This window comes from Maylandia zebra, linkage group LG18, assembly GCF_041146795.1.
Source record: "Maylandia zebra isolate NMK-2024a linkage group LG18, Mzebra_GT3a, whole genome shotgun sequence".
Classification (NCBI taxonomy): Eukaryota; Metazoa; Chordata; class Actinopteri; order Cichliformes; family Cichlidae; genus Maylandia; species Maylandia zebra.
The window spans coordinates 26,387,447-26,512,824 of NC_135184.1; the positions used below are offsets into that span (position 1 = coordinate 26,387,447).

General features: G+C 41.3%; 4 protein-coding genes across 11 annotated transcripts; 3 read left to right on the forward strand and 1 right to left on the reverse strand.

The window, feature by feature from the left end:
* Positions 1–8,316: 8,316 nt before the first annotated feature.
* Positions 8,317–75,307, forward strand: dab1b (DAB adaptor protein 1b). The gene is made up of 26 exons (XM_076877028.1): positions 8,317–8,705; positions 29,688–30,312; positions 46,893–47,032; positions 50,749–50,847; positions 52,625–52,756; positions 54,229–54,348; positions 54,867–54,905; positions 57,513–57,578; positions 58,753–58,812; positions 60,778–60,825; positions 61,030–61,138; positions 62,069–62,707; positions 63,663–63,790; positions 64,205–64,216; positions 67,948–68,078; positions 68,359–68,506; positions 69,587–69,734; positions 70,763–70,904; positions 71,266–71,398; positions 72,489–72,686; positions 72,849–73,089; positions 73,279–73,407; positions 73,493–73,656; positions 74,328–74,481; positions 74,799–74,870; positions 75,000–75,307. Exons 2-26 carry the CDS (start codon positions 30,243–30,245, stop codon positions 75,152–75,154), a joined length of 3,477 nt encoding a protein of 1,158 aa, XP_076733143.1. The 5' UTR covers positions 8,317–8,705; positions 29,688–30,242; the 3' UTR covers positions 75,155–75,307.
* A 1,106-nt stretch (positions 75,308–76,413) lies between these two features.
* c8a (complement component 8, alpha polypeptide) lies at positions 76,414–84,223 on the reverse strand. Its single transcript, XM_004567177.5, has 11 exons — positions 84,010–84,223; positions 83,793–83,886; positions 83,312–83,459; positions 83,017–83,164; positions 80,858–81,047; positions 80,603–80,785; positions 78,879–79,119; positions 78,650–78,781; positions 78,370–78,527; positions 77,971–78,196; positions 76,414–76,714 (listed from the first exon to the last, which is right to left on the reverse strand). The coding sequence occupies exons 1-11, from the start codon at positions 84,117–84,119 to the stop codon at positions 76,563–76,565; spliced, it is 1,782 nt and encodes a 593-aa protein (XP_004567234.3). The 5' UTR covers positions 84,120–84,223; the 3' UTR covers positions 76,414–76,562.
* A 370-nt stretch (positions 84,224–84,593) lies between these two features.
* On the forward strand, positions 84,594–94,110 carry si:ch211-188c16.1 (uncharacterized). Of its 7 annotated transcripts, none has more exons than XM_076876628.1 (19): positions 84,594–84,803; positions 85,931–86,840; positions 86,964–87,155; positions 87,768–88,251; positions 88,331–88,446; positions 88,540–88,565; positions 88,646–88,707; positions 88,827–88,871; positions 88,956–89,085; positions 90,075–90,234; positions 90,386–90,509; positions 90,596–90,627; positions 90,820–90,883; positions 90,983–91,020; positions 91,277–91,340; positions 92,502–92,606; positions 92,690–92,743; positions 93,511–93,544; positions 93,707–94,110. In XM_076876628.1, coding segments are annotated over exons 1-18 (2,616 nt in total). In that variant the 5' UTR covers positions 84,594–84,794; the 3' UTR covers positions 93,512–93,544; positions 93,707–94,110. The 7 variants fall into 7 exon arrangements, with proteins under 7 accessions (XP_076732743.1, XP_014266373.3, XP_023009748.3 ...); XM_014410887.4 differs by having other exon boundaries at positions 90,986–91,020; positions 92,690–92,736; XM_023153980.3 differs by having other exon boundaries at positions 84,595–84,803; positions 92,690–92,736.
* A 402-nt stretch (positions 94,111–94,512) lies between these two features.
* LOC101465520 (phospholipid phosphatase 3) lies at positions 94,513–109,780 on the forward strand. 2 transcript variants are annotated; one of them, XM_024806179.2, is made up of 7 exons: positions 94,513–94,643; positions 97,261–97,978; positions 102,696–102,850; positions 106,601–106,881; positions 106,992–107,049; positions 107,142–107,318; positions 108,154–109,780. In XM_024806179.2, exons 2-7 carry the CDS (start codon positions 97,840–97,842, stop codon positions 108,280–108,282), a joined length of 939 nt encoding a protein of 312 aa, XP_024661947.2. In that variant the 5' UTR covers positions 94,513–94,643; positions 97,261–97,839; the 3' UTR covers positions 108,283–109,780. The 2 variants fall into 2 exon arrangements, with proteins under 2 accessions (XP_024661947.2, XP_024661946.1); XM_024806178.2 differs by lacking the exon at positions 102,696–102,850 and adding an exon at positions 103,687–103,844 and having other exon boundaries at positions 94,519–94,643.
* The last annotated feature ends 15,598 nt before the right edge of the window (positions 109,781–125,378 follow it).

Here is a 125,378-nt window from a genome sequence, read left to right on the forward strand (position 1 = left end):
GTTTGGGTTGTCTAGACCAAAATACTACATTTTGCTCTACAAGGGCCTGATATCCACTTATGCGGACATTATATTGCCACTGTTCTATTGAAATTTTAAACAAATATCCTCATATGTGAATATCATTTTTCTCAGAAACAAAGATTAGGTCAAAAAAAATCTGTTAGTTCTTTGTTTTTACATTCATCAGGTGCCAATCAGCCCAAATATCAAAGAGAAATTTAAAATGCATACCATGGAAGAGTTCAGGTCTTAAGGTTAAAATACAAAATATGAGTAACTGTTACTGTTACAGTTACTGTTTAAAACAGTGATAATTAGAATACAGTTACTTTCTTGGAATTATTGGATTATACTGCGGTCTTTCCGTTTCATATGTTAGGCTATCCCCTCTCTAATTGTGGTAATTCCACACATTGCCAGAAACCCAAACAAAACACAAAATAAGAGGCTTTAATGTAAGCGTCCTCTTAATGTTGGTGGCGTCAGTTACACAATGAACCCGGAAACGGCACAAAAGTTTCAGCAGTGCACGGGCAGGAATGCATTCCTTGGAAATTCCGACACCACTTCACATTGAAAGAAAGGGATGGGCAAAATCTGACCGTGCAATGCAAACTGTTTCCCAGCAACCAAGTTGCTCTCAGTGTCAAAAGACTCCACCTCCAACCTAAAGAAACATCTGGATCAGTAGTTTAAAACTACTGATCCAGATGTTTCTTTAGGTTAGTCAAGTCACAAGTCTTAGAACATTTTTTCAAGTCAAGTCTAAAGTCATAAAATTAATGACTCGAGTCTGACTCGAGTCCAAGTCATGTGACTCGAGTCCACACCTCTGGTACATTCATGTAGTTGTAAAAAGCATGACAATATAGTAAGTGATCCAAAGTATTTAGAATACGTTACAAATTAAATTTTGGGGCATGTATTCTGTAATCTGTAGTGGAATACATTTTAAAAGGTTACTTTTAAAATGTCGACACTAGCTTAGTCTTCATTTTTCAGCCAAAATTTCATGTCATGAACCAAATCACATTTAAGACAAAAAAGGAACATCATACAGGGAATTGTATTGTGAGGTTAACTATTCAGATTTAATTCTGTTTGAACACCTATATCAGTATTGCAGTGAGAGTGTGGATGCAGATAAGTGGAAATGCCTGCCAAAAAAAGGTCAATCAAAGAAAACAAAAGCCAAACTACACACCAATCAAACACCTGCCTGCTGGGGAGGATGGAGTGAGTCATATTTTGTTAGCAATATTTCATCTTTTAAGTATCATTGTGATCACTGTGGAATCCATGTCCCGAACAAGGATTGTCTGAATCAAAAAAAAAAGGTCAAATCTCCAAACTACAGACACTTTTTTCCCTTCCCACTGGCTTCAAAGACCAAAGGTCTCATCAAGGTGGACATTTTTGCTGTGAAGTAATGGCACGCGCAGCAGGCAGTGTGGGAGGTTTATTTCCAAAAGGGGAAAGGCACAAGTTTATCTGCGGTTCCCTTTCGTCCTGTATTTGCTGTCTGCAGTTAGTCCTTCTCTGATGCATTGCTTTAAAAGGCATCAGGGAAACCCGTCTCTCTCTCTCTCTCTCTCTCTCTCTCTCTCTCTGTGGATTCAATTGACACTAGTTTGTGTGTCTTGGGATTTTCGGCATGTGCAATACACACACACCCACACACACACGACCTAAAAAAGCGTATCCGCGCACACTCTGAGCCACACGAGGTGAAACACACATACACAAACACACCCCCTCTATGCAGCACAGTAAACACAGTGATTTTGGCTCCATTTTCTCCAGGGTGGTGACAAGTCCCCCCCTCTCACATGGTTGAAATGAAATCCAATTATATCCGTAATGCCTCTTCAACTGTTCTTCTGCTTTGAAGGAGTCAGCTTCCTTGAGTCACCACTGCTGGACCCGAATGTGCTCGGCAAACCAGTGATGCGCAGTGGTGCAAATGTGCAGTGGAGACAGATGTATTGCGTGTGTGTGTGTGTGTGTGTGTGTGTGTGTGTGTGTGTGTGTGTGGGTGTGAAACAGCGGCAGAATTCTTCTGTCTAAGTCAACTAAGTGACTTAACTCCCCGTCAAACTTTGTTACTCTGGTAAGTGTGTCGCGTTGTTAGTGGGAATGGCTGTCTATTTGCATATTTTAATTAAATAGCAGGAATTTAGAATTAATCACTTTCTAAATTTATGGGCTAATTATATGGTTTTTGTCCTTGACATGTCAGCGTCACCCACCCGTGAATAAATTCATCACGGCCAAAGTTACGCTGACACCTGCAAACTTTGCTTCCTTCACTTACCCCTCAATTAGCCTCTTTTATGCTCTCTTCTGACACAATAAATCACATACTGTCACATTGTCTCTGTCATAGCGCCCCTGTGACAGCCCGATCGCGGAGATGAGTGGGCGGAAAATGCACGTACGGTGTGTGCGCACGTGCCCCTGCACGTGCACGTAAAGCGACTTCTGCACACCCAGTGCACTCGCTAAAACAAAAGTAAATAAATTAAATCAAATACAGGCCCTCTTTGATAAACTGGACATGGACGAGGTCTCGCGTGTTCCCATGCCCCCCTCCCCGAAGGAGATGCTGTGTGTTTGGGGTTGCCGATTGAGCAAAGAGCGCGTCGTGTTACCTTTTCACGAATAGCGCTTAAAATGACATGAAAGGGAGATCACCCTTTTTGTCAGTTTAGTTCAGTTTGAAGAGAAAAGTGATCAAACTTGTGCAGATGAGGCTATTAAACGTGCACAGCTTAGTTTGTATGTAAACACGTGACATCTGCAGTGTCTGCGCTTCATTTACACATCATTTGCACACGGCAAACAACCAAATTGGTGCTTGGTGTGCACGTCTCCCCGCGCTGTATAATGTCGTGAAACAACAAGAACTCGGCGGGGGATGCAGAAGCAAGAAAAAGGAATGCAAATGGCCCAGAGTGGAGCCAAATTTCTGCTACAGTCAAGATGTTCACCGCAAATAACTGACATAAGATGTGTCTGCACGCTAGCCTGTATCCGAGCAGTGTACAGAGGCAATGTATCCACATTGCGCTTTTAATTAAGAATGCGAGTTTGGCAGATGGGTGTGAATCCAAGTTCCTTTTCCAACCCAAAATGCAAACTGGCACTTGTCATTGTCCATCTGCTTTATTTCCTGTTCTTGGGATTTAATATCAGCGGCTAATAAACCCTCACACCTTGAGCTTGAGCTCCCACCATGTGTATCCTCCACGCTGAAGCTAGACTAACTGCTTCCATGCTGCCACTTGTTATTCTGCATACAGTATGCTCCAGTGTGGTTCAAGTGATGGCTGGATATAAATTCCAGCAGCATCACAAAAATCCTCAAATCCCCCCTACCACCCCACCCATCCACTTCATTGCTGATAGTTTAAAATTCAATATTCATGCACGGTGGGAAAAAAAATAAAAAATCCAAGGTTAGTTAGAAAACACAGACGCCTTGTTACACTGACACTAATATAAAGCTGCGGTATGTAGAGCTTCTTTCGACCTAGATAGAAATCGAAGACGGGGTTTCATCTACACAAATTAGTGCGTGCATCTGGATTTGCATGGTCTGATTATTTCAAGATTTATCAGCAAGATTTTCTCCAGACCTCTTTGACCTTGAAAAGACAGCTGCTCTGACTGCACGAGATTAACAAGCCGGTGTTGTGGTGTTCTTGGTTGAGAAACAAAAATGGCTTATAGCAAGACAACAAGGGTAAAGGTGTGGCACGATACTGAAACAAAGTTAAAACCCCCCTGAGCATCGGCACTGCATCTGTTCAGTTGCATGAATCCTAATGCTGATTCACTACCTTTTTGTGGTTTTTCATTTCTTGACTGCTGCTTCAAGGTCACAACACTTAATCCTTTGACACTGAAGGATCCAGTAATACTTAAGCAGTATTAACTGATTTTTTTTCCCTGTTTGTTTTGAGCAATATAGGGCAGTGGAGCAAGCTGTTTTCAGCAATGACATAAAACGTGGATATGTCACAGATGTTAGCAAACAGCTGCCTTTTGAAAGCACACAAAATTTAATTTGGAGACATGCTGGCATGCAAATGTTTCCGCTCAAGCCAAAGAAGAAGTGCTTAAAGAGCGTTTCCTGCCTCCCATTTCCCGCTGTGGTCTCAGTATGATCGTGTTGAATAGGACCATACTCAGACCACACTGACTCCGTATGATCTCAGTCAATAAGTTATGATTTTTTTTTAAGTTTCTGGGTCTACATTGATGGACAGTTGTGGACTTTAACAAATAGTTGACTTGCATACATTTCCATACTATACTTCCCAACAGAAGCACTACTTCCAAAGACATGCTAACTACCACAAAACAGAAAAAACAAAACAAAACACTACTATAAAATGATATTGGAGGATGGATGAGTCCATTAACTGTTTAGGAAATACAGCCATTTGTATGCACACTTTCTCATGTCTTAATGCATTCAGTCTTGTATTTAATAACTCTATCGGGATGAGATCCAGTGACTGACTTGGCCATTGAAGAATATCCCACGTCCCTCCTTTGAGAAACTCCTGGGTTGCTTTTTTCCATATGCTTTGGCTCATTATCCACTTTTGTGACATGCTGTCTGATCACTTTTGAATCTGAGCAGAGAGTGCAGCACTGTACACTTCACAATTCATCCCGCTACTTCTATCATCAATCACATCATTAGCAGCCATATATTCCCATGCCATATTACTGCCTCCACCATGTTTGACAGATGACGCGCTATACTTAAAATCACGAGTTGTTTCTCACCGTCTCCATGCTTTTGTCTTCCTATCATTTTGATTATGCATAAATAAAAGTATGGTTTCATCTTTCCACAACTGTGTCAGCTCTTTGGATGTTTCTTTTAGATTTTGCTTTTCATTTCAAAAATGTACCAAATTCTTGATTTGACAGTCTGTGTATAAAAAAAGCTGTAATTTTTATAAACCCACTTCAATTAAAGTTCAAAGTCTCGCCTTCAATCCCACCATGGTTTTATGATTCAAAATCCACCATGAAAGCGTGCAGAGGCAAAACTAGAAAAAAAGGTGCCTTTGAGCAAAAAGCTATTGACCTAACTACAATAGCAGTGCAGTCCCAGCTCATATACACAATAAATGATAGTCACATTGAACAACTTGCTCATTTCCTTCAATAATAAATATGAGCACTACCACAGGTGTTCTGTCTCAGTCCCCTGAGAAGTGTGCCCCCTAGACCCACAGCCGATGGAGTACATCATGATTACCCGTGGTACCGGAAATGAAGTGGCCCGGGGTGAGAGCGATAAAAGGAGTGGAACTTCTCAGCAGTCGGAGTAGTCAGAGTCAGGGGTCACATGTCATTTATCGATGTCAGGCTTTGCCCCGCCGTGCCTCTCTGAATGCTAATCGCTCACGCTCTGCTGTGACAATACGATTAGACTTGATTAAAACAGTCTATTAGCATAGAACCCACAGGCTGGGCAAACATCCTTCTTTCCTGGAAATCATGCTCACTCTGAGTGTCGAAACTGCAACTGACTGGACGTGCACTTATTGTTCGTGTTTTTGGCAACCTTCATGCCCAGAATCAGAGGCAAATCAGCACTGTGTTGGTACAATAACCTTTTTCTTTGTCCTTGAAATACACATCGTGACCCCGAAGCTGCCGCTCTGACTCAAACAGGGAACTAATTATTGATCAGCTTTCATGCCGAGGTTTTGCAAGGTAGCCACCAGTTACCCATCTCCCCTTAGGGAGCTGACTAATCATTTGCCAGGGTGCGGCGATGAGAATTTTGACTTAACTAATCTCTGGATTGAATGGAGATTAACTGCCACGTGGGGTGACGGCTCTCCTCTTTGTCTTTTTTGTCTGGACGGGGATCTGTTCTCCTTATCTTATCACCCTGCCTCATTTCTCCGGGGCAGTTCCCTGCCGTTATCAATTTGGCTCCATCTACATGGAAATCAAAGCCTTTCCAGAAGTGGAATACGATTAGGGAGGGGGGAAAAGTCTAATCTTTCCCCTTTTGGTTCATGCCACCAAAAAACCTACGATGAACCGAACAAATGAACAACAACAAACACTTCCTGTTATTCTTAATTTAGGGACTGTGTGCGTATTTGCCTAAAGAGAGCCTGTGGAGAGGGGTTTATTAATGCTGACTGGTTGACAGTGGTTGGGAACAGGGAACTGGGGAATTGACAATGGCTGCAGTGGACCCTTTAATCATTTGTAACTCTCAGTTTCACTTCGGCTCTTTATATAACTTCACTCTTCTCTGTGGATGACTGAAGGGTCATCAATAAGACAAACAATAGTTGCCCACAGACCAGTTGTACCACATATTTTTGACATTGCCCCCATCTGATAACATGTGCTCGCTGCAGGTGGACATTCAACCCACAGCTGCCAATGTACTGAACCATAATTTCCCCTTTACAGTGGAGGTGGATGAATGGGTGAACAAGGTGGCACAAAAGTGACGAGTTCCTGCATAACTCACGAAGCATTTCAACTGCGAGGCTTCTTTTTGTCTCTGGGCCTTGGAAATGAGGATTAACTCTCGCCTCACAGGACACAGCTGCCTGATTCCACTCCTGACACTGACCTCCTTTGTTTCTTTTTAATGACCAAAGAGTAGAGGACTGTGTGTGTGTGTTTGTGTGCTTGTTTGTGTGTGTGTCCAGTAGCAGGGGTGTCCGATAAAGAGCGGGAGGTTTACAGAGGGGATTAAAACCCAAACAGCAGCTTCCCTCCCTGGTAAACAAAAGTACATGGGGATGTGCAGTGTGTGTGTGTGTGTGTGTGTGTGTGTGTGTGTGTGTGTGTGTGTGTGTGTGTGTGTGTGTGTGTGTGTGTGTGTGTGTGTGTGTGCGCCACCGCTCGTGACACCAGACAAAAAGAGGAAGACTGAGTCCATCTGTGAAAGCAGCAGGATTAAGCTGTGCTCAAGCCAGGAGCTACACGTCAATCAACCGCTAAGTGTTTGTGCGTGTTCTTGTGCCAATGTGCATATATGTGTGTGTGTGTGTGTGTGTGTGTGTGTGTGTGTGTGTGTGTGTGTGTGTGTGTGTGTGTGTGTGTGTGTCACATGCACAACTGTACACCCACATACATGTGCTCTTCTGATCCCACAGCGAGGACCCCAACTTTGCTGAATTCGTTCATAATCTGTGGGATGGAGCGAAGCCAGCGATACGTCCGTCACCCAACATAAAAAAAGAGAGAAACTTTATTTTTTGTGAAATGTGTGAAGTTGGCACCCGAGCATGAATCGTATGTGGCTGACATCTCCTTCATACTGTAATGTGGGATGAAGACGATGCTTTAAAGTGCTTCAAAAACAAGTTTGACAACAAGAGGGCCGACAAAGTACCGAAATAATAATAATAAAAAACATAAATTCATTCTGCAGGAATGTTCTACATCATTAGTGTACAGTCAGTCCCCCCAACACAGGTCACCCCCTCTCAATGGTTGCTGGTGCTCTGTCTCTCTTTGAGAAGCTTGTTGTCTCCTTGTCAGGACCCCCGACTGTTTGCCCATAATGCACCAGCACTCCTGCATGGCACCCTGTGAGGGGTGGTGGTGGAGGGCAAGTCAGAAGCCTTCAATGCGCGGGCCACAAAGACCAAAGGTAGGCGTGTGCTTGGAGAGGTGGGGGGCTTGACCTGGATGTTCCTCAATAAAAGGACCTTGAAGGCAGGGGATCATTACGCCTGCATGAGCCGGTGCGTGAACCTGGCTTTCTCCCCTTGACAATCTTAAGGGGTAAATTAAAATCAATACAGCCTATGATGAGGCGACTGCAGTGAGACAGGGGTGAGGGAAGGTAGGAGGTGGGGGAAAGAGGGAGAGAGAGTGAGCTTGGACTTGATGGATGGCTGGTTAAAGGGGGATGATCAATTACCCTGATGGATTGCTTTTTGGGGATCTCTGAAATGAGACAGATCTCTGCTCTTTAAAGGCAAATTCAGAAGGAATGGAGGCTCCACTCCAGTTTGCATGAGAGCCCTGCAAGGCAGGAATATTATTCACTTACATCTTTGTTGTTGTGAGAAGTGGCAACTGGTCCCTCCTCCTCTCCAGAATCCTTTATTTTTCGAAAATGTTTAATCCCCTTCGTCCCCTCCCCCCTCCACACATTCTCCCTCCAACGGATCCCCTCTCTACATTATTCTCTGTGCATTTTAATTTTTTTTTCCTTCTTCTGTCACCGGGGGCCCAGTTTTTCCCCGCCTACTCTCCTCATTTAAGCTTGAAACTAGAATACTGGAGCCAAGAAATAGTTAATCTCTCCGGCTGCTGCTATGATTGGCCGCTGTATTCAGCGCTTCAGCCTCCTTGAATGAGAAATAGGGGTAACCAAGCAACTTCAGTGCTGGGGAGAAGAAGATAAAAAAAAGCAAAAAGATGATAGGGCTTTACGGGATTTTCACAATGATGGAAGAATTTTGAAGCTGTTAACAGAAGAAAGAAAAAAAGAGGAAGAGGCAATGTGATTTCACCTTGAGTGTCCGGCAAATGGAATTAACAAATGGATTTTCTTAAACGCGCTTCCTCCCTCTCTCTCCCTCTCTCGCTCGTTGAGGGGGGGGAATAGAGCGCTCAAATGAAGGAGACACAGATGTGGATTAAAACGCACAAATGGGACACTTCAGAAAAGCATCCACTGAGAAAAGGTGAGTAACATCTCAGCTTTTCTTTCTTTTTTTGAGGGGTGTGGGATGAAGAGGTGCTTCAGCATTAAACTGTGAAACTACAGAGCTGTTTAAGGATGCAAGGCAGCTCAGCGACATGTCAAGATTTATGGATGGGATGCGTTGAACGAAAATGGGTTGCGAACCAGTCCGCTGTGGATGACCGGGATACAAACACACACAGAGTGAAAAAAAAAAGAAAGAAAGAAAAAGGGAAAGAGAAACAAATGTGATCATGAAGCTGTGAACCTGATCGTCGGTGCTGCTTTGATGGATTTGAACGTGGAGTCCTCTGAAGCGCAAACGCCGGTCGCCTGTCAAATAACCCGCTGTCCCACGTCAAATTGCGCATAAATTACAAAGTGACGTTTGGGTTTTGATTGTTTTTAAACGATTTCAGCGGGTTAGCTGCTCATAGGGGCTTTTGGCTGTAGGATTTCGTGTAAAGGAACAAGTGTGAGAACAGGCGAAATCTTTTTTTCTCTGCCCACCACGTCTGTTGCTCTCGCCCCCCTCCACAATATTCAAATGAAGAGATGTTCTGCTGCAACAGCAGTAAGTCATCCTCAAACGAGTGCGTGTTAGCCCGCTCCGATGCTGAGCGAATGGATGAATGATGACGCATATGTTGATAAATGTATTGATTTCAGTGCGGAAGCGGTCAGGGAATGCTCCGCGGGCTGCAGTAGTAGGGGCTGAGTACCTGTGGATGAACGGTTGGATGGGAGCGCACAGCGCACAACGGCGCCGGTCTGTCCGGCAGCGGTGAGCAAAAATGTGCCAGAAACCAGTGCGTGGGCCTTCAGTGTGAGTCCTCCGGTCAGCAGCGACGTTCGTGGGTCAGTGTGGAGGTGGAAGCATTCCAGTTAGTCTTGGAAGACGTGGATGAGGTGGGTGGGTGGGGGGTAGCGTGAGACACGACTTCCATTTGCGTCATTTAAACATTTTTATTTTATTTTTTATGTTGATTTTTAATATATGTCTGGATTTGTAGGACTTACTTGCGTTGTATAAGAATGGCTAAACTTTGGTTATTTTATTTTTTAAAAGTCTGTTATCATTCTTGGTTCTATATTTAAAGATAACCCTAAACAGCAAGGTCCATCCCTAGTCCAGAGGCATTTCTTAATTAATTAAAAAGAGCCAAATATTGACAAAAATATAGTTTTTTCTGTTAAATCATTCAATAGAACAGGCTACTGTCCTGGCTGTTTATTATTTTGTTTTTCCCAATCATAACCTCTCAAACCCAACCCCCCTCCCCCTTTGGGTAAAATTGAATTGGAGCCAGTGTTACCAGTTCAAATGCAAAGTTCATTACTGGACCATATGTCAGTCATGATGCTCTGTGTTTTCTACATGGGTGCTTGTATGAGAGCAGCCGTAAATGATGGGAAATGAGCACTGTAGTGGAAATGTAGTAACACAGCAGCCATCAGCTACAGATCAGGGTGCTGCTGAAACACTGTGGCTCACCTGCATCTTGTTCATGCCGTGGTTTGGTGGGATAAAAGCGAAGGTCTGGGGCTAGGATTCTCATGCTGGTGCCAAAGTTCACTGGCGATTTCTGCAAGTCGCCCAAACTATCCTTCGTAATCTCCTTAGTGAGGATGCTCTGCAACAGAGCCTAAGCTGTGCTCAGTAGGTCGATCGTGGGATGGATGTGTTACCACTCTCACACACACATGCTATAATTTCCGGTTGTCACCCCCAGACATTTCTTTGCAGCCCAGTGTGAATTGTGGTGCTTAAGATAGAGCTCAACAAAACACTAGAGAGCATTAACTTCTCCAGTAAGGCCTTCTTTGTTGAGACTCCCAGTGGAATCAAGGCGCTTCATTTAGCTCCTGAAAGCGAAAGCAGCCGGTGCATATGGTGGATATAGCTTATCTAATTAAGACCATAATGAATTTTCCCCTTTTGCATTTGGAGGAAAGGTGGTTTGGGTATTTCTTCTCTGTGTTAACTCTTCACGATTGCATTGCAACAGTGTTGGAGCATTTTCAGCCTGTTGTTGTTTTGCACTTCTTAAATCTTTGGGCTTTTTCACCCCTTTGCCGTACCGTGCACACTCTGCTTCTCTTCTTTTGTTTCTGCTGGAAGCCTGGTGGATTATCGCATTTGTAGTTTCTCTTCATCTCGCAGCGGCATTCCCTCAACATGAACTACCAAGTGCTCTGAGGTAATACGTCTAACAAACAGGGCCTCGTACTGACACTAATGCAGTTTCAGACTCAGACACATGACTCCCGGAGTGGCCTGAATCTTTTATAAAAAAAGTAGCTTTAATGAGCAAGATTGTGCCTGAGTTCTGATTTTTGCTGGCGGCCTTATCACATTTAGTCTGTTCATTAATAAAGATGTGGCCCCTGGCAGAGGCAGGTCAGAGGTGACCTCGCTTGCAGGAGTTGAACAAAAGGGGGGAGATTGCTCCGATAACGGTGTATTGTAAAAAGCTGAATGATGCACACGTCCCCCCCCCCCCCCCCCCCCCCCCCAACCCGCCACCCTCCTGGGAGTGTAATCACCATGACAGGTGCAGGGAGAGTTGGGGCAACTTAATGTGTCAGAAGCAAGAACTCAGACTACTTGGTGTGAAATCAAAGAGCAAAAAAAAAAAAAACGGCCTTCCATTTTACAGAGTGCCATGTGCTGCACTAGGTTTTGGGATGAGTAACTTTGTTGAGTTTACATCAGCAAACTGGCACCATCTTGAAGTAATCCAACACAACCCCCCATTAAATTGTTTTGTTTTCTGCTATTTTGATGAACAAACAAAGTGTTAAATACTAAACTTTAAAGGTATTGGAAGGAATAGCAAGTATAAGTTGGTTGTCACATTACACCGTGGAATCTGTCAGTATCACACATTTGACCTGACAATATGTCCATTTTTGCTGTGGTCAGTTTGTGGAAAGCACACAAACTTTGAGGGGAGGACACATTTTGTGATTTTCTTGGGTCAGAGTTTTCATGTTGTTGTTTCTGTATTAAAAAATCATACAATATTAGGCATTTAAACTGGACTTTTATTAAAAAGTTGAAGGTAATAGCTTTGATTTGAATCAGTTCTTCACTACCCAACCAAAGCCATTTGGTAGCTAGGTCTCACTGTTACCCTGTGGTTGATTCTTTGTTGACAGAATGGTTTTTGTTGAGCCATAAACCAGAGGAAGTATGGCTTTGTTGTGTTGTCTGCTAAAACTGATCACACAAAGACTTTATCCCTGAAAAACAGAGGTGTATGTTTGTCATGACTGACTTGTGTGATGCTGAGGGATGTATAGGCTTGCTAAATCACAACAAGCAACCTTATGGAGATCCCAGAAACTTTCCTTACCTGGTTGATCGAGCATGCATAAGGACTTAAATGGAGAGCAGTCAGTTTGATATTGATGCAGTTCATTTTTCTTCTCACTTTTACACCACCTTGCTCACTATTCCTCTGGTTACCTGTTGGAAAATCTTGCAAAAGAAATCTGTTTGTCTTTTAAAATATATACAGAACTTCTGGCCTTTTTTAAAATTATATCAGTGATACATCAGTGGAATTGGTTCTCTGTTGTTTTTGTGGCTTTTATAAAAGTGACATTATTAAAGCACTGAGAATACCTTAATTTCACTGCTCATAATACACAATAATTATCACTTGTTTAAATTCACATTTTAATTACAAGGTGTAATAGATGGTGTTCATTTCTAAATTTACATTTAGAAACACCATTGATAACTATGGAGACAACCAACCCCAGTTGGTGTTCACAACGTGTCATTGATGGTTAATTACTTTGTGATACAATTGACTGCAAAAATGAAAAGGATACCCATGTTTAGCTAGCACCATAAGCTCTGATTTAACAAAGGAATAGTTATTGAAAGCTATTCAATGATCAGCAATTCATGCAAGAGCAAAAAGTGTAACAACAAACCCTGGTCTACCCTACTAGCTATTTGGCTAATGAGGAACTTGGATAGCACCACAAAGTAGTGCCTTCCTTTTTTGTTTTATAGTTGCAGAGTTGAGAGTTGCATATGGTCACTAATATACATTCATTCCATCCATCATTGTGACTAACAAAGAGCAAAGCACAAGTACTGAAGTCTTCATTCCCGCGCCGGATAAACTTCTGTGCTAACAAGCTAGTGTGCAGCCAGTGGAGCCAAGCTAAAGCTAGCTGTTGCTGTTTGGTTTGAGTCTTTATGCTAAGCTGAGCTCACAGGCTGCTGGCTCCAGCATCTCATGCAGTTTAAGGTCATGTTGCCCTTATTGATTTTTTCATCTAACTCTCAGCATGAAAGCTGTTTTTAACGTCCTCTAGGACAGCCGTCCTGCTAAGAACAAAAATATCAGGCTTGGACAGACTTCACATCAGCAATATCATGGTAACAGGACTCGCTTATTGAACAATCTCTCAGTAGCATCAGCAAGCAGTCATACAGAATATAAAATGCGAAACTGGAAAATGTTCAAATGAAAATACTCTTTTTGGACCTGTTTCAGTATAAAAATTGGAAATAGTCCACACTTTACATCTTCCACAGGACAGAGGCTGTACTGCCTTGCAAGTTTCTGTCTCTCGCTTCATAAAGAGTATCTGAATGGAAAAGCTAATTCTGTTTATGCCTTATTAATACATATGTTAAATTGTTTCCAATTTAGCTATTATATCCAAAATTAAAGAAAGGCTGAAGATATTAAGCAAATAAATCCACTCACATTTACAAACAATCAAACTTATAAACTTCTCCATCCAAAACTATCTCATTGTGATTTAGACAATTGTAGATAAATATGTACATTCTGCAAAAACAGCAATCGAGTACTGCTTTCCTAACCTCTTGTCACTTATCACACTGATCCTTTTGAGCTGATAATGAGGCAGTGACCCTAACAGTATAAACAGTTTCACTGGACTCAGATGGGGAAGTGAATTACCAGTCAGTCATACAGTTATTTCCATTGTGCAGAGGCGGGTGGCTAGTAATCCCTGTGCCTTGGCCTGTAACATCTGGTGAGTGAGTGAAGTGTTCAGTGTGAAGCCAGCAGTGTCAGCCTGCCTCCTCTGTTCAACCGGGGCAGCCATCACTGCCCGCTTCACTTCCAGAGGACTGGGCAACTTCAATGCATCAATGACACCAGCCATCACAAGGGACATGTAGCATGCCAAACCAATGATTCATTAGGACTCAATTAGCTGGGAGGCATGGGGCGCCCTGCCATATGCCTCGAGGTTCAACAGCAATCTGTACCCACTCTCCGTTACTATAATCTCAACTGTATTTTGGCACTGTAAAGTCTGTACATGTGTGCTGTATCAGTGGTGTACAGTAGCAGCACAAGGGCTGCAGTCTGCTCTTTTCCGCAGAGGCATCGTCTTTGTGCTATTAAAACAAGTCAGTAGCAGAGTTTTAGCAGCTCTGTTTCCAGCCGCCCAGCTTTTGAGCTGGAAATGAGTCACAATGACCTTCAGCTCAACTCATGTTGCGCCAGTTGGCACCGTATGAAATACTCATCCATCTACTGAAGTATGAGACTGTGGAGCTCCAGATACTGTAAATCTTAGGAGGTAAGAAAGGCCCTCGCTCAGTATCGACTTCTCTTCCCTTGCCAAGAGGCGGCATGCGCTGCAGACAAGATCTATCCGCCCTCAAATCTAGTTTGTCTTCTTATCTGTGCCAAGGTAAAGGACCCCCTCACCTCATTCCACATGCCCCTGCCACTTAATCAAAGTGTTCCATAAACAGAAATAAATGAAATCAGATAGGAGCAGGAGGCAACCCCTTCGGGGTAAAAAAAAATCCATTAATCATCAACACTTTTGAGATTTGAAAAGCAAATGCTCATAATTTTCTCTATTTTACATTGATTTGTAGAAATTTTAGGTCAGACGTCCTTGAAGGAACGGCTGAAGCAGGTGTAGGGCTTTCTTTAGCGTATATACTGTATTTAAAGTGAAACCTCCCATGCACATAAGGAAATTAATGTCGGTCACACGCCTCCCTCCCTCCATATCTCCAGCATTTTCCGGCATATGATGGGACGGCTTAGCTGCTCATCCAAATCACATTTGATTGGATAAATTTATATGTAGGGCAGTGAAAGCAGGATGAGTCACTGAAAACACTTAACAAGAAAGGGATTTTGGTAAGGCAGTGTTCTCCATACAAACAGGTTTGCATCTCACGTGAACATCTTTAGCGGAAACCGGCCATCGTTCAGGAGGTTTTGTTGGTTTGGCTTTTGAATTTTCACATTTTAATTTGTGGAGCCTTTTTTTTTGGAGCAAGAAATAGAAAATGAATGCACGTTTTTGCGCATTAAAGGCCTAACGTTTCAATAATACCAGCAATGAGTGAGGATACAGGCAAAGTAAGTCAAGTCGGAGCCACTCTGCCCCAGTTGTAAGCACGTGCAGCCACCCAACTGCACTCCTCCAGCGTTTTCACCGTATTACCCAGAAACGCTGCGTTCGCGTGACCCAATTTATCAGTCTCTCCTCCCCATTCATCTGCTCTCACAGATGCACTACAGGAGGCTCCATAAGAGCATCCATCACCTCAGAGTAGTGAGATCCTTCAGTTTCATCCCGCTGGCCCGTTCTACAACCCTGTTCCCAACAGGCAGGACAGCGGGTCCATATGTGGCTGGCGATTATAACAGAGTGCCAGGCTGGCAGCAGCAGCCTCGTGTTTCAGTCTGTAAAATATGTAATCAAATATAAGCTTAGCCATGTTTTTCTTCCACTGACAGTCAATTTAAATATTGTCTCTGCCACATCTCCTTACTGCTGTACTTCTTCAGCCCCCTGGAGATAATTGGGCTGTTTAGTTCAGCCCGGAGGAGATATCAGATTAAGTTTTCATGTGATTTCATCTCCCTCAGATTCATGTCTTTTTTTTTGTTGTTTTCCCCAGTGCTGCCATTTCAATCATTTACAATTTTGGAGTATCTGAGAAGCTAATTTTTTTTTCAATTCACGAAAAGGAGAACTTTATGCCTCTTATGGGAGGCTGTAGTTTGTGTTTCCAATACTCGGGATGCCCTCATTGGTATAAAAAAGGGAATCCTCACACATCTAAAGAAGTTTCAGCAGCAAAGGCTACGCTACAGCATAACCTTCAGGATTCACCGGAAAGCTGGTGTATTAGACTGCATTAGTATCTTTTTGTAGCGGATAAACTGACTACTGAGTGTAGAATGTCTTTCATGTGGCCAAGCTGCTACACCGTAAAGATGTAGAAAAGCATAAACAGCATAAATAGATGCTGTAAAACTGCTGTAGCTCTTGCTGAGATCAAGAGAAATCTTCAAAAACCCAAAGTTCTCATTCTACCCTTAAAAAACAAAAAAAAAAGACAGAATTTATATTCATGCGATCGAAAGTGCGGGGAATGAGAGTACCACCTGAGTTATGCTTTTATTTTATCAGCGTACCGCGTCTTTTAATAACCAAGTCTGCTAAATTAAAAGATGCTGGTGCAGAACGTCTCGTAGCAGCGCCTGCAGGGAAGAGCCTCTGTATTTTTTTTTTTTTTGATGTGGAGTTGCACCGAGCAGCGAGCATCTGGCACAGCGGCGGCGGTCAGCATGACGCCTTCTGACGAGACCCTTTAGATCACTTCTCATCAGAGCGTCGCAGTTGGAGACCACCCTGATACTTTGCTCTAATCAGCCGTCAAGTGTCATATTCAGAAGGCTTCACTCAGGCTTGTATCCAGCCTCCACTTTTGGTTTATACAAAACAACACCGAAGGAGCAGCTCCTTGGAGAGAGAGACGACACTTGTGTTGCTTGTGTGTGCATGATGTTTTTTTTGGGGGGTGTTTTCGCGATCTGTGCGAGATCCTGACCTTGCGACGCCATTGTAATGAGAGGCAGTGGAATATTTCACTTATCATTAGCAGCATGATTAGCTGCCAATGGGCTGTGCCTGACGTGGTTTAATCCTCCCAGTCTCCAGAGTGCGATAACATATGAGATGACAACAGTTTCACACCCAGTTTCACACCTCCCGTGGTTCCATACGTCGCAGCAGCCTAATCACTCATGTGAGATTAATGAGAGACGTTGAGGTGTGGTGGGAGATTCACTAATTACACCCGCGCATGCTGTAATGTAGTCGGGGGACTGGAGAGTTTGTGTGTTCGAGTGTATGTGTGTGGGTTTCTTAAGCTCTTTTTAATGTACAGTTTTATGAGATACCTGTTACTCCTTAGTGGGCGAGGATGAGCTACAACAAAGGTGACCTCGAGAGGAAAGAAGAAATGGCTGTGTGGGGAAGTGGAGTAACAAAGTCAAATCACTGCAAAATATCTTTAAACCTGGAACGTTAACAAGTTGTAGTGTAGAATTATTAAAGGTGCAGTTAGTCATTTTTTCGAGGGGGGGTTATTTCGATGAAAAAAGATTGTTGCACTGATGAATATGTGTGTAATTACGCCTTCAACAATCTGATGCATTCACATAGAAAATGCACAGGAGCGAGTGCAGGTTCCTAGCATATTTGAAGTGGCTAGGAAGGACATCTACCTTCTAATCACATTTCACATATGTGGTTGTTAGAAACATATGTGGTACGCAAAGGAGAAGAAAAGTGTTGTATCACTTGTAGGGACATAAAATTCATGTCTGCGTGAAGGTTCATAGCTACATTTTATTGTTAGAGACGGAGTTCCCTTTAGCAAAGAAGCAAAAAATGCAAAGAAAATGAAAAGAAAAAGAGACAACACCAATAGCATCACACACTCAAGTGTGCATAAACATGTTTGTTTATTCCCATACTGTCGCACTTACTTATTGTGAGCAGATTAGATTAGATTAGACACATGACTGCTCAGGCTCTGGACTAGATTATAAATAATAAACTGAATATAAGTTAACATTATGCCGGCTAATTTTATGCTCAAATGTCCTAAAATCACACTTTCCCTCTGATAAATTTAGAGTTTATTTACTAACCATCAGATTCCAATCTTAGATCTACTTCAAAGGCAGTTTTGCTAATGCTGGCTAACAGCAGCAAAAACAGCAATGCTTACCAACAGAAAAGTTCAACATATCCTCATCAACTCACCTCAGTATTGCTGTTATTGGTCAGAACTGAGCTTCACTGACTAATCAACTCATGTATGAATCTTTTACAAAGGTTCATAACCTCTTTCAGTGTAAATAAAGGTGGCTGTTTCCCACCCAGCATTGATAGTGGACTGACAGCCTACATAACAGGAAAAACCTCAAAGGCAAATCTGGTCGGTCTCTTTGCTATCTCAGTACACACATTACAGACAAATGGCAGCCAGAGGTTTTGATTTAACTGATTTCATTTAAGTGTTGATATTATTCAAATAAACTCATTACAAAAAGTAAGGACATTTGTGTGTTGTTACAGCGATTATTATGTTGCTGTAATGATTGTTCAGCAGAGTTGAATATGTGGGCTGAATAACTGACCTGGAAAACTTCTCCGTTATCCAGGTCATGATTGTTTAAGGAGCTTGGAAAGACAGAGTATGGACTACTTTAAGTTTCTTGAAGATGTTTTTTTACCTCTCATCCAAGAGGCTATGTCAGTTCTAAAACCAAATGGTGGATCTTCCGAGATCTTTAAATCCTAGGACTGTCCACCATTTGGTTTCAGAACTGAGGAAGCCCCTCGAGTGAGAGGTGAAACATCTTCAGGAAACTTAAAGAGGTCTAGACGCTTTCTTTCCAAGCTCCTCAATCTGCTGCTGAACCCACAGATGCATTACAAATGTGGCACAATTTAAGTGGAAATAAACAGGCATTCCAACACAGTAAGATTTATCGCCAACAAACATTGTTACAACAAAGAAATAATCCACCAAACTCAATTTCCTTATTTTTTGTGCTAAGTTAAAGTAAAAATATAGTGTGTACAAAATGTATTTTTATACCAACAGAAAGAAACACACCAGCTGGTTGCAGTCATCATGGAGAAGTCGTAATTTAACGTTTTTGATCTCTCTTGTCTGACTAAACCATACTATAGATAGGAATATGCATTTGAATTAGGAGGGGTAAGAAAATAAAACTTAGTTGACTGCAATCTGCAATCTACTGACATATATTGGTGAAACTTTACACACTGTAATCACAGGAATCTTTTGGGCAGTAGATTTGGAGGAGCAATCAAATTAATTGCGGCACTTTTAAAGCAGAACAAGGAATGTTTCAGAATCAGAATTCAGTTCCACCAGCTTGATGTGCCATAAAAGTGACGCGTTCGTGTGGAAGTGATTCGTAGTATTTGTGTTGGTAAGAAATACCAGACCTTCAAACTCAATACCAATACACAAGAAAACACCCAACACTGCTTTTCAGACTACAAAGTGGAAAATGACACAACGAATGACATCAATGATAAAATCTAATCTAATTATTAAAAAATCAAATCAATCCCAGACTTAAGGAGAAATCACTTTTTAGACACAAATAATTGTATTATCCTGTTAAGTCACACTTTCTGTTAATGTTATAGACAGGCAGGACTGATACAATTTACTGCCCAGCTCCCATTTTATCATTGCTCTTTTATTATTAACCAAAGCTGCTAGCATCTATCTGAATGATAACCTAACTGGCAGCTAATAAGGCTATGCTAATAGCACTGGTCTTTTGTTTGCTACTGGGAATTTCAGACCTGCTCAGTTTTTGTTTTCTACATTGATTTCTGCTATGAAATTCAATTTAAGCTTGTGTGTCATGTTTTTGAGATACATATCAATGACATTTTGACACTTTTGAATATTAACATATATGGAAGTTTAGCAATTTCCCTCCAAAATTGTTGAAATGTGTTTAATCTAAAAGCAGAGCAGAAGATGACACTAGAGATCCGTTAAAACATATTTCTGTCAATTTGACTGAAAATAAAATTAGGTCAGCGTGCTAAAAAATGTTTGAGGCACTTGCTTTTGTCCTTGTACTGCACATCCTTCTCTCGTTGCAAGCACCAGCGGTAGCCACCTCATCATACTCGGATCAAATGTTCACTGATATCGTTTTTTTCGTCGTGCTTATATCTGAATGAAATCTTTCCCCGCGTTCATTGCTGACATCGCCCAGGTTTGGTGAAAAAACGTTGAGATGAGAATGTAAGAAGTGGCATTCTGGGACTCATTAGCTGGTACACGTTCAGCATGCTATCACAAGCTCAGCGTATCTCTCTGCTCTGTGATTACCAAGAAAATTCTGGGTAACCTGCACAAATGTTTCCCATGTTTCTTTTCTTTTGAACTCATCATGAAGAATCAGTTCACACATTTCAGTAAAAACAAACACTTTCCTTAATTTTGATGTCACTTTTCTCAAGATCAAAGTTTTTTTCTTAAATGCTGAAACACATCGCCGTTTGTCCAGTCATCCGAGCTGTCTAACACTTGGATTATCATAACTAAACAACTGAACTTTGCAGGAAGAGAAGACGGCACTGTTGGTCAGATGATTAACATCTGATTACCTAATCAGATGTTAATTTTTAGAATCAGCTGGAATCTGAGTAGCATTTTTTTACCACCATGGTTTGCATATAAAAATTGTATTTCACTTGCTTCGCTTTCAGCAGCTTAGATAAGCCAAATCAGCATTTAGATTGAGATTTCATCTTGCATCCAGCAAATGAAAGTCCAACAAATACCCTTTTCTAGCTCTATTTCTGTTCTCCACCACTCGAAATGGCAAGTTGCTACCTGTTTCTTTCTTTGTGGTCTGCTTGATGCTGAGACATTAGAGTATAGTGGGATTTTCCAAGCGCACCTCTGTGCTGTAACTAAAAATTGCACTATGGCTGTTTTCACACATGAACTTCGGAGGTCAAGATATTGTTTGGAGTAGTCCTTTCTCAAATCTAAGATACCTTCTCACTCCTGAACATACCTCCTTTTGTTGTGGCTCCTGGTTGACTATTCAGACATGTTCTCACATAAAACTCCTTCTGGTAATATAAAATTTGGGGCTATGGCGCATGTGTGAAAATGGCTTGTGAGAACGGTGAGAGTGGAGCAAAAAGATAAACCATTTAAATCTCAGTAAAGCTGACAGAGCAGCAGGTTTAGCCGATAATTCTCTGCAGGCAGAGCTCTATGAGAAACCCACCTTCACAATATTATTTAATGGTATTTTTGAAATGTAGACAATACTACTTCGTGACTAATATTATTAATCTACACATGTTAGAGATCTGAAGAAACTTTCAACAAATCTTTCACACATCTGTTGATCATTTATTTAGATCTATACAAGGACGTACAAATAATATTCCACATTACTACAAATCACTTCCACACGAATGCGTCACTTTTATGGCCGAACATGAAGATGGTGAAAAGGAATTCTGGTTAAACATTTCTTTCTTCTTTAAAAGAAAGTGCCACAATTTATTTTGGTGCCCCTCCAAATTTCCTGCCCAAAAGATTCCTGTGATTGAAGTGTGTAAAGGTTTCACCGCTATTGCAGTCAACTAATTTCCGTTTTCTTACCCCTCCTAATTCAAATGCATAATCCTAGCTATGGTGTCTTCTATAGGACACCCATTTTAAAATGTATTCCACTACAGATTACAGATTACATGCCCCAAAATGTATTTTGTAATGTATTCCGTTATGTTACTCAATGAGAGTAACATATTCTGAATACTTTGGATTACTTAACATATTATCATGCTTTTTACAACTACATGAATGTACTATTGCTGTGTGATTTATTACTATTACTGAAGGCTATTCGCCATACAAATACTAGATTTTTAAATCTTAATATAAAATGAGTAACAGTAGTGTGGACACAGCGATCTCGTATACAAAACTATTCTGTACGTATATAAAACAGGTCCGCGGCTCTGAACCGTAGTAAAGGGACCTCTGGCTAATACCTCGGGTTCGTGTCGGGCTCGTAGCTGAAAAATAGCTTTACTTTGTTGTCTGGGTCAACTTTGCTAGCAAGAGACAGGGAGAGGCGTTGAAAGGCTGCTCCAACGGAGCTTATTGTTTCAGAGGAAAACTCGAACACAGCGTACAGTCGAGTCTTAATAGCTTACTTACAACTGGGCTACACTGCCCATGAGGCTACATTATTTAGGGCTATGCCTGTAACACTCTGCCTATTGCCTTCATATTAAATAATTTTTTGAACAATAATTTAAAAAAAATATTTCTTCACATCATTATGCGGGCTGCAAGTAGAGATGACATGGGCCGCGAGATTGAGATCCAGGCATTAGAGCCTCTTAATGCGTGTTTTGTTTGGGTTTTCATCCGGCGTGGAATTACCAAAAATAGAAAGGGGACAGCCTAACATATGAAACAGGAAAAGACCGCCGTGTAATCCCTTTATTTCAACAAAGTAACTGTATTCTGAATACCACCTTTTTAAACGGTAACTGTAATGGAATACAGTTACTCATATTTTGTATTTTAAATATGTAACGGCGGTACATGTATTCCGCTACTCCCCAACACTGAGGACAAGCAAGTTTAAGTTAGCCAAGGGAGCTTAAAAACATTAAATTAATGCTACTCCATAATGACTGAGGTCAGCCGGTGTGTTCCTATGACTGCTGGTGTAAAAAATACATTTGATTCATGTTTTTTTGCCATTTCAATTTCCCCCGCAAAAGTCTCAAAAATGGTGTTGAATATTTTCTTGGGTATTCGTATTGACTTTGAAGTTCTGTAACTGTGCCAAACCTAATGGAGCCAGAACTATTGTGTTCTTTAAAATCCTAACCATAAGTGCAATATTGTGCCCATCTCAACTTAGGCTTTAGCAAAATGTTGTGACAGCAAGTAGAAACACTAAAAACTTTCATCTCAAGATGGATGCTTTGGGTTTCCCCTCAAGTTCATTAATGTTTTCTTGCAGACCACAGGTAAGGCTTTTGTGCTTGATCATGAGCACTTTAATCTCTGCTACACAGGACTGTTGTTGGGAGTACTCCTCATATACCTGTCAATGATTCTGCATTAAACGTGCGTCTTTTAAGATGCGAATAGTAAGAACAACAAACCGTGAAACTAATTCACTGTCAAGTTTCATGAAGAGGCTGCTTGTGTATCTTAATTATACCCATGACCCATGTGTAATTAAAGAGGACACCTTTTGGCTATTTATTTAGTTCAAAGAGAACACAGAGGGAAGAGGGGGGAAAGCCCTAATTGTCTCATTAATTACTCTCCACATGAAATAATGACCAAACCAAGGTATCCACAGCTCTTTTGTAACTGACAAAAGAGAGCAGAGGAGGGGTGGCAGCAAAATAAAACATGCTTTAACCTCTTTTCACAAACAGGCATTGTGTTGGAAGAGAGGGAGACAAAGAAAAAGAGGGCAAATGAGATCAGGGGCAGGAGGGAGGAGAAAAAAAGAGGTAAATACGCAATTGAAAGAATAAAAAAGGCTGAGATTGAAAATTATAAATACAGAGCAAATCAAAGAGAGGGAAGCGAGACAGAAGGAGAAAATATTGGCTGTGAGGTATCGTGGTGTTTGTCCAGGCTTTCTGGACTCTGCCCAGTTCTCTCTCCCACCAACATGGTAAATAGGCTGTTTTAACACACTGTTCAGGCACTGAGACACAAACAAACCAAATCAACACTAAATTAAAGACTCCTCGGGGAGACCACAGACTAACATCAGAGGGGGTGCTTTGGAAAGCCAGATTCAGCAATTAAGTGTTCCAAGAGAGGTCCTGGAGTCAGTTTCCAGACCTGCTATATTGCCATGGCTGTAATTAGATGAATAAAAGAGGAAATGTAGTGTAGCTTGTTTTCTTGCTTTTGTTTACTGCTACCATTGGGAGCAAGTGACACTTTATTAGCCTGAATATGTCTTTTATTGAGGCAGTAGAGGCCTAAGAAATGAAAACTTCCCAAATAAACCCCATTAATATTTGCATCTTGAGACCTATGCTGTGAGTGTATTTCTTTATTTATCTCGTGAGATACACACACAGACACACACACTCACCCCCTCCTCATACTTGTTTGATCTAAAATGGGCCCAATATCCTCCAGCTAAGCTGGTCAAAAGGATAATGCAGGGGCACTTTGAAGGGCAGCTTCTCACTGCCCTTTGCTTGCCAGCCACGAACATGCTGGAGCCACGCCTTACTGAGTGCACAGCTCAGAGCCCTTTACGGGCAAACTTTAAATCTGCACAGCCAAGCAGCTGCGTAACAACGCTTATTTATACCCTCAACTGAATTTTTTGTATGTATTTTCTTCCCCCTACTTCACAGCTCACACACTTCACTATTCTATCATCAGAGGCCCTCAGTCTTGTCAGAGAGAGGTGAACTAATGGGCCGCGGCTGAGCAGCCTGAGCTCAGAGGCTATCAGTTCCCCCTGGAAGGCCAGGAAGGCAGAGAAAAGGAGAAAGGGGAGGTCCTTCTGTTCTTTAGCCTCTATATTTCTTCTTCTTCTCCTTGGGATCACCAACTGCCCTCAGTCTGTTGGTTATGCCTTCCACCACACTGGGCCTTGCTGTCTTTAGAGCAGAGAGAGTGGGACCGTTTGGGGAGGTTAGCACCAATAAGCTTATAAAGACATAAAATTAACATTGATCAGAATTGTAACTATGGTTAAGGAAGTGATTCCTCCACACGTATCTTCTGTACTGCTATGTCCCAACACAATGCAAAGCAGCTTTCTCAACTCTACTCCCACAGAGGTCCATTATCTTGAGACTAGTGTTATATCCTCATAATACTGTGGCTTATCTGAAGAAGAAGCCAAGCAATAACAGTTGCTTAAGCAGCTGATAACGTGAAAGTTAGAGGAAATGGTCTTGCACTCATTTAGAAGGTCTTATTTTGGCCTCTATTAAAGAAGCCCTGTGTAAAGCTGGAACATCTTTCTATTTGTCACCGACTGAGAAAAACGGTAGCTGTTCAGCACTGTAAATAGAGCTCAGTTGAACCAAGTATTCCTTTAACCTTAACTAGAAATGGCTTTGTGAACTTCTGCACAGGTAAAACTTTAACCATTAGAGATAAAATATTAAAAGCCGTCCCACAGATGTGCCTTTAGGTACAGCAACCCTAATAACTACTGATTCTACTTGGATTCTTTCGCTCTGATCAGTCTGCATTATTTTCAATAATGTCTTCCTTTAAATCATTGATATCCATTTTAGACCCCATTCCTAAAAGACTGGTCAGGTTTCACCATTAATAATAATAATAATAATAATAATAATAACAGACTACATAGCAGGCTTTTAAGGTGGCAGTAATGATACAAATACTTAAAAAGGCATCACTTGATTAAGCTGCCTTACCTAATTATAGACAGATTTCTAACCCTTCATTTATTTAAAAAAAATGTTGAACAAGTAGGTGTAAAACAGTTAACTGATCATTTATAGAGGATTTGATTATTCAGTCAGGATTTCGAGTCTTCTTTACACACAAAGGTTTATTATGGAGTTCCACAGGGTTCTGTGCTAGGACCAATTCATTTTACATTATGCATGCTTTCTTAGGCAATATTTTTAGAAAACACTGTATACATTTTGAATGCTGAACAGATAACACCCAGCTTTATTAATCCATGAAGCCAGATGAGACAAATTAACTAGTTAAACTACAGGCATGTCCTAAAGACATCAAGGCCTGGATGACCTCTGATTTCTAAATTCAGATGTAATACTCAGTCCTAGCTGGGACTAGAAAATGAGAGCACATTTCTCCCCTATTAGCTCATCTTTAATGACTCACTGTTAAATTCAGAAATGAATTTAAAACCCTTCTCTTTATATGGAAAATATTGAATAATCAATCATATCTTAAAGACCTCATTTGACCTTATTACCCTAACAGTTCAATATCCTAACAGAGAACTTCACTCACAGACTGCATGCTTACTTGTGGTTCCTAAACTATCAGGACAGACGTAGGCTTAAAACTTGCCTTTTTTGTTAAAGCTTATAGCTAGAGCTGGATCAGGTGACCCTGAACCATCCCTTAGTTATGGGCTAGGCTGCTGGAGGGCTTCCCATAATGCACTGAGCATTGTTTTCACTCACTTCTTCTCGTTGTCTATGTGTTTATACAGCACTCTGCATTTAATGATTAGTAATTATTAAACTCTGGCTTTCTGTCCTGTAGTTTGCCTTTTTTCCTCTCTCTATAAAGTCCTTAAAGTACAGCCTTGCAGAACCATTTCTATGGTGGACCATTACTCTGAAATGCTAACTTTGAAAACTTTAAACATTTTCCCAGTGGCCTTACAGCTATAACTAAGTTTAATGTGATTAACCCTCAGAAAGCCCTGAAACACATGGTCAGAAATGTTAATAGATGCCATGCTACCATGAAGACCCATGTACCAATGAACCACTCGCTAATCAGGAATCTAATTTGTCCAACAAAATCAAATTAACGTTATCATAGATTAAAGGGCCATCAGACTAGGATGACCTTGTTGTTGATTGTGAACCTGTGATAAGGCCTCTTTCAGAATAGAATAAAATGTCCAAATAAAAATTTTCCAGCAGAAACAGTCGGTCGGTCTGTACAACCGTAGATAACACAAGTTAGCACAGCGAGGCTATTCTGAGAGGAGCTTTCCTAGGCCAGGTTGTGACAGTTGTGTCCCACTCCATAAGCTGGAGGCCATTTAGTAACAAAGATGACCAGCGCGAGGTGCCAGAGCCGGTCTGTCGAACAAATGTTCCACGAGCCCCGGGCCACACTAGGCTCAGCTAAGAACAGACAGAGATGGTCCTGGGGACGGGGCCTCCCCGCTCCTCAGCTTCAACGTGCAAGCTGGAGTGCAGGCTGCACCTTCCGTCGGGACCACTGTGAATAGAGGTGTAATTGGCCATATCCAGTCATAGATGGGTGTTCAACCTTTGTTGCTCATCAGTGGCAGGATACACAGAGGCTTGTCTCACAATATGAGGTTGATTGTGCAGTCTATTAAACACCAGTCTCAGGAGGAAGTGTTTCTCCTTGGAATGCTGGAGCTTAGAAGAATCTCCAGAAAGATCTGATTCAAAAATCGGCTCGTGCTCAGTGATTGCCTATTATATCCCAGAGACAGAAAACATGATTTAAAAATTGATCACGCTTAATTAATTGCTTTCCTCAGCAGAGACGACTAAAGAACTAGACTCAGTAAACTGTTAGAAAATCACAACCTTTTGTTTCTCAGAAGCATAAATCAAAGCTGTAAATTATAGTTTTTATTTCATTCCAAACCAGTTATCATGTTATGCAAATTTCTGGTTGTATGATACATGCAATAATTATGTAATTATGGAAAGCATTTCATCCTAATACAAAGAGTCTGCATGACAAGATACAGACACCTGCATGTCGCCCAGAGGGTCTTTTTGAAGAGAAGGTAAATGTTCCTGTTGAAACTAGAAGGGCTGAATGCATTGTGAGCGTCGTGTTAAAGAAGAGTCAACCACACAGTAGGTTTGTGATGTTGATTTCTATAAACCATTTCTATAAACCAACAGGGTGAAAATTGAGACACAAACAGGTGATGCACATTTCAAGAACAGAGTTTTGAAATTCAGGCAGATAGAAAAAAATGCCAGCAGGGGATTAGTGGAGGAAAATAAAGACATGCATGAAGAAATGAAATTGACTTTGCTCAAGGAAGTTTCCCTTTACACGTGAGAGCAGCAGAACAAAAATGAACAAATTAATAAATAAGTGGTGGCTTTTGTTGAGGGCTTTTAACATCCCCTAGCAGTTGAGAGAAGCAGGAAAAATGAGCGATGCTCGTTAACTCTGACCCAAATCCTAAGAGACAGTGGGAGCTGTTAAAACACGGAGCAGATTGGGGAGTCTGCATGACCTAGATAGCATTGGTTTTGAAAAGCAGCCGTACTTCACATTAAATCGCTCCTACGTCTAATATAATGAGGCATATCTCCCTGGTCGGTAATGAAAATTACATTCTGATAAGGTTCTTTGTGACATAGAAAATACCTCTCCCACCACTGACACTCCGAGGCTCTGTCTGAGACGCAGTTGGTAAAGTGCGCCTTCGTCTGGACTTGGGTGGCATTATCTGACTCGTAAGCGCACATGAATTGTGACACATGGGCTAGACATCCAGAAGAGAAGCGGTAGTGATGAGACAGCCAGTGGCCAACTGTTGTTCAAAGACATTATATGTGTCTACAACTGACTTTGGAGACTAGTGGATTAATGTTACACTCACACTGGGAAAAACAGTGATTGGAAGCCATGGTATGACCAAAAGTATTACAGCTGTGTGCAGTGAACTTGTGTGAAGTTGCATATCAAGGGAGTATATGTGACCAGTCGCAGTCACCTACCATCTTCAATGCATCTTTGGCATGATGGTAGTAACACAGGAATAAGACAGAGTCAGTCTGCTCTCAGTTTGTGGTCAAATCAGGTCAAGTTGGTGATTATATGCAATCTATTTGTGATAATATGGTAACTGACTGTAAGAAAGTCCATCCAAATAGTGATAGATAGTGATGTGGTTGCTGCAGGGCAGCAGTTTAACTACAAAATGACATAGGTTTTTACTTTTACATAGGAATATAATCATAGTACAACCTCTTAGCAACCAATAGAGCCGAGTCCCATGCTGCAAAGAGATGTGTTGAAAATGAGTTGTGCTTGTCAACGTAGACTGACTCAATTCATTTCAGTTCAATTTTATGTATGTAGCCCCAAATCACAACCACAGCCACCTCAATGTGCTTTATATTGTACGAAGAACCCCAACAATCAGACAACCCCCAAAGAGAAAGCACTTGGCGACAGTGGGGAGGAGAAACTCCCCTTTAACAGGAAAAAACCTCTGGCAGAATCAGGCAGCCATCTGCCATGACCAGCTGGGGGTGAGGGGAGGAAGACTTATACTGATTTGCAATGTGTGGGCAATCTGTCTGTGTTAATGAATAAGAAGGTAATTATTTGTAAACCTTAGCCAGTCTGTCTGAAAGCGTTTGCATTTGAACTGTTGCAGTACTAGAGCTTTCATAGATAAAGCTGTTTTATTGAGCTTGTGGGCAGACAGGAAACACCTCTAGGCTCAGACAGCACTTATATAAAACAAATGAAAAAATTTATTTTCTAGACTGGGCATAAAAGATGGACACTGTGACTGTGCCACTCATGCGGCAGTATTGCATATATTAGTAGGCAAAATTTGTCCACTGGATACATTGTCTATCCAGATATGATGATTAATAAATAGTATGAAATGTTTTGAAATTAATCATAAAATGACTAACTGATCACACTCCTACTACACAGACAATGTCACACAATGTCACGCAGGACAATGTGTGGCCGGTGTTCGATGGGCTCCATCTCTTTTCAGGACAGCATAGGCTCAAGGCCTCTTTCTCCAACAATGGCACGTCACCATGCCAACAGAAGCTGTGCCAGCCACAGCGTCAGCTTGGCTCAGCCACCGTGTTAGCAGTGGATGATTCAAGGGCATTAAAGCACAGTGTGTGTGTGTGTGTGGGGGGGGGGGGTTCTAGTGTATTGGTGGCAGTGCCAGGATTCCCACCACAGTTTGCTCTGAAACAGCCTGTCATTCATTGCTTTCCACTACTTCCCCTCCTCTCATGCTGTTGGCCCGAGCTGGGAGCATTACCAATCCATCTTCTGAAAATTTGTTTTGCATGCACAGAAGCACCGGTCATGCTCTAATGTACTATATTTACTCAGAAGCAGAACATAAAAAACAAGAACATCAAATATTTCCCCACAGGTCTTCTTCAAGGGTGGGCGCCGAACAGCAAGCATTTGCTGCACTCTCATTACGGACTGATGATCCAGAAGAGATAATAACATCTTTGTTGATTTGTTAAATTAGTTCCTGCCATTTCGTGTCTTAAATTAATGTTGTAATGAGTGATCAAGGGGCATGTGTCTTTTTAAGTTCTTACCACCTCCACCTTAAAATTAACCATCACCCCCTGTCTCCTTGTCTTGCAGTGCTCAGTGCAAGTGACTGTGATGGGCTGTCAAACCACATCTAAAGTACTCTACCAAAGAATAATATCCACTCCTGACCTACTCTGAAGAAAAATATTTCATTCGATCAATGTCGCAGTCTCCCCCGCAGGGGAATTACTCTTGAACAATAGGTGAACCCTAAGAAAAGAGCAACACTGGACCATGTGATACTTGACCTTCAAAGAAAGAACTCAGGTGCACTCCAGAAAATGTCAAATCGGATCTGAAGCAGCTCTCAAGAGGATCGCCCAGCTCATAATTCAAGCACTTTTTCATGTTTTGTTTTATCATTACTCAAACACCATGGGCCAAAAGTGACAGAACGTAGTTATTTTGGCTGGATCTTCATCTAATGAGGAGTACCAGACATCTCACCATGGATTTGAAGGAGATTTTCTTCACCAAAGAGCAACAGTGAGAAACATCAGAGTGGGGGGGGGGGATTGGACACTGGAGGCTTGGAGGATTAGCTTGGAGTGCTGCTAACCCATGGTGGATCTGCTGTGAGTGGGGAAAGGGACTCAGCGGTGGAGGATGTCAGCAGAGGCCGAACTCCAGCCGGGTGTCAAAACCAGCCAGCGAAAGGAGTCCAGGAGGATCAAAGGTATGTTCTTACCTTTGCAACACCAGAGCGTCTGTAACATAGATGCTTGTAATATATCAGGCTTTATTATGTTTGTTTGTCAAATGAGATAAAGGTCTGAGATATAACGTTAAGGGAAAAGTACTCAAAAGACACAAAACGTGACATGACGAAATGGGAACCTGAAAGCTTTCTTATCTTCATCAGGTGGTGAACGTAACTTTTCACCTTTTGGTGAAACATCTTGGATAGAGTTAAATAACGCTGGGCTGCACGGAAAAAGGCTTCACTCAGTCAGGTTTGCCGAGAGGCTCCCTGTCTCATCCCGGGGATCCAGATGTAGTAACAGCTATTCCATGTAGCCCCAGGCTTCGGTAGCGACGTGATTTAGGTGTCATGGACAGGGTAATTCGCACTCTGTCGCTTTGATGAACAGCATAAGTGAAGTAATAGGACGAGGCATTCTCAGAATGCTCACTGGGAGATTGAAATGGGATTGAAAAGGCTGAGAGGGGGGAGGAATGAGGAGATAGAGGGGCAGAGAGAGTGGGATTCACAGGGAGGGAGAGGAAAGTGAGAAAGAAAAGGATGCTTTCTCTTTCTTCTTCCCCATCTTCATTTTGGCTTTTTTGTTCTCATTTCTCTGTCCACAAATAAAGCCACTCCCAACTAGTCCTGTAAATCTGGCTTCTGCGGGCTCGCTGTAACGAGGCCACGGGGCCAGGTCCTTTGCGGCTGTTTCACTGGCTCTGTCGACTTGCTCAGATAAATGGCCCGCTGGAGGAGGGCCCATCGATTTCAGTTAAGTGGAGGGGGGGGAGTAGAGCGAGGGGGCAGTTGCACACATGGCCATGTGGCTTATTGGTGGGGACTATCAGCACAGGCTATCAGCCCCTGACTTTACCATGCTAATCACATGTGCTGCAGGGACTATTATCACAATCAGCAAACATGCTATTTAGATCCATATAAATGGAAATCAGGCAACATGAATACAAGCAGACTGTCACGCAGCATGGTGACTTTGAGCCAGCTGGGGCGAGGTGAAGGGCACTATCAAGAATCAGGCTGATGACATACAGAGGAGGGGAGAATTATTGGCCACCATGTACATGTCATTTTTTAATAAGTATTTCCGAAGTGCTGTTAAACAGAGCAAGAAATTTTTAACACAGCTTGTCCAAACATCATGGTTTTATTTTGGATGCTTGCATTATTTAGTTTACACACAAACAGAATAATGTCACAAAAACCCCAAACTACAGGTCAACAGGTCAGAATAATTAGCCCTCTTCATGCTAAAAGTCAGTTATGTGGCCTTCTCGCTGGATAACAACCTTAACAACCAACAAGCTTTGTGTTTTGGGTTGTTGTCACGTTGGAAGACAAAGTGATGACCCAGACCTAGTTTTGGTGCTGACTGCTGGAGGTTTTCTTTCAAAATCCTTACCTGTCCTTTATTTTTTCAGTGCCTTTTTAGTGTGTGGGCTGGCAGCCACATGCCAAATGGTTAGAACGCAGCGTTCCCTGTTTGAGTCTCCCCCGTGGCCCTTTGCTGCATGTCTTGCCCTCTCTTTCTCCCTCATTTCCTATCTATCTCAATTTACTATCCAATAAAAAAGGCCAAAATTAAAACTATTTATCCTTCTTTCTTTATGATTCCTTCCACCTTGACAAGTTTCCCAGTTCCTAACGCACTGAAGCCTACCCACAGCATTATACTCCCACCATCGTGTTTCAGTGTGAGGATAATGTTCTTTAGGTTTAACTGATCTCCCATCTTTCTCAGAGAGTCTCTGTGGCCAAAGATCTCTAGTTTCATCCCATCTGACCAAATAACGTGCTCCCAGTATGCATAATCTCTCTCCAGGTTGTCCTTCCTGTAGTTGTTCTGGGTCTTTAGAAACATCTCTCTCAAGTTTTCTTTCCTGAGTCGTTGAAATCTTTTGTTTCCTAGCTCTGTATATACTCTATATCTGGAAAATAACACAGGGGGATAATAATATTGACCCTGGTTATTTTGGTTTTTTATCTGAAACGGTTCACTGAGAAGGGACTGAAAAAGAGATGATATCTAGTGAGCAGCAGTTCTCTGTGTGAAAATGCTTTGATAATGTCGGAGGTCAGAAGAGAATGGCCAGGCTGTTTCCAATAGGAAGGAGAAGCTAACTCAAATACTTACTTGTTACTACCAAGCTATGCAGAAGAGCATCTCTGAACAGAAGACCTCATCACATGTCATGGGTTACAGTTTGTTCGGACTCAACAAAATTGGATAACAGAAGACTGGAAAATGTTGCCTGCTCTGATGAGTCTCAGTTTTGGCTGCAACATTCAAATAGGCTCAGAATTGTGGGTAAAACATCATGAAAGCATGGATCCATCCTGCCTTGTATCAACGATTCTGGCTGGTGGTGGTGCAATAATGGTGTAGGGGAAATTTTCCCGTGACACTATGGGGCCCTTTGTGCCAGCTGAGCATTGTTTAAGCACCACGGCTTATCTGAGTGTTGTTGCTGACCATCTCTTTTTGACCACAGTGTACCCATCTTCTGATTGTTGCTTCCAGCAGGATAACCCGCTATGTCACAAAGCTTAGATCAAATTGGTTTCTCGAACATGACAATGAGTTCAATGTACTCAAATGACCTCCAGATCTTGATCCAATACAGCACCTTTGGGGTGTGGTGGAAGGTGTGATTCACATCATGGATGTGCAGCAAACCTATCTGCAGCAACTGTGTGATTCTATCATGTCAATATGGACCGAAATCTCTGAGGAATGTGATAGGTTTGTAGCATAAACCTATTCGCTGGAACGTTAAGACAATATAATTACACTGCAAGCAAGACGCAAGTAGGCAAACATCTTCATGGTACTCGTGCACGGGAGAGAACCGGACAACCGCTTGACTCCAGTTGGTCTCGTCCGTCCTCCCATACACTGTCCTTTTATTGAGGTTACATGAATATGCATAGGTTCATTAACATATAACGTCTACATACACAAAGAGTACCGTGTGTGTGTGTGTGTGTGTGTGTGTGTGTGTGTGTGTGTGTGTGTGTGTGTGTGTGTGTGGACTGCTGATCAAAGGGTCAAACATCCTTGGTCAGGAAGAGGGTAGACTAGACCCCCCCCCGGTAAGGAAGTCCAGCAGGTCATCTAAACAGAAAAGCACTCAGACTAGAACAGACATAGCTACGTTAATCCCACCATAAATCAGCAAGGGAAGATACGATCTCTCCTCTCTTCATGCTACACAGAGTTGTTACAGACCTCTTAGGATGAGACATTCTTTCAATCTACAAATGATTATATACTTCTAAGCATCTATGGTTAAATATTTCTAAGCATAAATGACAATCAACAATACAAACTCTAACATTCCCCCGTTTTTTGGCCTTTATGCTAGAAAAGTTCCCAATTATGAATACCTCATGTCTGACAGTTTTAATGCAAACATTGTTATATTCAGCATATGTCAAATCACCCTAAAGTACTGTAAAGATACACAGTTTAACAAATGTATTAGCAGTTATCCCATTCATTGAGCTCATCTCATGGCAAACTGCATCTTACGAGCAACCAAAGAAATTGTTAATTTAATAGTGAAACTAAGAAAGTAACATTTTCAAAAACATCTCAGCTTGGTGATGCTTCCTCCGGGTGTGCAAATCACATGTCTCTCTGCAGGGTGGTTTGAGCTCTGCAGGGCGTCATGAATGTCTCTTCCAGATGTTTCCATCATTGTCCATAGGACCAGAGTCCAAACGTATGTAGAATAAACATTCAAACATACCAGTTGGTTTTGTTGTTTGTCAACATGGGTCTCAGCTATTTCCAAAGCTGCAGACCTCTCAGCACTCTAGTTTTATGGCCTCTTACCAGCCCCCATCACCTGACTTCAGACCTTCGTCTTGTGAGGGGGATATTTATGACTCCTTAATTGTCCACGCTCTGCAGAGAAACACCTCTGTGGAAAGGGTGCAGGGTTGTCTTACTGCTGTTATGATCCCAGCAGCCTTCAGAGTGTCATCGTATGCACAGTACAGTGGCACATTAGGTGATGTTCATAGTAAACTGCTGTCATCACCACCATAGTTTCTGGTTCCTGTGCTTTCACAGAATCATGATGTCATCCTCGAACTCCTTCTGCGCTGTCGGTGGAGCTTGGCACGCTCCTCATCCCTCGAGTTTTCGTGTTCCAACGCTGCTGAAGGTTTAAGGCAGAGCACGTCGTACACCTTAGTTGTCTTCCTCAGCGTCAATATTGAATCTTTCATTTTATTTAAAATCTTGCTGTGGGAAGTCTCCTCTTGATCTCCTGGAAGCTTAGTAGCACAGCTCTCTGTGTCCTGTCTGCTGTGCTGAAGATGATCTCTGATCCTCCTGAAGTCTCTCTCCCATCTTGTGGACGATCCTCTCCTCTATTTTGCAGGCAGTTTCATGGTCCTTGCTGTGGCTCCAAGGTCTGATTTCATGATGGGCCCCAACCAGCTTGACCTTTGACCTCAACCACTGCCTGGCTGTCAGCTATGCCTGGAATGGTTCACGCTTCTCACTGGGCCTCTGAAGATTTCTCAGGAGATTACTGCTGCACCTGTATTTCCTTGCTAAGAAGAAAAACTTCTATTTGGAGAGCATGTCAACAATCATCAAACCACATTCTTTAGTTCAGTGAACTTCACTTATAGGCCATCAAAGCCTCATCTGAACATGGATGCACCACTTGCATAGGTTTAATACTTGTAAATAAACGGCTAATCACACAAATCACTGCAACAATAATAGTAAACATTGTTTAATGTTAATCCTTGCACTCCACCTCTTGACGCATGGACATTCCCATGCGTCAACTCACCAAACCTGGATCCCTGTCTTAAAGAAAAAGATTAGCTAGATCATGTCCCAGGCAACATCAGGGCAACTCCTCTGGAGTAGCTCCGAAACTCTGCAATAAAAAATGTTAGCGTGTGTTGCATATTAAGTTTGCTTAACACCTGGCTCTCCCAGGAGCCTGCATACACACCATCACGGCCTGGAAAGCAAAATCTGGAAGTGAAATCAAACTTCATACCTGTAAACAATTGTATCATAAGAGTAATAAGCATTCAACATCAGCAAGACACATTGACTGTGGTCAGACGGAGGTCAGACACAGGTCAACAGATTCTAGAGGTGCCATAAAACACCATAAAGTTAACACTCGCTGTGGAAACAGTAACACTGGTCTCATCACAGTATGTCTCAAACTATATTAATTTCTCCATCAACATATGCCTGTAACTACAGTTTTCTTCACACATAAACCCAGAAATCTTGTAGTAGAGAAACATTAGCCAGTATTCCTATAAATCACATGATCAAACACATGAAGAACCGTAATGCTGTAAAAACGAAAATGCAAATGTTAGCGCTTGCGCAGGCGTATGCATACTTTGTCATAGTTATCTCTGTGAGCACACAAGCTAGTGAATGACACACACATAGTAAATTCACAGACACAGAAAATGGCATTTAAAATGTTAAATCATCACGCAACCTTGAGTGTTGCTGTCATCTTTCTGCTCCTGTAAAGGGAAGCACACACAGACTCATCTGCACCCCTGCCAGGCGGGGGTCAACTTCACACAGTCGTGTTACATCAGTAAAGTCTTGTCAACTTTTGTCAGCTTTTACCAGTCAGTCAGTTTGTTTTCCTTTCACTCACTCATTCATGCATTCATTCCTTCTTTCTTTGCTGATAGTGGAACCTATCGTCGCATTTAGTTTCCACTCTCAGCAAAATGACGTCATTTCAAAAAGAAAAAGAAGAACTTTAGTTTGGATTACATCGCTGAATCCTTTTGGACTGGGACTGTCATTTAATAATTGTCCCAAATAAGTGGCTTTCTCCAGAGTCCATTTAAATGTGGAGAACTCACTTGGCACAATTTTCTTGACGACGTGTAACGCTTTTAATTCCCGACTTGCAGATCTGCTCAAAGAAAAGAAATTCACAAGCAAAAATCAGTGCTTGTTCAAAAATGAAAAATAAAAAATAACAGAGATTATCAAACCAAACTTTCAGTGCACTGTGAAAGTATCAAAATAAAAAGGCCTTGTTAAGTCATGACACAAGCTCCTCATCTCAGGTAAATCATACCATTAGCATGGTTTATCATACCATCATACTAATCGGCAGGCTCGACTTCACAACAAAAGAAAAATCATCAGCTAGATTCACTCCAAATCAACCATCAGCTGCACAACACACAACATAAGCCTAATGTCTTATTAGCTATGAGTTTAATTACCAGGTCTGTGCTCTTCACTCATTTAGGCCACAGATCTATTTTATTCAATTTTCCTTTTCCCTTCATCATAAAACATGTGACATGCTGTCATGCACTTCACAAAACAGTCTGTTCTGACGTATTCAGAGTTGTGTATCTAAATACAGGATTCACTCGCACATCAAAGCAGGAAACTCAGTGTTTTAGAGTCTCCACTCAACACACAACAAACTCCAACACATCTCATTCACTCGTGCTAGAATTCAATCACCTTTCATTAATCTAAAACCAATCAACTAATTTGCATATCAGCTATTAACCCACTAAGTTGACAGGACGACAGAAAAGCATGTTCAAAATAGTATCACAAAAGACAATTTCCCTCATACAGTAAATTACATGTGCTGCCTCAATCAAGCAGGAAGCTTCTCCCAATTTACCATTTTAACAACTAAATTTATTGTCTGATCACTGGTTGGTCAAACCAGAATCTTTTTTCCCACAAAAGTTAAACTGTTGTCCTGCAACCTGGAGAGTCAATTTTTTGCATTGGATAAATTCAGTATTTAATAACAAGTGTCTGCTAAATTGACACTATTGTAACACTGATGAAAGATAACAAGCTAATTTTCATTACATGTGTTTGTGTTATTAGGCAGGTCTAATGCATGTCTGTGGAGCTGCATCTCCAGCAGAGCATGTTCTTAAAGCTGCCTTTCCTACACACTTCTCTGCTATTATTTAATCATTTCTTAACTAATGTGCTATGAGTCTTCATGAGTCATTTTGTGTTTGGAATTGTTAGTAGGGTTAATGCATGTTCTGCTTGTGTGTGTGTGATTTTGTATATGTTTCTATTTTCACAATGTTTCAGACTCCGTCTCAATTTTCCAACTTAAGCAGTCAGTTTTCTTTTCCCCAGGTTTGCTAACCCAAATTTTGATTTCCCACATTAAATAACAGCATTCCTCTGTGTTCTCACCTAGTCTTCTCACTCTTTTGTCCTCTCCCACTTCAACAGTCCAAACAGCCGGCAGTTCTCCTTCAGCTTTGTCCTGTATTCCACTGTCTCTTCTTGCCATTTTACTCCACAGGTGGCAAATGTCAAACTCCAACTGTTCAGTTCTCCTCAAACGTTTTCTTCACATGCATAGTGGAGTTGCAGCTTGTTGGAAACACAGTGCCATCCATCCGATCAGTCAGGATGATGGGTTTGCTCTTCTTCTCTGATGCTGTTTGTCCACATTGCTGCTGCTTTGCTGGGGCTCTTTGCTCAGGACTTGCTGCTGTCTCTTTATCATGTTATTGCTTTGGAGCTGCATTCCTTGTCTTCAGGGAGGGGTGAGAGCTTGCTTGCTTGTGAGGTTGAGAGACACATGGCGCTGTAAATAAGTCAGCCAGAAACTTGGCCTGCATGTTTCCAATGATGTTAAACTATAACTTTCTTCCGACCGCTGCATGTGGAAAATTGATTCAGGTCTGCTTTTCACCTGAAAGTGACAAACTAAGACATTTCATTATTATCATCACTGCTTAATCAACACACATCTCTCTCTCTCTCTGTGTTTTTGTGAACAGTCTTTTCTTAAAAGCAGAAAATGAAATTGTAGATGTTTTTGGCTGATCAACACAAAACCTTTTTCCTATGATTTTTTCTTTTTCACTCTTTTTTTTTTTCGTTACAATAGCTGGTGACCTGCAGAATCACCGCTCTCACTCACAATCAAAGGCAATTACTTTTACACAGCGCACAAAAACACTGTGATGTCAGACACATTCACACTCACTTTTTCATCTGCATAAATAAACCATATGGCTGGAGATATGTGGCATGGTGATCCATAAGCATGATCACCAGTTTATTTAATTATTTTTAATCCAACAAAACAAATAAACAAAAACATGATGCTGATGCTACACACACACACACGAGTCAAGGTGCAGAAAAACTGCTCATGGAAACGCTGCACACTCTCTGTTTCCCTCTCTTTGAGTAGTTCTCAGACAGCTCTTGATCTGATAATGTGTAGCTTGCTCATCAGCTCAAAAAACAAAAACAAAACTGCAACGCGACATCACACAGTAGTTGCATGCTCTGCCCACAGTGGCAAAGTCTTACACTTACATATTCAACACAGCTTCTCTATCATGTATTTTTAGATGTTTCATACAGGGTTCAGCATATTAGTTGTTTTCACAGGTGTGCTGTATATCTCAACAATGGTTCATAATAAGACGACAGTCTTTCACACAGGTCAAGTGCCTCTATGCACTTCATTAGTTTAAATATTTACCTATATCACTTCTCCTCACATGTCATTGTACTGAATTTAAGCAACCACAAGTTTAATGTAGGTTACTTTTAACAACTATCCACCTCAATGGTTTGGCACACAGGCTGTTAACATTTTGTGTCAGGAAGGGGTGGGGGGAAAGCCACCCACCAGAGCACAGCTGCTGATGTGGGCTGGCCTTTTCCACACACTCTTCAAGGCTGGTGTGTTTTCTGAAAACTTCTAACATTTGAATCCCTTCCATTTATAAGCCTGCGATTAACCGCACGGCTCAGGTCCGCGTGAAACCCGCGCGACCGCGTTCGCGTGCACCCACGCAGCTGTGGAGCCGTCGCTCTCTCTCTCTTTATTACATAAATACTTTGTGCTGCCAGGAGCAAAGTCCAGCACAAACATCTTTCTCCCTCCAACTCACTCTTGGTTGCTTAGAAACCATAATAACAACAACAACTGCTGACGTCACACACCACGCGGTCTGCTCCGCACACACAACAACAACAACGAGACGACGACGAAAATGACAATAACACAAAATAGGCCTACTCCGGACTCACACCGGACCGCTCGGGACCCTGACCCAGTTGTGGGACGCTCACCCACTCGCGCGACAAAACCCAATGAAGGGACGCTCGGGACACACACCCAGGGCGATTTCAAAACCGGACACACACCGGACGCTTGGGACCCTTGGGCGATTTAACCAAAACTTCTTTTTCGGGACACTAACCCAGTTATCGCTCCACAAAGCAGCGAACTTCTCAACGCCTCACAAAATGGCGGAGACTGCACAACGACACGGTTATAGAGTCGGCCTCTTTAAACTTACTTGGCGTTGCTTAGCGTGTAATATCAGCCTCGAATCCCGCCGATCGCCATTCATCGAGGAGAAAGACGGACCGCGAATCCACAGGAACTTCCTGGCTGACGTCAGTCTTTCGGCGTGTCCCTCCCCCCCTCGGTGAATGCGATCCCAGGGAACCGGCACCGAAGGACCAATTAATGATAGGTTTGTAGCATAAACCTATTCGCTGGAACGTTAAGACAATATAATTACACTGCAAGCAAGACGCAAGTAGGCAAACATCTTCATGGTACTCGTGCACGGGAGAGAACCGGACAACCGCTTGACTCCAGTTGGTCTCGTCCGTCCTCCCATACACTGTCCTTTTATTGAGGTTACATGAATATGCATAGGTTCATTAACATATAACGTCTACATACACAAAGAGTACCGTGTGTGTGTGTGTGTGTGTGTGTGTGTGTGTGTGTGTGTGTGTGTGTGTGTGTGTGTGTGTGTGTGGACTGCTGATCAAAGGGTCAAACATCCTTGGTCAGGAAGAGGGTAGACTAGACCCCCCCCCGGTAAGGAAGTCCAGCAGGTCATCTAAACAGAAAAGCACTCAGACTAGAACAGACATAGCTACGTTAATCCCACCATAAATCAGCAAGGGAAGATACGATCTCTCCTCTCTTCATGCTACACAGAGTTGTTACAGACCTCTTAGGATGAGACATTCTTTCAATCTACAAATGATTATATACTTCTAAGCATCTATGGTTAAATATTTCTAAGCATAAATGACAATCAACAATACAAACTCTAACAGAATGTTTCCAGTAACTTGTTGAATCTATGCCACGAATAGCAAATAGTAATAGTTGTACCTAAAAAAGTTTGTGGTGAGTGTCTGTTTATGTTGATATTGGATAAAATATCTAATCCAGCTTCATTCTGGACCTGGAACCACAAGAGGGCATGACAGTGACAGCCTCATTTGTATTTACTGCTCCCCTTCTGCTTTCCCATTCCCATCAAGTTAAGCTTATTTGCAGACTGTTGGACAGATAGACAATGTCTTGCTTTCTTTTCAAGTCTAAAGTCATTAAATTCACTTTAGAAGTGAATTTAATGAAAGGAAATGACAGAAAAGTAAAGTTTTGGTCAGTCAGAGCAAGAACTGCAAGCCATGGGCAGATAGACAGACAAAATATTGTGTTTTTAGTTGATGACCTTGATGATGTTGTTGTTTTTTAGCAGCTTTGAATTAATTTTATTATTTTTCATCATCTAGCACCTATGTTCCAAGTGCTATTTCCCTGAATTGTGCAAGGACAGGTTTAATAGGCTGTTAGCTTTAACACTAGGTTTAAAAAAAAAGGAAAGAAAGAAGTATTTTACTATGAAACAAGAGAATAAATGTTCCTATTTAGCCTTTCAGAGACATGATTCATTCCAAAAAAGTCTCATGGCAGTTTATGACATCTCATCTGCAGAATTACGTTCCTACTGCCCGAACATTCGGTGGTGACCTGGCAGACTACTAGGGGTGCAACGATACACAAAATTGACGGTTTGGTTCGGTTCAATACTTTGGTGTCACGGTTCGATATTTTTTCGATACAAAAAATGTTCATGCCTTTTTAATTTGTCATTTATTAATATTCTGAATATATATTTTTACTCAAAAGTGCAGTTTTTAAATTTAATGTTGCTGAAACAACAAAATAATTAAAAAAATAAATCTATCTGATCGAAAAATCACTCATCTTTGGAAAAAAGAGTTTATTACAGAGAAATGGCTCTTTCCAAAATAAAAGCTATACTATCCGCTTCTTCTGGGCTATATTCTCAGCAGCATATTAAACATATCAGGTCCCCATAAGGAGAATCATGTGCTAATGGCTGTCTAAATGACTCGGGTAAAGTTTGTAGCATGCGTGCTTGTTGTTTTTGTCTGCTTCCACTTGTCTTTGCACTAGGATGATGTCGGCGTAAATGTGCTGTCATATTCGTTGTGTTCCCACTAGTGCTGTCAGCGTTAATCTCGTTAAAATGACATTAACGCCATAACGCGGCAAATCTCTGTTAACGAGCTACCGCGGATCGCCCCGTGCGTGGGGCTGGACGGCATCAACACGTTAACAAGCTAACTGTGCTAACACACTAGTTCCCACCAATTGAGCATTGCATGGCACATCCGACATACTGTTTTACTTTTGTCCATGACGCGCTTACCTTCAGGTTCATACTTCACATGAAAACCAAAATAGTTCCAAACACCAGATCTGAATGAGGGTGGGGGAGGTTCAATTTGCCATGTTGCAACGAGCTTAGCGTCTGTCTTGCTAGCTTGCGCTGCGCTCAGTGGATCTGCGCAGTGTTGCCAACTCCTCAGTAAGGAAAATCGCTATTGGCTGTCCTTAAAGTCGCTAGAAATCGTTAAATGACGTCATCGCCTAATTTGCATTGGTCATGCTAACATAATTGTAACCTACGTTGTTGGAGAGAGAAATAACATCATGGAAGAGACATAAAGTGAGTAAAGAACATTCTAAATGCATTTAGAATTTATTTATAACTACAAATTAAATTTATTTTAGCAATTATTGTTTTTTTTAATGTCACAATTCCAACCCTGCTCCTTTATCCGGGCTTGGACCGGCAAAAGTGACCCGAAATAGGCACTCTGGTGGAGTTACTGTGTGTGTGTGTGTGTGTGTGTGTGTGTGTATAAGTAGTTTTAAACCTCGTGATCCACAAAACAGCATAACAGTAAAAGAAGAACTGACTGCGTTACAGTCAGTGTGAGAGCAGCGGCTTCGCTCATGCGCGATTCATTTGCAGTTCGGACGCATAGGTGTGAACATCTTCTGCCCTGATAGCAGCTGGGGAGGACTATTCTCCACCGTGAGCACTTTGGAACGGGCGAGGTGCCCACGGCAGCACCGCTGCTTGTTGAGAGTAAAAGCGATACCCGCTTTCACGTCAAAAAGTCGTCATAAATAAGTCCAATTACACCAGAAAAAGTCGCCAGATTTGTTGCTAGTTGCTTTTTAGAAAAAAAGTCGCTAAGGGGGTCTGAAAACTCGCTAAATATAGCGACAAAGTCGCTAAGTTGGCAACACTGGATCTGCGCTCGACGGTGCAGCCTAGGCGGAGTAGTCGAACGCAGATCCACTGAGCGCTCAACACAGACAGCATCGTCAGAAGAAAAGTTGATAAAATAAAATAAAAAATTTGTATTGTTCGATACATATGCGTACCGAACCGAAAGCGCTGTATCGAACGGTTCAATATCGATACGAGTATTGTTTCACCCCTACAAACTACATCAAGTTGTATATTATGGATGCAAAAAATAGGGAAAATCTTTGAATCCTTTCAAAATGCCACAATATTGCCACTCACAGAATAGAAATAAATTGGAGATAAGTTGCCCATTACAACATAAAAAGATTTGCCCCCTTAGTCATGTCCTGGTTCATCCACTAATGCATCATAGGCCACTTATTATTTAATTGCTTCTGTATCATTTTCATAAAATTCTGATGCATTTGTGATGAATGCGAAACAATTTAGGGTGAACTTGGTTTTTTGCGTGTCCGTTTTGGTTTTGGCACGCACTTATATCACTCTTCATTCTTCTCAAAACGGTGAGGAAAAATTCAATCCTGACTGCAAAGTCTGCCGTCATAAAATCCAAAGCTCCCCTCTACCCATCGTCAGAATTGCTTTACATGCGTGACTTTACTCTATCTCCATAGCAACTGTTGCTCTACCAGTGTAATCTGTGCACCGAAAAAGAGAAAGAAAGCAAAAAAGATTCATTTCAAAAAGAAAAGCATGGAGTTGAGGACATGGAAGACACTGAGAGCAGGGGAGAAAAGGGCAGAGAGCAGCTAGCAGACAAGCAGCAGAGTAAATCACTGGTTGCCTCCCATACTCTAAGAGGCAATACAAATACTACCCATTCAAATCTATTCAAACACTATTTGCCAAGTCATTTGCAGGTATGCATTTTCCTAACTGTGTCTTGACGTTGCGTCCCCATCAGCTTGGTAATAGCATCATGGAGCCCCCCCTTCCTAAAGTATCATCCCCACAAAATGCCAGCCTGCACACACCGTCTCCTGTGTGTGACTCCACAGCGAGTCACTGATCTATCTAGTGAACTGACAATTTGCACAAAAGCCTTCATTAATCCTGAAACTGCTTTATTGATCAGCCGTTTAGCCAAACCCTCAATGTTGCGTTTAGTGCCAAAGTTTGGTCGAAGAATTTTCAATGTATTTGTTTATTTTTACATCAGTGAGGGCTGGACGGGGAGAGCACGCACCGCTGTTGAGATTTGTAAATGTGCTTCTGTGTGTTTGCTGAGGCTTGTGAAATTTCTTTTGCGCACATGGGGGGAGGCAGATGGCGCGGACAGATTTTGCTTTTCTCAGACGAGCATTCTCTTCGCTGCTACTTCAGCCTCCTGCGCTGACAGGAAATACCTGTCTTTTTATTTCAGAGAAAATATCGGCTGCTATTGCATATTTCATTATAGCTCGGAGGATGGTGTGTGTGCGTGTGGATGTGTGTGTGGCTACTGGCAAACAGCGACTTTAAAGGAAAAGGACAGGAAGGCACAGATACACACCCAGAGAGGTTCAAAGGTTAAGCTGCCTCTATGCCCAGATCCCCAACAAAAAGTTTCTTGTTGCCAAGTCCTTATATCTGGAGGGGCACTTCTGACTCTCCATCTGCCGCCATCTGTCCCTTTGCTGTCCCCATTCTAGTGTGGCAAGAAGACGGATGCAACACTGTGATCAGACACGAGCCCTGAAACAGTATGGAGCAGGGCGAACAGTAATTGTTCTCTCCATGGTCCTGGTGCAGAGCCTGCGTGTCACGTGGGAGGATTGTAGCGTTTGATTTAAAGCCTCTGACATCCTGGATTTTAATGCCCGACTCAGTTTTTTTTTAAAATAAAATCTTTGTAAGACTACTGAGAAGCAAGGGATTTTGGAAATATTGGGAAGCAGGAGACGAGGTCTAAATTTTAACCCTGGACACATGCACTTCAGACCACCAGGCACCAGGACACATAGAGACAAACAGCACACAATACTTCAGGCAATCCACTGTCAGAAAAATTATGAGCATCAGCCTTACGGGCCAGAATCATTGTGAGGACCATTCAACCTTGGGTAATTGTAAATCCAGAAAGCCAGAGGAATATGTGTCACCTCCCGTCACGAACCCATACACACACACACACACACACCTTCTCGCTTCTCCTCTCTTACAGTGTGTAACAACATGAAACAACATGCCCCTCAGCTCTTTAGTTTTCAAATACAGCACACTCGCTCATCTGGATCTGAACCCAGAGCACGTAGTGAACAAGTTACGCCACTGACTCAAGACTCTCATTTGGTATGCAAGGCCTATTTTTTTTTTTTTTTTTTTTTGAGGATCTGTGCATAAATCTCTAAATCCTTCCTGAAGTGTGAGGAGGGCCGTATGCGGTATGTAAAGAAACAAATGGCACAAAACATTTGGTTACAGCTCATCTGAGAGAGTTGCACTGAATTGGACCGATTGTATTTAAAATGCATCTGGAGCAGCATGTATTTTACATTACATTACAGAGTATATGACTCGGTAAAATCAGGGTGGAATGCATAATACTGCGCAAACAAACTGCGGTTGCTTTGTGAGCAATGATAATTACCTTCCGGGGTTTAGCAAATAGGACACGTGTGGCTACAGTTCGTATTTTTAGGGAGTTCGTCACTAAATCTGAGCGTCCGTTTCTTCACACGCTGCGGCTGATGTTCAGATGTGCCCATTAGGTGTATAACTCCTCTGGCAGTGAAATAAGTCTAAATTAGACCCAGATTTGACAGTCGCTTGCTTAGAGACTTTAATGACTTTAGCATCCTCAAGCCCTTCCCCCTTTTAGAGAATTGTGCCCTCATGAATTAGTGAAGAAGTGTGCACAGCCAAGACAAGCACTTACATTTCACTAAGATGGGGTGGTGGGTGGGTGGGTGGGGAGAGAGACGCTTCTTAATCTGCCCTTTTCCGTTGTTTCCAATTTTTGTTTTTGACTTGGAAATTGCAGAAACGGAAGACGGGAATTTGGTTAGATGTGGCAGGCAATGGCATTTCTGGGTGGAATAAGCTGATTTTGGCGTAAATGTGACTTTGGAGCACAGCCTGACAGCCTCTGTTAAGGATGTTACACCTTGTCTCGTTGTCGCCCACAGCTTAGCCAGCCCCTTTAATGTGCTGCTAACTGATGTACTGCATGGTCTCCTGACCTAGATTTGAATGAGGAAGAGACTTGAAACTGTTAAATTCTCCAAGGTGCCGGTGACCTTGATTCGAAATCCCTACTATCTCTTTGTGCGACTGCTGCAGGGAGCCGGTGTTTTGCGAGTGACAAAGCCCGCACAGGTTATACAATGTAGACCTACGAGATAACGCTTGAGGCTTGAACCCACATAATCAAAACAGCGAGCGATGAGACAAAATGAGAAAGGTGTCGGTATCAAGGAGATGTCAGGGTGGCTGGAGAGACAGAATAATCAGGAAGAAGGAGGGGAGGGGATGACAGTATAAAGCCTGAGGCCATCCAGACACACACGTGAACACCCCCCACTGCCCCCAGCGGCTCACACCATCAGCCCGCCACCTTCTTGCCACCACCCTACATCCATCACACAGAGAGGGCTTGGGTGGATTGTGGGTGAGCGCTGGACCGAGAAGATTCCTCTCAATAGGAGCCATTCAGGCTGGTTTGTCGCTACCAATAGCACCCATGGGAACTCCAGCCATGGGTAGCAACACTGGAGTAAGCACCCCCTCCCTTCAGTCCTGCCTTTGTGTGTGAATGCCCTACAATGCTCTGCGACAGGTGATTGTGGCGCTGACTGTTTTTGATGTTCCAGTTGTTTTCTCATTTAGTGCGCCGGCTTTATCCAACTTCATTTTCAATTTCAAGTTCAATTTTCTTTCCATCTTTGCGCGCCGCTGCTAATTTTCTATTCTTTCTGCGTTTCCTATTCCATAAATATTAACACCGGAGCAAAGAGACACACGCGCAAATACGCATGCACCTACGCACAGACACCGCACGCAGAAGCCCACGTACCAAATGTGTTCAATTCAGTTGAGCTCACACGTCCTCATTTCCTGTAATCACTCTCTCGTTCTTATTTCTCCAACTCTTGTCTGTTTCTCTTTCTCTTCCTCTGCAGGTCAGGACCGCAGTGAGGCGGGGCTTATTAAGCGTTTCCGCGGAGATGGCGTGCGCTACAAGGCCAAGCTGATTGGGATTGATGAGGTGACAGCCGCACGCGGGGACAAGCTGTGCCAGGACTCCATGATGAAGCTGAAGGTGCAGACTTCTTTGTGTGTGTGTCTGAGTCTGTGTGGACATCACTGAGCATCTTCAATCATCTCAGTCAGATTTGGAATAAGCATGCTCAGACATGGCTGTGTTGTCTGTTGTTGAATGAATCACAGGAGCTTGTCTTATCCTGTGTATGACTCACTGAAGGTTTGAACTGACCAGATGGAACAAATGAAAGTCCAGCCTTATTATTCCACAGTGTCCTATAGAAAGCTACTGTAAGGTTGGCTTGTGCAAAATGGAAGCGGCTTTCTACTTTATTTTAATAGGCTGCTTTATTTTTAGTGTTGCTCAAAGCACTTTGCATATATTCATATGTCTTTGTTTTTTTCTTTACCTCCGGGGCAAACTGGCTCCCTATTCTGAGAAATACTTAAATCAGTATATCAGTTAAATAAGAGAATTTTCACTTTTCCGCATGTGCGAGGAGAGTAACCATCCCATCCCCCCACCCCGATCTGTCTCCTGTATGTTTTCTCGTGTCACTCACACTCTATTTTTACAACCAATTTCATGATGTTACACTTGTGGCACATATGCAAACTGCGATAACATGACCCAGATAATACTTCAGCTAGTTTTCCTTGCAAAATATTGAAAGTAAACTAGATCAAATTCAGCCAGAGAGACAGAGAGAGTCAGAAAATGCCTGCATAAAAAGTGGTGGATGAACGAGTTGGGTATTCTTGAACTTACTACATAATCTGCGAGTTATTTCTATTATTTTTAAATGGGGAAAAAGTGTCAGAGAAGTAAGGTAAATGGTGGGGCTGTGGAGAAGGCTTTATTGGGGATCAGGGGCAGCTCCAGGGCTGAAATCCCCCCCACCTACAAGCAAGAGGAGAGCGCAGCAGGAGTGAGGCAAATGAAGGGGAGGGTGTGGGACACAAGAAGCAACAACAAACAGGTATGAAGGGCAGCGAGGATTATGATAGGAAGGAGACAGTTTGATGTATGAACTTCTACTTAAAAGGAATTACCTCTATTAAGTCACCTTTCATGAGCTTCTCTCCTCTAAGTGACTGAGCCTGCACATGTTGGATAGACAGATTGGTGAAAATGTTGCCTCTGTTTAGGTTTGTCAATTTAATTTCATGTAAAAGACATAGTAATAAAGACAGAGTACAGAGTAAATCATGTCTATCATTATAATCAGATGCTTAAATCAGGTCTATTTTATTTTTCAGCTTTGTTTTGAATTTTTAGACCGTGGACAGCTTTAGCTTTTGTGGCTCCTGTTGTTGTTGTTTTTTGTTTATTTATTTGTTTGCAGCCAGAAAAAGTGATTATTATCACATGAGTTGTAGTGGCTATTAGCTGATGCTAGCTTGCTTATCTATGTGCATCACACAGACTTGGGTATCTGCTGATGATAATAAGGTTCAATAAAAAAATTATAATTTTACTCAGTAAAAGTGTAAGAAAGACTCTTCGGATGGGCTCTTAGTACTCTTAACATTTCAGCGAGCCATCTTTTTTGGTCAGATAATTAGAAATGCAGAAATGCAGTTAAGAGGTCCAGTTCAGTGTATATTAGCTGAGCTGAAGCCTGGCAGACAGCTTGCAGCAGCAGCTGTCTGTTCACCTGCCATTCAAAATGGCCACAAATTAGAAGAGTTATTTACAATTCTTCCCATGCACAATAACTATACCGGGTGAAATAAGGTAATAAGATATTTGAAAGAGACAAAAGAAAATCTTATAGAAGACTGGAAATGCAGTATTATTTTGCTTCAAAGTGTGGCATTTTTGGACAATATTAATGTCTTTGGGGACTGATTCACTATCGAGCCATGAGTTCTGTTTGAAGAAGTTTAGTTTTTGGTATCATTTCATTGGCTTCTTGTCTGTTTTTAGCGCTGAAAGTTGCTGTTTCTTTGAATTTGGCAATTACAGTGATCTGTTTTGGGGGAAACTGCAGCAACTAAACATTTTGAACTGCCTGATGATTTTAAGATTCACACCTCTGATGTGATTCTTATCTTTGGTAATGGTCTTATACAAAATTGATGAATAAAAACCTGGCTTCTCAGAGACAAAGACGATGTGCTCTATTGAGGTGTACTGCAAATAGACCGTTTTAATGTAAACCTGTATCATAAAGGCTCTGGTTTTACATTAAAGGAATAAGACAAATGAATGGCAAGTGATATTTATCAGTTGAGCAAAGAAGCAACACGCAAGCATCACTGCAGTAATTGGCTACAGGATAAGCAGATGAACTGTAAATGCATATTCTCAATGACTTTCCTAGAGCTTAAATGTGTGGGAAGCCCCACTGGAAAAGCAGTATAGCCAGAAGGCAAAACCTCTCATTGCCCATACCCTTTTCAAATGATACAGTACTTCTAATAAAGCAACTTTTTCACTGCTTTGATCAGACATTTCTGCAGTGCCCTCCATATGACTCCGGTAGTCACCAGCTCCCAGCCAGTTACAGTCAATGGAGCAGTCGATACAGAACTGCTATTATCTGGACAGGGGATAGAGAGGGGGTACAGGTCTCTATTGAGCTGCCGTTCACTGCTGTGCGGACTAATCCGCCAAATGGGGATGCCGATGACTGATTGACAACATCCATTGACTCTCCTGCCCACCCGCCTCTTTCTCATTTGCTTTATCTCTTTCCTGCTCCTGTTGCTTGTTCTGCTCTTTATCCTTCGCCCTCTTCCTTTATGTACTGTTATTCCTTCAGCTTTTTACTGTATAGTTATTTAAAGCTAGCTCGAAGGTGATCACTGCGATTCAGGCTTTGTGGTTGTGTTATCAGCTAGGCTTTCAAAGAACTTCTCCTCCCCCTCACATGCCCCACCAGTCGTAGCAGATGGCTCCCCTGCCCCGAGCCTGGTTCTGCTGAAGTTTTTCTTTCCGTCAAAAGGGAGTTTTTCCTTCCCACTGTTGCCAAGTGCTTACTCATAGGGGCCCATCTGATTGTTGGGGTTTTCTCTGTGTTATTGTAGAGTCTTTACCTTGCGATTGCCATTGTGATTTGGTGCTATATAAATGAAACTGAACTGAATTGAATTGAATAGCATTGATGCAGTTTTTCCAGACATACTGAGCGCAGAAGGCAAGCTTTTTCTACCCTTATCTCATCTTTCCTCTTCTCCTCTCTTCTATTTTCTCCCAGGCGTTGTTCTGTGAAAGACATGTCAAGCACACAGGTCGCATCAAAGGGAACACAGTGGAAATTTTAATTGTTTTCTTTATCAGAGCTGAGAATATGAGGAAAAAGAAGCTGGTGAGATCCATGGGAAAAACATACTTCAAAGGCTGGATTGGGTGTTCAGTCAGCACTATGTGAAGTTCCCGAAGCGAGCTGACGTCGGTCAGCGGCGCGATCCATTCTGTCAGCAGATCTCACCTTATTGTTGTTAGCTAGCACTTGTGTATTGCCACGTTGAGGTGTAGCACACTTACTTCAAAAAAAGGGAGAGAAAAATGGTTCTAAAGGGGGAAATGGCAATAATAATATAACTCGCTGCACAAGGCGATGTGTGAATTCCTCTGAGAGTGAAGCTTCAAGAAAAAAAGAGCACATGAAAGAACATCCTGTCCTATCACACTTTATGTAACTCCTGTCACCCTGCCCCCAATCTCTACCCCACATCTCCCACTGCCACACTCACCTGAGTCGGAATAGAGGAAGGCTTCATCATCTTCTTTTATCTCCTCATGTCGTTCCCTTTAATCTCCTGCAGGGAATGGCTTCCTCGGCACGTTCCAAAGGGGAGCACAAGCAGAGAGTCTTCTTGACGGTCTCTTTCGGCGGGATCAAGATTTACTGTGAAAGATCAGGGGTGAGTATCACATTAGCGAATAGGCCCGGTTTGGCAGGGCTGCACTGCCAACCTCTGTGCCAGCTGCTGTACCGTGAACCTACAATGCAGGACATCCAGAGGGCAGACGCTCGTACGGCTCAGTTCACAACGGCTGCTCGGGCCGCCATCTTATAAGCCTGACTCCCACAGTTGACATATTCTTGCAGCTGCATTACCTGTAACACATCTTTCAATGCGTTGACCATATTTCAATCTCTTCTCCAAATGTCAACAGAAATCACGAAATAGCATGATTCATACAGGACAGTTTGCCCTTTAGCCCCTAAAAGTTAAACTTGACAGCACTGGATTGTGGGCCTTGCATTTGCTATACAACCCAAAGCCAAGTGGTTTACTCCAGTGCGATTAGGAGAGTGCTGCAGGACCTACTTAAGATCACTCAGGCCCTGTCTGTGTGCTAATGATAGTGCAGTGAGCAGTCTTATGGCGATGATATGAAATGGACTGTTTCCGCCTGCATCCTGGCTTCCACCCCCACCCGGCAGACTCAGAGGCCTGCTGTTCCATTACAGGATGATCAAGGGGCTCGCTTCTCCCCCGTCCCGCGGCGTAGTGTTGGCTAGATAGGCCCACTCTGCTCATCAGCGCTAACCGATAATTAGCACTCAGTTCCACCCCTTAATGATCATTGCCGCTAATGCTAATTACACCGCCGGCTCCACCTCAGCTGTCATTAGAGCTAAACTGATAATTATGCAACAGCGCTTGTCCCGTGGCTGCCATCTCCCGCCCGACCACCAACAGCCTACTCCTCACCCCACCAAACAAAAAAGCCCCTCATCTTTTTGATAATATCTCTTTTCAATGTGACTGGTGGTGATAGTAGTACGTCTTTCGCCTCTAATGAAAAAGAGCATTAAGCCTCCTGCCACGACCCGCGCAGCTCACCAGCTTTTTGACATGCTCATTTGTTGCTCGGAAATCATGCCCCCTAATGCTCCTCTTTTTATTTACTGATTACTGGCAGTAAATAACACTCCACACTAAATACCCCTCTTGACTTATTTAGGTGGAAATGGGGATCGCTAGAGCACAGGCTGCGTCAGCGAGCATTTAGATGGAAATGCTTCATGTAAAGCTGATGTGATTTGCCACTGAATTGAGTGCCCGAGTCGTATTAGTTTTGTATTTTACATTAATCTGAGGCATTACCGGCGCCGACACACATGGCGCCGAATATCGGCTAATATTCAAACAAACGCTCCTTCCTGGTGTCTAAGCACATATCTTCTAAGAGAGGAGGAAGCAGATGGGTGTGAAGAGCTGAGTTACTCCTATATACTTACAACCCAAAGTATAGTTTTGCAACTGCTAATATCTCTTGCTTGCTAATTTGGTGTTTTTTCGTCGAACGGCAACTCGAGTCTTGCTGATATCACAAAACAGCACAAAGCTAAAATCATGCCACTGGTTTATATCTTTAATGAATGCTAGTTCTGTAGCTACATTATCCATAAAGTTATATGCAGAGATGAGAGCACTCTTTGAAGCACACTCTGTGTTGTGTTGCATTTGGCTCAACAATATGCAAAGATGTTTTAAGTAGCTTTGACCTACTTTGTCTCCCAGCACAGTTTACAGTACTGTGGTCTTTTTTTTTAAGGGAGGATTTTAAATCATACATCAGGTTTTCATTTCTGCATCTTAAAGTAGAAGAAGACAAATAGGACACGTGAAACAGAAGACCTTTTTTTGTTTAGTTTTAGCTAACACTTTCATATTTTTTGCCATCAAGGTGCTCCTTCATCACCACTCAGTCCATGAGATCAGCTACATTGCCAAGGACACCCGGGACCATCGCGCCTTTGGCTATGTCTGTGGGAAGGAGGGCCACCACAGGTTTGTGGCCATCAAGACCGCGCAGTCTGTGAGTACTTTTCCCCACGAATATTTTAATTCTCAGTCATATTCTTTACATTTGGCAGAAAAGAGAATAAGTTTGACTTTGACTCTGACATGTTAGTTGATTAACTTGCCTACAACTCTGTTTAAGTTCTCATATTATGAACAGTGTATTTCATATTTTAAGTAAAACTATTCTTCTAGTTATCAGAATCAGAATCAGAAAGGGTTTTATTGCCAAATGTTGAGCAGGTTTACAACATTAGAAAATTGCTGCGGTACTTAGTGCAAACATACTGTCAGATAACGCTTAAATAAATATAAAAATTAGAAATTAAAAGTGCTAAGTAGATAGATATATACATGAGTAGGGTCATGTGTTAGTGGTGGGAACAGTCATATGGTTATTGTTCATGAGTCCAACAGCAGAGGGGAAGAAACTGTTCTTATGGCGAGAGGTTCTGGTGCGAATGGACCGGAGCCTCCTGCCTGAGGGGAGCAGGTCAAATAGACTGTGTCCAGGGTGAGAAGGGTCAGCTGTGATCCGAGCTGCACGCCCCAGTGTCCTGGAGGTGTACAGGTGCTGCAGAGATGGGAGTCTGCAGCCAATCACCTTCTCAGCAGGGCGTACAGTTTCTGTTTGTCCCTGATAGTGGCTCCAATGTACCACACGGTGATGGAGGAGGTGAGGATGGACTCGATGATTGCAGTGTAGAATTGCATCATCGTCCATGTTGGCAGGTTGAATTTCTTCAGCTGCCTCAGGAAGTACATCCTCTGCTGGGCTTTCTTTATGACAGAGGTGATGGTGGGCTCCCACTTCAGGTCCTGGGTGATGGTGGTACCCAGGAAGCGGAATGAGTCCACAGAGGTGATGAGGGTGTCAGTCAGGATGATGGGGGGGAGTGGGGCTGTGTGCTTCCTGAAGTCCACAACAATCTCCACTGTCTTCTGGGCATTCAGCACCAGGTTGTTGCGGCTGCACCAGGACACCAGACGTTCAACCTCCCTCCTGTAGGCAGACTCACCCCGTCCGAGATGAGTCCAATAACGGTGGTGTCATCTGCAAACTTGATTAGCTTGACAGACTGGTGGGTGGAGGTGCAGTAGTTAGTGTACAGGGAGAAGAGCAGAGGAGAAAGAACACAGCCCTGAGGGGAGCCGGTGCTGATGGTCCGGGAGTCCGAGACATTCTTTCCCAGCCTCACATGCTGCTTCCTGTCCGTCAGTTATGGATGATGGAGTACTATTAGTACTATAGTATACATATATGTATGTATGTATGTATGTATGTATATATATATATATATATATATATATATATATATATATATATATATATATATATATATATAGATAGATAGATAGATAGATAGATAGATAGATAGATAGATAGATAGATAGAGAGAGAAAGGTGATACTTTGATTATATACCATCTATTGCTAACCTTTTCTTAATTCAGTCCTTCACCATCATATTCCAATTCTCTCATCCAGGCGGAGCCTCTCATCATTGACCTGCGTGACCTCTTCACACTCATCTACGATATAAAACAGCGGGAGGAGATGGAGAAGAAGGCCCAGAAGGACAAACAGTGTGAGCAGGCAGTGTACCAGGTAGGATTTCCTGCGTGAAGTCTTTGCATTTTCTTTTTTTGTTGTTTTCCACTCAGTTTCATTTCTAATTCGGAGGTGAGATCACACGTTATAACTCCGCCTGCAATTCATTCACACAACAAATATCTTAACACGTTGTAGCTTCCTTTAAAGTGCGATGCTGTTTTGTGTGTTTGTCTGGACCATTGATTTCTGTTCTGAACATCTAACTACAATGGAAAAGCAACAGGTTTTGCTGGTTTGATTTTATCATTATTATTATTATTATTACTGTCACTTCTAGGAAATATGTGTTGTTTTGTCTGTGATGTGCCAAATTACTATTTGATTAAAAAGCAACGTGCTGTCAGTCTATAACTGTGCCTGCTTGCAGGAAATGTCACGCTGCGATGAGTGTATTTTTTTGTTGTTGTTGCTGGTGGTGATGGGGGTTCTTTTTTTATCATCTTCTCTCAATTTATTCTCTAATGAGACTGAAAAACAAAATGTGTCATCTGCCTTCTGTTCCACACACACAGACTATCCTGGAAGATGAAGTGGATGATCCAGTTTACCAGGTAGGTCCGTAGGCACTCAGAGCGGGAGCTAAACACTGCTGACTTTGATGCTTTCTAGCTGTTTTCACTTTTTAAGCTTGGAATAAATATATAAACAAATAATCCTTAATTTATATCAGCCACTGACATGCTTGAATTAATGATTCATAAATATTGCACCATTCCAGTAATACACAGTAGACCATCTAGTGGACAGTTTTGTTCAACCATTCAACACCCATTTGCCAGTGCAGTGTTGTAAAACCATATTTTTTCAGTTGATCTGTGTCAATGTTCTGATTTCTTCCAAAGACATGCCCCCCTCCCCTTGACTGGTTGTTATTCCCGTCCCTTTTGCCCTGTGCATTTATTTGGCTCAACATTTTTTTCTCTGTGTTTGCTCACACTGAATACAGACAACACTAACTCTTACTCTGAATGCTATGTTCAGTGATACGTCCAACCACCTCCCAGTTCACCTCTGTTCTTTGCTCTTCAAGTATGTTTTCACGTATGATCATTCCATTTGCAGCTTTCAATTTATGTTGATGTTGGTTGACAAAACTCCAGCCTGCTCCCAGAAGGAACTGTTTGACATCTGGGGAAACATGCTTAATTGATTTCTTGCGAAGAGTTAGATAAGTGGACCAGTGCAACTCTCATGTCTGTATCACAGACAGTGTAAAAGCTAGACTTAGCAAACATGACTTCATTCATTGGTTCCTAAAGTCTTAGGATCAGTTTTACGAATGCGTTGTGCCAGCACAAATTGGGTTTAGGCGTAAAAACAAAAGGTACTGTTGGCATTTACAAAGACATCACAGTGACAAGATTGCGTGCAAGAGGTGGGAACTATACTTGTTGCACATGTAGTTCTCAAGATGCAAAATATAGGGACACAAATATTTAAATCAAGTGCACAAAATGATGTATTAATGTTTGTGACATGCAAATTATTGCTAAGTGCCAAAAAAAGCACATCTTATTTTTGTGCTTGATATTGAAATCAACTAACTGGGTTTAGAGAGCAGCGCAACTTTTGTAAATCACCCGAACAACTAAGCACACCTATAAATGCTATTTCGGCATTGCGCTCATGAGCTACTTTAACCCATTTAGTTAATCTGGCCCTTAGTTTTGAAGCCTCGAGGTTGGTGCTCTCACCGTCACGATATTGGTTTAAAAAAAACCCACTAACAACCATATGACCAGAGAGGCAGGTCTCATTGTGAACCTGCTCGCTCACTGGCTAAAAAAACTTGTAAGCCATTGGCCAATAAAAACAATACTGATAGTCCTCCATTCTGAAACATAGTATAACCAATATGACCTGAAATGAGCGACTCAGCCCATAATGTCATCAGGAAAGACTTTGCCGGCGCATAACAGCTAATGACTTAACTTGTTGGCCATTTTGGTCACACTGTAGGGTTACTGTTTACAAGAGGAAAACCTGGTAGCTGGGGTTTGATGTTCCTTTTGTTGAAGTTGCTTTTTCTCTCACGACCAATGGTTTCATGTCCTGTAGGTTCAACATCACTTTTGAGCATTTTGTGGGCTTGAAATCACACATGAAGCCAATATAGGCTCTGTAGTCTTTTTGCAACCACAGCCATCTGGTGGCCTTCTGATAGAATGTGGCTTTGAGCACTTCCACTGGCTTCTCAGCTTCAGAGGATCTGAATCTGTGTTATCCTGCCTATGGTCTGAAAACAGTACCCAAACATGGAACTACATGCCAGTTAGCTTAGCATAAAGAAGTAATAGCTAGCCTAACAACCTGGCTGGGTCTAAAGAAAAGAAATTAAGCTTACTAGCACCTCTTAAGCTCCCTTTTAAAAAGTAAATTTTGTGTTTTTATTCCTTGGAAAAATCAAAGGGTAAAAATGACATTTTTGCTAATTTTTCCTCTTCGCTAACTGTGCTAACTTTCTTCAGGTGCTGTCAACCAAAAAAACATCCTAGATTTTTTTTTTATAATTCAGTAATTGATATAATACATACTATATAACTTATATCATTAATTAATGTGCTTGTTGCCTGGCTAGCTCTTTTCTGGTCTATATGATAAGCTAATTAGCTGGCTTCAGCTAAGTATTTACAATTGCCAGTGTTATAAAGTTGCAGTTCTCTCATCTTACTCTACACGCAAGATGACTAAGCACATGTCCCAAGATGTGAAACACTTCTTAAACGTTAAAGGAATTAATGACAGATTTTAAGACTTCATTAAAGGACATTCAGACCAGTAGGTCTGTTTTCTCTGGAAAAGGTGGAGCATTTCTGAGGTTGAAGTAAGACCTCAAGCTAAAACCTCTACACTGCCTTGAACTATTGCCTGACCTGTTATACTTGTGCTCTTTCCTCACACCTCACTCTTTTTTTCTCCCTCCTTTCATCTTCCCCATTCCTTTTTCCCATGCCCTATTTTTATACACTTCATATTCCTATCTCATTTCATTTCCCACTTGACGCCATCCTCACTCCTGTGTGCTTTCATGTATTCTTGTCATGTTTCACTACCTCTGTCTTTCTGTTTTATATACCAATCTGTCTCTCTCTGCTCTCTCTCTTCCATCTCATTATTATCTGCACCTATACGCCTTGCCCACTACTTCTGTTCTTTAGTACATAGTGTTTGAGGCTGGACACGAACCCCTCCGTGGCCCCCAGTCAGAGGAGAGCGTTTATCAGGTACAAAGACAAACATTGCCCCCCATTCTGCTTCCCTCTTCATACCCTGTGATAGATAATACAAACAGTACTAATATTATAACTTCGTAGCACATCTTAAAGAATTTAAAAAATGCCAAACTTTCATAAGTACATCAAGCTAATGTTCCTGACGAGGAAATTCTGTTGTAAAATTCCATGCAAACAAAAAAAAACGTTCATGCTGAATATCATTACACGATGAGCACCAGCAGATCATATTAAAGATGATTACCTTGCAAACAATGATATCTACTAAATGGTAAAGGCTAATGCTGAAAAGTGTCATAAAGATGATGAATAATGTTGAAAATCTCGAGGGCTGTAACTTTAAAGATGCTGGCATTGAAAAGGCATCAACTTTACGTTAAAAAAAATGATGTCAGAGTCAAGGTCAGTTGTTTAGTCTGAATAGTTCACCCACAGCCTGTATAACATTCTGCTTTTATATATCCAATACGATGACCTTTTGGTTTTAGACCATTTGAAGCTCCAACTAGGACTCCAGGGAGCTGGCGTATGGTTTAATCCAATTCCCCAGCCCCCCTTCTCTTTCGCCCTCTCTTCTCTTCCTCCTCCTCTTTTTGCCTCTCTGTATCTTGCCTTCTTCTGAAGATGAAAGATGCAGAGAGAGTGAGAGATTAATCACTTGCCATGCCATTTGATCTCAGAGTGAAACAAGATCAATAGACTCGGGGAAAAAACGTAACCAAAGTTAACCAGTCGAAGGAGCGTGGAGGAGTGGGGGGTGTGACAGATGAGTTTAAGAGCAACAGATAGTTTGGATAATTGTGAACGAAATAAACAGAACAGGCCAGAGCTCAGGAGGTTTTTTTCTTTATATATATATAGCCAGATAAACTAGTTGAGATGTGCTGTTGCTGATTAACAAATACTCACGAGCCCAGCACACACCTTTCTCAGGCACTGTTTGCAATCGATATTGATTTAAGTAGAATTGATTTGGTGCCGCAACTTTAAAATCTGCATAATCCTATTGCGCTAAACGATGAAAACGCATCTAAATAAATGGCCCAGACAGAAATTGATTCCGACATGTTTCAGCTCTTGTAAGTTCTTGTTCTTAAATACTCAGCCAAGAAAAAAAAGGTGTTGAATGTGACTTACGTTTGACTCGACCTCCAATCCAATGCAGGTCCCAACCAGTCAGCAGAAGGAAGGGATCTATGATGTCCCAAAACGCCATTTCATGACTGTAGGTGTTTTGTTTTTTTCGAATTATTATTTACTTTTCCTATTTTTCTACTTGCAAACCTCTCTTTAAGATGCTCTTGTAGGAAGTGCCTTAAGCCACCATCCATTTCTAGTAATTTAATCTGCTGTTATCTAATGGTTTCAGTTATGAATTACAGCCGACAGGCTTTTAAAAACAAACTTCTCGAGACAAGGACGAGTCACACAGGGGTGTATGTGTGTGTCTGCGTCTGTTTTTTTTCTGTGACAACAAAGCTACTGATCATGATAAGCATGCTTAAAGAATCGAAACTAATTGATTTGTCAACCAAAAGCATGCATGTCAGCAATTTCACACAACGTTAGAGGACGGGTCTCTTAGCCAAAATCTGAATCTTTGCACAATCTGATTCATGTCAAGACAAAGAATCTGTTTGCTGGTCCCAACTGACTGGTGCAGGGGGCTGATTAGATAAACAAAGGAGTGGCTGCTTCATCTTCCTCAGAGGTCGAGGACGAGAGGTTTGTAGGTGGGGGTGGGTGTCGGGTTGAGCTGCATGAGGTGTAGTTGCAGTTACATACTATCCAAGGCCGCCAAACACTCATAAAAGCTTTACTTTAACAAATAGCATCTGACCAGAGAACAGCATAAAAAGAAATGCACTTTTGACCCCATCCCCCTGCCATGTCATCTAACTGAAAATATATTTCATCTCATCTTGCTAGGCTTTATGAGTTCTTCACCGCCATGCAGTGACTACGCTGTTACATCTCTCAAGTCGCTTGTAAAGGATAAAAAACATTTATTCAAACCAATTTTGTCAAGCATTAACCCAGTAAGAACCTCCATGTAACCTCTGAAAACAGCTGCGTCAAAGTGCTCTTCTTCTCCTCCTTCTCCTCGCTGTTTCTGTGCTTGTTGCTCAGCCTATCAGACAGATAAACTGTCCCAGCCCCTGTTGCTATCTCACCTGAACAGCCCATGCCAGTATATTAAGTAGCAGCGCTTCCATATCTCTAAGTGTTACTGCTTGTCTGTTCATTCAGTTGGAGCTTTCTGAGAGCCTCGAGCTCCCCTGATGTGTGTCGGTGCCGGCGGGCAGAGATCTCTGTGTACAGTGTTTATCTCGCTCCAAATTCTGACTCATTCTATCCCCCTCGATGGTTTCGAAATGCAGTTACAATCGGTTATGTCCCAGCTTATCGGAGGAGGACATAAACGCCCTGTCGGCAGCAACGTGGATTGCTGTGATTCCTCCCCCTTTTCCTTTCTTTAGTTTGACCACGTTGTGTTTGTGTGTTTGTCTGTTTCTTTTACAGCATGTAAATCCTGTGTGTTTTTGTGAATCATTGTCTGCTTGTGCATGGCCCCCCCTCCCCTCAGAGACATTTCACGCAACCTAGCCATCTCATAGTCTCTCCCATAGCTAGGTCTCCTCTCCTTTAAGTAGTGTGAGTGGAGGACAGAGGGGACTAGAGCAGGGGTCACATCTGCCTATAGGGTGAGGTGGCCTCATTGCCTCGGTCGGGTGGTTCCAGGAGCTTCTTCCTTCATTCATTTGATGATATAAACACAGTCCCCCCGTGTATGTGCTCACAGAGGGAAATCAGCATGATAAAGCACCCCGAGCTCTCATGGGAGGGGTGGGAGTGGGGGGGCTCTTGATTGGCGCACATAAGAATATCTAATCAGAGTCTGCTTTACAGGGCTGAATAGCCTTTTACCCACTCAATTATAGCGAGCTACGAAAGATTCATTTTAGATCCATTTTCTGATAATGAATCGAGGGGACAGTTGTTTCTTGCCATCCGCGGCACAAACTGCCTTTGTGAGTAACATTCACTTCCCCGCACCTACCCACCCATGCAACCACCGTACCCTATCCGGAGATGAATTTAAGGCTTCATGGTTGTGCAAGTCTCATTTGCGTGATGTATCACTGGCCTTTGTCTTTCTCTCTCCCTCATTCCTCGGTTCGACTGACAGAATATCAACCACTTTGATCTTTTTGGCGACATGTCAACTCCTCCTTCGGTGAGTACTATAACACAAACCCTCTTTCTTTTTTTTTTAGCTCCAACATGTAATGTCATTTAATTTCATTAGGTTATTTACTGAGATCTAAATGACCTGAATATGTGGCAGACACTGCAGCCAAAGATATTGTGACTTTTAGGTGACTTTGATAGCACGGTGACATCTGTGCGTGTGTGTGTGTGTGTATGCATTTCCTCCCAGATGCCCCCATCACCTGCCAACACACTGGACCCTAGCAGGAGCAGCCGCCAGCAGCAACACACTCCTGCTGAGCTGTACGCCCCCTTCAGCCCCACCTCTGTGCCATCAGGTATCCATACCCAGGCTGAAACGCTTCATCGTTTTCCACAATGCGAGAAAAAATAAAGAACGCCGGTGGCGACGTGGCTCTTTGATGTTCATGAAAAATCTTGCCAAGATTTAGCAGTGAGCGCACACAGAGATGCAGTTTAATTAGGCTGTAAACCTGTGGTGAGATACAGCAAAGTGGTGTTACTTGAAGGACCACTACAGTGATTTTGCATACTTTACTGAAACAACTGACATTGTATAAAACTGAAGAAAAAAAAGATGTATCATTTAACCAGCAGCTCGCTGAAGAGCAACATCCTTTTAGATGCAAGAAACAACAACCTTCACAATCATTCTTTTCACAGTGTGTCTGTCTAAGATAACAGCGCTTATAATATGAAGTCAGCAGGCCTCATGCAGGAACATTGTTGTAGTTCTTATTTATACTACATGTGCAGCACTGGTTTCCAACTGGATTGTACATTGATTGTACCTCTGTATGTTCTCTAATATACATTTATAGCCAGCCATCTGTCCGATTTTGACTTGGTTTCATTCACAGTAAGATTTAAAGAGTAAGAAGGAAAAATTAAATTTAAGTCATTCTGATGACTTGGAGCACTACAGCAGCAAACCATTTTCAAACAAGTTTGTGACTGTACTATCACAAATAATAGCATAAATGTGACAAAAATATGATTTGGAAAGATTATAGTGCCAAAATGAGGTCGACAAGAAAAGTCCCTGTGAATCTAAGACTGTAAAAAGAATGATCTCCTCAAGTGCATCTCTTTTGCTCTTATGTTCAGAGTTAAATAGCTCATTTTTAAAGATTGGAAGTATTTATAGATTAGTATCTGTCATTTTAATAATGTGCACTAAATTGGTAACCACGGAGACCTTTAATCGTTTCCTTTTCTTTTCTCTGTCACTCTTGTTCCTGTTTCAGGTTATATGACCATGGGCCCTGTGCAGGCAGCACAGTGGGCTCAGCAGCCATTTCCTGCCCAGGCTCAGACTCTGGCCTTCCCTGTGCAGGCACCTCTGCAGGTGGCTCAGGTCCTCCCCAGTGGTCAGCCGGTCATCTGGAGCCAGGCCAACATTTTCCCTGCTACACAGCAGCAGTGGGCAGCTATGGCAGCCTACATGCCGGCCCAGACAGTGGGCGTGGGGGGCCACGCCATCCCGGCCGCCATGCTCCAGGGCTTAGTACCCATAACCACAATGTGCCCCCAGGCCTGCGACCTATCAGCCCCATCCTCAGCCATCACCAGCCCCCAGCATACGGCCGACCCCACCCTGCTCCAAAAGCAGCTCAGCCTGGGTAAAGAAGGCCTCGACTCAGATGCAGGTGAGGGTCCTTCTACATCGGGAGCAGCTGTATCAGTAGAACCTGGTGCTGTATCAGCAGGGGTGAGCAGGTGCGGCACCCCAGGCCTCATGAGTGTACCGGACACACTGGTCTGCAGTCAGCTCCTGCCACCTCCAGCTGCTACGACCCAGGAAGAAGAAGGGAGCTGTAGCGACCTTGATCTCTCTAGGATGACTCTGAGCCCAGGTACATCGACTTCACCGTCTACTGAGTCTCGTAAGTGTTTTATATTATTTACCTTCTACATAATTACTCAAACCGGCAGCTGTGCCACTTTATATGACTAGCTCAATGCATTTTTTTCATCTTCTCGATCCCCTTTTGAAAAAGGTCAACACTTTGGACAACAGTGGGCTTACAAATGTTTGATTTAGTTCTGTGCAGATATTCCTCCATAGAGAATAGAAGTATTTTCTAAATTACTTATATTATTGTAACAATTATATGTACTACCTTAAAATAAGTTACATGCATATATGTTATATGCATATAGTTTTAATACATGTAATTTTTAAAAAAAACTGGCTGCAACGACTTGGCTAACATTAGCTAAGAATGCTAAGTCATTAATCAATGAAAATACCACATATAATTGTACATTTTGTAACATAGTATGACCAAAATTTACAAAATACTTGTACATGTTTTATATTCACTGTGGTACAAATCAACACCCAAGTTAATTAGCAATTAGCTACTTAATTAGCTAATTAATAAGCAATTAGCAACTGGGCTACTGAACAAATGTTAGCACACTAACATTGCTGTACACCTGCTAAAAATCAAAAAGCTAATATGTTAGCATGCAGACATTAGCATTCACCTCAGTTTTATATAGCCTACATAATGTCACAAAACTACTAGCATGTCTGTACATTTTGCCTTGTGTCTTTACAGCTTTAACCGAGAAACTCTGTTAACCTTAAGAAAATGAAGAGGGTTGTCCTAAGTTTTATAGAATGTCAAGTACATTAGATAAAAAGGATAGGTGATGACAAGCAATAAAGGTCATAGTTTTAAACTTACTGCTTCCCTATAAGCACATCCATGCTACCAGCCACGATGCCAGAATACTGACAGAGCAGATTAGCACAAAATCCATCTATAAGTCCTTTTACTGTGTTCTGTGAATATTTTTCTTTCATCTTCATGATTATGTTCTTTTCCTTAGCATCCACTCCAGCCCCACAGCAGAGCTCATCTTCAGACTGCCCCCCTTCCCAAGGCAGTGACCCACCCACAGATCACTCCCCTGTTGACCCTGAGGGCAACTCCAGCAACGCTAAGGAGGAACAATCGGTGAGGACGGCCCCTCTGGGGGTCATGTCAGTCATTTAGATTCATAGATTTTTCATAGAACAGCTGACTAGCATGATGCTACAATCCATTACTGCCACATGGGTGACCTATTCTCAATTATGTAACATGTAATTACGCAGATTAGAATGTCGTGATTATTATGGCCAAATTCGATGAGAGTTTAACCTTTTTTCTAGAAAAATGCCAAGTCAATTAAACACGAAAGGTCAAAAATGATTTAAGTGCTTTGATTAGATCATGGCAAAATTTCAAGGTAATTAAACTCGATGTCACTTTCCTAAATGTTTTCCTGTTTTTCGGGGAAATGCAGGAGGTTTAACAAGCTGAGGATCGCCTGATCTTGACAAACACGTCACGTCTAAAGGAGAAATTTTATTGTGTTTTCTCTCTCAGGGCTCTGCCGTTGTGCCCAGCGAAGCTGCTGATCCTCCACAGGATCAGACATGTCCACAGGAAGACAGCTAGAGAACATCAGACAGTGAGTTGGTATTTCATGGTTTCCTTCTTTCTCTGATTTTCTCAGTTAAATATCAGCTGTCTTCACATTGTTGCATTTGGGTCCTCTCTCCCCAGCTCCTCTCATCCTGCTCTTCCCTCTCTCTGTCTCTTTTTATTATCCCTGTATTTTCACCTGTCAGTATATCTCCTTTTTCCGTGTGAATGAGTGGCCAGTTGAGAAAGGGCCTTGGTTTAAATTCTGTTTCTGTCCTCCAGCTCTCTGCTTCGTCACAGAAATAAGGAAGGCACAATGTTGCCACCTTGTGACGAAAGTTGTAACAGCACTAGTGCCGCTAAGTGATTTTGAAATTATTGCTGTTTGTCTTTTAGGGTGATGGAAGCTCTAAAGGCCGAAACATGAGCTCACGAGAAAAAGAAGAAAAGAGAGATGAGCGACTGTGAGCAGCAGCATCTCACAGCCTGAAACACAAACTGCTGTTTTTTTTTCAACCTTTAAAGGATATTTTGGCAGTTATTTAATAGCTGGCTATCCTAGGATCTGCTTTCCTCCAGAGGCCGCTTACTGTACTGTACTGTACTCCAGACTTTGGCTTCATCGTCCAATCAATTGACCTTTCAACCAGGAAGTGACCTTTTATCTTTGACCGAAACTGACAACAGGAGGTGATTGCGTCCTCCTGTTCTGGATTAATGAGTTTATATCTGCAATGATGTAAAAGACAAAAGAAAAAAACAACATGGTTACACTGATGATGCAAATTATTTTTTGGAAAAGAGAGAGGAGCAGTGTCCTACTGGATGCGGTTGACCTTCAAGTTCGTCAGCTGCCACCAGCAAACACTGTGCACAGCAGGAAGATTTGCCAAATGTTCTCATAGCGTCGCTCCACCGACTCAGCCATTTGCATGAACAGACTTAACATGGGTTCAGCGGACTCGGCTGTGAGCAGAGCTGATCTCCGCAGCTTCCTTCTAGGCCTGCAACAAATTTTTAAAAAAAGAAAGGTTATTTCATTTTTGTTTTTATTTTATAAGCTGTGAATTCTCGGTTGATGACGCTGAGTCACTGCAGATATCCACATGACTCTGAGGCATCAGCATGGAAATCAAGATTTGCCAAACATCTATTTTGTAAATAAGAATCTTCCCAGTCCCCCACACCCGAGCCTCTGTGCCATAAGATAGCTCTCTGCCTCTTGGATGCCAACTACCTGTGTTTCTCTCAAACAATGCCCTACCAGCACCTCCTTCTTCTTTGTTTTCTTTTTTTTTTTTGACATCTGGACATTTGTTTCACCTTTTTCTTTTCTTTTTTTAAATTTCAAAAACTGTCTTCTGTTCAGTTAGTGAGAAATGAACTGTGAATCTGTGTTACATTGTCATTAAAAAGAAAATTTTAAAAAACTACTAGACCCAGTTTTTGCTCATTTTGAACTTGAAATATGACACGAGCGACGGGGCCGGAACCACAACCGCTTTTTCTTTTTTGTTGTAGTGATAGGACGCTTTGCTTTTTAGATATTTGACATTTCCAACTGAGGTCACGTTGTTTACACTTTGCCTGTCATCTAACCGTATCTCTGGTTTAATAGGCGAGCAGAATCAACTCATCCTGCACTGACGTGGCTCGATCACGCCAAGCTCGGAGACGGTCGATAGCGTTTCAATGCCTTATCGCGTTTCTTTTTATCGTCTTTTATCGTTTTCTTTTTCATTTGTCGGTGTATACAGTAAGCAGGTCATTGTTGTGACAAAGCACTTAGGCATACTGTAGGTCTGCTCCACTGAAGTAAGACGGTTGAAAAGACAGGCAACTTTATATAATATGAACAATAGAGATATCACTATTAACTGCTAGACTTACAAAAACAAATGGTAACTGTACCCCTGCTTGTGTAAGAAAAATGAGAAATAGTCCCAAAATATTTTGTAAATTTTATTTATGGAATTAAGAATTGTCATGAAAAAGGAAAAAAAAAGGACTTTTGTACGTCTATGACTTCCCCCATACACTGTACCCATGCCACTGTTCAGTCACAAATAAAATACCATGTGATTCCCACCATTGCCTTTGCTTTTTTTTTTTTAGTGTGTGTGTATGTGTATGAAAAATTACATCTCCATTTTTACAGATTCATCCATATTTAAGCAAGTATTTTAGAGGGGGAAACATTTTGCTGAATCTGCAAAGAATTCATTATCTGGTTTTCGAAAAGTGGTGACTGTTTTAGTGACAAATCAAAAAATTGCTATTGTGCAGTTTGGTGTATCCGAGTTTTTTCTCCTTGTTTCCCTTCGTTAATAACGGCTTCCTGATAGCCACCCTCCCACTGAGGCCATTTCTAATTAAAATTCAATGAACAGTGAATAGATCAGCTGAAGATTCAGATGCGTCTTTCAGGACATGTGTCGGGTCTTTCTGGGATTTTTCCCCCAGCGTGACTTTCAGATACTGTTCGTCACTTTCTTCTGTCTTCTATTTGTCCAGTTTCCTCAGATGTTTGAATAACACACTGCACACCATGCTAAGCTAAGATGTGCCATTTTTTTGCTGCTCCTTATTGGTGCAAAAGTATGTCTGTAAAACTGTACTTTGGCATTTTTCATAGATGCAACTAAAGAAATTGGAACAAAATATCATTTAAATGCATTGAAATATCCATAGGTCAGTCTTAAGTGGTTTAACAACAACGACAACAAAGCCACTCATGTGAAAATGATCAGGTACATAGACAGGACTGGAAATAAGTGGAAAAGTAACCAATGTAAGAAAATGTCTAAAGACACAATTTAATTTGCTAGGTTTTGTTATTCTAGCCCAGTTTGAATGAGTAATAGGTCAGTGTTAGTGGCTCAACAAACAAACAGAAAACATTCCTGGAAAAATGGCCAGAAACATGGACTGGACTGAAAATGAGGAGAAAGAAGAACTTTGAAAGACCTTTGGAAAGCCTGGAGAACTATCGCTCAAGACCACTTTAAAACATTACAACAAAGTCTGGCTCCTTCAAAACAAAATAGAAAGAAATTAGGGGTGGCTCAAGACTTTTGCACAGGAGTGTATATACTTTACTACTGTACTTAAATGTCTGCATGTGACTTAGCTTCTACCACTACTATCTTTACAAAGCAGAAGCCTAAATTTTGAATGTATAACATGACAAAGCAGCCGTTGCACACTCAGTGTGAGTAATGGCAGTTTCTTTACTTTCATTGCTTTTCACTAAGTACAGCTGACTCCTGTGGTTGTGTCATTCTGTGAAATCCCGCAAACCAGTCAAGATAAATAAAGCTTAAAGGTCACACGTAGGGAAACATGATTCAAATGACTTTGCTGGAATTTTCTTCATTACAAACTCTTGATATTTCACCACTGGCATATTTTAATGGAAATACTTTATAGGCATCCAGATTCATTGATTCCTACAGATTATACAGACTAAGGTTTATGAAAACTAAAAATACATCCATATAATTTGGGCTGACCAAACCTGCAAGCTCTGCAAATTCTATAATGTTTAAGTAAACTTGAGGTATGTGTCCCAGCCACACAGACAACACCATAACATTGGCTTTGTGGCCCTGAATGCCTGCAGTATTCTGACTCCAGCTCCACATCTGACTTTAATGGCAGCAGTTCATATACAGTCCATTATTGATCAGGCTTTGTTTACATAGAGAGCAGAGTGTCTTCTCCTCATTCACAGTCAGTCACAACACACAAACATGCTTTCTGTGGTGATACAGAGCAGTGCAATCAATTTGCACAGTTGTCTACTCCACGTTACTTTGAGTTTGGTGCTGCTAAGGTAGGAGATTTATTTTTTTTAACTGCAATGAATTGATAAGCTTATTTTTCATTTGCTGAGTAGGTTCCACAGGAATTAATTGTTGTAACTATTTATCTGTCAAAGACCAGCTGACAAACTAGGAAGTTTAGAAGCACCTCATTTGACACTTAAATCTGTGTTCCTTTCACAAGCTATTATATTTTGATCAGATGCTTTTGAAAAAAAACACATGACCTTTGCTCCCAGTGCCGCATTGCTCTATTTGTTTTGATGTGAGTTTTTAATCTGCATGTAACAGTAATTTTGCAGTGGCCACAGGAAGCAATGAAGACCCTAGCAGTCGTCAAGCCCGGTCAGTGGGTGACCCAGTGGTAATTCACCCAGTGGATTGCATTTTGTCAGAGTGGAGCGCATGGTCACGTTGTGACGTCTGTCAAAAGAAGAAAGTAAGTATAATGGCTATGAGATGTTAGTTAAATCAACAAGAACATACAGTGAAATCTGCAGAAATATGACTGGATCTCATCAGACAATCTGATTCATGCAGCTATGCATAAGCTAAGCGTGTGCTGCCTCACAGAGCAGCTGACCAGTGGACAAATACAAGCAGAACTTTAGTCTGAATGCAATGCTTTAATAAAAAATTTGAAAAAAATACAGTCATTGTTAGTCCAAGAATGTGGAACAGCCTGTGATTCAGCCTCATGTGAATTTACCCCCAACAGTGGTTGGTCATTGGTTATACTGTAGACTGCTTTAGAGATAGGGCAAACAAAAAGAGGTATTAAAGACTATTTAAAAGAATTTGTTTGAAAGTAGATGAGCAGAGCGTACTATTATCAAGTCTGAACCATGAAGCTTCAGGCAGCAGTCGGCTAATAGTAGATCATCTACAGTGGAAACGGCTTGCCTGGTTTAGTCCAAATGTAGAATTTGCCTAGAAGACCTATATATTTTAAAAATAAATCTGCTAAATTATGCTAAATATAAAAATGCTAAATTAGCAACTAACTTAGCATTGTTTCAATGGGAATTTTTGGCAAAAGGCAAATAAAATATGTTTCCTAAAATATCAAAAGTTGAAACAAAATCTTTCATCTCAAACTCAGAAATCAAGCAATACTATTTTTAGTTTAACTAACCCACAGAATTACTAGCCAGATAAACTTCTTAAATCAAATGTTACATTTCCACAGATTAGCTTAATTTAGCGTAGTTTAGACTGGATGAATCATTCCTATGGGGCTAGGATTGAGAGCTAAATCTGGAGCATTCTACATTTTGACACTTGTGACCTGTTTTTGTGAAAGCTGAGAGCTCAGTGTCTGGTGAAGGACTCAGCTGATATACTTCAGTGCTCTATTTTATCCACTTTACAAGTAAAGGGATTAATAACCTTGAAATGACAAAGTGGAAAGAGCCTGCTAATGTGATTTCAGCTGATAGCTCCCCGGGAGCAGTTTTCAGGCCACCGTTATTGGATACTGGCAAAATCTCTTGTGTTTCTGTGACCCGCAACATCACAGTATCGCTATGCCAAAGTGGAGCAGCCTTCTCAGTTTGGAGGGGAACAGTGCAATTCCCATGCCAGGGAGGAGGAGGCCTGTAATATTCCAGCCCGCTACACTTGTGACAGTGTTCCTCTCTGTGAGGGCTTCCTCTGCACCCAAACAGGTAACTCCAACAGTCGGAATAGAAATCACACAGCAGTAGTTTTTCAGTGTTTAAGAATTCACATTGCATGGACGTTACTGTTATGTGTTTGATATAATCAAGTCTTCTTTCCAGTCAGAAAATTTCAAATTATCTAGCAATTTAATTTTTACTGGGTTCAGCCACTATATAATCGTAAATTATCTATTTTTAAACAAAGTTTTTGACTGTCCAACCTAGATACAACTTAAATTTTACGGATTGACCTATTTTCTGAGTGACTAGAAAAATGAGATTGTGGGGGGAGACTTGTGGGGATAGGTTAATTGATTAATCCAAATTGTCACTAGGTGTGAATGTGAGTGTGAATGGTTCTCTGTCCCTGTGTGTTAGCCCTGCGACAGACTGGCGACCTGTCCAGGGTGTACCCCGCCTTTCGCCCTATGACAGCTGGGATAGGCTCCAGCGCCCCCCGCGACGCTGAAAAGGATAAGCGGAAGCGAATGGATGGATGGATAGAAAAACGAGATTGCAGCACAAATGAACATCCTCCAAAGGGTGACAGGGGGTCAGCAGGGGTCTTGAAATAGAGCGGCTAGTCCTCCAGGATGCAAGAAGCCAGTTGAGGTGGTTGAGACATCTGACCAGGATGCCTCCTTAGTGCCTCCTAGGTGATGTGTTCAGGGAAGAGGCCACAGGGAAGACCCAGGATTCACTGGAGAGATTACATTTTGGGATAAGTTGTGACTTTCCGGAGTCAATATTCTTTATTTGGAGCAGAGTCCAACTTGCTTTATTCCCTAAGCTTAGCAAACTGATGACCACCACTTGACAAAGAGACATGTTGAGAATCAAATCAACTCTTCATCTAATTCTTATCTAACTCTTCACTTGAAAGTAAAGATCCACTTTTGAAACACATTTTTTTTTATTTTATGTTACAGATAATTTTGCAAAATGGATCCAATTCTGCAAACATACTTATTCTGCACACTGCCTGTCTGGAAAGAAGTCATGGTTTAACACCATATATTCCTCTACTCTGTCAGGTCGCTGTATTCCTAGAACTCTGCAGTGTAATGGGGAGGATGACTGTGGGGACATGTCAGATGAAAATGGCTGCAGGAAGGTTCCCAAGCCCTGCAGGCAGGAGGCTGAGGAGTACTGGGGAATCGAAAACCTTGCCAAAGGGTGAGCTATGTTTCCACTAGTCTGTCTCTTGTGCAAGTCCAAATTATTGTTATTACTTGTGTTTTATGTACTTTGTACTTCTATCCAAGCATGTTAGGGATAGCTCAGTAGGTAGAGTGGTGGCCCCATGATCGGAAGGTCGGGGGTTCGACTCCACTGAACGGCTACCCTGAGGTACCCCTGAGCAAGGTACCATCCCTACACACTGCTCCCCGGGCTCTGCACTGGTGGCTGCCCACTGCTTCACTGGGTGAATGGGTTAAATGCAGAGGAACTATTTCCCTATGGGGACTAACACGCACACTTTACATGTTACTCTTCTAAATCCAATCCATGCACAGAATTATTGCTGTTCTTTCAGAATAAACATCTTGAACAGTAACCTGGAAGGAGTGGTGCTTGATAACAGATACTATGCAGGCAGCTGCCTGCCCCACTACATCCAGGACGTCAGATTCAGGAAGCCCTACAACTTACAACAGTATACCTTTCAGGTGAAAAAGCAGACAAACACACTTCTGTCCAGTATTGTGGTCTAGTATTCATAAACGAATTCATTTACTAATGGTTTGTTGAAGTTTTAAAACAAAATTGTTGCCATGTTGCCATGTTGCTATGCCATTGTTATATCATTGCAGTATCATCTGTGTTCAAAGTACTCTTAATATGACTATTTGTTTTAAGTTTTTATTATTTTTTGAACATTTAAAGAAACAGTAGGGGTCCGAGGCACTTTCCAAAGTGTTAAAATAAGACGAACACAGGTCACAAGCCCAGTGTTTAACACTGAAGCCTGCTTTTTCTAGCTCTGGCACCTCGCCTCTGTCCCCCAATAGGCACAGTCTTGGTGATCTAGGAAACTTAAATTTCACCCAGCCCTCCATATATTTTAAAACATTTTCCCATATTGGGGAGACCAGTGGATATTCCCACATAGCTTGCACTAGCTTACCCTTTGCTTTTTATGCACTTCCAACACAAGTCATGTTTACTAATTTTATAAAGTCTCATCTGTGTGTAATAGTACCTGTTAAGAATTTTATATTGGATAAATTTACCTCTAGCTTCCCTTATGTAAAACCCATTTTCAGAGATGATTGAATCCCATGTTCCCTTATCAAAGGATCAATCCAGATCTTTTTGTAAGTAAGGGTGTAAGTAAAATGAAATTCTCTAGAAGATTTGTCTCCTGAGACAGCTTTATTTTATCTTTCAAACAATCTCCAAATTAAACTTTACTGTCAGATCATTAAAAGACATGAGCGTGTTCTCTTCTTTTAAATCACTTTTTTGTGCCATTGTGGCCAGTAAATTGTTTGTTTACCTTTTTTACTTTTGGGGTTGTGCCACAGGGGTGCACATTTTTAAAAGTATGGGGACAGATTAAAGCTCTTGTGAACCTCTTGCCACACCATTTTTGAAAACTTTAAAATAGGGTTTTCTATTCTATACCCTTTGTTGTCTTGTTTTTGAGCTAACACCTCAATGGGGGTGAACAGAAAGGCCAGTTCACGCTTAATATGACTAATTAACCATTACCATTTAGTTTTCACACAAAACATTTAATTTTTTTTTTGTCCACAGACGAGAGGCTCCTATGATTTTAGCCTGCAGGCTTTTGAATCCTACTCTGACTACATGGACTACACCATGAAGGAGCGCACTAGCAAAACCGTTGTTTCCATCGGCTTTGGCATTCCAGGAATTTTCAAGTTTGGCATCAACTACAATGATAACAAATACAGCAAGTCAGTTAAGAAACTTCGCAGTGCCTCTGGGACGGTGAGGTGTCATGTTTTGGGTTGTTTTTAATGCGTGCAGATCTCTTTACGTTACCTTGAACTTCTCACTCTGTTTTCAAATATCCACATATCCAAAATGTATGTTGTATTCTTAACACAGTAGGCATTGTGATAACTTTGACCTGCATTCTCTGATGCCCAGACAAACAGCTTTGTGAGGGCCAAGGCAGAGCTGGAGTTGGCCCAGTACATGCTGAAGCCGGATGATTTAATGCTACACCCCGAGTTTCTACGGCGCCTACGCGCCCTGCCGCAGGCTTATGATTATGGGGAATACAGGCAGATTTACAGGGACTATGGCACCCACTATGTCACCGAGGCTGCCCTCGGAGGAGACTATGAGCACACCATTATTTTGGACAAAGAGAAGCTTGCAAAGACAGGTAGGAGTCCTCAACAAGCTTTAGTTAGGCGTTCTCAGTCAGTTGTTTCCATATTTAGATGACATGACAAGAAATCCTAGACCGTTACTGTTAGAAATAAGCTGTCAACACTTTAAGACTGTTTGAACTAGTCTTTGCTTTATTTCGTGAAAGAAATGGTCTCTGAGGGGTTTTTTCTCTTTATCCCAGAATATTCTTTAGAAGACTACAAGAACTGTGTAGAGGCAGGTTTAAAGGTTGGCGCAAATATAGACGGTATCTATTTATCATTGGGGTTTCACGGAGGATCCTGTGATGGCCTGCTGAACGAGATGGGAGGTGGGATCTCCTGTTTGATCATAGTTCTGTCAGTCTGTCTTACATTGAGCAAATAAGCTTAAGTAAGTAATTTGTCTCTTTCCAGAGGAGAAAAGGACTGGCAGTGTGGTGGAAGACTTTGTTGCTATCGTAAGAGGTGGAAGTAGCGAATCCGTCTCTGCTTTGTTGTCCAAGAAGCTTCCCACCCCTGAACTAATGAGGCTATGGGGTGAAGGTGTGCGGTTCAACCCTGACTTCATTCGCCAAACGGTGAGTTCAGTTCATTTCAGTTCAATTAAATTTTATTTATATAGCACCAAATCACAGTAACAGACGCCTCAATGTGCTTTCTATTGTAAGGGGAAGATACTAAAATAACAAAGAAAACAACAATAATCAGATGAACTTCTATTAGCAAGGAAGAGCCAGGCTCAGGAAGAGCAGCCAGCCTGGGAACCCCCCAGCAGCCTAGGCCTATTGCAGTTTTTCTGTCTATTGCTTCTATTTTGGCTGTGCTACATGCTGGAGTCCCACACATAATACTCTACAATGGGTGTGTTTGTTTTTGTCTATATTTTTTTTTTTACATGAATGCAGTAAATAGTTCATTTTGTTCATTTTTTTTTTAAATATTTCTCAGCTTCAGCTCAAAAATGTGATGGAATTATCCACACGGCATCTGACCTCACTAATTGATGCATGACGAGCACTGGCACAATCACACAGTGGCAAAGTACAAACCGAGCTGATCAATGGCAAGAGCAAACACAAAATGATGCCAAAAAGCAAGTGTGCCAAAGACAAATAGGCTGCCTTGCTGCAGCACAGTCAGGTTTCAGCACTTGTGGAGCTTCCCAGTAAGCTCAGTACAAAAAAGGGAGAGAGTTTTATTTGGACAGTAAAAAGATCCTGGATTTAAAACAGTATTTATGTCTTATTAGACACGGCCACTCCATGAGCTGGTGACCTCCAGAGACTTTTCCCAGCATGCTGTCCTGAAAAGAAACCTGAAGAGAGCCCTGTCAGAGTACTTGGCAGAGGCTAGTCCATGCCGGTGTGCTCCCTGTCGCAACAATGGAGTGGCTGTTCTGAAAGGTAACCCAGTTGTTGTTGTTGAGCAACAACTATTAACATGGAATGATTCCTTTGTTCCATCTCCATCATTTATTCACAGAACACTCAATGCACTACTTTGTATCATAAGCTACTTATGATAGCTTTACTTTGATGTAATAAGGATGTGTCTTTCATCAAAGACTCAAGAAGTAATTGCAACATCTTAGTACAATCCCATTTTTCTACTGTTTTGTTTAAGTTTCAGCTGAAACAAAATCTAAATGCGATATCTGGTGATGATTATAGTGATGGCAAATAGTGACAGTGAAGGAAATATCTTTTTTTCTTCTTAACAGGTACAAAGTGTGACTGTGTTTGTCCTTTTGGCTATACTGGAAGAGCCTGTGAGATCACTAATAGGAAAAAAGGTTAAGACAACTTTAAAAAATAATAACAATAATAATAATAATCTGGTAACAGTGTTGTATTTGTTTTATTTATGTCCACTAATTGTGCTGAGACACTGACAGGAGGTATGGTTTGATCCGTTCTGACAGAAATAGCCATTGATGGCAACTGGAGCTGCTGGGGTGCGTGGTCATCCTGCAGCGGAGGGCAAAAGACAAGAAGTCGACAGTGCAACAACCCTCTACCCAGCAATGGAGGCAGGGCATGCACAGAACTGCAGCAAGAGTCTACTGCCTGCTTTTAAAATCCCCTGTCAAAGATGCCATAAAGATTTATAAAAGAGATGTTCAGTGTCTGGTACATTTGTCTTGTATTTGACTGTCCAGTGTGACATGATGATTCTCCTTGACAATGCTTCATCTCCCTATTCAAGTATTAAAAAAAATGTTAACCCCAATGGATTATGTCTTGATTCTAGGCCTCGTCTTTGTATTTTTTATCCCGACCTGTTTCAGATACTTAGCTTCTGTTAACAAGATTCGACCGTCAGATTTAAAGTAATTCACAAAAGTACAATACTGTGCAGCTGGAGGTGCTGGAGGTGCTGGAGGTGCTGGGGTGCGTGGTCACTCTGCAGTGGAGGCCAAAAGACAAGGAGAGAAGTGGTAAATGGACTGGTTCTTATAAAGTGCTTTTAAAAAATAAAAGTATATATATTTATTTATTTTTGCCATACTTGAGCGCTCAAAAAGCTTTTTACAACATGTCTCATTCATCCATTCATGAAAGCACTTTTCTCTACGGCTAACACTCACAAACATTAACACTCAAATGGAACCATTTGGAATAATTTGGGGTGCAGCATTTTGTCCAAGGATACTTTGGCATGCAGGCTGGAGCAGTCCAGGATCAAACTCCCAGCCTTCCATTTGGTAGATGATCTGCTTCTACCTCCTGAGCCAAAAAACACCCCACAGTGGAAAATAGGTGCAGAGATTTATTGAAACATATGAAAGGATCATAATAAATACAGTATGTAAGGCAAAAACAGAGTTTGGACAGTCTTAACAACCATTTCTCATTGGTGAGGATCAAATGTCTTTCAGATACTTTTCATTTGCTGTAGATGGTCTTTTAGGCAAGTTACTTTTTCATTTTTCCTCCACTTGTTTAGTTTCCTCAAATTTTTTATTGACACACTGCACACTGTGGCAAGCTATGGCAATTTTTCAGCTAAAGACTCTTTGGGAATCAGCTTGTTGGTGCAAAAATACCATTTTATGCCTCTCAACTTGTGTTGTCTTTGATATTCTTCATCAAATTGAAAACTAATTAAACAAAAGAAAAGAGAACAAATTAATGTTTTTGTGACAGGCTGCCAGTAACAGTAGGGTGCCTAATTTATCATTTAAAATTTGTTCTTTCATCCTAAATTTTAATACCGTTTCATCCCTTGAGTTAGGTGTCTTTTTTTGCTTACATGACTCAGGTCAGTGTTAAGTGGCTCAGCAAACAATAAAGCCTTCCTGTGAAAATGGCCAGGTACAAAGACTGGACACAAAATCTGCATGAACATACATTTATTCGGAAAAATACAGAAATTCCAATTTTCTCTTTTATTTTTGAGCACTTTAATGTTTACAAAGGAATACAAAAAATGCTCACTAAGTAGTTAACACATCTTCACTCAGCAATCTGAAAGAAACTTGTGTTTAACAGGGCCAAGTCTGAGAAGCAGAGCCCAAGCAGGTGGCTCCGCCATTCTGAGGCGGAGGATTATTACACACTCGTGTCCTGGTCTTCCTCCTCGATGTACAGGGTGACCAGGCCCCCCAGCAGGACCACGATCCATCTGCCTTGGTTTCTGTTGATAAAAATTAAAGGTGTTGATTATGAACTGTAGGGTGTAGATCCATTAACAGCTAAATTTTTGAGTTTCACTAACAACAGATTAGATGACTATTTGAATATGAATCAGTGGAGAACTATCACCGCAGTCGGTTCATTCTAGCTCAGCTATTATGTTGCTTTGGGCTACAAAAGGCAACAGTCTGCAGTAAAGAGGAGCCGCTCCCTTTTTTCCAAGGGGCCACTACAGCAGATGGAGCCACACATTTTGATTTGGCAAAGATCGCGTGCCTTATGCTCTTCCTGATACAACCCTGCCATCTAACTGGGCTTGATGACTGGCACTAAGCGCACATTACCTTGTGATCCTCCTGAGGCTGGGTTTGTGTTTGCTTCCCTTCTGGAACCAGGGAGCTTTTGGATTTTACGGTGAATGTGTTAACCACTACACCATGGAGCCACACAACAGTCACAGTACTGGGTCGTGTGACCCAGTGTTTAAGTTTTATTGTATTTTGTTATTCATTTGTGTTCTAGTTTCAGTTTAGTTTCTCAAATTAATTTCTACGATGTCCAGGTTGCTGTTCTAGTCCTTTGTTTGTGTTTGTTTCTCCTGCTAAACAGGTGAACATAGATTCAGGAGCAACAGGACTTAGTGCTACTAATTCTTTGATTTTATTTATTTTTTGCTGTGTTTTACTTGCATCTATTTGAAAGAGTGAGTGTAAACACAAAAAATTTATTTTATATGATGGAATATGCAGAAAATAGGTTTAAATGTTAAACAAATTCCTTCAAATCAAATAATGTTATATATAATTTAATTTTTGCTTGATGCAATGTGCATAAAGTTAAAAGATTAAAACTAATAAAACAAGGTTTTAAAAGAGACTTTTTCATTTGATTCAGTTTTATATGATGGATTATTCAGAAAATAGAATTGGGCTGAAAGGTCGGTTGCTTTATTCAGTTGTGTATCATGTTTTTAAAAAAGTAACTAGGCAATAAAGTAACTAATTACTTTTGAAAATAAGTAATCAGTAAAGTAACAGGATTACGTTCTCGACGAAGTAATCCGTAATTAGTAACTAATTACTATTTTCAAGTTACTTGACCAACACTGGTCATATACAAGTGAAGCTTGTCTGCTGAATGTTAAAAAATTACGACTACAATATTTGTCACAGTTGTATTTTTACTTGTTTCTAATGTCTTTTGAAATACTGTGTGTGATTTGAACATGTTCAGCTTGTTCCTGTTTCTTCTTCTCACCTCTTCGGTTGGTGTTTTCGCAGGCGTACCCCTGGTAGCCTGAACTACACATGCAATTACAAGACGTGCCTGAGAGGACAGGAATCCCATTGTTGCTGCAGGGGGCACAGCGGCACGGGTTAAACTGCTGCAGATACTCATCAATGGCTCGCTGCAAGTTGGCCAGTCTGTCACCTACGTGGTCAGCAGCTGTGCTGCTACGTACAAGCTCATGAATCGGCATGATCTAGTTTACAGGGCATGTGGGACAGAGACAGGACGAGAAGAAAGAGGAAAGTTCATTACAAGAAGATGTCAGCAGTGTGTTGAGAGAAATGACACTCAGATTTATAACATTTGTTGAAGAGCAAGATATATAATTCATCTTGATTCATACATAATTTAACTTTACTGAGTTACCTCATAATCAATGAGTGCTGGGTTATATTTAAGAGAGAACCCCCACTTCCGGTACATGTCAGGGTTCCTGATGGCGTTCAGACCAGCGCTGCTGTCTGTGATTCCTCCGCTTACTTTTGTGACAACGTCCTCAATAAAAGCTGAACTACCTCTTCTATCTGTGCATACAAAAACAAATCAAAAGAAACTATAACCCTGTTTTTGTAAGAAATGAAAAAAAGTTACAAATAAAGCAATTTAACTAGTTAATTTAGATAAAGACAGAATTTCCATTTTTCACCTTCATTGAAATGTCCGTCTTTGTTGCATAATTTCCCTGACAGCTTGGGCTCTATTGCTGCACTGCTGCCAACTGGAATACTCAAACCAAACGAGGCACCAAAGCATGAACCAGCTTCATCAGCGTTAATATCTGTAAACATTGGGGAAAACACAAAACAAGGGTTACTTTACATCGCATGTGATAATGTGGTAGGGTACTCTGATTACAAAATGGAAAACTCCAGTACCTAGGTTTCTCAGTGTTGTTTTGTTGACAATCACGACATGTTCCACGGTTCCACCCATAGTTCCCTCTGTGATATAGTGGGTGCCAAATGTGTTGAAGAAGCGAGAGTACATCCCAAAGTCGTATTCCTCTGGGAGCTCCATGAGTGAAACATAGAAATCTTCATGAAGCATCAGCTTATTAGTTCTCATCTTGAAGCGAGCGGTTTGCACTTCTGAATTAAGCCAAATGAAACCTAAATCCTGAGGGGGAAAAAACAATATAACAACTAGATTTTGCACTTTGAATGTGAAACAACAAATATACAAAGAAACAAAATGTGCCACCCTTCACTTCTTTATATTTTGTTTCTGTGGCAAAGGGGTCTGGGCCAGACTTGAACCCAAGGTGCTCCATTGAACCTTGTGGTTGAACATAAAATAGTGTTGTTGGTTTTTTTTACTAATCAGGTGATTGCCAAAGTGCTTTTAGCTGATAACTTTTTCAGTTTGTCCTTAAAAAAAAAAAAACTAGAGGAAGAAGTCTACACAGATGAACGATGTCTGAAAGTTATCTTCCCAAGAAATAGAAAAATCCAGCAAAATAGGCGGAGCTGAAAGATGCATCTTCACTAGATCCATTTGGATCTTGTTGAAATTGATGGAACTATGAACACAGACGAGTACTTTCATATTTTGAGCTACCACACAATACCATCTGGGAAGCATCTGATAGGTAACAGGTTCATTGTTCAGCATGACAATGATCCCAAACACACAGTCTTAATATAACATAACATAATAACATATGTGAATTCTGACCAGTCACAAGAGACAGTTTCACATTGACCTAAGTAACAATTTCATGGTTCAAAGAGTGCACCACTCCGTCTCTTTTTTTTCTTGCCTTGTCTCACCAATATGACAGAAACCATATGGATAAGATGACATTTCCTTAATTACACTTTGGATCTCACATTTAAATGAATGGAACGCTTACTTTGGTCTTCACAGATCACAGCCAAAAATAATAATGATAGCTTTTGAATTGTTTTCTTAATTTGTACATGCGTGTGCTTCTCTAATTATGAGGATCAGCCCAAACTACTTTGGTCCATTAAAAACCAGAATCCTGACAGCATGCCTGCCTCAACATTAACATCACTGAAGCAGTGTGGGATAATTTTGATCATTTTCCTTTGAACGTCCTTCCAGAAGCCTGGAACTATTCCTGAAAACTACTCAAAGACATCTTGCTTAGAGAGTTTAGACTATGTTAAAGAGCAAATGGTAGTCATACCAAATCTTGACTTTCAGACTGATTTGAATTGTATACATTTAATTGACATATTTACCATTTTAATCCCAAAATATAAAGAAGTGAAGAGGAGCTCAATAGTTCCACACAGTACTGTACAATCTTGCTGACACTATATTCTTGTTTGACCACTGAAGCTAATGCTAGGTAGAGTTCTTAGCTTAAGGTACCTGTTGAGCTAGCTAGCTCAAGCCAGTTGGATTGAATGTGACCTCTTATAAACAATCTAGTTAGCCATAGGTTAATTATTTGCTGGTAGCCTCAGTAGCTAGAAATACCGTAAGCTATTTAACTCTAAATTATTTAATGCTAAATTAAAAACGAATTAGCAGTGATTTCAAATAATGAACATTAATATATTTTAACAACAATATCAACAGTAATTGTTTTCATTTAAAACATTTTAATATTCGGGTGAAAAGAATATACCTGGCTTTCAAACTGTGTTATGTTATTGAGAAATGTATTTTCACTGCTGCCACCCAGTCCCACTTCCACACGGGAGATTCCAAATGTGAAGCCACTTTTGGACGATGACACTGTTTTCCTTGCTTTCAGCAGGCTCAGCATGTCATCAAAATATTCAGAAGAGCCCTTTGATGATGCTTGGGCCTGTAACAGGTTAGATACGTTAAAATATTTTTGTAGAATAAAATAAAACGAAAAATCAGAACATTACAGTACCATAAAATGGTAAGTATGGTAGTTGTATGGTTTTCTGTAGTTTTTTTCATCTTCATTGTAGTGCAGGTTCTCGCAGAATGCATCATACGTGAATTTTCTCCATTCGCCATTATAGACATATTCACACTCTCCTCCAAAATATCTTGGGTCAAGTACATGATCCATTAATTCTCCACTTAAAACATTATAGCTACAAGAAAGAAGAACAGTGCAAATTAAGAAATTACATTCAGATACAGATTTATCCTTTTTCAAGACAAAGAAATAGTGTGATATAAATGCATATCAAAGGTTCAATTGGACCGGCATTTTGGAGCTAAAACTGTTTCTGGAGCAAAGTATTTTGTTTTGGGGGGGTCACAGGGGTGCCTGTCAGTAAGAGGGTCCTGGGTTAAAATTCAGGCAGATGTTTCTGTGTGGAGTTTGCATGTCACCCATGCCAGCGTAGGTTCTCTCTGGGTGCTCCAGCTTCCTCTCACAGTCCAGAGTAAGGGATAGGTTTATTGTCCACAAGTGGGAATATGAAAGGCTGTCTATCTCTCTATGTTATGTATACCTTGCTTTTCATCCTATGACTGCTAGGAGAAGCTCTAGTGCCCCTGTGACCCTGGAAAAATAGATGGTGGAGTGAAATAGTCACAGTTTTACAGCAAAGTAAAAAAATATGTCTTTTAACAATTCTCAACTACAGAAGCAAACTTTAAGAAGAGGTACTTAATTAACGTATTACATAAATATTGATCACCAATTACCAAGTGATCACCAATGGGTGTGAATATTATCAGGGTTGTGATGCACATTTATCCCAGCTACCATAGAGGGAGAGGCAGGGTAAACCCTGGCCCTTTTAGACAACACAGAGAGACCGGCAACCATTCGCGGTCACATTCACAGCTATGGGCAATTTAGAATCACCAATTAACCTAACCCCACTCCCTGCATGTCTTTGGACTGTGGGAGGAAGCTGGAGAACCTGGAGAGACACCCACGCAAATATAAGGAGAACATGCAAACTCCAATCAAACCCAGGACCTTCTAGCTGTGAGGCAAAAACGCCACCGTGCTGACATTGTTTGACAACTCCTTCATAAAAAAAAAAAAGCAAAAAATGCTTTTATTGTGGCAGGGTCATTTTAATGCAGTTATTTTATTTATAAGGTCTTGAAACAGCTTTGCATTTTATTGTTCACACAAAATATATTATGACTTGAGGTGGCAAAACTGAGTTCTTTTTTTAAAATACACACGCAAATAATCTGCTAACAATCTTTTTACTTGCTGTTATATTTTAGGTCCTATTTTATAGCAACTTCAAAAGGTGCAACTTTTACTTTGAAGGCAAAATGTCAGTTTCTGATATGCATCGCATGTGTTTTTTCTTTTTTCTTTAATTAGTTTACAGATAATTGAATAAGCTAATGGTTCAGTGAATGGTAATCCACATCTTTATCCAAAACAAAAAGGAAGGACAACTTTAGAGTGACCATTTTCCTCAAGCTACTGGTTGTGATTAAAAAATAAATAAATAAATAAATCTTAGTATAATACAGAAAATCTCTGTTTGCATGTTTGTTTCTTTGGCCACCAACTCGTCCTACACAATCAGGAGTTGAGCCACCAAACTTGGCGCACAGGTAAAAATTAGGCCCCTGAGGTTTTAATCAATAGCAGAAATTATGCTTCATCGTGTTGCCTAGCAACTACCCAGCAGCATGGGTAAAATGTTGCTGGGTAGTTTTTCACATTTATGCACCTAGAATATTTTGTAAAAACATGACATTATTTTTATTTTACCGCAATTTACCACATTTATATCCATAAAGGGTGAATTATAAATTGTACAGTGTCATGTTGCCTGGCAACCACCTAGCAATGAGCTAAAATTACCTATTTTTTTTACATTTATGCACCAAAAAAACCTTATAAATGCATTTTAATAATTTAAATCTTACGCCACAAGCAGGCCAAACAATACTGAAAGGTGGCTTTCACCAGGGTCACAGCAGTATGCCCGTTTCAAGGCATAACAATAGACAATATAAAAGATGGCTGTAGCCACTGAGATGCCACTGACTGCTAATGAAGTCACATATTGTACAACTTTCCATAGGTGATGTAAACTACATGTGCATGTGCATTCATCACAGCACATTATTCACCCTTGCGTGCCACGCTCCGCACCAGGGATCGGTATGAGGGTGGAACACTTGTCGTTTCTCTGGTTAACATTTTCACATCCATCCTCATCAGAAAAATCATCACAGTCTGGCTCTCCATTACATTGAAGCGAATGGCTGATGCAACGCCCTAGAAACAAAGTAAGTAAGGACGCACATTTATCAGAATTGACTTCCTGACACACAAATGCTTGCAGCATGCCATGCATGCTAGTGAAAAGACATAGAGAAATCACCTTCAGCATTTGTTGCCTGAATGGTCGTAGATGGTCCTTACCTGTTTCTTTGCAGGTGAAGCTCTCTTCGCAGTAATCTGGGACCAGACACGGCGTGGCTGATCTGGGACACATCTCCCTCCTCCAGAGTACATCAGTACACTCAGTCCCACCAAACTGTGAAGGTTTCTCTAAGTATCGGAAACTGAACTAAAACCAAGTTCAAAATGAGTTAAATTCTCTGAATTCATCCATTCATGCTCATAGTAGAAGAATCGTAAAATTAAAATTGTACAACATTTGATATTTATTGATGAGTTATAAAGTTATAAGAGAGCTTCCAGGAACATCGGGGACAGAGTACAGCCACGGCCCACTTTATTGACTCTCCTGATGTGATCTGAGTTACTTTGCAAAACAAACTGTGAAATGTCAGTGTTTGGAAGAAAGTTGCAGTAGCAAAGTATTGCACAAGCCAGCCATACCAAGCACTGTGAACAACATTAATCATATTTAAATGTTTAGTGAAAAAAGCATAATCACCTTTTTGTCTGTGCAGGAGTCACATGGTGTCCAAGATGACCAGCTCCCCAGTCTACAGTCGATAGGTGTCGGTTTGTTCACAGCTCTGGCCCTCCTGACCCACATAATTATTATTATTATCTTAGTTCCATTTGTAAATCCCATTGTGCATGAGATATGATAAATAAAAGCTATTAAGGTGTAAATGCAAGAAGTGGTGAGGTGAAAAATACTGTACCTGTTTTTAGCTGTTGTCCATGGCGTCCTGGATGCGTCAACAATTGTGTCAGAACTGACAAACAGATGCAGTGTGCATAAACCAAGGAGTAAACGAAGGAATGTCCCCATAGTGAAAATAAACAGCGATTCCTAAAGACTCAGAGCCACATCGCAAATCAGATATTGTGATCCTGAAGGGGTCCTGAGGGGACTCTTGACACTGTTGCCTTGATCAGCCACAGTAAATGATTGATCAAGAGTAAACACATGCGATTACAACAGTTAGGAAAGTTTTTCTCTGTCTTTTTTTAAAATCATCTATTGCAACCTTTTTCTATGACATACTTTACAAATGTGAAACTGAACCTTCACTGTGTGCAAAGTTGATATCCATTTATTTAAATTATGATATGTAATGAAATTTTCCGATACCTCACCGAATTTCATGAATCTTCTTGGAGAGGTGAGAGGTTGATATGGACAAAAGAAGATGCGTTAAAATTAAAAACTGTAAGTGGAAAATTAGTTATCGTTATCAAAATAAATCCCTATCCACGCACGTTGCGCCTTCGACGCTCCTGATTCGTTGATCGAGGAAACGTGAACGCGCACGTAGGTCGAGTGCAGCACGCAGGTGCGTCATTCAGCGGCTCTTTCAAATTGTTTGTTTTAGCCTTCACCGTGATTAACCAGAGCTGTTAGGTCGCTGTTTAAAAAAAATAAAGTAAACAGCGTCTCGGTATTAAAATTGAAACCGTCTTTCAAATGCTCGGTCCTTAACAGCGATGACAGACAGAAGCTACAATGGAAGAGGTAAAGTTACAAGGCTTTTATAGCGGGTTTAATTAGCTAAAGGGCAGTTAAATAGAAAGCTAATTTACTTGTATTGCTTTTCTTTCTGCTAATGTGCTTCTGCTGCTGCTTTACTCTTTCTAACACACGAGTATGGCTTACTTAACTGATAGAACGGGGAAAAAAATACTTTTGAAATAAAATCATCATTTTTACGACCAACCCAGTTAAATATATGAAAGTCGTTTCGGTGCTCACAGTGATAGCAGTTTTTCCTTTTGATCGCTTTTGAGAAACATGGATGTCTTAAATTTTCTACATCTATTATTGATTAAAACAATATATGAAGGCTTAATCTGTTCAGTAGCATCTTAATTAACCAACAAACACTTGGGTTTTAAATGACCAGCGACTTGTGGAAAAAAAAAGCCTCGCAATTACCAAAAGGGTGTAGTTTTGTTTTTTCGGGGAAAAGAAAGAAAGCTTAATTAAAGCAGAGACATTAAATTTAGGTGAGCGGATTACTACTTTAAACTCTGCAGTTAGAAAAATAGTTCTAAAGTACCAAAAAAAGGTACCTTCACGTGTCATTTGTATGATTGGTAGGTAAGGTAGGATTGGAAACTTAGAAAGTTTATTTTCATTCCTGTTTCTCAGCATATGCAAACATTACCTGTTGAATTATAGCAATTTTGTTGGACAGATGGAACGCAAAATTATTTCTGTATCACTTTCAGGGGAGTAAATGAGGAAAAGACGTCTTTTGTAATTTTTGCAGGCTTATCTCTTTACCCCTTGAATGCTGAGCAGCAGCAACCCTTGAAGCTTTTTTTTTTTTTCTCTAAACTGAGCAGTTTCTGTCATATTTCGGGCCTGCTTATAGAAACAATGACTGGGTTTGTACCAGAGGTTAGTGAGGGTGGTCTCTGCCCATGTAGCTTTCCTTGGAAAACGACAAACTCTTCTAATGGTTGTCACACCACGTCTTTATAGATATATACTGAGGTGTCAGCGCTCGTCATTAAGGGTTCAGAGGAGGGCATCAAACCTTGTCTTTATGAGGGAAAAGAGTTAAAATGACCATATAACATCCCTTATACTTCTGTGCTTTCTTTTACTTACGTTTTTTTTTTTTTTTTTTTATTTAGGAGGGACCAATCAACTTCAAAGCACTGAGGGCCAAATTTCAGGAAGAGGCTCTCCTGGCTCAATCCAAAACCAGCCGTCCAGCTGTTGCTGAAAAACCCAAACAGATTCTTCCACCTGGAGGTCACTGCACTGTGGTTAGCAGTATTAATACTGCTGCAGAAAACAAGACACCAGCGCTTCCTCGTGTCATTTTCAGAGATGCACTGCGACTGTCTGGAGGCAAGAGGCCGATTTCCTTTCCGCTGCAACCTCAGCGGACCTCCCTGTCATCTCAGCTTACTAATGGAGACGGCACAGCAAGGCATTCTCGATACATGCCGCTGGTGCTTCCTGTCCTGCCCGCAAAAGATCAGAAGACAGAAACACCATTCAGGAGAGAGTACAAACCCGAACCAGAGTTGGGGAAGGAAGCCTTGCCACAAACTAAAGTCAAGAAGAAGGCTTTGCTGCTTCCATTCAAATCAGTCAAAGCATCAAAGGTCAGTGCGGAAAGCGGAGATGAGCCCACATATGGTGATTTGACCACCAGACCGTGTAGCGCTCCTGGTGAGTTGCCATCAGTGGAAAAACAAACCACAGAGGATGGGGCTTCACTCCAAAGTGACCAATCAAACAGTGAATACCCCCTCTCCAGTCCAGATGTCCCAGTCACCCCTCCTTCAGCAGAGACCACAGTCGATTCTGACAATAAAATTATGAGCACTTTGGAGAGGGCCAAGAAGAAATTCTCACGCCGAAACATGTTGATCTCTTCCAAACCCAAGAGCTTGCATTCCCCTGACAACACAGGCAAGGAGTTTACTCCACCACCGAGGACCGCTGATCTGCCCACCCCCCCACCAGTGTGTCTTTCACATCTGGCTTGTATCTCAGCCCGGCCTTTCTTCAAAACCAACAACGCTTTATGCAGTAAGCTATATGCAGAGTGACAAATGTCAAAATCTGCAGTTTCATCATGTGTGTTAATGTTATAACATAAATTTTTATATACATTGCTAATACTATTCATATTTAATGCTTTTCCCCCTCAAGAATCGGCACTGGATAAGCAGCTTGGCAGAGAGAAATCTGCAAATATGCCAGTGAAGACTGTTGAACTTCATCCACCATGTGTCCCACTAAAGAAGCCTCTGCCTGATCTGAGAACACTGGGGCCAGTGCCGGCAAAGCCCCTCAGACCTCCATTAGTAGATCTCAGCTATTACCATGCGCCTCTGTTTACTGGTATGAGAATCTCACGAAGTCTACAGACATGGCCACTGGGAGCAATAGCAGAGAATAGATTTGCATTAAAAACCTATTAGAAAATGTCAGCGAAGGTTAGCTGATGCGTTTTAGCAAATTCTGTCCTCTCTTGCTGTCACATAGACAGTTTACCTGCATCTCAAACTGCACATTAGGTGTCAGAATAATCTGACAAATTACTTGGGCTGCGATCAGTCATATTAGAAAACATAGTTGACAACAAAAGGTTTCTTGATCTTAAGAAAAACCTGATTAATGTTGGAAAAATAGGAAAATGTAGGTTTTATTTTAGGTTTTAACATCAGCTGCTGTCTATATAGCGTCAGTTAGAATGATTATTTATTAGCAGTACTCCTAATAACATCTCAGGTTAAACAGATGCATGTTGGAAAAGGCTATCAGTCTGTTTATAGAGATTAATGTTTCATTTCTTCTTCTTTTTCCTCTTTTTGCATCTTCAGTTCTGTGGCCACAGTTCATGTGCTTAGTCATCAGTGACTTAGCATTATCCTCTCTGCAGTTCACATTATTCCTCTTTTTGTGGTGAGGCCTAACATCTGTTCAAATACTGCTTTTACTTTCTTATTATAGTGGTGTCACCAAACGTTAGCCAAGCAGAGTCTGAGCACCCACCCGTCTCCAACCCTCTGCTGGATGCCCCAGAGTTTCCAGACTTTGAAAATACAGAGATGGAAACAGCAGAAAGTGGAGGTGTTGATGTTGCTGCACTAGAACTGGAGGCCTTAGACTTAGTCGGCGCTAACCCTCACACAGCTGTCGACGCTGAGCATCCACAAGCTGACTTGTCAGTGCACGATCCTGTGGGGCCTCGTGTGAGCTCCATCATCCAAGATCTGAACCTTGGAAGTGAAAACATAATACCCCTTGATCCAGCCAGCTTCTCTGAACCAATAAACTTGTTGGAGTTCCCAGAGCCTGCTATACCACAGCAGAGGTCCCAGAGCAAAGAGGTGCTTGTCGATTCTTTTCCTAAATCTCCGTCTGATGAAACTGATGTGGGAGTTGCTGAGTGTCAGTCTTTCCCAGAGGAAAGAGAGCTCAGTAGCCACTCATGGTAAGTTTTATAGTAACTGGAATCAGTTTTTTTTTCCTTCTTCATATAACAGTGTGCTGTTTATACTTTCCCCTTACAGTGGACATCAACAGGACAGTTACTATGAAACGTATACTAACATATATGAAGATGTTGAGAATATGAACAAATTCACTTTGAGCCAAAACTCCACCAAAAGAAAAGGCGGACTGAAGAGTAAGTACTTCACACACATTTTATTCTTAAAATAAAACCATTTGCAGATATTTATTCTCATTTATAATCACTGTTTGCTTTTGCTTTTTACAGATCCATACGTGGACCACCAGCCAAAGGTAACTCATTTTTAAATCGGAGTATATAATCATCTTAGCAACTTTAAAAAGTGTATTTTACTGTGTATTTTTGTATCTAGTGTTGTCTTTTTTGGGTTTTTTCTCAAAAGGAGTCATGTGTTAAAAGGCAAAAGAATCCATGGTATGCTTTTTCTTTTTTCCCGTCTTTCATTCCCTCCTTCCCTTCTCGTAAACATAATACCTTTGTTCTGTTATTGACACTGTGACATCCATTCCCTTCCTATGGTTATCAAACTGCAGGGTTTGTGTATCGGGTGAACATTTGGCACATAATCATATGCACAGGTATGTCAGACATGTAAATCTTTTTACTTAACATGTGATTTAAAAAACAAGCTACTCAAATCCCTTTTTTCACATTTTTCTTAGCATGATGAACACTCCCAACCCCGCCGACCATAAAGAACAGAAGAAGCGGGAGAAACAACGATTGGAAAAGGAAAAAAAGGAGCAAAAAGAGAGGGAGAAGAAGGAAAATGAAATGAAAAAGAAGTTCAAAGTAAGGGGGTGATTTGTTTTGAGATGATGACTTTTGATTTTAGTTTCCTTTGGTTACTGTTTATTCAGCTTTTCTAAGTCACAGTTGGGAAATGTTACTTCCTGAATTTTTAGGGTTTTTTTTTTTTTAATAAAACTTCAAACATAGAATCAGTGCAGCATCTCTTCAGAGATGTAAAACATTTTTGTGCTTTACTTTTTTTGCTGCTTAGGTATTTGTAAGACAGTGCAGCTCATTGCTAAGATGTGACTCCTATAATGTATAACAGATGGATGTGGCTTTAGGGTCTGAAAAAGTACCATATACCTTTCTTTCTAATAGCCAGCAGAGGGTGACACCTGTGTTTTCTGGAAATAAAAATAAAAAATCCTTTCATGTATAACCTCAGTAAATGTGTTCCTGATGTGATCAATTTCACTAACTAGAAGTCTAATTTCAAGTCTTTATGAATACAACAAAACAAATATTTGTTTTCAGTTTGCCAGCCTGTGAGTGTGTGACATCCAAGGACAGCTTCTGAAAATGAAACCAATGCAGAAAGTGTTAAAAACTCCAGTACCTGTAGGAATCCCCATAGTCTCGTGTTAAAATGTCCAACTTTACAGCATTAAAAAGCTTGTTTACAACCTGGTAGAAAAAACAGTTTTCACTGCTGTGGATAGTTCACTTGCTCATAACAACTCTGAGTGGCTAAGTCGATTTTACAGGTGTTCAGACACCGACAGCTGAAGCCGATGAGTAAGTGCTTTGTAATCTTAGCAATAGTGTGTGTGTGTGTGTGTGTGTGTGTGTGTGTGTGTGTGTGTTGCAGCCGCAGGGTTTATGAATGCAGCTTGCTCTCCAAGCTTGCAAACATTAGCAGATTAATTGGCACTCCAGCCTCCGTCCACCCAAAAAGAAAAAAGACAGGGCAGTGGTCAAAATGTTAATATTGAACCTTAAAACTCTAAGGTCATTGTTTACATACAGTCTTTTACGTGACCTCGTAGGTGACGGGGGACGAAGAGCCGATGTACCATGCCAAGGTGATGGTGGCCAGTAAAGTCCGCAAGAATGATCTGCCTGTGAAGAGCGGGGACACGGTCAGCATTATCCGCACTACCAACTGCCCCAAAGGCAAATGGTTGGCCCGAGACGCCAACAACAAGTGTGAGTTCACTTTTGTGTTATTTGTAAGTGTGAAATAAGAATGGCTTAATAGCATCTGGACTTTAAAAACATAGCATGGATACAACAGATGTTGATACAACAGGAGTGTTTCCACATTTGGTGTCATTACTTTGCTGCTCTCTCCTTGCAGATGGTTATATTTCAGTGATGAATGTGGAGCTAAATATCAAGGAGATGCTGGAACTCGGCAAGAAGGCTCAAGCAGCAGGGCGAGGAGGCAACGTGGAGGGAGATAACATAAGTATTGGAAGCAGGTACTGGGTAGCACACTGATCAAATTTTTAGTTTCTCAATTCAAAACAAAACAGTGCCATGATTCACTTTTTTCTTTGTTTTTCAGATCCTCAAACCAGCCTTTTCTAACAAGCAGTTGTAAGTTTCAGGAGGCTCTGTATGACTGAGTGCTGCTGCACTGAGGCTGGATCCCAGCCAGCATCACTTAACTGCTGTCATCTGCTTTACGGCCGGGTGTTATTTTATGATACTGATGGAATTCATGGGCTTTCATTAGCATGCTTGTCAGGCTTCATTGTTTGTTTTATTCCTTTTTCCTTCTTCACACAGTCACAGATGACAGCGAGGAGTGGGCCTATGAAGATGAGACCCTCTCACCATTCAGTGAGAGCCAGTAAGATGTTTGGCATTTATTCAAAGCAGCTTTTTGATCAGTGTCACTTCTAAAAATGACAAATGAACATTAAATATTCTTTCTCTTCAATTTGGGTAGCAGCTTTTCTCAGCAGACGGCTTCAGTGCCCGAGATGTGTGAGTACATTTTTATGTCCCGTCTTTTTGAAGTTGAAATGGGCCAACAGAAGATGCCTACCCACACCCCCACCCTCTCCTGTTTAAAGGGAACTCTGGTTGTTTTATGCAATGGCAGACTGCAGCAGGGCTTTGATGTGCACTTTTACCATATGTTTTTCTTACTTCCTTCCTCTTCAGTCTGCATTTTAACTAACCCCGTTCCTGTCTCGCCCTTCCGCTTACACCTCTGCCCTTCATTTGTTCACTTTGTCAGCATGTGTTCATGCTGGTGCCCAGAACACACCGAATGACGCCAACTTGGATGACCTGCACTCGCAGTAAGTCTCAAACACGGATGTCAGAGCAGACGCATTATTTCCCTTTCAAACCCTTCATAAACATTACTGCACTGCTTCTTAGCAAGGGTATATATACTGTGTTGTGGACTAATTTATGATCACTTACTGTGTTAATGAGCAGGTAAATATTAAAGGTGGAAGAGGAGCAAAAACAATATTGGGACACATTTTACAAGGTCCTTGAAGCTGTAGCGATACAGGGAGTGTTTTTAGAGGCCTCCACTGATTACAGGAGCGACTAAAGACTATCATTGCCACACTGGATGATAAACTTAAAAATCTTAGCTGATTAACAGTCTGCCCGAGAAAGGCGAATCACCAAACCGAGAAACCGGCTAACTGCTGGCTTCTCTTTTTGTTAACCTGTTACTTGTGTATGATTTTTCTTGATTGGCATCATTTTCTTTTACAAAATGATTAAAAACTCCAATTATAATCATCTGTGAGGTATTCCAGTTTATTCTTTTGTGCGAGCAACTGTATAAATCTAAAAGCTATTCAATTTGTAATCACATCCGACAAAGGGAGGGCGCCAGCTGGTAAAATATTGGCCAATTTACTTGAAATTTAAGCGAAACAATTAATCAGAAGAGAGAAAAGCTGCTGATTGTCTAAGTGAGCAAAGCTTGAAGTCCAAAATATTGGGATATTTTAAATCCTAAGTGGCAGAAATGGTTAAATAACCAACGCTTGCTGTTTTATTTAACCTACTTATCAACATCTTACTAATACACAAAGGATCGCCACTATTAATTTTTGTTTGTTTTTTTTAAACTGTGGATTTGTAACATAAGTTTTCTTCTTTTTTATGGAACACTGAGTTTAGGTTAAGCCTAAAACTAAATTACAAAAATTGACTTTGATAGCATTGCCTTGAAGGCTTTTACCTTAGCTGAAGGAAGCTTTTTGAGCCTTTTATAACCAGGCTTTTACTTTGAAACCTCAGGCCAATACAAATTTGATAAAACGTTTTGTCTTCTGTTCCAGGAAGTACAAAAAGCAGCCTTTAATAAAAAGCTCTGCTTCAGGGAGGTGTTGTGTTGGGTTCTACTCACCCTGCACAGTCTTGTTTCCGTGGAAGAATTTGGAAGCTGGACAAAATAAAACAACTAATTTTGCAACATTACTTCTGCTCTTCAGAATTAAGCATGAAGCCCTGCAGAAGTTGGCAGTCTTCTTTCACCACACCAAAGATGAACTTGGTGATGTCCATGATGATGATGATGATGGAGCAAAGTTTACAAGGTTTTATTTTTGTAACCTTTAACCTCAGACACTATTTATGCAAACTTGTCATGTTTCTAGCTGCTTGTCTTTATATTCAACAGCACTGTTCTTTCCTCTTCTTGTGTCCTGTTTAGCCATGAACCTCAGAGTAAGTGGTGTGTTGTTTTTGTTTTTCCCCTCCCATTCTCTGCCATGGCTCCACTGTTGTCACCACATGTCGCCCTCACTGATAATATGCATATGCATCTGGTACACTAGCTGCACAGGGGCTCAGAGGAAAGCACTCCAAGGGATCATTAACACCGCCCAAAAGATCACTGGCTGCCCTCTCCCCACACTGGAAGTTCTACACAACGCCCACTGTTTTAAAAAGGCCCAAAACATCATAAAAGACACCTCACATCCTGGCCACTCCCTGTTCGAACTGTTGCCCTCAGGCAGACGGTACAGGGCAATCAGAGCAAGGACTAATAGACTCAAACACAGCTGTTATCCAACTGCAATAACACATCTGAATACTACAAAAAAATGTCCATCACGCCACTCTTGTGTTAATCTATGCACGGTCTGAAGCATGTGTGTGGGAATGTATGTGAATGTTTTACTGTTATATCTTATTAGTATTTTAAGTATTCTATCTATTTTATTTATTGAATTTTATTGTTTTATTTATATTTTGATATTGCTAGGGATGATGCAATGATCGGGGACCATTCTTAATTTCGTTGTTCTCATGACAATAAAGTTTCTGATTCTGATTCTAATGGTGAAGCTAAACACGGGAGACTTTTTCCCTAATGGAAAATAACTTGAGAAACCTTTATCTGCTTTAAATGACCTGGAGTCATGCTGCTGTTAGTTATTTTGCGTTGCTGGTTGTTCAAAGCTGATGTGACACTTGTATCTGTTCGTCTTTATCTAGACTACTTGAGTGCGGTTGAGGAGCCTCCATATCCGTAAGTGTCTCCTGTTTCCTTCTGATCAGAAAGCCTAACTTTGTTATTATGACAAACATTAAACTGAGTACCCATAGAAGCATGTACTGTAATACTTAGAAAAAACATCTTACCTAACCCTTTCTCATAAACTGTTGTAATGCCCTGTGTTCTTCTTGACAGTGAACAAGAAGTTGACTTCACAGAGCTGGAACTTCTTCCTCCCCCACCGCTATATGCTGACACCTAATTATCACTTTATGGAGATTGATGTTATGACTTTGACCCTCTGCTGTGAAGAAAAAAACCCTCATGAATACTAATTGAACTGTGATATCACCTACTTTTTGCGAATAGTAGTCGTTTGTTTTTTTTTTTGTTTGTTTGTTTTCATTACTCTGGAAGTCACTGAAATGAATAATGGTGCACATATTAAACAGTTACACTTTGTCTAAATACCAGTAACAGTTAAGTGTTCACTTGTGGTTGCTTAGTTATGACTGTTTCCAGAAATGTTGTTTACATTTCTTTCTTTCTTTTTTTTTGCTGTTGTTTCAGTGTAACATCTAATAAATAGTTGACATCGAGTTATGCCTTTATGACACCGTTTGGTTTTCCTATCCTGTTTGTGTACAGTCTTTTCTTATGACTGAGTTTGAGGCAGTGGTGGGGGAACTCCAGGCCTCAATGGCCGGTGTCCTGCAGCTTTTAGATGTGTCCTTGATCCAACACAGCTGATTCAAATTGCTAAATTACCTCAACATGTTTTGAAGTTCTCCAGAGGCCTGGTAAAAAACACATCATTTGATTCAGGTGTGTTGACCCAGGGTGCAATCTAAAATCTAAAATATGCAGGACACTGTCACATGAGACCTGGAGTCCCCCCCCCCCCCCCCCCTCTGTTAAAGCATCCCAGTACTGAGGCTGTGCTTATCAGGGTTACAAATGATATCTTAAGAACAAATGATATGGGCAGGTGTTCTATCCTTGTATTACTTCACAAATGTGTTCTTTACCTCACGCTGGCGTCCTCAGTCCAAAGACATGCACGCTGGAGTGAATTGTGTTCATTGATATAATTGAATAATCTGGGCTGGATTTAGGTGGTGGCTGTGGCTCAGTAAGTTAATTTTGTCAACTGTAATTAACTTGCATCTATTGCAGTGTATTTAACCCGTTTTGCCCCACTGGCAACAATTGTTGCCAAAGTTTATCACTGTCATTTTCGACTCACAATAAAAAATCTCAAAGGTACTAATGCAACTTTTTCCACTTATATGCTAGTAGACAACTTAGACAAAGGTTTTGATTTTTAAAAAATCGTTTCCAAGTGCTTCCTATCGCATGACATCATCTGCTTCCCGCTCTTTCTGGCTGAAGACATGGCGGATGCAAATCATCCTGGAAAGAGGTAATTTTCATAAATTTCTTATGACTTTCCCCCCAAACATATTTATAATTATTTAATCATTCAAGTCTCTAGAGTAACCCTCCCCAAAAAAATTGTACCTAGGATAAATATTTTTTTGTTCATGGGCTTATTTCTGTGAGTGGCAACAAAAGTTGCCAGTGGGCACATAGCATGTCGCTAACTAAAGGAAAACACTGTCTGCAGGATTGCTCCTAATTTACTTATTTAAAATTGTAGAATGATGTACAATGGCTCATTTTAGTCCTTTTAGAATAATTCCTAGCTAAATAAATTCACAGGTATTCAAGGCCTCTGTGTATAGGATTTTTATACATTACCATACATCATTTTCTTGCTAGCTAAAATTCGCTTGCTAGCTAACATGTATGTTGTCCTTTCCTTAGGTACACCGTAGCAGAGATCCTGGCCATGCTGCAGGACTCTGAAACTGTGGCGGACATCACAGTTGTGCCTGAGTCAGAAATGCACGCACATGACACAGACTGTGACAGTGACCAATCTGATGATGAGGCCACTGGTGACCATAACCGCCTCCCATCAAGAATACTCAAAGGTGAAGGCTTTCTACCTAATTCGGACATGCAGCTGCCAAATCCCCCCGATGATGATCCTGGGTGCTCATCCTCAGTGAGTCAGACAGAGACTAGAGAGGTCAGTGGCACAAATGAAAATGTGACCAGTCAGATTGTTGGGCCCATGCTCCACAAAACTAAGAACCAAGACAGGAAATTCAAAAAAATCAAAATTGCGGCCAAAGCTGGCCTTGGCCTTGGCCTTGGCCTGGCAGAGAAAGCTGAAGTGCCACCTGGAGTCAAGTTTTACCACGACAACCTCTTCACAACCCTGTCCCTGGTGGATGAGATGACCCTGAGAGGCTATGGCAGCTGTGGCACGATGCGACAAACTCAGCTCCATAACGTTCCCTTCACAGCACCCCAGACCTTCAAGAAGACACCCAGAGGAGATGCTGAGTATCTGGTTGAGGCAGAGAAGCTGATTGTAAGGTGGAATGACAACAGCGTGGTCACCGTGGTGTCGAACATGGAGAGGGAGTTCACCGAAACTGAGGCGAAGAGATGGAATAAACAGAAGCGGACTATGGACAAGGTCAGACAGCCCAAGTGTATCCAGGACTACAACACACACATGGGAGGAGTGGACCTGCATGACCAGTTTGTCAGCCGCTACAGAGTCAACATCCGGTCCAAGAAGTGGTGGTGGCCATGCTTCAGCTGGGCCCTGAACAGTGCCATGGTGAACAGCTGGTGCTATTACAGGTACACAAGGCTGTATGTTATTTAGTGATATCACAATCGAGTTGGTGATGTTTGACTCGAGGTCATCGCTAGTGCTCTTCGGTCGACAAGAGCAACAGTGATGATATCCAGACCAACATCACAAACTCAAGTGTGATATTGCTTTTACAGAACATTCTACATATGGGGCATGACGTTGTAGAAAGGATGAAACGATGCACATTCATGCATCTATCATGCTTGTTTTGTCATTCATTTAGGTCCTGGAAAAGCGGGGAGAAGGATCTCCTCTCCTTCCAGAGGCTGGTAGCCCAGACCCTCCTCCTGCGCCATGGAACAAAGCCAAGTAGGCAGGGCAGAAGATCTTCAATGGCGGTGGCGATAACTGATGCCACCAGGTTTGATAATTTGAACCACTGGCCCTGCAACACTGGTAGCAGGTACAAGCGATGCAAGAACTGCGGCGGACGCACATCATTTGCGTGTGGAAAGTGTGATGTGCCACTACATGTGGAGTGCTTCAAGAAGTACCACACTGAGTAGAACATGCATGAAAGATGATGGAATGTATGGGAAGAAATATGTTATATATGTATATATGTTTTTAGAGGTTCTAAGAAAAAAATGTTTGTTGAGTTTTTGAGTATAAAAAAATTGAGAATAAAGAAATCAGTTCAAATTGTTTGATGTTTTGAATTTTATACAGGGGGAACCTGAGGCTCCACCTTTTTGTTATTATTTATTATGACTATATTATTATTTTGTTCTTATTATATTATTATTATTACTTCTCTATTATTATTATTAGGTGACATTTGACCTAGTGACAAGCTGTGTGACTACTGGCAACAATTGTTGCCAGTCATAAAAATGCTATTTTCTTCAAAAAAAAGTACAAAATGGAAAAAATAAATACATAACATGATTCAGAGGGACTCAACTGATAAAATGATATGCCTTACAACTCTGAAAAAAATCTGGGCACAAACGGGTTAAGAGCATGTCAGGCGTAGGTTAAAAGTACTTTTTAATGAATGTTTGTGTAATAGGTGAATGAGGATGGTACCAAGAAAGCACTTTGAGTGCTCAAATTGCTTCAGTCCAACTGCAACCCTGAATTGGATGAGCAGAAGAAAATGGATGAGCTCAAAGTTTGCAAAATCAAGGAAATTTTCCTACTGGTTTTTCCCTCCATCTATGAGTTATTTAAAGTGGAAAATGAGAACTTGCTCCAGAATTTGAAGGAGGAAAAAAGTTTATTTTTCTTTGCTTTGTTGCTGCTGTTGACTGGGGCGCCCCTCAGCCCTGAGAGGTGAGTGGGGTGGTGGGAGTCCCCACCGGGCACATGAAAGAGGAGGAGCCGGAGGAGGGGTTTTCTTGAAAGGCTGTGACAGGACTTATCCCTGCAGAAACGAGTAAAGGATGGTTAGAGGAAGGTGAGCCATTAGTGAGGAGCGAGTAGTTTCCACAGTGTTTTCCAGCTGACCAAAGAGACTCGCGTGACTGCTCCTACTTAGGATTCCTGTAGAGACACGTGTTGTAGACCGAGAAATAAACTCCAACAGCAACCAATTTATTTTTATTCTGCTTCCTCCTCCTTTTTTTAACCAAACACGCAAACGCTTTAAATGCAACGCTGTCTGATCTATGAGAAAGCCATGGCAGCCAACACGAAGAACGGCGGGAGTTCGCTCAACAACAACAACTGCAAAGACCACAGCGGGAGGAAGCTGCTGGTCGGAGTGGATCTGTTCTGCCTGTTTTTAGGTAAGAGTCGCGTCACGTTACTGTGGGCACCTTTGGCGGGAAGTTTGCGGCTTCTTGCTCGTTTCATTGTTACTCCTGGCGTGTTTCAAACGGACAGTTTCTCGCTCGTGTGCGGCTGCCCCGGCTTATACTCGATACCAGGGATGCCGAGCTCGTTTGATGTCGTGACACTTTCTTTAAGAGAAAACTAGTTTTTTACTGCACATTTCATTCCCGAGGCTTCTCAATATAAGAAAAAGAAGTGCAGTTTCACGTAGAAATGCTGCAGCATGTCAGTGGAAGAAAGTGGACTCTGCAAGACTCTTTGGGCGGAAATTGTAAGAAACAAATGTGTGAAAGTCCGCCCAGGCTGTCCTGTATTAATAAAGCTGTAATTTTTGGTAATTCATTCATTGTATTTATTTATTTTCTGTGGAGGCGTAAAAAGAACAGGCATGTAGATTGTGGGGAAAACTGAACTTTACTGTCATTTAATGATTTATCGGTAGCTTCATTGCTGTAGTATGTATGGCTGTGGGGGAAAGTCTTAATCAGTAGAAAAAGCTGTAGAAAAATTCTGAATATTCAGTTTAAAGGTCAAAATGTATTCCTTATTTTCCAAAGACATTCACATTAAAGTCCTTCCCAGGCCGATTCTAGTCCTCAGACCATATGTTTCACACCACTGAGTAATAATATAAATGTCTTTTTCCTGTAGTTAATTTGTGATATTAAAACACTGCATTTGTATCTCTTTTCTTTATGTCTGCTGTAAAAATGTGTATTAAATAAGACAAAAAGTGATAATATCACATGTGATTCTGCCACACCAGCTTTCACAAACTTTGTAACTGAAGCAAAGCAGTGGCTACTCTGGCCTGTTTATTTAGCTATTAAAGTACATGTGGATTTCCAAAAGTTACATTAGCTTAATCCCTAAAAAATGCAGTCCAAGTGGAAAGAAATTAATAAAGTGCTCCGGGAGGGATATACATTTCTTTGGTCTCCACCCACACCTGTGTGGACTTCTGCTTTGACTGTTCATTTTATTTTCCAGAATGGCCCACATTCCAAAGCAGCAGGAATTCTTCAGATCTGAACATCTGGCATAATATTTCTGTGTGTGTGGTGTAATTAAGGGAAGTGGTGAAAAGGTCAGAGCTGAGTGTGTGTGGATCCATTCTGGTCCTGTGATGTTCAGCAGCTGCACACACTGGGTGAAACATTCAGAACATGAAAGTCCCAGTTTTAAAAGTGGGGAGGGTGCTGTGTGGTTCAGACCTTTGACTTCATTTTCTGCTGTGATACAACCACATGTTTGCATTGTGTTGTTCACTGGAATATTGGTGTAAAGTCATGATTGCAAACACCGCAGCAGTGGTAAGATAAAGCTGCAACTATACTGGATAGCAGTTAAGCTATTGTTAACAGTGGTTTAGACTACAAACAATCTTTCTTTGACAAGCTATATTTAGTTTAAGTGTAATTTTATTTTTTGTATCTCTGTGGAGGGTAAATCCCCGTCGTTTCTTCTCTATGTACATAACTTCCCACAGAGAAGCTTGTCAACAAACCAAGAGTGTTTTTTCTGGCTAAAGATGTGGCTTGAACAGAGCAACCACAAGGAGGAAACGTCTGGGCAGCGCTGGTTAATCACCACTTCTCCTTCATTCTCACACACTGATTTGTACTTCTGGGGAAAACTGCATCCCAGGATATTGCTCCCCAGCTCTGTCATGCACTGAGTGAATGTGCTCCCCATGGACCCGTCAGTGCATGTAAAGATAACAACAGGGGAAGTCGGCTGGATGAGAAAGTCATGCTGATTCAGTGTTGACTAGAACTGAATTGGGAGAAGGAAAAAGAAAGATGCCCCTCAATCAGCCCTGGGGCGAGGGGGTGATTGGGTTCACGTTTACTCTAAGCTGTAGCAACTGACTCTCCAGTTAATCGCGTGATCACGTTTACACGTGCCTTCGCCCAGCTTCACAACTAAGCTGGTGATTGGCGGTTAATGGGTAACGATCTGAATTTTTTACCACACCTTTTTTTTTTTTTTTTTTTTTATTTAAATCCCTTAAGGCCTGCTCACCAGAATGAGAAAAACAGAGAACCTCACTTTCATAATGCGTTTCATTACTAATTGTAATTGGATGCGTTGGAGGCCAACACAAGCCTCTACAAGCAAAACTGAAACTAAAAGTGTCTTTGTATTTAGAATTTGGTTAAACGGAGCCTTTGGGAATAGTAAACATGAGCTTTCTTTCTGAAACGAGTTATTTCCAGTTAATCCAGTTCTTTCCAGGAACCCGTAGGCTCCTAGATTCCTTCTTGTGACACAATTTCCAAAAAAAAGCTTGACCCACAGACCTTTTGGAAAAGAGAAAAGCACTGAGGTGTTCCAGTTTAATAAATGTTTGTGTTAAATGAAATTGTTAGTCCAGTGTGGCAGTCAAGATGTGAGATTCACATTTGATTTCACTGGGATTTTCATTAAAACCCAAGCAGGCAGACCTGCGCCAACCCCCCACCCCCATGCTGAAATTGTGAAGTAGCTCAATTGCTGTGTGTGTGTGTGTGTGTGTGTGTGTGTGTGTGTGTGTGTGTGTGTGTGTGTGGTGAAAACAACTTCATCTGTGTATATGTCACAGCTGCCTCAGACGTGTATGTATACTTTTTTAGGCCAGCAGACAGCGAGGGATCCCTGCAAGTGGAAAATGTGCGTCTGTTTGTTTTTAATAGCCGTGTTGGCGAATGCCTCCTGGAGTATAGTGAGGATTGAATTCGGAGTGTGCGTTTACCGCATATTTATTCTAGTTTCCACAAGGTGTGGCTGCATGGAGCTGTCAGATCTTGATGATGTGTCTTCTGCCGTGTTTCGACGTTACGCCGCGCTCATTCGTGAGCTGAAAAAGTCATCATCGGTCTTCATTTACGGGGTTTGCTTATTTTCACATTTTGTCTCCACAGTTGTTTTGGAGAAGAGGTGCGAGAAGGAGATCATGAACTGCAGGAAAAAAAAATCTTCCAGCATTCTGCTTGTTTTTTATTGTCTTTGGGCCGATGCTGCTAGTCCGAAAGGCAGACTCACGGCTGCTGACTGGTGTTGTTGTTGGCAGTGATGAGGACACCCTCCACCCCCTCGCCCTCCCCCCCTGACTTTTAGATGAGGGGAAAAGGAGGGGAGGGAAAATCCCAAGATGCCACACTCACTGCTGATGCTGCAGCTCTGTTTCGGATGCAGGGGGTCAAAGGACTGTGGAAGAAAAACCTGAGGCAAGCAGGGGTCACATTTCTTCTTTTCTTTTTTTTTAATATATTCCAATCACCGCTTTGGAACCGTTGACCTCACGCTGGTTCCTCAAAAGCTGTGACCTCTTAAGTTCATCAGGCCGTTTGCCATCCATTGGTTTCTTTCCATCAGTCTCTGGCCTTGTGGTTTGTGGGTTTGCAAATGTGTTTAGATGCAGTCGCAGGGGTCGGGGCTCTCGGGTCAATGTGCTTCGCATGTAGCATTTTGAGCTTCTGTGCCCTTTTTTTTATTTTTATTATTATTATTTTCCCTCCCTAAATCCTTTGTATCAGCAGTTTGAACAGACTAAGTCCCTGCTTTGGAAAGGCTCGTGTTGCTCTTTTCATAGCCAGACTAACCAAACTGAAGGGATCAGACATGCAGGATTTAGCAGACTTTAAACTGCAGTGTATTTTTACAGTTCCAGAGCTGTTAATATGTCCCACCCTGCGCTTTTTCTTTTTTCTTCTTCACTGGACCTGCTTCACAGCCGCTCCATCCAGGTGTTTGGTTGAAGAACAACAGTGAAAGCGAGAGAATTAATAATGTGAATCCTGCTGAATGTGGCAGGACTTACCCCGGCATTCAGGGTGCCAGAGTTCTGTCTGTAACCTGAGCCCAGCCCACAGCTGAACCTTCAAAGGCACCCCCGAGTCAGCTGTATGTTTGTGTGTGTGGATGTAAAGGGGCTCAGCAGTGACTGGAGCATGTGTTGACATTTATTTTTAGAAATTGTGCCCGCTCCCCCGTCTGCTTGTTTTTCTTTGTGTCTGCAGATCGCGGACGTCTTCAGAGAGTGGCTCGAAAGCTAAACGTTGCTTTGAAGTCGTTTGAAAGTGTGTTTTCCAAATTCTGTCCGAGATTTGAGGCCTCCCCCTGGGTACCCTCGAATATCAAAGTCCTCGCTGAAGTCTGTTAGGAAATTGACGGGGAAAATAAGCTGTTTTGGGGGGGGAGGGGGTTGGCTTGCATCTTAACTACGCCCACTCTGTTTGTTGTCGGAAGACAAATAAGATCTTTTTGGCACTTTTGCCGAAAAACACGCAGTCTATCGGACACAAACACCTCCCCCGAGGCGTCTTTTAAAAGGGCCTTTTTAAGAGTAAGAGCACTTCGGCAGGAAAGGAAGGAGGACTGATAGCGTGTGTTTTTTCTTGTCAGTTAACTGCAGCATTGCCTCCTAAGAACAGGGCCCATCTTACCCTCTTAATGGGAACTTGAAATCATTTGATGCTATTCTCGGCTCAAGCGGTTCACTTAAGTCAAGTGCAAAATGGTGATGATTTGATTTAATGGTTATCATTTTTTCTTCTTTTTACGATAACGGGCAAACGGGATGCGATAAGCTCGTAAACTTACTGTAAATGTTTTAAATGTGTTTTGTTTTTTCTCTCTGTTGATCCAACGTGTCTGTGTTTGTGGTCCTGTGTCTGTCCAACCATGCAGTGATGCTCGTTGCCGTGCTGTTGCACAAATTTCCCTTCCCGCCTTACCAGAGAGGATTCTCCTGCAGTGACAGCAGCATCAATCTGCCTTATAAGAACAGCACAGTGTCCACTGCGCTGCTCACGGCAGTGGGCTTCACTGTGCCTGTGGTCTCAGTAAGTTCCTGCGCGGTGAAGTAAGAAAACGAGAGAACACGTCGGGACGCTCTCAGTTCATTACCGGCTGCACTGTGACACCTTAGGGGGGGGTCTGATTGGTTCAGCAGCCTCTCACTCACTCTCAGTGGTTTTGTCTCATTGACTGTAAATCACGTACATTACCGCCAACCATTTTCCACTGCGCGGTATCGTTAACTTTTAGATTTAATTGCTACCCTTCAGGCTGCCTCGGTTTCCATTTATTTCACTGCTTCAATAAAATTAAATATTTTACACGTTTAGAAATGGGACTATATAATAATGCAATTACCAGCAACTCCCTAAGATGATCAAAGAGTCATCTAGTCTATGAAATCTTAAATGATCCTAAAAACACACACAGTTTCCCACACTCTTGCTTATGTACGTTTTTAAAAAGAGATTTTCAATTCACTAAATTTTCTGTCGTCTGCTGGGATTTGGATATATGCGTTATCCCAAAAATAGATATCTGAGCTCGTTTTTCTATCAGAGAATAAGTCAGTTTTCAGCTGGCTTGGAGAGTTACAGATAAGTCTGAAAGCAGTGATTGTCCAAAATCCGTCTTAAAACGTGTTGTATTTTAACAAAACTGGAATAATTTCTCCATCGGTTGTGGATAGCAGCCACAGAATGAACTGAGCCGGTCCCACGTGTTCGCTCGTTACCTCTTGCTTGTATCCGCGTCCTCCTGTAATTTGCGTGGCATTAACCCAGCACCTCCGTCTCTCTTTCTCCCGCTCCCTTTCTTCTCCATCACCCATCCCCACCAACCCTCCTTCCTCTCTGTGCCGCTCGCTGCTTCTTCACACTAGCCGGCCTGCCTTTCTTGGTCATTGAAACCAGCGCAGTTCAGCCTTACCATAGAGGGTTTTACTGCGACGATGAGTCCATCAAGTATCCGGCCAAAAACGGAGACACCATTAGCGACGGTGTGCTTAGCGCTGCTGGCATTCTAATCTCCATCCTCTCTGTAAGTCCTCTCACCCTGACCACTAATGTCATCACCTCCTCTCATGTTTTTGCACCTTGCCCATATACTAGCAGCACCGTTGAACTGCAGTTGATGTTAACCACATCCTTTGTCATCATCCATCAGTCTTTATTCATTGTTACAGCCAAGTGTCCAGCACAGACGATTTGTAGTAACGCTGATACACTTTTCCAGCTGTTAGATTAGAACAGTTGTTTTTCACCAAGTAAACCTGCAATCTTCTCTGTGCGCTTTACTGTATGTGCTGAGAAATGCGGGGTTTATCGCTGGGCTTTATCTTACAGTTGATGCGTTCTGGCCATAAACTGAGATTGTCCCGGGAGATGGCTGGAACGACGACTCCTCGTACCTGCACCATCACACCTTATTATTCGTTTCACCCCGTTCTAGATAACAGTCAGTCAACATTTTCTCAGGGCTTTGCCTTGGGGGATGAGGGGTGGGATTTAAGATGATTCAGGTGATTTGAGTAGGTTTTTGGAAATTCCTGTGAGAAAGCGATGATGACGAACCTGTGCACATTTCCTGGATATCAAATTTTTATTTGCCACGATGATGAAGCCCAATGGCCCTTTCTGCTCCAGATAATGTTGGTGCTTCAGGTTTCAGATGGCCATCAGCGGGCCCTGCAGAGAGAAGCCTAACATTTCACAAACACCTCAGAGTGCACAGCTGCACTGAGGCTCAAAATAATCCAATAGAAACGCTTATAACTGCATATTTTAATAGTGCAAACACTAAATATATCTTAAGCTGTCATCCTTATGAAAATCAGGAGAAAATATTTTAGGTATCCTTTCTGAAAAAATCCATGAATAGTTTGGAATTAGGGTCCACAAAAAAATCCCCAAATAGGCGGAAGGTCGACTGTGAAGATTAATTCTATTGTTCTAGTGCATTTCCAGTTCACTAGTTACGTAAACGGCTATTAAACATTACATCTCAGCAAACTACAAACCTTCAGCAGGCATTAAAGGCCTCACACTGGTGATCACAGTAAAGGAACTGTGGTACGATACCGTAGATTCTTTGATCGTGGTTTTAGAATTGCGACAGGATAAATGCACACACAGTATTTTAAACAAATACCACTGACATGCAAGAAAGTGAGCACAAACATCCAAATCACACACAATAACGGATAAATAAGACTAAAATAAATGGACAAGCAGCCTGGACAGGAACATGGAGCATACACACATTAATGATAAAAAGAATAATGATGATGATGATGATAATTCTGCTCAGCGCTGCTGCAGCACATGCTGTCACCTGACAGAGCGACATGTCGCCGGCTGTCATCATCTCGCCCTGCAGTCACCAGAGCAGACTCTGGGCCCTCAGGGGCTTTTAATGGTGAGGAGACCTGGCTGTGCAATTATGGTTGATGCAATGGTTGTTTGGTTAAATACTGTAATTGCTGGGGTGGAATTGTGGCGAAAGCCCCAAACAAGAAGGCTCTGCCAAATATCGCATTTTCCCCTGGCGCAACATGACTTTAAAATCCACGTTTTCTTTTTTTTCTTTTTCCCCCCCTGGAGCGTTCTGGCCAACCTCTGTTTTCTGAACCAGAAGGCGCAAACATTAAGCCATTTAGTGCTTCATTTCCCACTATAGAACTAGAATCCAATGTGTCGTAAATGATTTATGCCCAACTTTATTAGAAGGGAAGAAAACACTGTGTCACTTTGGAAATGCGAAACTTTCGACATAAGCCACAAATTAGTGTCCTGCCCCACGATTATCTTTGAGGTTTCAGTGCAACAGGCATAGATTCTCGAATGCCAGCTCGTTCGCAAAGTATAAAACAAAACAAATCTCTCAAAGAAGGGGAACCAGATGTGTTTTGTCCCCCTTCCCCTCTTTCCCATGAAAGCCGCTGAGCTGTGTCGAGCCGGCTCTAAAGGCCTGAATGGTGGGAAAATGACGCGCTCGCACTATCAGCTTGTTAAATCTTCTTAAGGGGCTATCCCTCCACAGAGAGACTTTCCCAGAATCCGACTTATTTCTGTGCCGTTCGAAAGAATTTCTTATGAAGCTGAGACACTAACATGAAAACAACTCACACGTCCCTTGTGAAATCTGAGCTGTTTCGGTAAGGCGGCCAGCGGAGGGGAAAAACAAACGTGCCCCCGACGTGCGCCTGTGGAGTCTGGCCTCCAGAATCAGACACAGCACCCAGCTCAGCGATTCTCCTGATTAGAACCACCGGGGCCCGGCCCCTCCTCCCTCCTCCGATGCTGACTTCCATCCTTCCACTCTCGAGCTGAGACAACAGCGGATGAGGAGGAAGGGGAGGAGGGAGGCTGAGGGGGGACTGCGAGGCGTTTTTGAGCTCCAGCAGCTGTTTTGAGTTACCTCCTCCTAAACACGCCTCACTCCATCAGTCGCTGGTTTAGACTGCGGTCTATTTACACACTTCTAGAAAACTATACAAGGTGGACTCGGTCTGACACCCCCCTCCTGTCGTCTCACTGTTGTTATAGTTGTAGAATGGCACAGGTAAACACTTCAAACGCTAAACAAGCTCTTCTCGAGCCCCTTCTCAAAGAAATCACTGCATTCTCGTAGCTGTAATAACAACATCTACGGTCTTAATAGTTAATAGTGTGTTCATTATTTATTTGTTCTGATATTTAAAATATAAATGAATAGAAGCTCCCTCAGGAATAGGTCTTTGTTGTCTTTGTTACCAGTCGTGTCACTGACATTGCTTTCCCGTCTCTCCCCCTCAGATTATAATTGGTGAGAGCTACAGGATCTACTTTTTGAATGAAGGCTCCAAGTCTTTTGTGGGGAACCCGTACATTTCCGCTCTGTACAAGCAGGTCGGGGTGTTCATCTTTGGCTGTGCAGTCAGCCACTCCTTCACCAATATCGCCAAAGTGTCAGTGGGCCGTCTGCGTCCTCACTTTCTTGACGTGTGCGATCCTGACTTCTCCACGGTCAACTGCTCTCTGGGCTACATCACTGACTACCAGTGTCGGGGCCTGGAGAGCAAAGTTCAAGAGGCCAGGTATAACGGGCAAAGCTCAAAATGTTCTAAATATCCCAAATAAAATGCTTGATTGGCCGCTGTGTTTTTTAAGCCGTTTCAACATGCTGACTGCCATCTGCTCTCCTCAGGAAGTCTTTCTTCTCTGGACATGCATCCTTCTCCATGTACACGATGCTTTATTTGGTGGTAAGTTTCTGACCTTTTTATTCTCGTACCATCTTACTCATCCTGTTATTCTCTGCATGAATACTCAGTATGTCAACGTCTCTCTCTTGCAGTTTTACCTCCAGTCTCGCTTTACTTGGCATGGAGCCCGTCTGCTTCGCCCTTTAACCCAGTTCACCCTCATCATGATGTCTTTCTACACCGGCTTGTCCCGCGTGTCTGATCACAAGCACCACCCCACTGACGTGCTGGCTGGTTTCGTACAAGGAGCCCTGGTGGCTTACTGCATAGTGAGTGGCTGTGTTGCAAACTAGTGCACTAGATTTGTTCAGAAATCGAAGAGCGCTCAGGCTAAATCTTTCTAATAGAATGATGCCGTTCTAGTGGACAATCACCTCGCTTTTATTTTGAAAGTTCAGTCGTTGCTAACCAAAAAGCCCACCTTGCGTTTCTCTAGTGGCTTCTTTGCCCACCAGGTTGGTGTTGTGGATGTCCTCACTCTCATTAAGCTACTTAACAAGAGGGGATCTTGTCCAATCGTTAGATTTTCTCCAACTACTATCCTACTCCTGCATCACCACAAATGTTTATCTGTAGAAAATGATGCTTTTTTTGTGTGTGGATGCTGTTGGGGTCTATATGTTAAGTCTTAGGATGACAGTGAGCATTATCTATGGAGCGTAAACTAAAGGTTTCCATATCAGTATGTAAGAAAATGACAATGGTAATGATGTTCTATATTGGGTGAGACTGTGCCTTGTAAATGATGCAAAGATTTTTTTTCCTTTCATCATTTAGACGCACAGTCGGTTTATAATTTATGTTGCAAAAAGCATGTTTATAAGTGGAAAAAGCAAAGGGACCACATACAGAACCCTGAGGAACACCAAACTGTATTTCTAAAGGACAGAAAGTACGAGTGAAAGTAGGAGGAGTAAGACTTTAAATGGGAGGAACAAAATACATTTGTCTAGTACTGACATACTCATAAAAATCCCTCCATGTAAACAATGCATTGTCTATTTTCTATCTTACATTCTTAATGTTATTTGATTACATTTTTAACATTTTGCCCCTTTGCGATGCTCAAACGTTAAAGGAGTGTTCTCTCTATGCTCTCCACAGGTCTTCTTTGTGTCAGACTTGTTCAAGCCCAAAGGAAGACGCTCTACTTTGTCTTCAACCCCTCTGAAGAAAGAACTTGTTCCCACCGTAGACATCAGAGAGCGGAGCAACCACCTCATCATAGCATAGAGAAGGCTGCAGAGTGACTGTATATAACCCTGACCTGTGCCTTTTTTATTTTTTTAAATTAAATCACAACTACAGCCACTAGTCAATACTGAATAATGGAAACTTCAAACATCTGGAACATGCAGACAAATCCAGAGTCTTGAACATCTCACTGGATGAGAAGACGCTGCGGAAAAGCAGTTAAGCGACTTTAGCTCTCTGAATGGAAATTTGTCTTTATTTCCCCTCCGATTTACCAGACGATCTCAGAGTGGAAAAGAGAGCTGACCTCCTTTTGATTAAGAGATCCTTGTCCCTGTTTTGTGTTATGAAGATTTCTGGAGATGTCAACTGTCAGCTTAGAAATGGCAGCTGTAAACAAAGCTGTGCGGCTTTCTTGCCTCAGCTGCATCTATGAGTCCCGGGGTGCTACTCTGCTCCTGCCACTCGCTCACTGTGTGACCTGTCCTAACAAACCATGGCAACCAAACAAATTCCTTAATTTCAGGAAGGATGTTGTTTTTGTTTGGTTTGATTGCAACACAAGCAGTCTGTGTGATTTATAGCACTAAACTCGGTATTCTTTGTCACCACTTGAATGACATAAAGTGAAGCTTTTGGAAAGCTTTGTAAGCCGTCAAGTTTAAAAAAAAAAAAATGTGCACGATGTAATGTTGCTTAGAAGCTGCACATAAGTAACAGTAGTTGGGAAGTACAGTGAAGGCGTATGTTTTGGATGTGGGCCTGTTTCTGCTGGGCAGGACAAGCCCACACTGAGCCATTTAATGAAATGCCTGTTGTGTGTGTGTGTGTGTGTGTGTGTGTGTGTGTGTGTGTGTGTGTGTGTTCAGTACATCTGTATATGCACACATACACCTAAAAACAACAAGATGCGCACTCATAGAGCAGCAGCTACCCGTTTCAGGACCAAAGCACAATTTAGTCATTATTTTCAGCACATTGTAAATAACTCAAAGTCATGTAAAGTAACACAAAAGGGCTAGCAACAAGCTAGGGCTAGCTCTGCATTATATAATAGACGACCATTTTATAATGATGCCAGTATATTTGTATGTTTTTAATGTAATTACCTAGCACAATGATAACTGTTACCACTGGGTGAAATATCAAAATGTCATCCTAACTCGACGGAGTTGAAACTTTAGTCTGACATGTTTATAAATGTACTTTATATAGAATCTGAGCATTCTTGTATATATTTTTAATTTTTTCCCCACGTGTTGTGTTGTTCGTGCTGTGCGTGTGTACAGCAGGCATTTTGGTGAAATGTCCACTATGACTCTGACACCTGTGTAAATGGAATACGAGCTTCTTGAAGAGGCAGAGCATGAATATTAAGTTTTATAAAAAACAAAGCTCTCTAAGCAGACAGCTTCAGTACTTTTTTTTTTTTTCTTTTTTTTATAGAGTTTGAGTATTTTTCTAACTTTGTGAAATTTTGTACGATGAAACTGTGTGACTATATCAAAATAAAAATGTCTTTAATAAAACGCCTAAAACCAAGAGCGAGAGTGTGTTTGGTTTGTTATTTTACTTGAAGACAAAAAAGAAATTCTCCGAAATTCTCTTTCTTTATATCTCGGTATAGTCGCTGGCAAGCCAGTGCGTGTGATGGAGCGATTTTTGGGTGTGGGGCAATACTAGACTTCCATGCGCAGCTTCCTGTGGGGGAAATGGTGAACATTCCAAGCTTTAACCCCTCTCCCCAATGGCTCGCTGGAATAATATAGAGTCCACACAAACTATGGCAGAGCGGTAAAATACATTCACATGTGAAAACGCTTGCAGGCTATATAGTTTGCCTGCCCTTATATACTTCTATGTTGCCTGTAAATGTATATGTTATCCACATTTTGTGCTGTTTAACTGTACGTTTCTTTATGTGCCAGCATGTTCTCCTGAGCTGCTGAGGCACGACACCCAGAGGGAGACCAGAACTGATTAGTTTAATAAGCTGCAAAATGTGTTTTGTTTATATGACTATGTCAGGAGTAATGCTATTGTGTACCAGCTGCCTTGTGTTATGCTACTACTAAATTACTGTTTCCAGTGTCTTAATTTGCCATGAGACTACACCATACTGTGTGTGTGTGTGTGTGTGTGTGTGTGTGTGTGTGTGTGTGTGTCCACTCTGAGCTAGGCTACATTATGGGTTATTTTTAGGTATTCTATCTGGAACACAGTCCAAAACAAAACATCTCAACAATTCCTGAATGGATTCACATAGCTGCAGTACAGACCTTTTTTGTACACTGATACTCCTTTCTGCAGATCTGGCAAACGGGCCGTTGCTGGTTCATGTAAAAAGCATTACTACAGCTGTGTTACTGTCACCAGAAACTCTGCATTTAAAAATCGGGCATATTTAGATGCTGATGGGATTAATAACAGTGTTAAGGGCTTGAATCTAACAGACGTCTGTTTTCACGTAAATGTTCAGCACTCCAACTTTGAATTACATTTGCTCTCTATAGAGAATGAACCCAGTTATTTATGGTGGTGATCATCACAGTGTAAAACTAAGGCAGGAATATCAGTCTGTGCAGAAATCATAAGCCATTTTGATACCATTTCATTGGCTTTGCTGCAAATGAAAGTGACAATAAGTGCACTGGAGAGGCAACAACAAGACCCCCGTCAAGAAAGGGAACAGTTCCTCTTTCTTAAATATTGCAGATTTGTTGACTGCACATCCATGATGAAAATCTCCCATTCCAAAGGTGCACAGGCACCTGTCTGCAGCATCCAAATGTGCAGGTTTGACCTGTCACATGATCATAGATGCACTTTTGCATGCCCTGGTTGTAACAAGTGGTTATTTGACTTACTGTTGCCTTCCTATCAGCTGGAAGCAGTCTGGCCATTCTCCTCTGACCTCAATGAGGCATTTTTATCCAGAGAATATTTCCTTCTTTATGGGCCATTCTCTGTAAACCCTAGATATGACTATGCAGGAAAATCCCAGTAGATCAGCAGTTTCTGAGATATGTTCCGCCCTGTCTGGCACCGACAACCACGCCACATTCAAAGTCAGTTAAATCACCTTTCTTCACAGGTCGTCTTGGCCTAAACAAATTGAGTTGCTGCCATGTGATCACTTGATTACATATTTGTATCCGAAAGCAGTCGAATGGGGTTTTTTTTTTTTGTTTGTTTCTTTCTTTCTTTCTTTCTTTCTTTCTTTCTTTCTTGAATGTGATTCAGAGGCTTTCTTAATCAGAAGCTCTCAGCTCTGAAATACTGACATACTTTCATGTGGTTTGGAGGGGGGAACAAAAAGAGAAGTTGCTGCTGTGTTTTCCCACTGTGGTTTAACTCCTGATATTTGTGAAGTAATTACTCTGTGTGACTTACAAATTCTTCCCATGAACTCTGCGGCAGTGTTGTGGTCGGTCTGAAGTCTTGCTTCTTTGTTGTTTGCCCCCTGCACACGCAGAGACTTTAAAAGCCATCTAAGATTATTTGTCATGCAACTCTTATTAGCGATGGTGTTTCTGGTCATGCGTGCACAATGTTCCGAGGGCATCCTTTCAGATGTTTTTTGGTAGTTTGGACAGAAAAGAAAAACAGCATTTGTGTAGTTGTAGTTTTTTTTTTTTTTAATTAATGCAGTTAGAAGAAAACAAAACCTGGTCTATTCTTCGACAAAGTTTGGCCTTGCTGCTCCTTCCGTCAACTTTGAAGCCTGTCGTGGAGTTTGACGCCACATGATATTATTGGCAGGACTTGCTGAGGTCACTGGTCCTCTCCCTCTGACAGATGGAGGGATGCTGAGAGGAAGCGTGGCACACCCTCCGAGTGCCCTCGCTGATAAGTGACCTCATTACGGCTCCGCTGGGCATGTTTTTCTTATTCACAGAACAGAATGATGACGGCTGGCTCCTCGGGGGACCTCGGCTTTTGAGCTGTGCCAAGTTTTCTGACTTTCTGAGAGTTTTTCTCTTCTTGGCTCATGGCTCACATTTAGTTTCAAAGACAATCAGTACCAGGCTGAAATACTCACATTGCACTGAAACACATTGCGTTATCTGATGTCTCTATACCAGCAGCTTGTGAGAACATTTAAAGACCAGGTGTTTTTAACATGTTATTATGTAAGCTTATTTTACTCATGCTAATACAATACAAGCTAACGCCCCTTCTGAAACCTCTAAGCGCTAATGTTAGCCATAATATATTGCGTCCATGCCCAGAAGCTCTTATTCTTGGCAGAATCTTGGGGTTAAGTTCTGCTGCTGTAAGCAGTTTTCTGAATACGTGTCTCTTTCCTCTCTCCTCGTTTCTCTCTTTGTTCTCCTTGTACCTGCAGACTGTAAACATCAGGAGGAAGGCCAAATAACATTTGCTATGTCAGGACCCTCAGCCCAAAACACTATATATAAATATATAGACTACTTAGAGTTAGTAATGTTAGGATTGTACAGACACTACTGCTTGTTCCTGAAGTTTTTGAGACAGCTCTCTTTGTCTGTGGAAGTCACGTCACGTGTGGATGGCTGGCAATCATTATGTTTTTTTGATAGTGTCTTTTATTGCTTGTGATGGGGTGCTGATGATGATCGAACTATTGATCTGAGACATTTGTCTCAGATTCTGACATGTCCCAGCCTCAAAAGCGAGGGATGAGACCGATCAGATCTTTGAATGCTTTGAAAAGGAATCAGTTGACGTGATTCGGGCATTTGAGTTGGAATGACCCATAATCAGATTTTCCGAGGGATGATCCGTTTCAAATTTGATAACATGATTATGAGGTGGATTTTGCAGTTTTAGCTACCCTAACAACTACAACACTAATAGAAGGAATGGTGAAAACTTACAGACGATTGTAAGTTTCATTTAGTGGGAATTTTACTTTACTTTTACTGCTTTCTATCAAGTCAAATATATTGACCTCCATAAAATCTCAATACCCAAGCAACATGTTATTCAAAGCCATTAGTCACAGAAAACCTGCCTCTACGTACCCCAGAAACATATTCCATCCCAGTCCCAACTCCTCAAACTGATTTCCCAATCCCAAATCCCAAGGCCATGTACTCCCTCTTATTTCTTTCTCCGCTGAAGAATTTGAACAAATTACCTCCATATGTGTCTGAAGGAGTCCCATGGGAGGAGGGCCAAGAAGAATATAGTGCTGACAGAACACAAACACTGACTTCATCAAACATTGCAGGCATGCTCTGATGCTCACCATATGCTCACCTGGCACTAGCAGGCATTTGCTGACAGCACAGCAGCATCTCACCAGTGAGGTTCTTTATCTTCTTCTGCCACATGTTCAGTATCTGAGGAGCGGAGGGGCGCGGAGGCTGGTCATGGTAGCTGCTATCACCGCTGAGGCAAAACATCACCACACAGCGGAGGGTCTGTGTTTATACAAGCCTTCGAATGATAAGTTAACAGTGAGAAAGCAAAGATTGAAAATGTCAATCAAATTTCAATATTTCTTGTGTACGTTAACAAAATCGCTCTCTGTGGAGCCTCAAAGAAGCCGAGAGGAAGACCGAGTATACGTTTCCATTGGTGACTGACGTTACACCTCAGGTACTGCACTCGGCCCACTGAAACCTGTATTTCCACTGGCACCTGGCCAGAGGCTTTTGACCTTGTTCGCTTTCGTTCTCATGCCATTTGCCGGTGACCTTTCAGGCAATGAAAAGCATGCCTCTGGAGAAATATCGCTTACAGAAAGCCTTCGCCGGTTTTAAAGAGAAAAATCACCTAATTAAGCGCAGCAGTAATTCATACAATCATCAATGTGTCTGGAGCTACGGTCCTCCCTCTGCGCTGACCTCCACCATTAGGAATGTGTGATTCAGCAGGGCAGAGAAAAGTGGACTGCTCCTATCTACTGAGTGCCAAGCTGTGCTGTAACAGAGCTATGGGCTGATCCAGAGGGACTCCATCAGCGGGCTCTGCCTCCTCCCAGGCGTCTTTAACAGCACAACATGCACAGATAGATTGAGGGGGAGGATCTTTAAGGATTTGGCAGTAACAGCCTTTCTGAGTACCAAAAGTGCTATTGCACTGAAGGCTGTTTTATTGTGTTGTGTTCCATTTGGACCCTCTGCTCAGCTGTTCGACTTGTTATTTGATGGTGGTTAGAGATCCTTATTAGAAATCCTGGGTGCTGGTTTAGCTCAGTGGGTGAGCAGGCGACCATGTGCCGGGTTTGAGTCTGATCTGCATGGCTTCCCATTTCTCTCTCCGTGCTTTCCTGTCTATCTTCACTGTTTCTATCCGATAAAGGCAACACACACACACACACAAAAAAGAACACATTCCACATTAGACTGAACAGTTATATAAGTTACCTTATTGCTGTTCTGCTGGACAACATTCACAAGAAAGCACTGATTACTAAAGTCACCCCATGGGAGGCCAGCAGATTGGAATCAGTGACTCTGAGCACACTGGAATTTTGATTTCTTTGCTCTGATCATCTAAACCTAGCATCGGCGTCTTTTTACTGGAGGAGGTAGACAAAATTCTGACAAAGCAACATGTGAGTCAAGTCATGCAGCTGACTCACATCTGGGAAAAGAGATGGAAGGTGATGACTTAAGCCTTGGAAATGAAAGTAGCTCCCAAAGCATGCGATAGCCTCAGTCTCTTCTCGTACCCAGCGCTTATTAGTGACAATGGGTCAAACGTGTGATGTGAAAGTGGTCACCTTCAGTGGAAAACCCACAGGAGATTGTGTCCATCAGCTGAACGGTGTGATTTTCTTAATCTGATTATTTTGGTTTTAAAACCCACAACTTGACACTTCACTGTCCTCGGTTCACCCTCCCTGCTGTCGTTGGCTCTGTTTGCAGCTTTTAAACCCTAATGCACTCTACAGGCAAACCTTAGCAGCTCAAAAGCCCGACGTAACCCTCGGCACTCGACGAAGAGTAAAACAGAGCAAAGAGGGAGAGAATATTGGACATCGTTTACAGACAGCTCCAGATCAATGATAATGTCAGCATTCCCACGAGTGGCCAAAAAAATCAATAAATGCAGTTAGAAAAAAATAATAATACAAGAGGTGGGGATATTGATAGTTTTTCTGAAATGAGATGCTATATGTATTGATCAACTGGTGGTAGCTATATTGATTAAGTTGTTCATCAATATTTCTGTTGTTGTACATCTATTAGTGTAGCCTCCTTTAGTCTATACATGCATGTAATCTTGTTTATTGCTTATTTAATTAAGCTAGTAATAAAATAAGTATAATACATATGGATTAGTGCTTTGGTAATCTTCTGTGGACAGTATATTGATAAGTCTGGTGACTTGATGTCTATAATGATGGATTTACTGCAGTATGCATCACTAAATCGAATGAAAAAAGCAGAAATGTAGAAGTAAATGTCCAATTTCTACTATGAATTAGCTAATGTGTCAGCAGATACAGCAGTATTTGCAAGTAAAAAGTAAGTGCAATTTTGCAATTTCATTAGTGCAGCATCCATTTCAAGAGCAACATCCCAAAGTGTTTCAAAACAAAATGCTAGAACATAGAAAAAGTCTAAATGTTAAAGGGTCTAATGCTGGACTTCATTGGACTGTGTTGGTTTTAGCACAGTGTAACCAGTAAACTGTACTGCTTAACGTTTATCAAAAGTAGTATCAGAAGGGACATCAGACCAAAATATCTGAAATTCTTTCCTGTGTTGGAACTCGCATCAGTTCCCAGAGGTTTAAATGTTTTCTTGGGAAGGATAGGAAGATCTTTCCTCTGTGCACTGGATTCTCCAGCTCCTCCTTACTCCAGGCGGTAGAGATCCCTGAGTGATGCCTGGCCTTTCTCCGGAGCTCTGGGAGGAAAATCCTGTTTAATGTCTCCACAATAACATTCCCTGGGGTTATTTATTCAGGAATGTTAATGTGCTTAGAATCTACTAGCCAGTATGGCCTCTGACACAGGCTCCTCTGGGTTTTCCTATCAAGCATTCAATCAGGCGCAGCACTAGCTCTTTGGTGCCGCTGCCATCTGTTTAAACAACAAAGATTGATGCAGCAGGAATCTATTGATGACCCTGCAGTCAGACAGTGCGGCTTATCAGTGTGTGCACAAGCCTGCCCGGATGCTCATCCACGCAGTGTGCGCTTCTGCCTGTGTTTTGCTTCAGTCTGACATTGTAACGTGCAGCAGGAAACAGAAGCAGTTTAATGTTTGCGAGGCCTTCTGTAAAAAAAAATTCACGGACTACTTAGCATGCCTGTCATGCATTGTAAATGCTGTGTCCTCTTCCAGGATTTGTGCTTTATGTCATGGTTTGACTGAACACAACGCCATTACAGGATGTAAATGGGCCTCTCTTTACATGTGAGCTTCATTACTTTTCCACATTCATTTAATCTCTCTGTAGGTCCCTAAGTGGAAACAGATGCACAGAGCAGCGTGATTGCTTAACTAAAAATTCATGCACTGCAGGAGTTCTTAACTAACAGTTCCCCTCTTTACACTGCACCTTTACTTTACAGTGTTTAGGCTTACTGTGAAATCCATAAAATAAATGTTTTCAAACACACACTTACTTGACTTCGACATCAATAATGCTTTCATATTTGCTATAAGGCGCCTCCAGCAGTGAGGCAAAATATAAATGATGCCATATAACTGATCATCAATATAAGCTAATGTTGTTATTTTTTTAAAAAAATGTAGTTGCACAAAACAAACACCACAACAGTTTGACTTACCGTCGTGGGGGTGGTTTTAAAGACTAAAGAGAATGAAAGTTTATACACTTGCAGTTAAGAAGAAGGTGGGAACAAGAAATTATCAATTGAAATAAAGCATTATGAAAATTAAATTTTTATGATATACAGTAGCAGGCACATTTTTTGAGCCACCCCAAATTTCTTTATATATGCTAGGAAAACTGGAAGTAGGTGCAGAACTTTTTGAATCAAGTACAAATTTATATTTAAATATAGTGTAAGTATAGTGTAAATCTCTACAATTCATGAGCATATAATGGAGGCAAGAGGGTGCACAACAACGTAAGTAAAACTGAAGTGGCAGAGAGAGTTGGGACTTAACATATCTGATGAGGAATGGTCACAAATCTGGAAAAAACAGCAGGCAACAGCATATCTCGTGTTTGGAGACTGCATTGCTGGAAAAATGTAATTAGATTTTTTATAACACCCAAAATTAGAAGCAAACACACTTCATTACCACATCCGTGTTGGAGAAGCTGTGGAGATGTAAATGTGTTCTGGTTCTGTCCCAAGATCGCAAAATCTAAGTCTTGTACATTATTATATCTTGGTGTCATTATGGAAAATGTGTTGAAAGAACATAGATACATATTAAAAATTATGATCAGGAAGCACCGATAAGCATGCCCAATAATAAGGCTCCAGGTCCAGACGGCTTTCCTGCAGAATTCTACAAAGAATTCTGGACGATTCTAGCACCAGTTTTTTACAGAACGTTGTTGGAAATCAAAGAAAAGGGCAGACTTCCATCAAATATGAATTCTGCAAACATTAATCTCCTGCTAAAACCAGGCAAAGACCCTGTATATCCCTCAAGCTATCGTCCAATATCCCTTATTAATGTAGACCTTAAAATAATCTGCAAAGCTCTCTCAAAGAGATTAGAGAAAATAACCCCCCTCCTAATTCATCCTGACCAAACTGGTTTCATAAAAGGTAGGCACTCATCAACAAATACACGCAGATTACTTAATTTGATAGACTACTCATACAGTAAAAACCTAGAAACTACAATATTCTCTTTAGATGCAGAAAAAGCATTTGACAGAGTTAACTGGAAATTTCTATTTGCAACTTTACACAAATTTGGTTTTGGATCTTCTTTCATAAACTGGTTAAAAATATTATATAATTTCCCAACAGCTTGTGTCAGAACAAATGACCAAACATCCTACAGCTTCTGTCTCCTGAGGGGCACCAGGCAGGGATGCCCACTCTCCCCTTCACTGTTTGCAATTTTTATTAAACCACTAGCAGCAGCAATTAGACAGAATTCAGTAATTAAGGGCATAAAATGCAAGAACGTGGAACATAAAATCAGCCTTTATGCGGATGATGTGTTACTATTTCTCCAAAATTCACAAACCAATATCTCTGGGGTGATTGAATTGATAAACTCTTTTGCAAGAATATCAGATTACTCAATTAACTGGTCAAAATCTACAGTCCTCCCGATTAATTGCTCCCTCCATAATTCCTCTTCTACACCACTGCAATCGGGAAATATAAAATATTTAGGTATTAATGTTTCTCCCAAGCTTGCAGATCTAACTAAATTAAACCATATCCCACTTTTAAAGAAGGTAGAAGGCGATCTGGCTAGATGGAAATGTCTACCCATATCACTCATGGGAAGGGTCGCTGCTATAAAAATGATGGTCTTACCAAAAATAAATTATTTATTCTCAATGATCCCAACTAAACCGCCACAAGATTGGTTCAGATCTCTAGATTCATACGTGTCCAAATTCCTTTGGAAAAATAAACCCCCACGTATAAGCTTAAAAACACTACAAAAGACCAAGGATAAAGGAGGACTAGAACTGCCTAACTTTCAGCACTACTTCTTAGCCAACAGGCTTCAGTTTATCTCAGGATGGCTAAAACACACCCTCTTAGATGAACCTTGGCTAGATGTAGAACAAGCACTCTGCAATAATCTAGAGATCTCAGACCTACCATTTATCAGCTCAAACATCCAACGACATGAATGCTTTAAAAGCATCAACATCAGCTCTTCTCTGACAGCATGGTGGGAGTTTCTAAAATTGACGGCATCTTCATTAATCCCATGCAAACGTACACCTATCTGGAACAACCCTGACATATTACAAAACAATAATATGATAAACTTTTCAGATTGGAGTGATAAAGGAATCAAATATTTAGAACATATATTAGAAGGAACAGAATTTATTTCATTTGACGGACTAGTTACACAATATGGGATCAACAAGAAAAGATTTTTAGAATATCAACAAATTAAATCCATAGTAAAAAAGAAATTTAAACTGGGTCAAGTTGAACTACAAACACCACCAAGTGTGGTTCAATTTCTTACTCTTAAACCCCCCAAATTACTATCCAAAATATACAGAATGCTTTCTAAAACAGATGAATCAATATCACTTCCTATTGCAAAATGGGAAGCGGATTTATCAGTTAACTTAGACCTAAACTTCTGGTCTCAGATTTGCTTAAAAACCTTTCATTTAATTAGAAATCCCAGTCTTCAATCAATTCAATACAAAATACTACATAGAGTGCACTATACAGGTCATTGGATGTTCAAGATGGGCTTTTCGTCTACCAACAACTGCTCACACTGCCAAACCAATTCACCGGACAATTATATCCACGCTCTTTGGTTTTGGCGCAAGATATGTGAAGACTTATCGAAGTGTCTGAAATGTAACATTCCAACTTCCCCCTTAGTGTGTTTGTTGGGCAGCTTAGATAATGTCACTACAGATAAGAATGTAGCCCATATGGTTTTCACTGCCCTATGCATAGCCAAGAAAACTGTCCTCATGAACTGGAAAAATAAAAATAATCTTAATTCTAACCAATATAGAAATTATCTATTAGATTACATTAGTCTTGACACAGCCTCTGCCACCACATCAGATCAATTTCTCTGGGCTCCTTTGATCAGCTCCATCACCTAGTGGTGGTGGGGGGTTCATAGTTTGGCTCCTACCTCAAAGCACACTGTGCGCTGTCGATCTTACGTGCTGCACAATAATGTTTAATATTTAGTATTTACTGTTATACTCCCATAGATCATCGTGATGTTGTTTATTATATCGCTCTTTTTTTCCTGCTTGTTTTCTCTTTTTTTCTTTCTCAACAGGTGATCCAGGTGATTGATATATGTATTTTTTGTCTGTTTTTTTTGTTGGTTTTTGTTTTTTGCCCTTTATCCCCGTCCCTCTTCTCCACTGTTTTTCTTTCCCTCTTTCTTTCTCCCCTTTCTTTTCCCCAGTCAGGTCTGTCCCGTATTTAGCAAGTGAAAATAAAATAAAATAAACAATAAAAGGTGAATCAAATAGACCATTACGGCACGGCTGGAATGGTCCATTTGGTAAAGTAAATCCGTTGGGCAGCTTTCTTCAACTTTAGAGAATAATTGTGATGGCAAAAAGAGCCAAACAGGACAGGCAAAAAAAAAAAAAAAAGTATGATTGCAGCCTGTAAAAAGGCAATCACAAGAAAATGGTACAAGATAGACCCACCATCGCAGGATGAATGGATCAAAATTATAGACGAAATACAAATTATGGAACAATTGACTTACAGAATAAGGACTCAGAAAGATTCAATACCATCACAGTGGGAGAAATGGACGGATTACATAAACTCGACAGGATAAAGACCATCACACTGATAATGAGAAACAATCAAATTGTAGAAACATGGTGACTCAACACCTTTTTATACCTGTTTTATTTATTTATTTATTTTTCTTTTTATGTTCTTCTTTGTTGTTACCCTCCATCTCCCCTGTATAATGTTTAAAGAAAAACAATAAAAAGAAATGATCAAAAAATAAATATAGTGCAAAGCTAAAAACAACATGGATTCATCTCTCCATCAGACGCATCACCACGGATCTTGTGTAATTTGGCGTAACCTTCAAGAAGAAAGTACCATCAGGTATTTTCCACAGTGTATTACATGGTGGATCAAAATCTGATGGTACTTTTTTAATCAGTTTTCACAAGATGCCCAACACCACTGGCTGAAATGCAGCCCAAACCATGACACAGCCTCCACCGTGTTTTACAGATGGCTGCAGACACTCACTGTTGTACGTCTCTCCTGACCTCCTCCATATGCATTTACAATGATTTGAAAAAGTGGTATTTGCATTTATCACTCTGTAAGACCTGCTGCCGTTAACTTTAGTCCAGGGTTGGTGTCATTTAGCATCAGCATTTTCTCCTCGCTATCCTTTTGTAAAAATGTCTTCTTGACAGCCAGGCACTGAGACTTTCTGAAGAGGCTTTGGCAAACTGAAACTGAAAAGCCAGATGCATCTCTCAGGTCCTGTGTCAGTCTTTGCTTTCAGATACTGTTAATCTGATGTAGACTTTTTTTAAATTCCTGCTAATCGTCTTTTTCCTCCAGTTGTTTAGTTTCCTTACATTATTATGCCTGTCAAATGGTTTATATTGAATTTAAGAAATGACAACAAACTATGTGTTTTTTTTCCACAGGCCTCCAAATTATGGAGGCCTGTTCTAGGTCTGGTCACGGCAGATGGCCCCGCCCCTCCCTGAGCCTGGTTCTGCTGGAGGTTTCTTCCAGTGAAAAGGGAGTTTTTCCTTCCCACTGTCGCCAAAATGCTTGCTCATAGGGGGTCATGTGATTGTTGGGTTTTTCTCTGTATTGCAGGGTCTACCTTACAATATAAAGTGCCTTGAGCTAACTGTTATAATTTGGCGCTGTATAAATAAAATTGAATTGAACAGAATTGTAAATTATGCATTAAGACTTGTGTACAGTATTGTACACACCTACATTATCAAGGGGCCATTTTCTTCTCCCTCACCTACACAGACGTCATTATGTATCATAGCTGACTGCAATGCATGAAGTATCACAGAATCACTGTGCGATGTTTCTTTGTTTTCACCAAAGCTCAACAGATAAAGTCCCAACCTCTGTGCTAAGCTAAACAAGAAGAAGCTTAATGTAAGAGTGGCAATAATCTTCTCATTTAAATTCAAAACTGAGGGAAATATACATTTTTTCCCCCAAAATGTTGAACTTTTTCTCCCCAACATTAGGATTTTACAGTCTTCTTAAATATCTTCTATACTACATATTTGACATGTGATGATTTCCACACTTTCAAGCTTATTTTTCTTTGCAAACTTGAACGAACAGCTGAGCGTTTCCTGGTCTTGTTGTGCCGTAGGAATCCAGGGATCCTCGTCCTCAGTGATTGGCTTTGTTTGCATGTGACTGCCTTCCACCACATGAAGCAGCAGGATTTCCTGGCTCGTTCGCCTCATTTGTACTGCTGTTTTTCTGACCCTCGACTCAAACATGTTTGCCCTAGTTCATGCTCATTATTTGGGGATTTGAGCTCTAAGGATGTTAATATATCTTTTTTCCTTTCTTTCTTTTAACGATCAGGGTGACTCTCTGCAGTCAGGGTGATGTGGTTTTAATTCTGCTCTTCACATGTTTCAGGTGTTTGAGGAAAAGAAAGTAGGGTAACTGCTGTAACAAACCTCCTGCCCTCTTTATGATCCACAGTAAATCACGTTTAATTGCAATGGCAGAAGCAGTAAAATCATATCTGCTCGTAATGTTCCCCTTTCAATGATATCCGCATTTTGACCATTTTTTAATGTTTACACAACTTTATAATTTCCCTAAAACTGGAAGTCAGAGGCCCTGACTCATAAAAAAACAACATAATTCCTTCGGTGCGCAACTTTTTTATGATTAACCACTGCGTCATGTAACGCTAACTTTAGGGTCACTCGCACATTTCCTGAAAGAGGTGGGCAGTAATTTATGCCCCCGTACACCAAGTGAAACCTGATGTTTATTCACTCCTCACTTCAGCTTCATGCTTTTTTTCCAGTCCAGGAGGCTGCAGAATGCTGTGTCACATTTGACAAATTTACCATCAGTGTTAATGCTTCTCTCTGATGAAGTCACTGAAACGTGCTCGCAGCAGTCGAGCACCTTTGTCAACAAACTTGGACATTTAATGGCCGAGCTTTCCTATAAAGTTACAACAACTACATTCTCCTGGTATACGCGATGACCTCATGGTGTTGACTTAGGCTCAGTTTTCAGGATTTGACAGGCTCAGTGGTGAAACTTGATCCGTAATCTTAAGAAAACAAAACTTGTGATTGTAAATCCCTGAAGTGCAAAGATATGACCTGATTTTTCAGACCAGAATGTGTCACCCTTTTATGGAGAGCTTGGAAATGTTGAATACATGCTGCCATCTGCAGGCCATTACAGAAAATCTAGTTTACATTTGAGCTTCAGCTGATGCTCTGTTACAAAGGTCAAAAGAAGGTCTTATTTATAGTTCTGATTATTTTCACTGAATTAAAGTGTTTAACTGATGCACATTGTAAAAATACAGCAACTAAGTGGTTTAGAAGGTGAGAAGAGGTCATAACGTTTTGCTTTAGTAATGCTCAAAGATGGCACACGCCATTCTACTGGAATGTTAATCTTTGATATAAACCTTGCACTCGTGGTTAATGCCAGATGTTAATTTTGTAATTTTGTTGTAGGTTAAGCAACATCTTTTTTTTTTTGGACAGGGAAAAAAAACATGTGCATTTATCTTATTAGCCCTGTGACAGACTGGATAAACAGAAGAGGTTGGATGGATTTATCTGTGCAAAAATTCATTTTTCAAGGAATATTATGTAGTGCAACTAAAAGCAAAAACAAAATAGCTATTAAATTCTTACATTTATGCTTCGTGATTCTAAAAATAAATTAGCAACAATGACAGCAACACATTTCTTTCTACAAAAAGTCTTGATCCAGCCCTCATGACTTTTTATTTCCCTTCTAAGCAGCAACACGTTCCTGTTATTTCTAAAGTTTTTCAATCATTTTTAGTCCAGTCCTTATACCTGAATTCTTATAGATATGTCTTATGTGCTTTTTGCTTCTTTGTTTGTTTGTTTGTTAGCCACTTAACACTGACCTATGAGTAATTCAAGCATAAATAACTCATTATAATCATTAGATTCCCATCCCCTGTGTAATACCATCTGGATAGTATCTGATTGAAAATGGCTTCACAAACCCACAGTGACACACACTGTTAGTCATGCAGTAGATTGGCCTCCCCAGAGCCCAGAGCTCAACATTACTGAAATTTACAGTAATTTCCTGTCATTTCTATTTACAGCACAGTTACTGTAAATCTCATCTGCAGTAATTTGCAGTAATGTGGAATCATCCTGAAAACATCAACAGAAGAGCTGCGTTTCTCCAGAAACCTGGAGAACTTAAAAAATTACAAGGAAGCCTGACTAAGAGAATTCTGTCTGTGTTGGAGAATAAAGGTGGTCGTACCAAATATTAACTTTCAAACACCTTAGAAATGTGCTTACTCTGTTTTTATATGAATGATTTTTTGTGGTTGAGTTTTATTTTTTGAAGTTTCAATAAATTGTTGCATCTTTTCTTGATTTTCCTGACAAAATGTTAAGAAATAAGAGTTGGCTCAAGACTTTTACACGCCAGAATACCTGCGTGTTAAAAACACAGTTCTGATATTGAATTTGATCCATTTATACAATTTCTATGAGGGCAGTAATCCTTAACAGCAACTACTGTGACTCCTATATAAAGTTTACCTGAAATGGTCACTATAACAACAGCGTCGTCCTGGTGGCCGCTGAGCAGCTCCAGTAAAACCAGTTGAGGTTTTCTGTTCCACTGCTGAGATTTAAATGTAAAGGTGAGTGAAATTTACGAGCCTCTAAACCGTGGCGTAAGCCGCCGAGGGAGGTAAAGCTAAAGGGCAGAAGAAATTCATCTTTTAAACCACGCATGAGATCATGACTCATTCTTTAACATAAACACTGTGCTCCCAGCTCATGCACAGACATGAACATTAGTTGTTTGGATGTGGTGGACACTTTTCGACACTTATTTTCAAATGAAGATCTCCAAAAGTTTTGAACTGCTGCTACTGCTTTGTATGTATGTTTATGTATTTTGTTAAATTCCAGCACCATCATTGCATCATTACCTTGATTCTATCATACATGAAACCTTCTGAAGTCTTGGATCTTGTTAATTATGAGGTATTGGCAGGTCCAGGTCAAGTTTTATGAAGCATCACTAACATGTTTTCTGCACTTTGCTTCACATTTTTAGTTAGGGTGATGCTGTATCATCATTGCATATTAAACAGGTATTAAACAATGCATTTTCTGCACAAAATCTTAGATGTGAAAAAGCAACAAGCATATAACCATCGGTCCAGTTTTAAAGAGGCATGAATATGGGGCAAAATGACAGCAAACAAAAATAAATCAACAATTTTAGCAGCTGGCAGATGTCAGCTTCCTCCCTGCTTGTTTGACCCA

What these genes read in the sequence shown, in the direction of transcription:
- dab1b (XM_076877028.1), top strand. Translation starts at nt 30,243, where the DNA reads ATGTCAGCAGAGGCCGAACTCCAGCCGGGTGTCAAAACCAGCCAGCGA. An exon ending in ACTCCATGATGAAGCTGAAG is followed by an intron (nt 47,033 to 50,748) that starts GTGCAGACTTCT and finishes AATCTCCTGCAG; the next exon opens with GGAATGGCTTCCTCGGCACG. An exon ending in AGAGAAGCTTGCAAAGACAG is followed by an intron (nt 73,090 to 73,278) that starts GTAGGAGTCCTC and finishes TCTTTATCCCAG; the next exon opens with AATATTCTTTAGAAGACTAC.
- c8a (XM_004567177.5), bottom strand. Translation starts at nt 84,119, where the DNA reads ATGGGGACATTCCTTCGTTTACTCCTTGGTTTATGCACACTGCATCTG. An exon ending in ACTCCTGCACAGACAAAAAG is followed by an intron (nt 83,460 to 83,792) that starts GTGATTATGCTT and finishes ACTTGGTTTTAG; the next exon opens with TTCAGTTTCCGATACTTAGA. An exon ending in CTTCACCTGCAAAGAAACAG is followed by an intron (nt 83,165 to 83,311) that starts GTAAGGACCATC and finishes CTTTGTTTCTAG; the next exon opens with GGCGTTGCATCAGCCATTCG.
- si:ch211-188c16.1 (XM_023153980.3), top strand. An exon ending in GCCTTTTCTAACAAGCAGTT is followed by an intron (nt 90,628 to 90,819) that starts GTAAGTTTCAGG and finishes TTCTTCACACAG; the next exon opens with TCACAGATGACAGCGAGGAG. An exon ending in GATGGAGCAAAGTTTACAAG is followed by an intron (nt 92,607 to 92,689) that starts GTTTTATTTTTG and finishes TATATTCAACAG; the next exon opens with CACTGTTCTTTCCTCTTCTT.
- LOC101465520 (XM_024806178.2), top strand. Translation starts at nt 97,840, where the DNA reads ATGCAACGCTGTCTGATCTATGAGAAAGCCATGGCAGCCAACACGAAG. An exon ending in TCTGTTCTGCCTGTTTTTAG is followed by an intron (nt 97,979 to 103,686) that starts GTAAGAGTCGCG and finishes TCTTCACACTAG; the next exon opens with CCGGCCTGCCTTTCTTGGTC. An exon ending in TTCTAATCTCCATCCTCTCT is followed by an intron (nt 103,845 to 106,600) that starts GTAAGTCCTCTC and finishes TCTCCCCCTCAG; the next exon opens with ATTATAATTGGTGAGAGCTA.